This window comes from Oreochromis aureus, linkage group 13 (assembly GCF_013358895.1).
Source record: "Oreochromis aureus strain Israel breed Guangdong linkage group 13, ZZ_aureus, whole genome shotgun sequence".
Classification (NCBI taxonomy): Eukaryota; Metazoa; Chordata; class Actinopteri; order Cichliformes; family Cichlidae; genus Oreochromis; species Oreochromis aureus.
The window spans coordinates 2,624,593-2,768,771 of record NC_052954.1 but is presented as its reverse complement, the minus strand read 5'-3'; the positions used below and the strand labels follow the sequence as shown (position 1 = coordinate 2,768,771).

Below are 144,179 nucleotides of genomic sequence, written 5' to 3'. Positions count from 1 at the left end.
TACTATGATTTGGAAGAAATACTATGCTTTGGAAGAAATACTATGCTTTGGAACAAATACCATGATTTGGCAGAAATACTATGAGCAGTAATAATATAACATAGCAGAAATACTATTATTTGGGTGAATGCTATTGTTTGGCACAAACACTATGATTTAGCACTGTACAGAATGGTGTACGTCAGTTTAATGCTGGGTGGTGCTGCAATAGTAGCTATCCTCGGTCAGAAGGAGAGGCTGACATCCAGGAATTAGATTACCACAGGTGGAGTTTATTGGCAGTCAGATGGATGTTACAGGGAGATATGGCATACAGTAGGAGGATGTGGAGGGGTGATATGGTGTGGTTTCTATGATTAAGAACAGGGTATACATTACAACAAGAATACGGATTAAAGATTAAAGAAACTGGCAACAAATTCCTCCACTACAAACCAGTCTGATACCACTTCTTGCAGTGTTCACATTTACTAAGGCACTACCCAAAAGGCGTCACAAGAGGGCACTCCAACACAAGAGATAACCTATGTACACTGATGCACTTAGTAACAGTCAGCCTCCTACTTAGCCACTACGTAATACAGCGATATTACAGTGTACAAATTCACATAAATTTGCAGGGGAACAAACAAAGCAGGAACAAGCCCAAAACAGTCAAATAACTGGGCTGCCATAGCTATCGCTAACTAGCACATACACTAAAGGTAACTAAAACCAATACACACAAGTAGCAGGGTAAACATCTTAAGCATGGAACATTAACTCACATTTATGTGACACACACCATCCCCAACAAATACAGGATGGGCTATTTGCTCCCCTTCCCAGCAGCTCTCTCCTCAATCGTTAGCACAGGAACAAAGGAAGACCATCTAGCTCAGAAGTCCCATGAATCCCCTCACTGCTCAGAGGCTGCTGGGTAATGTAGCTCACACTAACACAGGCTTTTCTACAAGCACAAATACTATAACATAGCAGAAATACTGTGATTTTGTTGAAATACTATGCTTTGGGACAAATACTATGATTTGGCAGAAATACTATGTTTTAGGACATATACTATGATTTGGCTCAAATACTATGATATAGCAGCAATACTATGTTTTGGTGCAAATGGTGCGCTTAGGCACAAATATTATGATTTGGCAGACACTATGATTTAGCAGAGATAATATGATTTGGCAGAAATACTAAACTTTGGCACAAATACTATAATTGAGTACAAGTACTTTAAGATAACAGAAATACTATGATTTAGCAGAAATACAATGTTTTTGCAGAAACACTGTAATTTCAGTCAAATACTATGAAATAGCAGTAATACTATGATTTGGCAGAAATACTACGTTTTAGTACAAATACTATGACAAAGCAGAAATACTATGACTTAGAAGTAATACTATCACAAAAGGGATTCCTCAAAATACTATGAAATTGCAGTAATTCTATGATTTGGCAGAAATACGGTACTTCATACAAATACAATGCTTTGGTACAAATACTATATTTTGGTTTGAATACTATGATTTGCAACAAATACTATGATTTGGCACGAGTAGTATGATTTAGTACAAATACTACGAATTGGCAGAAATACTGTGACTTAGTAGTAATACTATAACATAACAGATATACTGTGATGTTGCCGACAGTCTGTTTTTGCACAAATACCACAATATGGCAGAAATACTATGTTTTAGCACAAATACTATGATTTGGTATAAATACTATGTTTTGGCACATATACCTTATTCAGCAGATATCCTATAACATAACAGAAATTCTACGACTTAGTAGTAATACTATAACATAACAGAAATATTAATTGGGCACAAATACTATAATTTGGCACAAGTACCATGTTTTGGCAAAATCCCATAATTTGGCACAAATACTATGATATGGCAGAAATACTATGATTGGGTACAAATACTATGATTGGGCAGAAATACTATGTTTCAGTACAAATACTATGTTTTAACATAAATACTATTTTTTGGCAGAAATTTCTGCTAAAAGGTACTATTTCTGCCTTTTGGCAGAAATGCTGTAATTTGGCATAAATACTATGATTTGGGATAAATACTATGATTTGGCAGATATACTATATTCAGCATATATATTATAACATATCAGAAATATTCTGATTTGGCCCCAAAACCATGATTTGGCACAAATACCATGATTTTTCAAAAATACTATGATTTAGCAGAAATACTATAGTTGAGCAGAAGTACTAAGATGTAGTAGAAGTACTGTGATTTAGCAGAAATACTATTATGGAGGAGTAATACTTTAACATGGGAGAAAGATTGATACACACACACATACACAGGCGCAAAGTGAACAGGAGCTGTTAAGAGTCTGGGCTTGGTATATCTAGGTCAGTTAAATTAGCTGCACCTGCTGTAATCAGCCCTTACACACACACAGACACAGAGAGAGGTATAAGTTTTCTGCAGTGTATTTCTCACATTCAGGATTCCCCTTGAACAAATGGCCATAATTTCCTAATCGTAGGGGCTAGAATGCTCATTCTGACACCGTTTTGTTCAGAAGAGATGGGGAATCTGCAGGTCTTCTTAATTCAGAGATAAAATATAAATTATTGAAGATATATGACTTGTAATACACTGTAACTGAGTAGAGGCGAAGCAAAACTGCCTTGACTTGCCCTCAAACAATGTTTTGTAACTCTAAATCTATATGGAGCATCAAAATCATTCTTTCACCGTAAGAAACAGCAGGCTTTGGTGAACAGTCATGGGAATTTTCAGGTCTCTGTGGAAATCCATCAAAAGATATGACAAGAGAAAAAGTACCTCATTTCCAGAGTTTGAAATCTGATGAAATCTGAGCGAAGGACAAATTTCCTACTCTCAAACAAGTGTAATTCATGGCCAAACGGTAATGGGTGAGGAAAAACTTTTTGAATTGTGAGCATCAGGAGTGTCTGAAGATATATTTGCACAAGCCTCATGTCTCAACTTTGTTTCGTTAAGGAGATATGACGATTTGAAAATGCCTGTCATTAGAGAAATCCAGCGATGATTTTGAACACACTCTCCATTGAAAGTCAATGGAGCGTTTTCAGATCTTGTGTTGCTCTGAGGCGATTTGATAAAAATCTGTAACTTCCACAACAGTGATAGTGACGTTTTCTGAAAGCCAGCAAAAATACCTACATTTTGATGTATAATTTGTGGGGGTTGAGTGGAAATTGAGCGAGTAGCAAGAAGTTGTTTAGACATGAAGAGAAAATTCAGAACGAACCAGCACTCACTCTGACTTAATTGCATAGCAACCATAGCAACGCATGTATTTTCTGAAAAATCACAATTTTGCAACTGAAAACTTAAAGAGGTATAAAATTAAAATGGTAGAAGATCTGAAAAAGCTGAATCAGACAGGAATAGCCCAATAATTTGAGAACATTTTAAAGTTTGAATGGAGTTTCTAGGTGAAAGTATGAGGAGGTAGTTAAGTTTCAAAAACAAGCAAGTTTTAGCAGAATTGTGGAAGTTTCCCATTCATTTCAATGGGACAAATTAAAGGAAAAAAGTGTAATATTTTAAAAAGTATAATAGTAATAAACACCAAAAGTCATAGCCGGCATTAGCAGAAAGAGCAGAACAGTTTAGAGTTTGAACGGAGAAAATCGGCTGAAAACTGAGGGAGTAGATAAGTGCCAAAAAGTGTACGGAAGCAACTGGAATATAGTGGAATAAAGAATAAAGAGAAACAGGAACTCAATAGTGTGGAAGCCCTATTAGGGCATCCACACAATAAGATTAAAACGGTAGAAGATCTGAAAAAGCTGAATCAGACAGGAATAGCCCAATAATCTGAGAACATTTTAAAGTTTGAATGGAGTTTCTAGGTGAAAGCACGAGGACGTAGTTAAGTTTCAAAGACAAGCAAGTTTTAGCAGAATTGTGGAAGTTTCCCATTCATTTCAATGGGACAAATTAAAGGAAAAAAGTGTAATATTTTAAAAAATATAATAGTAATAAACACCAAAAGATATAGCCGGAATTAGAATTAGAAATTAGAAAATCGGCTGAAAACTGAGGGAGTAGTTCAGTGCCGAAAAACGGGGCAGCAACTTGAAGAATAAAGTTTAAAACAGGAACTCAATAGTGTGGAAGCCCTTTTAGGGCATCCACACAATAAAGAGAAACAGGAACTCAATAGTGTGGAAGCCCTTTGAGGGCATCCACACAATAAAGAGAAACAGGAACTCAATAGTGTGGAAGCCCTTTTAGGGCATCCACACAATAAAGAATAAAGAGAAACAGGACCTCAATAGTGTGGATGCCTTTGAAGGCATCCACACAATAAAGAGAAACAGGAACTCAATAGTGTGGAAGCCCTTTGAGGGCATCCACACAATAATAAAGTATAAAGAGAAACAGGATCTCAATAGTGTGGAAGCCGTTTTAGGGCATCCACACAATAAAGAGAAACAGGAACTCAATAGTGTGGAAGCCCTTTAAGGGCATCCACACAATAAAGAGAAACAGGAACTCAATAGTGTGGAAGCCCTTTGAGGGCATCCACACAACTAGAAAAATTTGCATTTCCTGCGAAAATCCTGTGTGACACAATTGAAAGCATATGTGTATTGTTTGTGTATTTATATACAAACACTCATATATATTCAAATAATTTAAAAAAAAGAAGTTCATTTACCTGTTATTACCAGACACCAAATCCGGTCGTTGGTACTTCCTGGCTTGTGTAGCCACTAGGTAACAAAAGCTCAACACTGGCCCTAGCATCCTGGAACACTGCTGTTGTGTTTTGGAGTTTGCATGTGCTTTGGAATCTTCGGGCCACCGTACCTGTACTGCATCATTTTTGTGGTTTATGATTGTGTTTTGTTTAGTTACCCCTCTTGTGTCATAGTGGTCTGATCAGCCATTATATATACCCTTGTGTGTCACTTCCTGTTTAGGTCAGTTATGTTTGTTTGGTCAGTCATTTGGTTTGTTGTAGTGATGGCCAAATGAAGCTTTCTGAAGCATTGAAGCTTGTGTTGAAAAATGGTTCATTAGTCAAAGCTTTTCAACACATTCCTCTCTGGTGACATCTGGTGGCCAAAAATACAAAAGAGCAGTTTGAATCTACAAAATGAAATGCTTCATTATGACTGCCCACTCTACAGAGTGGAGTTCACAATTCTGTCTAATATTGGGCTGTGTTGTGTTGTGTTGCTTTGAACATGTATTTTGGGGGGGTAAAAAAATTGTTATGTTTATTTTTCTAATAAATAAATTGAATCAATAAACTGTACCATAATGTGGTCTTTCTTTGCTTGTCACTTCTTGAGGTTGGTAAATAAAATAGACGAAAAATACATATAATAATGTACAACACATTATGGAGTATGCCTCTGCTGTGAGGTCCTGCGTCCAGGTACTTAACAGTCAACCACTGGACACCTAGACAGGTATGTTTATAAATGATATCATATTTGCTAAATATCTTATGCATTTTGGAAAATGCTTGCAAACTTGTCAAGTAAAAACATGATACATTTGATGTTATCCTGTTTGGTTTTTATTTAAGAAAATAATTTGTTCCACTGTGTGAGGACTGAGTCGGTTTCTTTTCTTGGATATAATTTCTCCTGCCTTAGAAAAAATCCTGTCACATGGACAGTGTTGGGGAGTAATGGAATACATGTACCGGCATTACGGATTTAAAATAAAAAATATGAGTAACTGTATTCCATTAAAGTTACCGTTTAAAAAGGTGGTACTCACTTTGTTGAAATAAATGGATTACACAGCGGTCTTTCCTGTTTCATATATTAAGCTATGCCCTCTCTATTTTTGGTAATTCCATGCCAGTGGAAACCCAAACAAAACACGCATTAAGAAGCTCTAATGCCTGGGTCTCAATCTCGCGGCCCATGTCACCTCTACTCGCGGCCTGCATAATGACGTGAAGAAATATTTTTTTTAATTATTATTCAAAAAATTATTTAATATCAAGGCAGAGTGTTACAGGCATAGCCATAAGAATGTAGCCTCATGGGCAGTGTAGTCCATGCTGCAGGGAGAATGGACTGTCTGTAAGCGTTTTTCGACTAAGAGCCCCACACGGAACCCGATGTATTAGCCAGAGGTCCCTTTACTACCGTTCAGAGCCACGGACCTGTTTTATATACGCGTGGAATAGTTTCCTATATGAGATTGCTGCTAAAAGTGCAGCCTTACCTAAAGTCCGCCCTATTGTTACTCATTTTATAAGATTTAAAAATCTAGTTGGTATTGGTATGGTGAGTATCCTTCAGTAATAGTAATAAATCACACAGCAATAGTACATTCATGTAGTTGTAAAAAGCATCATAATATATTAAGTAATCTAAAGTATTCAGAAAATGTTACTCACATTGAGTAAGGTAACGGAACACATTACAAAATACATTTTGGGGCATGCATTCTGTAATCTGTAGTGGAATACATTTTAAAAGTAACATTCCCAACACTGCACATGGAACAGCCAGCTGTGCTGGACTGCACAGAAACTGCAAAGCAAGGTTGTACAGATGGGGGTATACAGTGTTCCTGGTTGCCCAGAAATGGAGTGGATCCTCTGTTTGGGGAATCAAAGGATCTGCCATGTACCTCTATACTTCCACTGTGGTATCTGTTGTGGCATTCCTCGCCTGCCTCTCCACCACATGGCTGTCCAGCAGATCCCACGGACCATCACCTGAAAAGAATAAACACATTAAATAGCTGCACATTTTGTAGAATACCATTTTCAGATTAGTTTTAAAATAAAATATTTTTGTTTATTTATTACATCAAATTTGAATAGTCAAATTGTGCTGTCCTCGCCCAGAGTTTCTTAGTTTGACCAGCTAGACAGCGAGATAACGATGCTCCAATAACCAAACTTATTTACCTTTTCCGCTGATTTATTGAAGAATGGGCTCTGACCATTGCCTTCTCTTTGACCATCGTAAAACTGAAAGTACAAAATATTGTATTAGCTAACTAATGCCGTAACATCGTAAACTAGCTTGCTACACTCTTACACTCAAAAAAATGAATGAGGTGGATTGTTCAGTGTATATTAATTATTTATTTTCATTTTACTTAAAATATATGTTTTTGTTAAGTTAACATATGTTTTTCTAATCAAGTCTACGTAATTGTGTCTATTATTCACTGTACATAATACTAATGTGTTACTTGATGGCATAACATTTAAGTTAAGTCAATTAGGATCGATATACTTTGTATATCCACAAGGTGGCAGTAATGCAAAAACAGTTGTAATGAAACCGCGAAGAACAACAAGGTTTCACGGCTTGGGCCTGCTCATGCGCAAGACTTCAAATTTAACTTAAAAACGTTGTTTTGGCCAAGCTGCTGTTTCTTTGAGAGGTAAGACCACTTTTTTCTTTGACTATGTTGTGTAGTATCTACATGTCGAGCATGGTTATATTTTTGCGTTTGTCTTATAAGACATGTTATATCGTTTGTGTGCGCTTGTTCTACATTAGTTTTACTGGGTCCTGGACATGCTTATTTTGTGGACTGTGTAAGAAACATTTTTATTGTTTTTGGTTTTATTAAGGGATTAGCTACAGGGGTTCGTGGGGTTATTTTTTCATTTGCTTTCTTGGGATTCCTTTACTGTAATCCGAGAGTCATAAATATCGAATAGGATAGCAAGGATAGCATAAAGTGACATTTAAAATCCAAAAGTCGAGGGTAAAGCCACTGTGACACTATTGTTATGCTCTATCAGTAATCTGTATTATGTAAAACTGGTCTGTAAATACAGCATGTTTCCTAGCGGAGTTATACAGATCAGCATAGTTATAAATTACAGTTTGTTAAATCACACACTTACTTTTTTAAATAAAATTATTCACGACATATGAGTGGGCAGACAATGGAGGTCGACAGACCTGGTGAGAATTGCTTCTATAGAAAGTTAGCACAGCAGTGTCAATCTCTTGCTTTTCTTCTGAGTAGTATTTTATTTAGTTGTAATACAATCAATAATTTGCTTCTTGAAATTAAGTAATGAATTTCTTGTTTTACTGTATAAATTTCAGATCCTGCCTTTACCTGCTCCCTCCTATACTGATGTGGTGTATGTGGTACTGCTGAGCTTGTATGTGGTATGTGAACTGTTATACTTTTAAAAACAAAACTGTTTTATAAGTTAATTTTTCTTTAGTGACCCATCCCATGCCCCTGTTATTTCTTCTCCAGATCTGAACCATTGTAAAGGTTGCAGTTCAAGGACCTGAGGTATGAAATTCTTTTCAGATCAGCTGTGATCAATATTTTTTGGAACTTGATATATAACACTAAAAGCTGTAATGGCTCCATTAGCATTTTGTGTAAATGTTTGTGTTAAAATTATAGCTTTAATGAGGTCTTTCTACATTAGTTTCAGTTATAAAGTATGTATATGTGTACATATAGTATGTATATTTACAGTACAGTATGTTGTGTTTGTTGACATGTTTTCAGGTGGAAGCAGAATTTGTGAGGATTACTACTGCTCCACTTGTTCCAAGGCTTTTTGCACAACTTGACCAATACACTGACCAGCTCATAAAAGTCTTCAAGAAAAAGGAGGCGTTGCAGGAAGAAAATTAGACAAACTTTGGCCCCAGCCACAAAGGTGCGTTATTCTGTTGGTAGCAAAATATTATGGCTAATAAGATCACTTTCAAATTTAAACAGCTAGTGTATGGTAGCTGCACAGTGTACTTACATTTCTATTAAGCAAGACAAAGTTTGGTACTCAAAACTTTGGAAAATTAAAATTACCTAAACATAAGTAAAATCTGATCCCTCAATTTCGGGTTAAACCATAAGTGAATGTTTTTATGTTAAAGATCAGTTTTTGAATGCAAAAAAGATGATGTATTAGTTTGTCTATACCTCCATTATGGACATATATAATGTGGTGGAAACCCTACCCAACAGGTTAACTATTCATGTCCATGTGATGATTAGTTGGTCTTGTGTACATGTCTATCTGTGCAGTGAATATGTCATCATTTTGCGTATAATGTGAGTTTGTGTCATCCTAAAGTATATCTGTTTTCTCTTCCTGTATCTCTGCCACTCTCTACAGAAGGAAACTATTGAAAAGGGGAGGGAGTGTGTCCTCAGGGCACTACCTTTTTACCTGAATGAAGACCCAACCATCCTCTTCAAAGAATAATTGGTTGGTAATTTTAGTTTAGTTTTTATCTGTATTAAACCAAATTTTGAATAACTAATGTTGTTGCATGTTGTAGTGTTGTTGTTGTTGTTGTAATTTGCATGGAACCTGTTTAAATGTTTTGGGAATCTTCTTGTATATCCAAACTATTTATATTTATTGTTGAGTCTGTAGTCTAAAATAGTAGCGCACTGGGGTGCATGTTCCTAATATTGTGTTTACTTCATTAAAGGGTAGCTTTGGCTCTTTTTTTTTTCTTTTTTTTTTTTTAATTTAACTGGACGCCATTTTTTTCTTTGTTTTTGTGTCTAAGCTACAGCTACAGCTGTTCAGAGGAGCTGGAACAAATTACCCTTGCTATCTTCACCATCGAAAAAGCTGATGTCAGCACTCCTCCAGCCGATGTGGGTATAACCATCTAGGGTGTTCTGCATGACCTGGAAAACATGGCCTCTGCATGTGCACTCTTAATGGGTGGGATATACTGTATGCACTGAATCGCAGTTAACCTCGAGACTGAAAGCTTTCTTTGAAGTACTTCAGAAGCTCTTCCTTCATCTGTATGTCAGCAGACTCTTGACCAAGGTACAGATACTCAAGAATAAACTGAATGAATAAGCCAATCCTTAATTTGGATGATGAATGTTCTGTCAGATGGACAGAAGTTTTTCAGAGGCTGAATGGGAATAAAACGGTAATTTGTTGAAAATGACAGATAAAGGAAAATTACATGTAAGAGAAATTTAGAAAATTTTGAAAAGTTTGTAAACTACTACAATTTGAGAGATTTTACTCTTGGGGAGGGGGGCTAGTAAGAGACAATCAAAAGTGTTGAGATTTAAAGGATTTAATTGAGAGATGATACTGCACCAGAAATGTTGAAGGGTGGTGTGTATATTAGCGTTCAAGGTATATTGTTATGAGGTGGAAATATGTTCATATTCTGTTTGTGTTACATTGTGTGCATTGTAAAGGTAATTGCAATACATACTAAGAATAAGGGTTAGTTAGGAATGCAGGATGAATGTATATTTTGCGGACTTTTAAAGCGAACAATTGTTTCCATGTTAAAATGTTTACAACCCAAGTTTTTGCCCAAACACTGGTAAAATAAACGTTGAGGGTGGCAAGTGTTAAATGGTTACTGTTGTGCTGTTGCAAAAAACTGAACGCTGACAAGCTGTTTTATTGTTAGACCATAATGCTGGCATGTTTTATTTAAGTTTTATTTGGGATGGTGATATAATTTTCTTTGATTGCTAATATCAGTGGACTATTTATTGTTATTATTATTATTATTACAACATTAATTTTTTTTTAATTGTGGCTGTTGAGGTGGACACTTCACTTTGCATTGTTAAAGGAAAGCACTTCATTGGTGTTGTGTTATTGTACTGACCCTAAGCAATCATTGCAAATAGCAACTTTGCTATCCATTTTAGACACTAGAAGAAAAAACACTCCACAGACTTTACTAGCATCACATGTGCATAACTCAAGTGTCATCTTATCAACATGTTATGTGGTCTTCAATGTTTTTTTTCTTCTATTTCTGGCAGATACAGACATTTAATTTAAAGTCCTGATGTTGCATCTGTCTACATACTGTTCGTTACTAACCCTAATGACCTGTTGTGTTTTATTTTGGACTGGGTTTACACAAATGCTCACTGAATGTGTTGGCAATAAACGAAATTTAAAAAAATAAGTTGGATGTACTTAATTCATTTGTGTGGAACCTGTTGACAAAATAGATTTATGTAAAACTAATTAGTAAAGCACAAGGTGGCTGAAAATATAATATTTGAATTAATCTAACTTAAATTTAACATTTTACTGCCACAAATAAGAAATGTGTTGAAGTAACTAATCTAAACTATCTAACCTGTAAATATATCATTTATGTTCATACAACATAATTTGATTTAGGTAGTCTTAAATATCTCTTGTTGATCTTAAGTAGTTTTTTTAAATTAGATGAAATAAAGATTTTTGCTTTAAACTAACACAATGCAATTTCGTGGAACCTGTTGACAAAATAATTTTAATTAAAGTCAACGTTTCATTTTTTTGAGTGTACTGCAAGCTAACAAGATAAAACTTTCAAATGTACAAATTATCGTACCATTTTTACACAAAACAAAAGATAATAATTATTTTATCGTCACTCATACTTACGGACATATCTTGTCCAAGGAAACAACATTTTAAGGTCCGTATCAGCTTAGAACAATAACATTTCGGCATCACTTTCCGCCATCTTTGATTTTTTCACGTTATATTTTTTTCCTTTCCCAAAGTAGTCAAACCCATATTACAAAGCAGCCACTAGAGGGAGCTCTAGGGCAGTTTACAACCATAATATCCAGTTTACCTTATAAAAGGCAGAACACAAATGTAAGTGTTTCTAAAGATTTTTAATGAAATTTATATTTTAAGAAGCAGATTTTAGTTTTGTTAAAACATTTTATATTTACATATTTTCGATAACAGAATTAAATCTTTCTGACATTAAAGCTTATTCTTACTATTAAGACATTTTAAGAATATGCTGGAACCCTGTCATTGTGTTATGCACTTTAGCTCAACAAAAGCTATACCTGACTGAGTTGCAGACTGCTGGCTCTGGCTGTGACAAGGTAGATGGGGCAGGAGGGACGGGCATCATTTGGTCTTTTTCGTTTTCGATGATGGTGGCACATTCTCCAGTCAAATGCTTCACTGCAGCTTGAGCATTGGTTTGAATGCAAAATCCCCGAGGATTGAATCTTGGATCAAGCAGCGTAGCAATGGCCATTACACTGATTATTTCCAGGGGAAAGAAACAGTCACCTAGCATTCTTGTGAGGTTGATGCAGAGCTGGTATACATATACATATATATACAAAAAACTTGAATTTTACAATGTTTATTTATCGGCCACAACAACGGGGTGTCCAAATTCAGAGGCTGCGTCCACCTGAGGACCCGGCCTTCGCGATCTAAGTGGTCCTCCTAAAGCCAGGTAGACCGGAAATGAGTGACTGTGAAATTGGACGGTCTAGCCTTCAGAATTACGTCACCATCTGCTCCTTGCTGTCTAAAATATAACCGGACGCTGGCGTAAATTTTCTACCATCTCACACTTCTGTTTAATCAGATGGAGCTGCAATTTGCTTGGAAACCTGGGAACGGCGTGGCTTCTGGGTTCAGCGCTGACATCCGTCAGCATTTCGGCTAAGTCGCCCGGCCTGTAGGCCCGTTTCAGAGTGACGTGAGAGGAGCTGTGAGTTCGGCTGGTGGTCGACCCCGCTGGTTTTCGCTGAAGTGGTGGATGGACGGAGTTACTTCATGACTGAATTTAGCGGAGATAAGACAACTGGATGGATCGACGTGGCAGATCGTATGTCGGGTGGCGAGAAAACTGCTAGAGGGTCGTCAGCATTCGGTCTCTCGAAAGCGTCGCCGTCGCGTTCGGTGTGTTTCTTGGATTGCCGGAGGAAAAGTGATGGACGCAGAGCTTGAGTAGTTGTTCATCTGACGCGCTGATGGACGAGAGGACGATTGTAGTGAATGGAAGGGTGAGTAAAATGATGTTACTCCTGTGAGAAAGCTGTGTTTAAAGGTATCCGCCGAGAATGGACCCTGTTTGCACGTAAACGAGAATGATCGGCTTGCAGAACTGGGGGAACCTATATGGGGCTTTGGAGCGTGATGTCACGGGAGGGGGTGTGACCGTCGAGGCGCCATTTTAGCAGGCCAAACAAAGGGCTAAAGGAGCAAAAGCACACGGATAGCATCACCAATGGTACACACTTGCTGTGTTGTCGATTGTAATGTTAGATTGCACGATCGGGAACGGAATAAGCTGGAAAATGGGCTCTCTTTTTATCGTTTCCTCACCTGGAAGCAACGTGAGGGAGCTTATGTATCGGATGTTACCAAAAAGACATCTAGCCTGGATAGCAGCTGTGAGACGAGCTGATATCCAGTTCTCTACCATCCACAGATATCTGTTGGTGTGCTCCAGACATTTTCATTCAGGTAGGTTCTAAACAAGTTCATATTACTCTTTATAGCCTATTAGTTTTATTTTCAATGCACTCTGCGGTCATAGCAAATTAGAACAAACATCCTAATGAGTGATTTTGTAGATATACGTTCTATTTATAGAGTTGCTAATTGTTTTTCATTATTGCAGGCAAATCAGCCTATGAAATGAATGAAACAAATTATGACTGGGTTCCAACGCTACACATGGGGCACTACGAAATCCCTGCTTCAAACCACATGCTACATACCACCATGCCAAACAGATTACTTGGTGAAGAGGTGACCCTTCTAGATGGTGAAGGTTTGCTGCGTTTTGGTGAACATTGGTGCCCTAGTGTGGTAGTAAATCCAGGGGAAAATGCTCTTGTTAAATACTCTTAAAAGTCTTGTGCTGTATATGTAGTGATAAGTTTTCAAAGGAGACAGTAAATTACAGAATGCTAGTAGTGGGTGATATTATTTGAATGCTGTCATGATTTTATGTGAACATTTTGTCATTTGTAAACTATACATGACATTGATTCTAAATTGTAACTGATGTGATGTTCTACAAAGTAGAAAATGTATTTGTTTCTTTATTCAACTTTTTAAACAGTGGTACTTAGTAAGTACATATTCAGTAAATGCAAAGTTTTTACATGGCAATGCACTTCAGGCATAAATGTAGACCCCCTAAATAAAACATTATGGGTTATTCAGAACAGAACTATGCTTGGAGAAATATTTTCCCATCAGTTCAGACAACTCCTCCACAGTAGCAGGTGGAATTTTTCTTTTCTGAGGATGACTTCTTTTACCTGTCACTACAGATGGTCTGTTTATGTTTTGATTGAGAGCCTTTTTTGGGGGTAGCTGAAGAGGAGAAGTCTATCTTATGGCCAACCTCTGGCTGTATCTTGGTCGTATTACCCAGCAAAACCCAGTATGCAGGTTCATCTGTAACAGTCCTTGTGCCACGGATCAACACTGTTGCTTCTACTTTAAACAGAAGAGCAGTGACATGGCTGCAGGTCTCCACGACTCCGGCCATACAGGTGCAGTGGGCGGCTTCAACCTTCCCTGTGATGCTCACAGTGACCCATGGCTGCAATGCTGGTTCATTCAGTCTTTGAGAGTGCAGTACCTGAAACACACACAGACGAAGTTAATTTAAAGACAAGAACTTTAATCAGCCAAGACCGACATAAATGTGTTTTATCTACTTTCAAATCCATTTATCATAAATGTAACAAATAAAGTGTTTAGAAAGTTGGCACATACATGCAATTTTTTATCTTTTTATGCATCCATCTAAAGAACGCTGCATGATATATTTTAAATCTGCCTGTTTTTTTGTTTGTTTTTTTAAATCTGCCAGCAAAAAGTGAACCTAAAGTATGTAATGCAAGGATGTAATCACTTTCAAGAGGGACATAAAATTCGACTTTAAGTGACAATTATGAATCACTTAATGTGATAAGGAGATTCTGCAGGTCATTAATCAATGTATAAAACCAAAATAGAATGTATTTTTAGTGACACAGGACACAAACACGGAAGCAAGATGTGTAATTAGGATTAATTATAATAAATATGAATTCATTAGTGCAATTTCTTTAACCATAGAGAATAACTAAATGCTTCAGGACAATGTCACATCAATGCACTGAACTCACTATTTTATCCATCTAACAGAGCCTCCACATGTTCTCACTGTAATTTCCCCTCATGAATTAATTTATGCTTGCACTAATCTGAATGTTCGGAGGGAAATCAAACGCATTTTACTCGCAGTACTCAAGCTGACTTAACCTTGTTTGAATGACGGCATATTCACAACGTAGAGTCTAAAAATAGCCAAAACTTGTACCCAACCACTGGTGAATTGGATGTGCGCTTCCAGAGATTTATCATTTAGAAAGTGGTTCGCCGTGTATGCGCTGACTCCACAGGTACGAGAATATATCAGGCTAAGTCAATAGCGGTTGGTCTTCAGGGTTTCTACTCCACTGCCGTATTTCATACGGGTCCACATTTCCAATGCACACTATGTTTTGCAAGTACCGTCTCTTTGCATCCGGACGCAATCTGTCTCTATACTGTCCTTTTTCTTTTGAGCTGCTTTTAAGTATGGTTTGTAGCAATCTTCCTTCCAACACAGTGTGTTTGTTTTGATTTGCGGCCTGCTAAAATGGTGCCGCACTCTTACAATGCATTGCAGCGTGACGTCAACTCCAAAGCCTTATATATGACAGCCGGAAGGAGAGTGTTTGGAGGCGTGATCCTGCTCCTGAAATTCCGATACATAATCTCCAATGGATGCCCCACTCCTCCTTCAAAGCCTTTTTCACCTCAGCAATATTTTCTGCTGTATGGGTCTTTGGAAAATGTCCCACTCTTAGCAACACTGTAGACAGTGTATCTTGATCATTAACAAAATGACACGTCACAGCCAAGTATGCATCCATATGAATGGATGTCCACATGTCACTGGTGAGACTGACAGCTGTAGCCTTCTCCACTTCTCTCTTCGCTTTCTCCTTTTCCTCCTTAAACTTTTCCACCTGCATTTCCTTTAGAGATTATATGATGGGGATTAAGTAGTCTGGCTTCAAGACCACCTGCTGTCTGGTCTGAGTGGGCTTCGTGTTCATGATCCCTTCAATACAAAAACATTTGAATATGAGTATAAAAATGTGCTTAACCTGTCTTGTATAACTTGATTAGGCTTTAATACCATTATTCACAGGTAGTTCAATTGTCATTATGTGTTGTGGGATCAAGTGAATGGGTCTCCCATCTTACCATTAGCCTGCTGACATTTCATAAGAAGAGCAAGAACCACCAACCAGTGAATCCTCTCACACAAAAAGTGAAGGTCAAAAACAATTAGTGAAATGTTGTGCAAGTGATGTGAGACATGAATGAATGAGTGACAGCTGACAGAACCTTGATGTTGAGTTGATACAGCTTGATGTCATATAAAGCATACAGTATGATGTCATGTATGCATCATACTATCATACTCCAGTTAGATGTCATTTATGTTATACAGCCTGATCAAGCTGTATGCATGTATGTCGCTACGTCGGCTGCTGCAGCTACTCCGGCTGCCCCAGTAGCCTCCGCTATGTCTCTGGATAAACTTTTGCCTACACCTGAGGCCTTTTCTGGGGAAACGGGGAAGTGTGCAGGATTTTTGTTGCAGTGCTCCATGCAGTCTTTCAAGCTCTAGTGAATGATGTGTTGAGAGATTTCATTCACCGATGTCCATTCGTGTACCTTGATGACATTCTCATTTTTTCTAAGTCCCAGGCTGAGCACAAAAATCACGTGAGGCAGATCCTTCAGCACCTCCTGGAGAACAGGCTGTTAGTGAAGGGTGAGAAATGCAAGTTTCATGTTGACACTGTGGCTTTTTGTGGCTTTAGGTTACATCATCACTTGAGGGGATCTGAAACCTGACCCGGAGAAGGTCTGAGCCGTGGTGGACTGGCCTCAACCTCCTAACCGTCTACAACTCCAGCATTTTCTAGGATTTGCCAACTTCTATCAGCGTTTCATCAAAGACTACAGTAAGATCGCTTCACCACTCACCAGACTCACCTCTCCAAAGGTTCCTTTTCAGTGGGATTCGCCCACACAGGAGGCCTTTTCCCGTCAGCCTAACCTCAAGCAGCAGTTTGTGATGGAAGTGGACACATCGGACATGGGGGCGGGAGCGGTACTATCCCAGCAATTTGAAGGTAAACTTCACCCATGTGCCTTTTTTCTCGTCACCTCTCTTCCGCAGAACAAAATTATGGCATTGGAGACAGGGAGTTGCTAGCGGTCAAACTGGCCCTGGAGGAATGGAGGCACTGGCTAGAGGACGCAGAACATCCTTTCATCGTGTGGACCGACCATAAGAACTTGGAATACATCCGGTCCGCCAAACACCTAAACTCCCGGCAAATTTGGGCTCTTTTCTTCGCTAGATTTAATTTCTCTATTACCTACAGACCAGGGTCCCGTAATGTGAAGCCCGATGCGCTCTCCCACCAGTTTACTAGCACTGAGGGATGCTCTGATCCTGAACCAGTTCTTCCGGCCACCTGTGTAGTTGGAGCTGTCACATGGGAAATCGAAACCCTCGTTCGGGAAGCCCAGGGCACTGACCCAGGATCGGCGTCAGAAAGAATCATTTCTGAAAACTAAAATGAAGAATCATTTCATTTTAGTTTTCATACAGCTATCCATACCCAATAGTCAAAGTTATAAAGATCAGACATAAAAAAAGAAGAATTTATCTAATGAAATACATGCAACTTAACTTATTACACTTATCTGAACACCTTTTATTCCTTTATGCCTTTTCAAAGTCACAATGTGGCCTGATCCAATCTTATAGTCAACCAGTGGATAAGTATCAAGGGGTTCACAGAGTGAAATGAGAGTGAATATTCTTGTGGATACTGGGTTGAGCTCAAAAGCTCTGTAGTGCTCTCTGTACCAGCCACCAAGCTCTCTGACAATGTAGAATATGCTGTGGTACAATACAGATATGGTTTTTCAGTATTCTGGCAATCCACCTGCTGCCCTGTGGGCCAGTATCAATCCCTTTCTATAAGTTATGCCCTTTAATGTCACACACTGTGCAAGGTCGACCTCTAGAATGTCAGGGAATATGTACCTAGTGACTTTAGCTATCTCCTCTTTAAGCAAATCCACTAGAAAAGCTGATACAGCTGAGACCTCTAATTCAGACTTGCCAAGAGATGGGGAGTTTAGATGGCAAGCTATCATCATCTGATGTTTTGACTTCTGTAATCATAAAGGTAAAAATGCCACCATCACAAAAAACATTAATTTTAATTGAAAAATGTATTCTGGACCAGAAGAGCATTAATGGTTTCTTTAAAGTACCAATCTTTCCCTCATTTATACATGATGTTTTGAGAAGCAGCTCACATATGTTCCACACAAAGTAGAAAATAAAAGGGGGGGGGATAACTTTTGTTAGGACAATATTGGAAAATTTGCAATACATCACTTAATAAGACATACTTTGTTGAACAAACTTATCTCTTTCTAGATATCTGCTGTATTATTTGGGCTTGACCAATAGAATAGTCAAGTAAGTGACACTTCACCTTAAACAATGACTAAAAGGAAAGATGATTTGGCATTTATGGGCACAGGTTCTTAAACCCACGTCTAAGGTGGCAGGATCCTTATTATAACTTGAGTGTGTGTCAGCAGCCAGAATTAAGGTATGGCACTGTGGCGCTCCCAGCTTCTTAAACTCTGACGGTTACAGCCAGACTTATTAGCCACTGTAGCCATAACTAGCACGAGTAACACAAACACTATTGCGCTCTCTCAGTGACGTTTTAGCTTGCTAAGCTATGTGCAATTTGTTACTATTTTTCAGTTTTAGCCACGTAGCTAATACCAACTTTAGCTAGCACTGTAAAAGAAAAAACAACAACATGTAGATGCATTACAGACTACTATTTATATAGCATGCACTACAATAATTCTGTGAAAACGTTACCATCTAAAACAAGTTTATTTAAATTACTTACCTTCTCAGTATGCCTGACTCAGTGCCAAAGGTTGCATGTGGCTGAACAGTCTTCCAGAATCTAGCGGTCAATTGCGCTCCTTAAATTATGTTGTTGTCTTATTGGATAAGACTCTAGGTCATATTATCCAATCATATTTAGTTGTTGTCTTTGAATATATTGCATTATTTCCAGTTGTGGTCAAACATGATTACAATGGTTTTAGTATTCTAATTTATTCACTTTAAATCAATGCAAGAAAAATTAGTAGTTTCAGTATTGTTTATAATCAAGTAAATGGTACTTTGTTCAATCATGTAAATAAGAGAAACATGAAAGGCTTGTGTAGCATAAACTAAATTCATTTGTGCAAATTCAAAAGCCTGCCAATTCCCATTTTTTCAGTGTAACCATTGTTGATCGTTTCTCCAAGGCAGCCCATTTTGTCGCCCTCCAGAAGCTTCCTACGGCCATAGAAACTGCCCAGTTACTTACTGGAGTCTTCAGACTCCACAGCATTCCAGCAGATATCGTCTCCGATAGACGACCCCAATTCACCTCCTGAGTTTGGAAGGAGTTCTGCATGCAGATTGGCGCCAAGGTTAGTCTTTCCTCTGGCTTTCACCCGCAGAGTAATGGACAGACAGAGTGGACCAACCAGGAGCTTAAAGCTGCTCTCCAGTGCATCGTCTCCCACAACCAGACCACCTGGAGTGAGCAACTCCCCTGGATTGAATACGCCCATAATTGCCTGACCTCATCCGCCACTGGACTGTCCCCATTCGAAGCCTCTGTGGGCTATCAACCAACTCTGTTCCCCGCCGTGGAAGGTGAGCACACTGTCCCTTCAGTACAACATCATTTCCGCAGGTGCCACCGGGTTTGGCATGCAACTTGAGCCGCCTTGCTGCGGACTATGGAACGTAATAAGTCTCTTACTGACCACCGCCGGGTTCCCGCCCCAGAGTTCGCTGCCGGGCAAAAGGTATGGCTCTCCACTCGCTTCGTGCCCATTCATGCTGAATCTAAGAAGCTTACCCCGACTGTTCCATTTGAAATTGAAGCCTTGGTCAATCCAGTGTCTGTCCATTTAAAGCTGCCCGCAACATGCGCATCCATAATGTTTTCCATGTCTCACAGGTCAAACCCGTGCTCTCCAGACTCTACATGCCCCGCCCGAGGACTTGCTGCTGAAATGTTGTGAGTGTGGTGTGTTGGTGCGCTGTGAGCACGAAGAGGAGTCCGGGGGAGGAGAAGTCCTGTGTGTGAATTACCCGTGTGTGTTTTCCCCTCACTGCCCTCGTGACCCCTGGAGACCCCAAATCCCTTTCCTTCACCTGTACATAGTGGCACTCGGTGTGAAGAGAATAAACTAACTGATTTCTGTGATTCTAGTCTGCGTCTGAGTCCCTCCTGTGCCCATGACAGTATGCATACGTGACATCAAGCTGTATGCATACATGACATCAAGTTGTATGTATGCATGACACCAAGCTGTATACTTTATAAGACATCAAGCTGTTTGCATACATGACATCAATCTTTATGCCTTATATGACATCAAGCTGTATGCCATATTGGTTATAAGCTAATTATTGGTTATAACCAATAATCAGGAAATAGAACAAAACCATGAATACATTCATGGTTTTGTTCTAGTCTAGTCTAGTTTTGTTTCCCCTTGTCTTGTTATGTATAATTATCCCAGCTGTGTCTTCCTCCTGTTTCTCATTCCCTGATTGCTCCTGTGTATATATAAGCCCTGAGTTTTCTCCTGCTTGCTACTGGTCCGTCTGTGTAATCTCCCTGTGTAACCTCTGTATGTCATTTTGTGAGTTGTGGTTTCAGATTCCTCCTATTACTTCCTCCAAACCATCAACGTGTCTTTTAGACCCTATTCCTACAAAACTGCTCAAAGAAGTCCTGCCATTAATTAATTCTTCGATCTTAAATATGATCAACTATCTCTAATAATCACCTATGTACCACAGGCCTTCAAGGTGGCTGTAGTTAAACCTTTACTCAAAAAGCCATCTCTAGACCCAGCAGTCTTAGCTAATTATATCTCCAACCTTCCTTTCATATCAAAAATCGTTGAAAGAGTAGTTGTCAAACAGCTAACAGATCATCTGCAGAGGAATGGCTTATTTGAAGTTTCAGTCAGGTTTCAGAGCTCATCACAGCACAGAAACAGCTTTAGTGAAGGTTACAAATGACCTTCTTATGGCCTCTGACAGTGGTCTAGTCTCTGTGCTTGTCCTGCTAGACCTCAGTGCAGCGTTCAATACTGTTGACCATAATATCCTATTAGAGCGATTAGAACATGGTGTAGGTATTACATGTACTGTACTGTACTGTACAGTGGTTTGTATCATATCTATCTACAGTGTTGGGGAGTAACGGAATACATGTACCGCCGTTACGTATTCAGAATACAAAATATGAGTAACTGTATTCCGTTACAGTTACCGTTTAAAAAGGTGGTATTCAGAATACAGTTACTTTGTTGAAATAAATGGAATACACGGCGGTACTTTCCTGTTTCATATTGTCGCGGGTCAGGACTGTTTGGGTTTGTTTGACAGCTACGTTCTGTTGTTCCAGGCGGCAGCGTTACGGTTGCCATGGTTACAGGGTGACGCTCTCTCTCTGCGTGTTTCCTGGGTGAGAGAGCGCTTTTTTGTTGTTGTTGTTGTGCTAAGCTAAAAGGCAGAATGCTACAGGCATGGCTCTAAAGCATGTAGCCTGATGGGCAGTGTAGTCCGTGCTGCAGGGAGAATGGACTACCATACCCGTTATGTGTCTGTGAGCGAGGGAGGGAGAGAAAGGAAAAGTCCGAGCTGTCACGGAGCAAAAACGGGAGCTGGAAGCATGTAAATATAATAATAACCACAGCAGCCAAGAAGAGTGCCTGACGAGCCCATTTGTAAGTAAGCTATTAAGACTCAACTGTACACTGTGTTCGTGTTTTCCTCCGGAAAAATAAGTTCCGTTGGAGAAGCCTTTCAACGCCTCTCTCTGTCTCCCGTAAGCAAAGTTGACCCAGACAACAAAGTAAAGCTATTTTTCGGCTACCAGCCCGACACGGAACCCACCGTATTAGCCAGAGGTCCCTTTACTACGTTTTGGAGCCGCGGACCTTCAGTAACAGTAATAAATCACAGCAATAGGACATTCATGTAGTTGTAAACAGCATGATAATATATTAAGTCTGTGAAGGTTCTCAGTCATCCAGGTCATCGTAGTGTCAGGAATAGAAATATTGTCCTGCTATTAGTTGCTGCTATTTTTATAATCATCATTAACATTTCAGTATTAATAGTGAGGTTGCATTCAGATGCATTCAGATGTTCAAATATATGGTTATAGCCTTTATTACAGGTCCAAAGAAGAACCATTTTAAAGGGTTGAGTTGAATCTATAATTTAAAAGTTATTAATGCTTTTATGATCTCTGTGTAGAGGGCAGAGACAGGAAAATACTCTCTGTGCCAAAATGAGACAGGAAACAAAACGCGTCTGCAGAGCATGTTTTGCAGAAGTGAAACTGAAGCCAGAAGTTTAAGTGCAAGGGTGTTTAGTATGCATTTATTGCGGATTAAGCCTTAAGCAGTTGTGGTAGATTGAAACAGTTGTTTATATATTTCACATATAAGTCAAGATCATTACACACAGGATGGCCTTAGCCTGGTTGGTTGCTTAAGTTGAGGTCAACTAAGGATCAGAAAAGCAGATGCAAACTCTGCACGCACAGACAGACAAATAGTGAGAGGTCATGACACGTACGCAGTACACAACATGCACGCGCCCTCGCACGTGTACGCACTCACACACACACCATAACAGGTCTATTTTGGTAGGGCAGAAATGCAGAAGTGTGCCGAAGTACTTAGAGGAAGTGCAACTGATGTTCCGGGGAGATAAGCGACAGCGAGAATGGAGACAGGAAGCATCAGCCGTCGACACGAAGATGATGTTCTATGTTAAAAGTCATTGTGGTTTTGGTGTGACGTAAATCTGCCTAGTAACAGAAAAGGGGCTGTACAATTCTTAACCCCATAAAACAGTTGTCTGAATATGAGAAAGACAGTTCAACACTGATTGGGTTGTTGAACTCACACATGTGTTCATTAAAATGCCGTCTAAATTGCACACGCCTGGATCTGTGGTTTTATGGATTCTTCTCTCAACTTTGAACCCTAACATTTGGGGGCTCGTTCCGGTGAGAGAGAGGAATGTTGGGGTTTTGGTGAGATCCGGGGTCCGTGGTAATTGGACGGGCAGACGGTAATCAGTGGTGAAAGTGAGCAGGCATTCCCGGGGCATTTAAAGGTAAGACACTGCCTGTTGAAATATATTTCAAAAGGTGTCACATTGGGCATGTCAAATTAAAAGTCTACTCACTGAAAATTACTGGTGAATGTCTGTTTTTTAATTTTGGTGAAGTTTTCATGAAGTTTACCGGGTGAAGTAATGATAATGAAGTATAAGTGACAGTACTGAGTAATGAGAATAAGTAAGTAATAAGTGAACTTAGAGTGATAGGGAATTTGGTCAATCTGTGGGTTAGAGTCCCATTGGTTATACAATCCTGAAGAAGTTTCTCGGAGGTGACGCTCCCTGCTGGGTAAAGACGTTTATCCTTCACCTACCCTGAAGAGTAGGGATAGTTTCGGGCAACATCCGAAGAGGACTGGGGAATCTCTAAAACTGTTGAGGATTGTCCTCAATCTTAATCCTGCTTGGTGTAGATTGTTGTTTCAAATTATTATATAAATTTTCTAGGACGACAGCGGCGTCTGTTAAGAAGCGCATTTTCTCGGAGGTAACGCTCCCTCCTGGATAAAGGCGTTTATCCTTGACCTACCCTGAAGAGTAGGGTTAGTACGGCACGACGAGCCGGGAAGGACTGGGGAATCTTCAAAATTGCTAGGAGTTAGAGTCTCCTATTTTTGCGCTTATTGGGTATGCTGGCAAATTAAGTTAGGTTTAGAGATCTGGACAGGACAGTCTGGGACCGCCCTGGTGAATTGAGCACAAAAGTCTGGGACTGATCGGTTGGAGCCGTTATGTTCTATTATCGAAATTACATAGGAGTTGAAAAGGCCTAAAAAAATCTGTGCAGTTGTAATTTAAGACGTCTGTAATATAAAATATGAGATCTATGAGTAGGATCAGTCTCTGTGTCAGTGATGCACAGCCGGATGTGCACTGATTGTGTGTGTAAATGCAAATGAGCAGCAGTGACGCGCAGAGAGGGTGGTTTCAGTTTTCGAGAGGACTGAGAGCTTTTGCTAAATGCCTGTATATAAGAGGTTGGTTTTGCTTATTATGAGAGTGTAAATACAGTGTGAATATATTAGTGTGGATGCATAGTAAATGACTGAATTTTGATAGATGTATATTTCGTGAGCCATAAATGTTGGTGTGTTTATTTTTTCAGTTATGTGTGTGGGGAGAAGCAGTGAGGATGATGAGAGGTTTCAGTTTTCTTTTCTTTTCTTTTGACTTGCTCTTTCTGATCATGGAAGGCATGTCCAAAATACTCGTATGAAAGCGTATTTCGAGTGATTTTAACTGTGTGAGTGCTGTCAGTATTTGATTTGAGTGACTCTGCGTGAGTTCTCTGAGTGAGAGAAAGGCAGTGCGTGTGAGACGATTTATGGCGTCTGAAAGAGGTGAGAACTTTTAAAGGTGTGTATGGAATAAAGGAGTGTGAAATATATTTCTTGGGTGATGAAAAAGTAGGATGTGCTAAAGTTTGAAAGTGTTTTTAATTCAAGAAAACAAAAACAAAGGAGTTAGATTAGTTTGAGGAACAGGAAATATTGCTCTGTGTATCGGGGCTGCAGCAACAGGAAATAGTGAACAGGAACTGTGCATGCCCATATATGGGAACTGAGTGTGTGCAGAAAGAACACAGAGAGACAGACGAGGAAATGGGAGCAAATGAAGCCTTTAAGAAAAAATGAATATAATACTAATTATATGGTCAATACAGGTGGGCGTCTTTCAACTTGGCAACCTTGAGTTCAGCAGCAGAAAAGTAGATTAAAAGAATTGGGAGAATAAGCCAGTTTTGGCTCGAAATTGTGCGGCTGGATCTCTCACTTTGTCCCTGAAGCGGAGAAGAAGTTCAAAGGACAGTCAATCGCCTGATGAAGACCGATAGAACATCGTGAACTTGAATACAGCAGGCAAACGGCAGTGCCACTGATCCATTAACCCTGATGACGACTGACGACCAGCAGCAGCATGTAAGAGTAATGTAACATGTACTGTGAAAATACAGGCTGGGCAGTTGAACAGTGGGATAAAGAATTGTGGAAGAGCACTGGACATTGAGTGATATTTTGCCATGCTGGGACTTAATCTGAAAGAAAGACTGTAAAGAAACAGAGAAGAAGACAACAGCTGAGTTGAGACTGTGTTTGCTGGAGCTTTGAAGCCCGAACAGGACATTGTGCAGAGAGGACCAGTGAGAGATGAAGCTGGACGAGTTTGACTGCGAGAATATAGGATATAATTGGATTGAAAATTGAAACCTGAACTCATGAATTGTTTAGGGATGTCCACCATAGCATAACAAAGAGGTAAACATTAGAAAAGGTAAGAATAATGAAAGAAATAATTGTCATTACCTTAATGAATAGAAAACACACATACAAATTGTTACATGTGAGATTATTTTTGAAATGAATCAGAAGTGAGATAGTTTGAATCTAAAGCTCAGTGGTGAAATGCATAAGTTAAATATGAATATATAGGATGCAATGAAGATGCAGCTTACGCTTAATTAAGAGGATCACCTGGCATGCAACGAAGAACACAAGCTTACACTCAATTAACATGAAAATGCAACAAGTAGAACGCTTACATTCATACACATGATATAAACATGACATAATTGGTATTTCTGACTAGAGACAGAGAAATGGGTCATTTAAGCACTTGTGGTAATAATGAAAATGTCTTAGTTTTGTTATTTTCAGGGGTAAAGCAGAACCGTACCAACTCTCCAGAGCAGCAGTCGGAAGAAAGGTAGAAGTTAACATCACTGGATAAGTTAAGGCAAGTTTCTGGTTGAATTGTTCACAGAATCATGTGTCCATGAACCTGGAAAACAGGCCCTAGCTCCTGGCTGAAGACTAGGAGTGCTTTATTTAAGGTGGGAAATCAAAACAGAGGGTTAGTAAGTCGGGGAAAAAGAAAACTGACTGCTTAACTGGAGAATTGGAAAGGTGTCTGACAGACTGTGAAGTCATAGATGCAAAATAACATATACCCATACACACACAAACAGAAAATGCATTAACCTTATAAAGACAAGCTCCTGAAGCTTAATGAACAGATATTGATTTAAAACCTGGCTAAGAACATAAGCATATGCAATGAAGATCTGCTTGCTGCTTGTATGAGTGAGAGAATGGTGTGAATGGTTAATACAATTGATGGAAAGATTTAAAATAGATGGAAAAAACAAAAGAAAAGTGTCTATAAGAGTGACTCAGGAGTGCTCTTGCACTGATTTATCAAAGTAAGTGATTAGTATAGAAAGAAAATGAAAATAATTCAATAACGTGATAAAGTTTAAACATGTATTCCTCTTGTTAAGTTGGCTGTTGAGCTGTGGGTTTATGCAAATTAGCTGGAGTGAGTGAGTGACAAAGACACTTCCTGTGTGTGTGTGTGTCGGAGGCTTTCGGTTCAGTTCAAGAGAGAGCAGTGGCTGTTGAAGAGTATTGGGAGAAATATATAATGGTAAAGTATCAGGATATTTGATTACGGTGGTCAGGTCTGTTCAGAGGGGCAGATTTGGACAGGAAATTTATAATTTAAGGATGATATGTGGTTGAAATTGGTTTTATCTTGTGCTGAATGAAAACGGTCTTTGATCTTTTGACGAGGTTTTCGGTGTGTTGAACGGGTGAAATTTAAGATTGTTGAAGATTTTTGAGGTTGTTGTTTTATTTTTAATAGAGGGAGTTTTGATAAACATGGACATGTCTAAAAGGGCCCATAGTTTTTATAACAGTGCACTTAGAAAAAACCTGTCAGGTGATTTTGTTTTGTACTTTGAGGAGCTAATAATCAGCTCTCTTTTTCATTTTGTTCTAAGCAGGCCTGGAAGAGAGTGAGCGGACGGGCGCTGACAAAATTACCAAGTACGAAAATCAGGTGGGCTTTACAGAATTATAATTGATTACAATCAGAGACTGATTGGCGGCAAGTCTCTGTCTAAAAATGGATTGTATCGATTCAATCCAGTCAAAAGTATAGAGAACTATTTTCCTAAACAGGAAAACGAAATAAAACGAATGATAGAGCTCATTTTGCTGATGTGGAGCATCTGATGGCGTGCGCAGGAGGCTGCAGATCAGCAAAATATATCATGTGAATGCATGTGAGTGAATGTGAGTGACTGGACTAAGGTGGGAATGAATAAATGTGGACAAATTTACCATGTGAGGAAAAGAAAGAGGATGCTTTGTTTTGCTTTTGCCATAGGCAGGACAAGTGGGAGACTTAAATCTGGGGAGGCTGATTTTGGGATGCTGATGTTTGCTTTGAGAAAATTTCTTTTACGGGGTTAGATTATGGGATTACATTATATTGTTGGGAGAATGCTAAATGCTAAAAGGAAACATTGTTTGATGAGATTCAAGTTACCATTAACTGAGGTAACTCAGGATTAATAACTGTTCTGTTCAAGTTTATTTTTTGTCATGACACAGACTGGATCATAAAGGGAGAGTATGAAATGTAAAGTACAGGTTTTGTTTTCAGGAAATTCCAAGGATCCAGACCTTGCATGGAGCAACGAGTTGGAGAAGATTTGACATGATGATTAAATTGATTTTGTTCCTTAAACACAGGTTTTCAGGGCTGAAGCAAAACACCGGAGAGGAGAATTGCTGGCGGTTCTGGGAAATGAAATGACTAACCTTTTTCCTTTTAATTTGTTAAGCTTGGGTGGAGCATGTTGAGTTTTTGCCACATGAGATGTGTCAAAAAAGAGAGGGATTTAAGATTTAATTTGTTTAATGTGAAAGGGGTTTTACTAGGATTTTATAATGATTGGGGTTGTTTGATAATCTAGATACAGTAAAACTGAGGCGGAGATTGTTAATTCTAAAGAAAGGAGTAAAATGAACTGAATTCTGTTTAGAAGATAAATTGCTGGGGTTAAAAAGAAGTTGTACACCAAATTTAAAAGGGAAACTGTGGGAATAAAGGATATGCTTTGGGGAAAATAGTGAAGATTTTATGAGTAGAAAATGTGGGATTTCTTTTTGATTTTTAGGATAAGTTGTAACAGTGACATAATGCTAGAATGTTGTTATAAGGTAGGCTTTAGGGTAGAGGAGAGCTTTTATGAGGATGTTAAAAGTCTCGCTGACTCAAATGAATAATATTGGAGATTATATATGTAGAAATGATTTTCATACACATTGCATTTTTGTGCCTTTGACGGAGTTGTGGCTCAGAGAGTCGTCTCTTGAGGGTCATAAACTTTTGGTTAACGTTATGATTAGCCAATCTACTGTGAGAATGACCTGAGTTTAGAAGGATTGCACACGCTTACAGACATACAGAGTTCATCAACACACATGACAGTATTGATTTGAGGCCTAGGGCCTGAAATTCCTTTAGCTTTTAACTGAATTTGAGTTGGCCCAATAACAAATGACAGAAAGAGGAACTGAATAGGAGTTTTGCTTGTAACTAAACTGAGTGACATATAAAATATTGAGATAACAGATGCAGCTCTAACTTAGTCCTCTTATATAAAAAGCAGTTACAGAATACAGAAATACAGAAAACAGAAGCAAAGGGAGAAAGCTTATCTATGTTGGTTAAGTCTGATAAAGTTTAAGTTAGAGGGAGGCATTACATTAAAAGCAGCAAAATGAAATAAAATGATATATTCAAACAGGTTATTACCCAGAAAATGGGAGTTCAAAATACTGTTAGAGTTCAGTTTTTAGCTATGATGAAGTTTATCTAGAAGCAATTAACTAGGTGCTTACACTTAGTGATTAAAGTGGTTGTTTTTCTTTGATCCTTTTAGTAGAATAAGCCGTTATAATGATTTTATGATGATTTTGCTGGTGAGAGGTGACTTTAGATGAGAGGCACTTGCAGCAGCAGGGACAGTTTTGTGCACAGGATGTTGATGATCAGATAAGGAAAAACAGGAAACGTATGACAGCAGTGCTGTAAGACTGTTAGAAAGCTGTAGATTGAGATGAGTGATGTTTAAGATTATATAGGAATAAAAGTCAAAACCAAATACGAAATTAGGTTCATGTTTTGAGAACAATCGAGGAACAGAGTAACTTAGAGCATAGTAGGGAGAAAGTGTTTTGTTTCCTTTGCAGGTGGCCAGATTTCCACTAGAGTGGGACCCAGAAGAGGAGCAGAGACCACTTAAGCATGAAGTGTTCTCAAGTGGGAGCGGGCATTTATAACTAAGACCACCTAGATGACATGAGGTTGTCTGATTTGTTAAGTCACAGGATGTCAAGAGAGGGTCAGAGCTAAGAACAGTGATCCTAAATGTCCATGATGTCTGGGATGGACAGGGGAGCAGCTGAATGGGCCAAGGAGTGACCCAACACACAGTATGGTGACCTCTTGTGGTCAAGAGGTCAAGAGTGGGAGTGTCAGGAATAGAAATATTGTCCTGCTATTAGTTGCTGCTATTTTTATAATCATCATTAACATTTCAGTATTAATAGTGAGGTTGCATTCAGATGCATTCAGATGTTCAAATATATGGTTATAGCCTTTATTACAGGTCCAAGAAGAACCATTTTAAAGGGTTGAGTTGAATCTATAATTTAAAAGTTATTAATGCTTTTATGATCTCTGTGTAGAGGGCAGAGACAGGAAAATACTCTCTGTGCCAAAATGAGACAGGAAACAAAACGCGTCTGCAGAGCATGTTTTGCAGAAGTGAAACTGAAGCCAGAAGTTTAAGTGCAAGGGTGTTTAGTATGCATTTATTGCGGATTAAGCCTTAAGCAGTTGTGGTAGATTGAAACAGTTGTTTATATATTTCACATATAAGTCAAGATCATTACACACAGGATGGCCTTAGCCTGGTTGGTTGCTTAAGTTGAGGTCAACTAAGGTTCAGAAAGCAGATGCAAACTCTGCACGTACACACAGACAAATAGTGAGAGGTCATGACACGCACGTAGCATACACTGCAGACACATACACACAGAAATGCAGAAGTGTGCCGACGTACTTAGAGGAAGTGCACCAGACGAGCGACAGCGAAGAGGGAAGCACCGACCGAAGACAATGTTTTTAGAGTAATGTTAAAGGTCAGGGAACATTTTGTGGTTTGGATTGACGTAAGCTGTACTATTGTCTATTTTTGTAAAAGAGGGGGGCTTTGTTATTGTACCCATATAAAACCTTGTCTCATGATTGTAAGTTCAGTTCAACACTGATTGGGTTGTTGAACTCACACATGTGTTCATTAAAATGCCGTCTAAATTGCACACGCCTGGATCTGTGGTTTTTATGGATTCTTCTCTCAACATTGAACCCTAACAGTAGTCAAAGGAGTTTGCAAAGAAAAGCGTCGTTTCAAGCAACTTAAAGAAGATAATATATTAAGTATTCCAAAGTATTCAGAATACGTTACTCTCATTGAGTAACGTAACGGAATACGTTACAGAATACATTTTGGGGCATGTATTCAGTATTCTGTAGTGGAATACATTTTAAAAGTAACCTTCCCAACACTGTCTATCTAATAGACTCCAATTTGTACATGTAAATGGAGAGTCCTCTTCACACACTAAGGTCAATTATGGTGTTCCACAGGGTTCAGTGCTAGGACCAATTCTGTTTACATTATACATGCTTCCCTTAGGCAGCATCATTAGAAGACATAGCATACATTTTCACTGCTATGCAGATGACACACAGCTCTATCTATCCATGAAGCCAGGTAACACACACCAATTAGTTAAACTGCAGGAATGTCTTATAGACATAAAGACCTGGATGGCCGCTAACTTTCTGCTTCTTAATTCAGATCAAACTGAGGTTATTGTACTTGGCCCTGAAAATCTTAGAAATATGGTATCTAACCAGATTCTTACTCTGGATGGCATTACCTTGGCCTCCAGTAACACTGTGAGGAACCATGGAGTCATTTTTGACCAAGACATGTCCTTCATGCACATATTAAACAAATATGTAAGACTGCTTTCTTCCATTTGCGCAACATCTCTAAAATTAGAAATATCCTGTCTCAGAGTGATGCTGAAAAATTAGTTCATGCATTTATTACTTCCAGGCTGGACTACTGTAATTCATTATTATCAGGATGTCCTAAAAACTCGCTGAAAAGCCTTCAGCTAATCCAAATTGCTGCAGCAAGAGTACTGACAGGGACTAGAAAGAGAGAGCATATTTCTCCTGTTTTGGCTTCCCTTCATTGGCTTCCTGTTAAATCCAGAATTCAAAATCCTGCTCCTCACATACAAGGTCTTAAATAATCAGGCACCATCTTATCTTAATGACCTTGTAGTACCATATCACCCTATTAGAGCACTTCGCTCTCGCACTGCAGGCCTACTTGTTGTTCCTAGAGTATTCAAAAGTAGAATGGGAGGGAGAGCCTTCAGTTTTCAGGCCCCTCTTCTGTGGAACCAGCTTCCAGTTTGGATTCGGGAGACAGACACTATCTCTACTTTCAAGATTAGGCTTAAAACTTTCCTTTTTGCTAAAGCATATAGTTAGGGTTGGACCAGGTGACCCTGATTCCTCCCTTAGTTATGCTGCAATAGACGTAGGCTGCCGGGGATGCATTGAGTTTTTCCTTTCCAGTCACCTTGCTCACTCAGTATGTGTTAATAGACCTCTCTGCATTGAATCATATCTGTTATTAACCTCTGTCTCTCTTTCACAGCATGTCTTTATCCTGTTTTCCTTCTCTCACCCCAACTGGTCGCAGCAGATGGCCGCCCCTCCCTGAGCCTGGTTCTGCCGGAGGTTTCTTCCTGTTAAAAGGGAGTTTTTCCTTCCCACTGTCGCCAAAGTGCTTGCTCATAGGGGGTCATATGATTGTTGGGTTTTTCTCTGTACCTATGAAGCGCCTTGAGGCGACTTTTGTTGTGTTTTGGCGCTATATAAATAAAATTGAATTGAATTGAATAGATTCGTTTGTAGGTTTTCCCAGTTTAGGTTCTTCGCAGTTCCTGTTTTCGCCATCGCTGCTTCAGTCTGTATCCTCACCTTGTGAAAATAAAGTTCGCTCACATCCAATCCAGTGCCTGCGTTTGGGTCCTTCTCTCACAAACTCCACATCTGCTGCCACAGCCGTGACAATGTTTCCCCCCACTTTTTCTGGAATAAGCTAATTTTTGAGCGATGTAACTCCCAAGTTCCGAAAGAGTGCATGGCACCTAGCTATAGTGGCCACTGTAGATCATACAAATATCAACGCAGCACACTCATGGACAGAGCATGGTCAGTGCTTTGGAAGTGGGTTATTTTCCTTTACAAACTCAAATATTTAGACAATAAACTGAAAAAAAGTTAAGATTTAGCATTCCTGTGAATCACTAAACTAATATTTAATTGTATAACCACTGTTTTTGAGAACTGCTTCAAATCTGTGATGCATGGAGTTGACCAACTTCTGGCACCTGTAAACCGGTACGCCAGCCCAGGATGATTTGGCAACCTTCCACAATTCCTCTGCATTTCTTGTTTTTTCCTCAGAAACAGCATTTTTGATGTTACCCCACAGGTTTTCTATTGGATTAAGGTCCGGGGATTGGGCCACTCCGTAACCTTAATTTTGTTGGTCTGGAACCCAGATGCTGCTCACTTACTGGTGTGTTTGGGGTCATTGTCTTGTTGAAACACCCATTTCAAGGGCATTTCCTCTTCAGCATAAGGCAGCATGACTTTTTCAAGTATTTTGATATAAACAAATTGATCCATGATCCCATATCATAATGCTTGCACCACCATGCTTCACGGTCTTCAGAGTGTACTGTGGCTTGAATTTAGGGTTTGGGGGTCGTCTGACAAACTGTCTGCAGCCCTTGGACCCAAAAAGAACAATCTTACTTTCATCAGTCCACAAAATGTTTCTCCATTTAATAATAATAATAATAATAATAATAATAATAATAATGGATTGCATTTAAATAGCGCTTTTCGAGACCCTCAAAGCACTTTACAATTCCACTATTCATTCACTCTCACATTCACACACTGGTGGAGGCAAGCTACAGATGTAGCCACCGCTGCCCTGGGGCAGACTGACAGAAGCGAGGCTGCCATATCGTGCCATCGGGGGTCTAATTTCACTGCAGGTGCAAACTTTGCACGTGACAAATAAAGGTTTGATTGATTGATTTGATTGATTTTCTTTCACGTCTCTTTGGTTTGGCTTTCCATGTTAAAGCAGTGGAGATCGTTTTAGCTGAGCAGCCTATCATTTTCTGCACTTCTTTATATGTTTTCCCCACTCCAATCAACGTTTTGATTAACGCACGCTGTTCTTCTGAACAATGTCTGGCATGACCCATGTTTCTCAGGTTTTCAGAGAGAATTGCGTGTACAACATGTGCTCGCATCATCGTTAATTATGGGCCACATGAATGATACCTGTTTCTTCACATAATAAATGACCTCACTGATTGGACTCCACACTGCTATTATTTTGAACATGCCCCTTTCACTTAATTATTCAATTACACAGACTCAGGTGCATTCATATCATGAATGTTGGGTTTGTTGGTTTCTCTGACTCCGCTACACCTACTGGTAAATTATTTCCCATGCAATAATATGATTTATACTAAAAAGACTGATTGATCTTGTTAGTCATGTTGGACTGCTCTTATTTTGAACACAACTGTATGTTGATGGCACCTGGGTCAATATCAAAACCCAAGAAGTAGAAGCCTTCACTCCCACATCACCTCAGTTGATAGAAACAAAGTTCGCCAGGGAAAATAGAAAGGATAATAGTTTGCGATTTCTGCACTGTGCTGTGCACATTAAGGAGATTGGAAACCTCAATGCTGACATTTACCAGAAGCCCACACACGCAGACCAGTACCTATTCTTTGACTCTCACCACCCTATGAAACACAAACTTGGAGTAATCAGGATCCTGCAACGTGAGTCAGAAAATGTGCCCTCTAAGCCAGAAGGGAAAGAAAAGCAACCGGGCATTCATGAAATCAACAAAGATGCACAGTAAAGAAGGTCAGACACCAACTAGGGAGAATCAGAAGGAGAAAAGGAACAAACATTTTCATCCCTTATACAGCAGGTTTCTCAGAGAAACTTAGGAGAATCTTCTGAGAGCACGACATCCCAGTGCACTTCAAACCCAGCCACATACTCAGACTCAAACTGGTTCACCCCAAGGACAAAACTCCCAAACACAAGCTTAACAACATAGTGTATGCTGTGTAGTTCAGACCTCTACACTGGAGAAACCAAACAGGAGTTCCACAAACGCATGGCACAACATAGAAGAGCCACCTCGACAGGACAAGACAGCTGTACATCTGCATCTAAAGTATAAAGGTCACTCTTTCAAGGATCATAATGTTCACATTTTGGACAGAGAAGACACATGTTTGAAAGAGTAGCCATCTATCCTCACTGTGAGCAACCATCCTTGATCAGAGGGGGTGGCTTATGACACCAGCGGTCCGCCATTTTCTTCTGCTTATTCGGGGCCGAGATCGAAGTTGCGGGGGCAGCAGCCCAAGCAGCGAAGCCAAGACCTCTCTCTCCCCAGCCACCTCCTCTAGCTTGTCCGTGGCAAACCAAGGCGTTCCCAGGCCAGCTGAGAGATATAATCTCTCCAGCGTGTCCTGGGTCTGCCCCAGGGCCTCCTCCTTTTTCCAGTTAAACAGTATTAAGCGTCTTGCAAGTAGCATGATGAATGCTATCGCATTTGCTTGGTGTGTTGATGCTGATGTATTCACCGGGACAACCCCAAATAAAGCCGTTGTAGAACTTGGTGTAATAGTCCTTTTACACATAAATGAAATTGTTCTAAAAACTGCCTCCCAAAAGGTTTGAAGTTTGGGGCAGAGCCAAAACATATGGCCAAGGTCAGCTGGGCCGCATCCACACCTGGTACATGATGAGTCTGCACCAGGGTACATCCTTGCTATTCTATTTAGAGATAAATGCAATCTGTGCAGTACCTTAAACTGTAGCAGGCCATGTCTGACGCAGATTGACGAGGAATGAATTCTTGTGATTGCAGCCTGCCAAGCCTCATCTGTGAAGGCTTCCCCCGGTTTTTCTTCCCATAGATTTTTCAAATGGCTAAGTGATGGAGACACCAAACCCTGAATCTTGCCATATATGGCTGACACTAGGCCCTTGTCCATTGGGTTCATGTCCAAACATTCATCAAGCCAATGTTCTGTACGTACTGATGCTTGTGGTGCTGCATACAAAATTGTAACCCAAGAACAGAAGACTGAGCCAAATCCAAACTTTTGTAATACAGTGAACAAAAAGTTATATTCTAGTCTATCAAACGCTTTTTGTGCGTCGAGAGAAATTAACACTTCAGGATTATTACGTTGATAGAGTATATTGAAGACACGTCGTATATTGCTGGATATCTGCCTGCCTGCTACAAAGCCCGTCTGATCCAGGTGAATAAGTTTTGGAAGAACACCTTCAAGTCTGCCAGGTAGAACTTTTGCCAGGGTCTTATAATCACAGCACAAGCAGGCTAACTGGACGGTACGACTCACATAGCAGTGGATCTTTAGATTTTTTTAAGTAGAAGTGTAATAGTTGCTTGTGTCATAGTTGTAGGTAAGGCCTTCTTATCTAAAACCTCCCTGAAGAGTTTTAATAGTAAGGGGACTAATTTAGATGCAAATGTCTTAAAAAACTCAATGGGAAATCCGTCTGGGCTGGGCAACTTACCAGATTTCAATTTCTTAATGGCCTCATTTATTTCTGATGTCGTAATGTCGTTCTCCAGTTTGGATTTATCTGGGCATAGCCAAATTACTGAAAAAGTCTTCCACTAAGGCTGCATCACAGGCTTCAGAAGTATACAAATGTTCATAAAATGACTTAAACTGACTATTAATATTGTTTGGGGTGGTAAGCATGTTCCCACCTTCATCCTTTATTGCTGTAATAAAATCCGCTGTGGCTGATCGCTTAAGTTGGTGGGACAAAAACAATAACAAAACAAAACGAAACGGTCTCAAAAGCAGACTGCTATCTTTCCAGTGATCCCAGTCCATCTTCTCAGTCTTCAAACTATTTAAATGCTTACCATGCTAGTCCACACCCGAACCAAAATGCAGAGTATTATTAGACCAAACTTTGGAATATCTAACCGGTAACAAGTGATATAACAACACATATCCCAAGCATAAACGGGACTCTGTAGAGTTTAATTGTCGTTATTATCTTGTACCTGTTTCAGCCATTCATAGTTACTCCAAACTATGTATTGTCAGCGCAAAAAAAAAAAAAAAAAAAAAAAACGGGGGGGAGAGCGAGTCCTGGCCCTGGACATATATCAAGCGCTCGTTAACTTCTTCAGAACAAACTCCTTTGCACATTTTGGGTCTTTAAAAGTCATTTCTTGTCCATCTGCAGTAGTAATCCTCAACGTTGCTGGAATCCTCAGCCCATAGCGGACTCCGTTGCAACTGTGAAGTAGATTCCTCACCTCGGTAAAGGCGGCACACTGTTTACTAACGGTTTGGGTGAAGTCCAGCAGTACGCGAATACGATCACCGTCTGCAGTTGTTATCACCCCAGCCTCGGCTGCCTTTCTGAGTAGTTCCTTTTCTGTGAAGTAATGACATTTCACTACAAATGCCCTCGGTGGCTGGTTATCTTGTGTTGACTTGGTGCGGAGGGTCCGGTGCGCCCTATCCAGAGTCGGCATTTTTCCAGACCAAGAGCATTTTTCAGCATTTCCGACACATATTCAGATCAGTGTTTTCGCTGCTCTTGTCCTCCTTTATCCCCATAACGCGGACGTTGCAGCGCCGTGACCTAGCCTCCAAATCCTCGCACCGGGCCTTTAGCAGGGCAAGCTCTTTTTTCACGCTGGACATGTCGGATTCCATAGCTGCTATAGAGTCGGAATTAGCAGTGACTCCCTTTTCCAACTCAGATGTGTGGCTTTCAGCCTTATCCAGTCTTTTATTGAGCCTCTTAATGACGTTACGCAGCTCCGTTTGGGTCTCTGCAGCCTTTTCATCTATTTTCTCCAGCAATTCTTGCTTCATTAATTGCAACTCCTTCAGGATTACCTGCTGCTCACCCGCAGTTGTCTCCGTGGCATTTGAGCATGCTAGGCTAGCTGGGCCAGCAGTTCCTTGAGAGGCCCTCGTGTCCTGCTTCATCTTGTTGGCTTGAATTTTTTGGGGCATATTGTCCATAGACCAGGATGGTTGTTTTCTAATATGTTGTTGCTCTCGTATGTGAAGTAATATCACATAATTTTTGCAGAGTAATATGGTAAATACAAAGGTTCGAGTGCAGAGCTCACAAACCAATGTCCTCATGTGACGCTGCATCAACCGGAAGTCCTTCTCACCCTATCTCTAAGGGAGAGGCCAGCCACCCTTAGGAGGAAGCCCATGTCTGCCGCTTGTATCCGTGATCTCATTCTTTCGGTCCCTACCCACAGCTCATGACCATAGGTGAGGGTAGGGACATAGCTTGACCAGTAAATTGAGAGCTTCCCTTTTACACACAGCTCTCATTTCACCATGACAGATGGTACAGACCGGTCTGTTGTTGTCAGGGCTCTGTGTGCGGGCAGGTGGAGATGAGGATCCAAATGCAGGACTCGGACACTGAATTGCAACTCAAAAAAAACCTCAGCTTTATCGCTGGTGATGAAACAAAACATGAACTGACAATGAACGACTAGAAACAGAAACACACAGGCACAATCTGAGGGTACGACGCGACAGAGAGCAAAGGAAAACACAGGACTTATATACACAGAGGAGTAATCAGGGAGTGAGAAACAGGAGGGAGACACAGCTGGGAGAAATTAGGTTAACGAGACAGGGGAGAAGTAAAACTGAACACACTGACATCAGACATGAACATGAACCTTCAAAGTAAAACAGGAAACAAGACACGGACTAGACAGATTGAGACAGACTTGACACTGAACTAAACCTGCAATAATAACAATAATCAAAACAGTATCACTAAATAATCAGAACATAAATCATAATCCAGAAAAACACCTGTGGTGATCTCAATAAGTTACATAGAATAGAATAGAATAGAATAGAATAGAATGCCTTTTTTTTGTCACTATGCACATGACATGCTGACAGGCTGGAAAAGAAAGGGGGGAGGGGGGGGGTGTATACAGTTCTGCAGCACTATACATATACATATACACATATGAGCAGTATTAAAAAAATATGAAAAGTATTCAAGAAATATCAAATGTACAAATGTACAATCGGAAAAAAATAAGTTGGGTTATATACTTACAGTGTGGGTACGTAAATTAAATATTGCACAGTGGTGATGGTAGTTGTGTATACTGTGTACAGAGAGCAGTTCAGGGTGGTTATGGCTTTTTGTTAAGAAACTATTTTTGAGTCTGTCAGTCTTTGTGCTGATGCACCCTGAGGGTTGAACCGGTCAACACCAGGGTGGGAGCTGTCTTTGATAATATTTGTTGCTCTGCTGAGGCAGCAGGAGGAATAAATGTCCATCAGGCAGGAGAGAGGGCAGCCAATGATCTTCTGTGCTGCCTTGACTACTCTCTGAAGCCTCACTCTATCTGACTTTGTGCAGCTGCCGTACCATACTGTGATGCAGTTCGCCAGCGGACGAGCGGTAGAAGGTCAGCACAGCAGGTGGTGCAGTTTGTACTTCCTGAGGACCTTCAGGAAGCGTAGCCATTGCTGGGCCTTCTTGACGACTGCTGTGATGTTGTCTGTCTGGGAGATGTCAGTAGAGATGAGGATGCCAAGAAACTAAAAGGTGTGGACCCTCTGCACACACTCACTGTTGATGTATAGGGGGACTAAGTTAGTGCTGTGCCTCCTGAAGTCGACGATAATCTCTTTGGTTTTTATATGATAGGCTGATTTATATGGTAGGGTGAGGCAAGGTCTCACAATGGTTTCACCCGAAATCTCTGTTGATAATGACTAAACACCCTCTTTTACACCTTCACTCATCTAATGAGGCATATGATCAATAGTGGAACGACTTTCTTAAAGGACAACTTCCACTATGTCTTAAATATCTGGGACTCTCCACCATTTGGTCTTGGAACTGAAGATGCTTCTCAAATTAGATGTGAAACATCTTCAAGAAACTGAAAGAAGTCCAGTTGCTTCTTAAAGCCACAAATACACAACAGTGCCAGTACAAATTAAAAGTTTTACTACTGTTTTCATTCACTGTCACCATTGCTGAGGCCGCTCCAACTTTTTGATTAAGAAATCTGAGTTGAGGATTGTTCTAGATTCAAACTTGGAAATTCCAATTTCTGACTTATCTGACTTATCCAGGAATGCACCAACACACTTTGGAGAGAGGAGACAGGGGTGGTGGTTTCCATCTTTAAGAAGGGGGACCGGAGAGTGTGTTCCAACTATAGGGGCTCACACTCCTCAGCTTCCCTGGTATGCTGGCCTTAGTCGTGGAACACTGGACCAGCTCTGTACCCTCTTGAGGATACTTGAGTGTGTATGGGACTTTAGCCCAACCAGTCTACATATGTTTTGTGGACTTGGAGAAAGCATTTGACTGTGTCTCTCTGAGTGTCCTGTGGGAGGTACTTCGGCAGTCTGGCCCATTACTAGGGGCCATTCAATCCTTATATAACCATTGCAAGAGCTTGGTCAGCATAGCTGGCAGTAAGTTGGACTCATTTCCGGAGCGTGATGGACTTCACCAGGACTGCCCATTGTCAATGATTATGTTATTTTTTATGGATAGAATTTCTAGGCATAGCCAAGTGGCCAAAGTCTTTCATTTGGGTGGTCTCAGAATCTCATTTCTGCTTTTCGCAGATGATGTAATTTTGTTGGCTTCATTAGGTGATGGCCTCCAGTTCCCACTGGAACAGTTTGCAGCCGAGTGTGAAGAAATGAGAATCAGCACCTCCAAATCTGAAGTCATGGTCCTCAGCCGGAAAAGGGTGGAGTGCTCACTCCAGGTCAGGGACGAGTTCCTGCCCCATCTTGGCGAGTGATGGGAGAAGGGAGCGACAGACGGATTGGTGCTGTGACTTCAGTTATGTGGATGCTGTACCATCCGTCATGGTGAAATGAGAGCTGTGTGTAAAAGCGAAGCTCTCAATTTACTGGTTGATCTATGTCCCTACCCTCACCTATGGTCACGAGCTGTGGGTAGGGACCAAAGGAATGAGGTCATGGATACATGCGGCAGCAATGGGCTTCTTCCGAAGGGTGGCTGGCCTCTCCCTTAGAGATAGGGTGAGGAGTTCGGCCATCCGGAAGGGGCTCAGAGCAGAACCGCTGCTCTTCCACATCGAAAGGAGCCAGTTGAGGTGGTTCTGGCATCTGACAAGGATGCCCCCTGGGTGCCTCCTGGATGAGGTGTTCTGGGCATGTCCAACCGGGAAGAGGGCCAAGGACAGACCCAGGACACGCTGGAGAGATTATATCTCTCGGCTGGCCCGGGAATGCCTTGGTGTTGTCACAGACAAGCTGGAGGAGGTGGCCAGGGAGAGAAAGGTCTGGGCTTCTCTCCTTAGGCCGCTGCCCCTGTGACCTGGCCCCGGAAAAGAAGAAGATGTATGGATGGAAATTGTCAACAGTAATTCTTTAACGTGTTGTCATAAAATGACATGACTACTATAGGCTGACTTGTGATGAGTGCTACATCTTGTATAGAAATTACAGAAACATTGCACTTATATTTATTCAAAGTTTGTGTTGAGTTGGATTGAACTGGGACCCATATCTACAGAAGGAATCAAACAAATAGGGCTATATCAGTTGCAATCACTGATTTTAATGACTTGCAAGTAGTAAAACAATATTTTTGTAAACATTTTTTGTTTAAACAAAAACCCTAACCCGGTAACTTTAGAATAACCACAGAAATTAAATGAAATGTACTAAGTAAAACTTAGTACATCTACCTCATAAATCCCTCCATAAATTGCAGTTGGTTCAAAATACAGCTGCTCATATTATTTCCAGAACTAGCTCCACTGAACACATAACACATAAACAGCTTCATTGGCTTCCAGTTCACCTCCATGTCAATTTCAAGATCCTGCTTCTCACTTTCAAAGCACTTCATAATCTCGCTCCTCCATATTTATCCGATCTTCTCCATACATCTCTCACCACTTTTAAATCACGTCTCAAAACCCATCTATTCAGAATTGCATACACCTGATCTGCCTTAATCCATTTTTACCTTGCTCAGCTTTTATACTTCCTTTTATACTTTTATGCTTGTGTTTTGTTTTTGTGTTTTTTTACCCTTTGTCTAAATTTTATTTTGCCATGTTTATATTTTATTTATTTTATTGCTGCTATTGTTGTTGTGTTATTGTAAGGTGACCCTGAGGGTCTTAAAGGCGCCTATAAATAAAATGTATTATTATTATTATTATTATTATTATTATTATTATTATTATTATTATTATAAATGTCTGGTGAAGATGAATAAAGCACACTATTTTTCAGTAGTTACACTACCAGTCAAATGTTTGGACACACCTTCTCATTTAATTGTTTTTCTTCATTTTCATGACTATTTAAATTTTAGATTCTCACTGAAGGGATCTAAACTGTGAATGAACACATATGGAATTATGTAGCAAACAAAAAAGTGTAACTGCTTTGCTCACTCTTGGCGTTCTCTTGATGAGCTTCATGAGGTAGTTATCTTTTCCAACAGTCTTGAAGGAGTCCCCAGAGATGCTGAGCACTTGTTGCCTTCACTCTGCAGTCCATCTCATCTCAAACCATCTTAACTGGATTTAGGTCAGGTGACTGTGGAGGCCAGGCCATCTGGCGCAGTACTCCATCACTCTCTATCTTGGTCAAATAGCTCTTACACAGCCTAGAGGTTTGTTTGGGGTCATTGTGCTGTTAAAAAATAAATGGTGGTCAAACTAAACACAAACTGGATGTGATGATAATAATAATAATACATTTTATTTAAAAGCACCTTTCAAGACACCCAAGGACACTTAACAATAGAGTAAAACACAAAGCAGAATAATGACAAAACGAAGAACAATTTTTAAAAAAAAGTTCAGGACAACTGAAAGCTCTGCTTCTCATCATGCTGAGGCAGAAAGAAGGCGCAGCAAGTTGGATTGGATAGAAGAAGAATTCTCTCTTGCATTGGGGAGACCATGCAAGAGAGAATTGCAATAGTCAATGCGGGAGGTAATGAGACTATGAAGAATGGATGCAGACTAGGTGGAAAGAGAAGGATGTAATTGGTTATTGTTGCATAGATTGAGAGAGGCAGAACAGGTGAGATAACTGATGTGAGATTTATAGGATAGTGAGCTGTCTAGGATGACACCAAGGCTCTTAACCTGAGGGAAAGTGAAAACCGTGGTGTTGTCAATAGTGAGAGTGGAATGGTTTGCACACCTCCAGCTACACACCTGACCTAAAGCCAATCGAGACGGTTTAAAATGAAATGGACTGCTCAGCATCTCTGGGAACTCCTTCAAGACTGTTGGATAACCATTTCATAAAGCTTGTCAAGAGAATGCCAAGACTGTGCAAATCAGTGATCAAAGCAAAGGGTGGCTATTCTGAAGAATCTAAAATATAAAACATGTTTTGAGTTATTTCACAATTTTGTGTTTACTACATAATTTCATATGTGTTCATTCATAGTTTTGATGCCTTTAGTGAGAATCTACAATTTAAATAGTCATGAAATGAAGAAAAACAATTAAATGAGAACGTGTGTCCAAACATTTGACTGGTACTGGTACTGTAAAACAAGGATCTGGCTGTTTTTGAATGTTTCTAAAGTCATAGAGTACTATGCCGCTGGTAGCTTCGCTGTCAAATACAAAACGGGTTTTTGAAGTTTGGAGGCGGTGGCTTAATTAATGACAAAACTGATTACCCCAGATTAAGTATGACAAGTGAATACACTCGATACAGTATGCTTAACTGTGTCGAGTTGGTTAATGCCTCGTCTCACAGCACGCTTCTCCAGCCGAGCTACAGCAACGGGCTCAGCGGTGTCGTTCTAGAGCTGGCAACCGGAAGCTGTGATCAGCTGATCGAGGAGGAGCCGTAGAAGAGGTGAGCCATCTTCCCCCGGCAGACAGGTTGATACACTTTGATAACGCTTTGACGAGTGGGATAAGGGAAAATCATCCGGATATCCCGGTGTCATTTGAAGGCATAGAGGATTTTAAGACGGACAACTGGTGACAGTTGCGAAGGGAGCTATCTAAAGGACTCGTTTGAATTTCTTCATCATATCTGACTGAGGAATATGCCAGCTTTTACGTCAGGCAGAGCCTCTAATATCAGCACAAAGAACGGAAAAAAATGCTAAGAGCGTGGATTTAGATCATAATATGAAACAAGCGTAACCTAGATATATGCCTAAGTCCGGAAGATATGCGATATAAGAAAGTATGTAGTCCTTAATGTGCGGAAGGTGTACAACATCAGCAGTAAATGTAAACAAACAGCTATTCAAGCTAGTTGAACTTAGCCGACTGGAGGTTAGCTTTCTAATGCTAGTAGATATAGCTAACATAAGGTAGCACAGCGAAGGTAAATCGAGCAAAATAAGCCTGTAGTCGGAAATATAAACGATATTTAATCGTAGTTTAACTGTCTACAGCGCATGACATGTTTATAGTATCTAAGTAGGCATTTGTTAGCCTATCTGCTAACGTTAGCTAATTCTTATTTCCATTGCAGATGAAAATAACATTAAAACTAGCTCATTAAACGAGGAACAGAGAAGACACTTTGCAATATTAACACCACAGGTGTTTGACATCTTCTTTCTTGTGAGAAAGACTCTTTCAGGATCGTTATAATGTAGCAGTAGTTAATGTAGATGCCCAGTGTGAGTTGAGCTAAATGCCTGAAAAGAGGAGGACGTCTGGATGAACGACACTTCATGAGGCTTTACATGTACACCAACAAGCGGTTTTTTTTTTTAAACCTCAGTTTTCTATTCTTATTCGTGGCTGCATGATGAGAGAGTTTTTCATTTTCTACTTTTGACAGGAACGTTGCTTTGTGAGTTTGAGTCGTTGGACATCTCAGCGGCAAAGTTACCGTCAAAGACTTTTCACTATTCAGAGTTTTTGGCTTTGAATCCAAGTGTGGAAGGAAGCTTCACCTCTGCGCAGTGGCTTATGCCGACTTAAATAACAAATAGCTACGTAGACAAATAATAATTGTAGTTGTGCTGTATATATTTTTTTGCAGACTATTCAAAGCATTGTTAAAAAATTGTATGTGTTTGAGGCGATAAGCCTCTCGGCAGTGATTTGGTTGTTAGTGGTCTCCCCTCCCCCAGTGCTCAGACTGACTCTTTTAGAGCTGTGGGCTCTGTTTGTCGGGCTTCCCCTTGTTTTTTAGACGGCAGAAAGGCCGTAGCCTGAAATCGCTGTCCCAGGACTCCTAACCTCTTTAAGAGTGGATGTAATGGAACTGATGTTTGCCGAGTGGGAGGATGGGGAGAGGTTCTCCTTTGAAGACTCGGACCGATTCGAAGAAGACTCTCTCTGCTCCTTCATCTCGGAGGCCGAGAGCCTCTGTCAGAACTGGAGGGGATGGAGGAAGCAGTCTGCTGGACCCAACTCCCCCACTGTCAAGATTAAAGGTTGGAGACACACACACACACACACACACACACACACACACACACACACAAAATGTGCTTCCATTCATTATACATACTTGAAAATGTACTATAGCAGTATTACCTGTTGCTGCTGGGAAACGCATTTGATGCTATGATATCTTATAATCTAAGGTATACTGTTAATTAATCATGCGAATTAATTTTTGAAGCAGAAACGAAACTGTGGCGTAATTTTTAAAACCTGTTAATTCAGCTGATATTTTATCGTATAGAAAAAAAGCAGTCCGTCAGTTCCACTTTGCACTGTCAGATTAAAGTGAACTAACACTTTGATTAGACTTTTAAAATAAGTTACAAGAAAAGGTTTGTGATTATTAAGCACCAAAATGTTATTGTTGTGATTGCTCATGAAATTTGAATTTCTGACATATAGTCTGATTAAACTAATAGCTGAAAAATAAATTCTGTTAAATCAATTCTGATTTTGCTTAATGTCCTGCTTTCAGGAAAGGATTCAATAACTTTTTCTCGCTTTACTATCTATATATTTTGTAATAAAATAGTTATACAAATGGCAGGGTTCTTTCTGCATGGAGAAGTTTTATTGACCTGCTTAGACTTTTTTTAATAAGCACCAAACAAATGCATGAGCACCAAAATACTAACGTTTGAGAACAAATTCAGACACACTGTGAATGTGTTTAATATCAAACAGCAGTTAACAAGCAGCATAGAAACTTAAATATAATGTCTTCAGCTTCCAGCTGTCAGCTCTCCTCTCACACCAACCCACTATATTTTACAGAGGCACTGCGTGATCCACGTAAGGAGCAGTGTTTTTGTTTTGATTGGTTCTGACGTCTATGCTGTTCATGGTCTGAATGTGGAATTGTTCTCAGTTGTAGGCTTAGCCCACCGTGTTTTAGCTGTAGTTTTTTAAAGGGTTGCCACCACTCACATATGACGCCTTTGCATTGTGTGCTGTAGTTAAGCACCAGCAGAAGTCTAAATTGTGGTTGTCTTGTATCTGAGGAAGTGACGACACCGTGGATAAACTTTTCTGTCCAAAAGTAATGGATATTGGATATTAAGACAAATAAGAAAAAAAGTCAAATTTATTTATAAAGCACATTTAAAACAACAACAGTTGACCAAGGTGCTGTACATTTAAGATAATCAAGAGATAAAAATAACAAAATATTATAAAGATTTAAGAAAAAGAAGTATAGAATGAGAAGATTTGAGTAAGACATAAAACAAATAAAAGTAGTACAAACTTGAAACTTGACAGTTTGTTCCACAATTTAGGAGCAGTCACAGCAAAGTCCCAGTCTCCTCTGTGCTTTAATCTGGACCTCGGGACAGCCAGGAGCTTTTGATCCGCAGACCTCAGTGATCTTGCAGGAGTGTACCAATTTAAACGATCAGAAAGGTATGAGGGTGCTAACCCGTGCAACGCCTTAAAAACGAATAATAAAATCTTAAAATCAATTCGAAACCTAACTGGCAGCCAGTGTAAGGATGCTTGTATGGTCTTGCTTGCGTGTGCCAGTTAGTAACCATGCTGCAGCTTTTTGGACCAACTGCAGTCAGCTAACTGATGACAGACTGACACCTGAGTCTGAGACTATTACAAAAGTCAGGCGAAATGAAATGAAGGCATGGATAGCTCTCAAAGTCTCTAAAACAGAGGAATGGCTTCATTTTTGCAAGTAGACAGAGATGAAAGAAACTGCATTAATCTGTCTATTAAACATACTGTAGATCATACTGTCAAAAATGACCTCTGTTTTCTGTGCATTTAAGTTAAGGAAGTTGAAAGCCGTCCGTGCCTTGACATCCTCCAAACAATCTAGCAAATCCTTCAGAGGACTCACAGATTTCCGTTTCAGTGGTAGGTAAATCTGTGGGTCGTCTGCATAACAGTGGAATGAGATGCTAAATAAGATATGAGGTTTGTGACAGTTATTAGACACGATCTTAGACAAATACTTTAAGCCATTTTCTAACCCACTTCTCTTAAATGCTGAAGTCTTGATTAAGTGTTTGAAGTGTATTTTAATGTAACCACATTTATATGGTGTTTATCAAATAACCATTCATTTAGACAGCACTTTGTTATATATATATACACTTCAAGGACTTTAAATACCTCACCTCTACAGTCAATTTAGATCACCAATTACACTAAAATAAATGTCTTTGGACTGTGAGAGGAAACCAGAGTACCAGGAAAAGCCCTGAGCAGTAAGAATATGCAGTTCAGACATTAAGACCCTGGACTTGGGTTCAAATTGGGACCCTTCTCGCTGTGAGGGGACAGTGCTAACCACTTCTACAGTGTGCTGCACGAAAATACGGTGAGGCTATAGTTTCTTGTTAGCAGATATGGTGACAGTTCAGTGGGTTATGAACATAATTAATGTTAACTTGTATTTCTGCTGCTGACTTTTTGGGAAAAGCTAACATGAGCTAAAATGGTGGACGTAGGAACATCCTGCAGTCTTTTTGGCATTTAAACCTACTCTGGTATCCAACAGCGCTCATTCTGTAAAGGGCTAGTTCACCAGATGCCAGAAATTAAAAAGGTCCTCCAAGTGTTTTTGTTGTCATGGAGATTTCTAACTATTAAATGTTCCTTAAATCCTTTCATAAAAAAAAAAAAAAATCAGTTTCCCATTTCAGATATACACAAAAAATTACATTACATCAATCCATGAAAAGTCCAGATTGTGTCATCTCAGTAGTTCCTGTTACATGAATATTTCAGTCATCACCCTGTCATTGATGCATGATTTTGATTCATTCTTTCATTTCTCTCAACACCATTCCTGCCGAAATCTTATCTTGTGAATTGCGTTGGTGGATCCAGTTTGTACCACCTCTTTGTAATGGCTTTCTTACAAGCTACTAACAGGATTTTAAACAAATAACTGTTTTCTCCTGATACAGTATTTCCTTCCATATTACGTAAATACGGCATGGTATATGGCCTTTTTATATCATAAACCTGAATTTTGGCAACTACCAAATAAACAGTCTACCAAAAAGATGCCAGAGCAAAGTCAAAAGACATGAGAATGGTTTACATTTCGTGCTCCATGTGGTCTCCAACATGCCTGTGTTGCAGACAAAGAGTTAGTCCTAATTTAGGGGGTACCAAAAAGTCTTATCAAATCCTTTTCTTTTTCAAGTTGTAGTGTATGGAGAACATAATACACTACAACACTACAAGTCCTCTCCAGTAAGACTTTGAATTTTGCTTCCTTGTGAATACTTCTGAGTTTTGCCACTAAGCCTCATAATCTTTGTCAGACCAGCAGATTACAGGTGGAATTTGTGCCGCATGGAAATATTTCATCATGTTTGGCAGTTCCATGCCTCCATGTTTGCTCACCTTCATAGTTTGAAATGTAATTCTTGGCCTGTTGCCATTTCATGTAAATATTTCAATGAATTTTATCCATGTTTTTAAGAGTCTTAGGTACCTTCATGGGTCCCCTTTTAAAAAATGCCTCTGTTTTTGAGCCAAAATGCAGTAAAAGGAAAATTCACCTTTCAATATTATTCTTAATGTCTTCAATCACTTTGATATAATTTGCTTTGTATAATTCATGGACGTCAAACTCATTTTACATTATGGGCCATATACAGCTCATTTTTATCATTTTATATTAAGTAGGCTGGACCATTGAAACTTGCTTTTCTGTTGTAAAAAGAAAAAAAGAATAGTAACAGAAAATAGTATTTCTTACATGCTTGCTTGTTATTTACATTGAATTGTGGCACCACTGTTTAGAAAACAGTGCAGCTTTGGTGAATCTCTTGTAAAACCAACCATACCTGCCATATTAGTCTTTGCTGGTCCAATTCTGGCCCCTGGGCCTTATGTTTGATACCCACAATATAGTTTATCATTCCTCTTGTTAAAGTAACTCGTAATTTCATTTTTTGCACTCAATTTCCAATTATATATATTTTTTATAACTGTGTAATTTTGAATAGGATATAATTCAATGTTAAAATAAGTGTTTTAGCCACACTCAGCAAATTCCTATATCTAGAAAAGAATACAGAGCTAAAGCTCATTAATTAATATTGGAAGACATCTGTCTAGATGATCTAAATAGCACCTTACATCATCAGCCACCCCCAACCTTTACCACTTTAAGATCTTTATTCTGCCTTATTGTGTCAAGGTTTCTATAAAAATTGCAAAAAATTTTGTTGTTAGGCAAAAGTCTGTGTTGTCTGGTGTACAGGTGCAGTTGTACACTCTGTCTCTCTCATTTATTTTTAACCCATTGATCCAGATCCACATTTCTTAAGTACTTGGTATAGTTAACATTAACAAATCCCTTTTCAGCCTCGAGAGTTATTAAAGCTTCACCGATACAGTTATGTTTAATCTATTCAGTGATACGCAGGATGGTTCTTATATTATCTTGGGTTTAATGTCCCTTAATAAAGCCTATGTGATCTTTATTGATAATGTCATTCATAAGGTGTTCATATCTTTGAGGTATACAGTTTATATACATCTATAACCCAGTGAGGTCTCTTTGGTGTTCCCTTTAGAAATTGCTGATTTTACAGCTTCTGTCCAGAATAACGGTAAAAGTTCTCGAAGTGTGTAGCTAAATGAGGATTTGAGTAATGGTATAAGCTCTTTATTGAATATTTTCTTACCACTCAGCTGGTATGCATTGCTGCCAGGAAATAAAATTATTTTTTTAATTAGTGAAGTCAAGATCATTATGGTTCATCCCAATTTCGGATAAACTAGAAATGCAGTCTTTGTTTTTTGGTATTGGCTAACACAAGCTAGCTTTTATGTTGAAGTGTAAAAATTGAATTATTTTTGATCTTGAAGGTGAAGCTGTGGCTGGCTTTGTAATCAGTGCTCAGTGAGAATGAATGTTACTGAATTTGAAGTTTCGCTTCATCAGGCGGGGCCAGGTGACAGCTTGTTTGCAAATTCCGTGACCATTTACCCTTTCTTCCTACTGGTACTCCATAGATTGCAATGTTCTTCTTGACTGGCTCCCCAAGTCAACTTTCTTACCTGAATCTTAATTAGGCTGAGTCCAGGTCTTCTGTCTTCAGTCCTCTAGTGTTTTGACACTGCAGCCATTACAAAACTTTGTCTGCTTTATGGTTCAATCATTGTGGATTGGTCCCGTGTAGTGTTTCAGACTGTCGACTACATGTAGTAGCTGTTTGTTGTAACCTCGGGGCAGAGTCACAAACAACTTATCTGTGGGCTAGTGTTTCTTCTTACATTCAGCTGTGGAGAAATCGGAAATTAGAGACAGCTGATGTCAAACTGAGTGTTTGAAACTGTTCGCACACATATATACAGTGGGTAAAATAAGTATTGAACAAGTCATCAATCTTCTAAGCAAATGTATTTATAAAGGTGCTATTGACATGAAATCTTTACCAGATCTCACAGCTACCATCATCAGTGCAGATGCTGCTGTGCCTTCCTGTCTGAGAAACCTGCAGGACACCGGCCCTCGAGGCCTGGAGTTCGACACCCCTGGTGCAAAAGGTCATTAGCTGCCCTCTCCCCTCTGTCGCAGACATTTATAAATCCTGCTGCCTCAGTAGAGCTGAGGCAATCACAAGATTCAATTCAATTCAATTCAATTCAATTTTATTTATATAGCGCCAAATCACAACAAAAGTCGCCTCAAGGCGCTTTATATTGTACAGTAGATAGCACAATAATAAATACAGAGAAAAACCCAACAATCATATGACCCCCTATGAGCAAGCACTTTGGCGACAGTGGGAAGGAAAAACTCCCTTTAACAGGAAGAAACCTCCGGCAGAACCAGGCTCAGGAGGCGGCCATCTGCTGCGACCGGTTGGGGTGAAAGAAGGAAAACAGGATGAAAGACATGCTGTGAAGAGAGACAGAGATTAATAACAGATATGATTCGAGGCAGAGAGGTCTATTAACACATAGTGAGTGAGAAAGGTGACTGGAAGGGAAAAACTCAATGCATCATGGGAATCCCCGGCAGCCTACGTCTATTGCAGCATAACTAAGGGAGGATTCAGGGTCACCTGGTCCAGCCCTAACTATATGCTTTAGCAAAAGGAAAGTTTTAAGCCTAATCTTGAAAGTAGAGATAGTGTCTGTCTCCGAATCCAAACTGGAAGCTGGTTCCACAGAAGAGGGGCCTGAAAACTGAAGGCTCTGCCTCCCATTCTACTTTTAAATACTCTAGGAACAACAAGTAAGCCTGCAGAGCGAGAGCGAAGTGCTCTAATGGGGTGATATGGTACTACAAGGTCATTAAGATAAGATGGGGCCTGATTATTTAAGACCTTGTATGTGAGGAGCAGGATTTTGAATTCAATTCTGGAGAGACTCCACCCATCCTCCATCTCGCCTGTTTGACCTGCTGCCCTCAGGGAGACGCTACAGGTCAATCCAAACCAGGATTAACAGACCCGGGAACAGTTTGTTTCTGCCAGCCATCAACACTGACCACACTCCTGCACCACCCAAACTCACACATCAGCACCCCTGTCACACAGCAACACACAATCACAAATAAACATCACCACCACACAAGAGAATACCGTAGCAGCATTGCACATCTGTATAAACCTTGTACATTTGGAAAGTTGGTATTTTTAGATTTGTTTTTACTGTTAGTTGTTGTGCTTCTAATTTCATTGAACACTGGATGCTTAATGACAGTAAAAAGCATCCTGGTAGATGGTTACTTGTGTGTGTGGATTTGATGGGTTGTTTTTGACATCTGGTAAAAATTCTGTGCCAACAGCACCTACATGAATATATTTACTTAGAAAACTGGTGAGGAGTTGAATACGCATTTTACCCCCTTTTTTATTGCTAAGCAAGTAAAATTGACTGATATTTTGCAGATAGAAACTTGTGTGAAACATGAGCTTACGCAGCTTATTTTTGGAAAAACATCAGTTGCTCCCTCATTGGGTGTGAATTTCAACTGATGAAACTAACTGTAAATTGTTTATTTTCTTACTACTTGAGGGGGGAAATGGCAGCATGTGGCTCTGGTTAATGTTGACAGCGTTCAACCTCTGGTTAAATTGAACAGCTTTGCAAAGCAGTGAAACATAGATATAAATTCTGAGACCTTTGACAGGCCTTATGTTTATTTTAAATTGTTTTAAATAGTCTATATCTGTATGACTCCCTGTAAACATACCCTTCTAATTGAAGCCAGTTATTTCCATAAATGTAAGGGGAAAATGAGTGGTGCTTGATGTTTGCATTTGTTTTTACCTTAGCAAGCCAAACAAACATCGAAACGTGTATTTTATCACACTATATCTTAGCTTACTGATATACTTTTTTTTTTTTTTTTTTTTTTGCCTGTCCCATTTGGTTCTTTAGCCGTCAGAATTGTTGTCTGAAGACCAACAAGGATACCAAATGGATTTATTTTGCCAAATGGATCATCATGGCATTGCCGTATTGGTCCATTTGATCAAACTTTGTTGTTATTATTTACTTTATTTTCAGTTGTTACAGTTGGGACAGACATGACTGGGGGATAGGAAAGGGAGAAAGAAAGAGAGGAAGGAAAAGAAAAACAGAAGGGAAAAGGGACAGTGAGAAAGGGCACTTACAAAGACAAAGAGAAAAAAAAAAAATCTCCTGGATCACCTGTTGAGAGAAAAAGAAGAGAAAACAAGCAAAAAAACCAAAAAACAAAGCAACATACTAAACACAACACCATCACGTTAATCTAGCTAAGTGTGAACAGCAGTAAATACTAAATATTGAATGTTGTTGTGCAGCAAGCAGGACAGACAGCGCACAATGTGCTTTGAAGTAGCAGCTAAGAAAGGTGTAGTTTATGTCTACGAACAGTGAACATCCGTGTGCACACCTGTGTGGATCAGCGCTTGTATATAAAAAAGGTTTCCCCATGTAACGGTCTGCTAGAGGGTGTGGAGGGCCATAGCCCGTCCCCCAGGGCATGAAGCAGGCATGGAGGAGATCCAGGCTCCAGACATCCAGAGGCCCCAGAGTGCGAGAGCCCAAGGAGTACCACCGGAGGGGCATCCGTGCCACCCTCCTGGGAAGGGCTGAGGAGATCCCCAGACGAGGGGTCACCCAGTAGCCACGGAGCAGAAGCCAGAGGGGCTGCACGCGGCGTGCCCGCCGGCTCTGCCGGCAGCCAGCTGTGCCAGAGTGAACCGAAGTCGCAGGCCCGAGGCCGGGCCGAGGCCCCCTTGCCCCGGAAGAGGCCTGACCGGCGACAGGCACCAGGCCCGCCAAGTAGCCACGGGAGTGAGCTGGTGCATACCTGGCGCCCAGCCCGGACACCAAGAACCACCAATGCACCAACCCCTGAGGGCATCAGTTACCGGCAGGGAGTGTGGTGAGGGAGATGAGGCCTCCACACTTTGGAGGGCCTGGGAGTTCCCAGGGAGGTGGAGTCTAAGACCCGACCTGACATATAGACACAAACATGCTTTCCCACCCTCATGCACACATATACAAACACTCAGCACTCACCCAACGTAGGGATAGACATAGATGGACATGTACACACAATCATACTCCCCAAACATACTCTATACCCGGGTCCAGGTACCCTCGCCCCAGAGGGGAAGCGGCACCCAGACCCAAGAGATGTGACCCTTTCCCCGGGGTGGAGGCAAGCAGACCGCCCCAGGCTCCGCAGCAGAAGGGAGGCCAATCGGACAGCCAACACCTCCTCCCAGTCCCCCGCCCCGATGGCTAGTAGAGAACGGGGGTGTGTGAAGACCCCATACCACCCTCCTCCCGCTCATGTGTAGTGTTGCTGCGTGTTGTTCTAAAGTGCATTTAAAACAAGGAAGGGCATGGTGCTGCTGCCAGAGAGCAGCAGGTGTTAGCACGGCCCCTCCCGAGAACCCTCAGTGTATACATGGATTTAAAATTGACAGGTGGGCACCGGCGCCAGAGGTAGGGTTGAAAACACAGACCGTCCACTGGACGCCGTTAACGTGGTCACCCTCAAGGCCCTATATGTATGTGTGTGTTATGAGAGTGTGAATAATGTGGATGTCTAAGTTGTGGAATAAAATTGAGGCACAGGTGGCCAGAAGGGGACAGAGAGGGGGAATGCCTCCCCTGCACCCTGGTGACACACCCGCACCCGAGGCCCTACCTGTGTGGGTGGGTGTGGTGGAGCGGGAAGAGGGAGGCAGCCGGGATGGGGAGGAAAGAAGGAGGGCAAGATGCCCCTCCTTAGGCCAACTCCCCGCTGACCCCAGTAGGCACCCCGTCCTCTGGTACCCACCAAGGCAAGGGAGCCCAGGCCCATCCAGACCAGGGCCTCACGGCAGCAGCACCGCCAAGCCCCACAGGACCTGGGAAGCCCACCCTACCACACCGCAGAGGAAACTGTACCCACCCCAACATTCAATCATCTCCAGACTACACAAGACAACAGACACCCAGGTTAGGTTTATTCTCCACCTCTCCTATGTCTCTCCCCACCTGCAGAGTAGACTTCTGCAAGGATGGAACAACCTCCTGCCAGTTGAAGAGCCCCCAGTTAGGCCGATGCACCAGAGGCCCCCTGCGCCAGGGCTGAGCCCCGTGCACCCACCGCCCACAACCTCGGCGACACACCGGCGAGGACCGAAGCCCCAAGGCCCAGCCAGAGCCCCATCACGGGCGAACGGCACGCCCGAACCCCAAGCCCCACGCCTGCCCCGGATCCACTCAGGGGCAGCCAGGCTACCAAGCCAGTAACCCACGTCCGCCAGTACAGACCATCCCCCAGCCCCGCTGCACGCAGCCACGAGGAGAACACCCTCTAATAGCGACCAGAGCCACTAACCAGGTTACGACCACAACCCCCCGGGTTGAGCCCTCCAGGGATAACGTCTCTAGGGGTTCTCCTGGCGCCCTAAGCCCGTCCCAACCTCCACATCAACCACAATAGCGAAGGCAGGACCAAACTATGACCCCCCCACCCCCACTAGGTGATGAAGCCGATCAAAGGAGCCCAAAGGGATTGATCAAATGTGGTGGCAGAGGCTGTATCAAGACTAATGTGATCTATTAGATGGTTTTTATATTGATTAGAATTAAGATTCTTTTTATTTTTCCAGTTAAGGAGGACCATTTTCTTGGCAATGCATAGGGCTGTAAAAACAATGTGGGCTGTGTTTATTTCTGCAGTGACCTCATCCAAGTTGCTCAGCAAGCATACTAAAGGGGAGGCTGGAATGTTACATTTCAGACACTTTGATAAGTCTTCACATATCTCACGCCAAAACTTCTGCACTGGTGGACAGAACCAAAGGGCGTGGATGTAATTGTCTGGTGTATTGCCTTGACAGTGTGAGCAGTTGTTGGAAGATGTAAAGCCCATCTTGAACATCCGATGACCAGTATAGTGCACTCTGTGTAGTAATTTGTATTGTATTAATTGCAGACTGGGATTTTAATCAATTTAAAGGTTTTAAGCATACCCGAGACCAGAAGTTTTGGTCTAAGCTTACTGATAAATCTGCTTCCCACTTTGCAATAGGAAGGGATATTGATTCATCTATTTTAGAAAGTGTTCTGTATATTTTAGATAATAATTTGGGGGATTTAAGAGTAAGAAAGTGTACCGCACTTGGTGGTGTTTGTAATTCAGCTTGACTGAGGTAAAATTTCTTTTTTACTATGGATTTAATTTGTTGATATCCTAAAAATCTTTTCTTGTTGATCCCATATTGTGTAACTAGTCTGTCAAATGGAATAAATTCTGTTCCCTCTAATATATGTTCTAAGTATTTAATTCCTTTACAACTCCATTCTGGAAAATTAATCATATTATTGTTTTGTAATATGTCAGGGTTATTCCAGATAGGTGTACGTTTGCATGGAATTAATGAAGACTGTCATTTTTAGAAACTCCCATCATGCTGTCAGAGAAGAGCTGATGTTGATGCTTTTTAAAGCATTCATGTCTTTTGATGTTTGAGCTGATAAATAGTAGGTCTGAAATTTCTAGATTATTACATAGTGCCTGTTCTACATCTAGCCAGGGCTCATCTAAGAAGGTGTGTTTAAACCATCTAGAGATGAACTGAAGCCTGTTGGCTAAAAAATAGTGATTAAAGTTAGGCAGATCTAATCCTCCTTTATCCTTGGTCCTTTGTAATGTTTTTAAGCTGATACGTGGGGGTTTGTCTTTCCAAAGGAATTTAGAAATACATGAGTCTAGAGATCTGAACCAATCTTGTGATGGCTTATTTGGGATCATTGAAAACAAATAGTTTATTTTTGGCAAGACCATCATTTTTATAGCGGCGACCCTTCCCATGAGTGATATGGGTAAAGATTTCCATCTAGCCAGATCGCTTTCTACTGTCTTTAAAAGCGGGATGTGGTTTAATTTAGTTAATTCTGAAAGCTTAGGAGAGATATTAATACCTAAATATTTTATATTTCCAGATTGCAGTGGTGTAGGAGAAGAATTATGGAAGGAGCAATTAATCGGAAGAACTGTAGATTTTGACCAGTTAATTGAATAATCTGAGACTCTTGAGAAAGAGTTTATCAATTCACTCACCCCAGAGATATTGGTTTGTGAGTTTTGGAGAAAAAGTAACACATCATCCGCATAAAGGCTGATTTTATGTTCTACATTCTTACATTTTATGCCCTTAATTGTTGTAGTCTGTCTAATTGCTGCTGCTAGTGGCTCAATAAAAACTGCAGACAGTGAAGAGGAGAGTGGGCATCCCTGCCTGGTGCCCCTCAGGAGACAGAAGCTGGAGGATGTTTGGTCATTTGTTCTGACACAAGCTGTTGGGGAATTATATAATATTTTTAACCAGTTTATGAAAGAGGTTCCAAAACCAAATTTGTGTAGAGTTGCAAATAGAAATTTCCAGTTAACTCTGTCAAACGCTTTTTCTGCATCAAGAGACAATATTATGGTTTCAATGTTTTTACTGCATGAGTAGTCTGTTAAATTAAGTAATCTACGTGTATTTGTTGATGAGTGCCTACCTTTTATGAAACCAGTTTGGTCAGGATGAATTAAAAGGGGGTCATTTCTCTAATCTCTTTGAGAGAGCTTTGCAGATTATTTTGAGGTCTACATTAATAAGGGATATTGGACGATAGCTTGAGGCAAATACAGGGTCTTTGCCTGGTTTTAGTAAGAGACTGATATTTGCAGAGTTCATATTTGGTGGTAGTCTGCCATTTTCTTTGATTTCCTGCAACATTCTGTAAAAAACTGGTGCTAGAATCGTCCAGAATTCTTTGTAGAATTCTGCAGGGAAGCCGTCTGGACCTGGAGCCTTATTATTGGGCAGACTTATCAGGGCTTCCTGGAGTTCACCTGGCGTCAGTGGCGAATCCAGTGCCATTGCTTGGGTGTCTAATAATTTTGGAAGAGTTATGTTGTCCAGAAACTGATCAATTTCGTTTTTAGATGGGTTTATTTGTGGTGTATATAAAGTTTCATAGAAATCCCTAAAAATTTTGTTTATTTTTTTAAGATCATATATTGTATTCCCAGATAAATCTTTAACAGCACATATAGTTGATATAGTTGTTTTTTCTTTATTGATTTTTAACTGGTTAGCAAGAAATTGTCCGGATTTGTTACCGTGTTCATAATTTTGCAGGCGAAGTCTTTGCACTAAGAATTTAGTCTTTTTATTAATAATTTCATTTAATTCTAGTTTTGTTTTGCGTATTTTGTTTAATATTTCTTGATCTTGGTGTGATACATAGGCTTTTTCTAAGGATTTGATGTTTTTTTTCTAGTTCTTGAATATTTTTGTTTTCTTCTTTCTTCTTATGTGATGAGAAAGAGATTATTTTACCTCTCATCACGGCTTTCCCTGCTTCCCAGAGGACAGATGCTGATGTTCCAGGAATGTCATTAAAGTCTAAATATGAAGTCCATTCTTTTTTAAAGTATTTGATAAACTCTTCATCTTTGAGCAGCGATGTATTAAATCTCCAGTTTTTACTCGGTGTGGTATTATTCTTCTGCATTAGTGTTAAAGATACAGGAGCATGATCGCTGACAGCTATAGGATGAATCTCAGTGTCTGAAATGTCCCTCAGCAGTGAGCTGCTGACCAAAAAATAATCCAGACGAGAGTAGGAGTGATGAACATGTGAGAAGAAAGAATATTCCTTACTGTTGGGGTGGAGAGAGCGCCATGCATCGCAAAGACCAAAGTCGCTCATATACTGTTTGATTATATTTGTGGACTGATATACTTAAAACGGCTCAGGACTGCTGGTCTGGTTTTCTTGGTGGCTTTCCTGTGGCCTGTTACCACAAACGCTGGGGCCTTTACACCAGCATGGCATTATATGAACAGTGCTTTCCTCCATATATGGTAAACACCAGCAAAAGTAGTGGCTTGTGCTGATCATCTTCTCTTTGATGGTTTTCCTTAGATGGTCAGGTGATTCCACTGGTGGAGTTGTCAGCAAAACAGGTCGCCTTTCACATCCCATTTGAAGTGGTAGAGAAGGTCTATCCTCCCGTCCCAGAGCAGCTGCAGCTTCGCATTGCCTACTGGAGCTTCCCTGAGAATGAAGAGGACATCAGGTGAGGATTTTTTTTTAAACCCTTTATTCACCCTAACTAAAAACTTACAAAAAAAACCAAAACATAAATGCATTAATTCCTCTTAATTGGGAAATTTCTAATATTACATTGTTATGGAGAATGTTGGACCAAGGCTGTGGGGGAAAAAGCATGCTGTATCAAAAAGAAAAGAAATGAATTCTTCTATGTATTTATAGCTTATCAGTGTATTTACATGTAATATAAGTAATACAGTATATTAATAGTTTCTATTTATATATTGTATTGCTAACCATTAAGTTAGCAGCATATTCTGCTAAACCCAGACGAAATGAAAGATTGTGTAACATGTAACAGTTGGGGTTTCTGTCTGTTTATTCATAAAAACACAAACATGAAATATTTAAAAAAGGTGCAACTTGCCCAAACCTTTGCACATAAGTGTAGATATATTCAGCCTTCTCTCTCTCTCTCTCTCCGTTACTGGTTGTTTGTTACTGGTTGATTGTAACAGATTTTATTAGTGTGTCCACCACTACAACGGATTTGAAATCCAAAAAGTGGTCAACCTTGGGTTTAAAAATATTACATTTAACATTTAGGTAAAGTAAAATAGATAATGGCAAAATTAATCCAGAAAATTCAATCTCCTGTTTTTTTTGTTTCCTGTTTGTTTCCAAATAGGAAACAATAATATTTTTGCACAGAAAAAACTATAATGAAATGAACAAAATCGAGATTGGATGAAAGGAAAGGCGTCTCTGGCTGTCTGGTTGACTGATGTTTATTGGCGATGTGACTGCTAATAAAAGTAACAGGATGATTTATTTTTTAAACTGCCTAGAGCTATGCTGACTTTGACTCTTTGACTTTGGCTTCATACTGCTGCAGATTATATTCCTGCCTTGCTAATGGGAGTCCAGATGAATTCCAGCGTGGAGAACAACTCTATAGGATCAGAGCTGTCAAAGACCCTTTGCAAATTGGTAAGTAGAGTAATCCTTAACATAGAGCTGGGCGATAGAACGATAACGATATGTATTGGGAAATAACCTTTTCTCGATAGAAAAATTAAACTATTGCGATAGGCCTCATCTCTCTTGTCCTCTTAAAAAAAAGAAAAAAAAGAACAGCCAATCCAAACTAGAAAGTGCATTTTCTGAAGAAACTGCAGTGTGAATGCTTGAATCTGAATGTATGCACTGAAATGAATTAATTGCTGAATTTTAAGTTAAAAATAAAAATGTTGAATGAGCTGGAAAATACAGAGTTTTTAACCTGAAAACAAAAGTGCAGAACTTTTGAAAGCTGATGTTCACACAAAAGAAGTTGGAAAATAGCTGAAAAGTTTTTAAATTAAAATTTGGAAAACCTAAGAAATGAGAACAGAAAATTTAGAGTCAGAAAACATCTGAATGAATATTAAAAGTTCATATTCTTTGAATCACTGAATGACTAAAGTGTAATCCCTCCACTTGGATCCACACACTTTTAAAGGTTTACATCTCTGAGCTTTGAAAGACATGCTGTTGGAAAGAGAACAACGATGGCTTCGTTTTGAGGGTAAAATGATGGCTGTAGAGCAAACACTGTGGACACAGCAGCAGTTGAAAGAGAAGTGTTTAAGATGAATATTGGCAGAGTGAGAGAGAGAGCTCGTTAGGCAGGCAGGCAGGTGTGAGCCTGGTTGCTATAGTGACTGCACCCACTGGCTCCATACACGCGCGCAGACATGCACCTCACTTTTGCTGCTTAAAATGAACAGAAAAGTCAGGTCGAAACAAATCGCTCCCAAATGAAAAGTACAGGTCCTATTGACAAAATTCTTTCACCGTGAGCGACAGCAATGTCCAGTCTACCTAATTCTCAGTTTTCATGCTTGTGGAGTTTATTATATGGACGTGGTGACAGTGTAAAGACAGCCTGTACTTCTGGTTTTCAAACGAACCTTCTGAGCCATTTTAACATTAGAGTCTATGGAGGAGTTGGAGGGAGGAGGCTGTGCATGGGTGACATTTATGAAAGAACCATAACACCTAGTACAATAGTAAACACATTGGATGAAAGAGGACAGCGATGGCTACGTTTTGAGGGTAAAATCATACCTGTAGACCAAACACCGTGGACACAGCAGCAGTTTTAAAAAATATTTTAAGATGAATTTTTTTGCTGCTTTCACTCTAGCAGTTGAGCTGTCTCACTCTAGCCCCAACATTCCGTCCCATACACACCCATTATAAACTCTGAAACGGCTGAAAAAACATCATGAAACTTAAACTGGAACTGAAGAAAAGTATAATAGATATTGAAAAGATAAATACAAGTTGAATAGTTAAATGTCTTGTCTTCGTTTTAAAGTTTGAATGGTGGCTCTACGTCAATGTATATGAAAGTAGATACAGTTTTAAGAGGACTAAGTTGAAGGAGAATTTGAAGGGTCTCCCCATTGAAATACATGGGAAATTTTTGTTGAAAAAAGTTGAATAATTTTAAAAATATAAATGTTATAAATGAGAAAAGTAGAAGCAGTCATGTCCAAAAGAAGAGGAATCTAACGGTGTTTGAATGGTTTTTCTAAGTTGAACGGTTTTGAAGGAGTTAGATGCCAAAAAACGTACGGAATATATAATAATAACTAGAAAGTGCATTTTCTGAAGAAACTGCAGTGTGAATGCTTGAATCTGAATGTATGCACTGAAATGAAATCATTACTGAATATTAAGCTAAAAATGTTGAATTAGCTGGAAAATACAGATTTTTTAACCTGAAAACAAAAGTGCAGAACTTTTGAAAGCTCATTTTCACACAGAAGAAGTTGGAAAATAGCTGAACATGTTTAAAATATAAATTAGAAAAAGATGAGTAATGACAAAAGAAAATTTAGTCAGAAAACCTCTGAATGAATAACAAAATTTCATATTCTTCTAATCACTTAAAGAGTGGAATTATGTATTATAAATCTCTAATTCATAAAAAAAATAATACAAATAAATGTAAAAACAAATTTGTTGAATTGAACTGAAAAGATGAACAAACATGCTGGAGAAAATACAAGCTTTAATATACAGCATAATGTTTTTCAGACATATACACATGTGTATATCATGTTTAATGGTATTACATACATCCATTTGTTTTGTATATCATAGAAAATAACATAAAAATCTTAAGTCATATTGTACAGCTTCTTTCTGAAAAGGACTTAAATTAATTCAACATTTTTTTTTTTCGAAATAGAATAAAAATCATTTTAAAAAGAGACGTTTGCAATGTTTTAAGGTGTTAATAATCTGATCCTGTCATGTGTCTGTTCAACTTTAGTTTTTGGCACAGACTCGATTCTTAAAGAACAAATTACCAAATAATAAACAAATAAAATTGAAATTAAAGTAGCTTTTTTTGTTAAACACTTCACAGGAGAATAAATAAAAATAACTAAATTAAATAACCAAATAAAAATAATAAGCAACATATGAAATACATGAAAATTCAACTTTTAAAACCACAATCCTGAACCTTTAAATTGTGTTGGTTTCGTAGAACATGGCTGAACAGCTGTTAATATTGGTCTACTGAATCTACTGATCTGTCTACACATCTTTTTATTACTCATTCTTTTTTATGTTTTATTGTAAACAGTGTCCACACAGTGGTAAAATAGAACTGTATAGAGATTTTTGAGTGAACTCAAACGAAAGCCTAAGGTGGTGACACAGTTTAACACATACAAATAATCAAATGAACACATTAGTCCTTTTTGTGAACATGGATAAATACGTATCATTAGTTTACAGCATTGTTCAGCCATGCCACTAAATGCTTTTTAACACTGTGTTTTAACCTGGGCTCAGGCACAAAGTCCCAAATTTAGTTCATCCCTGACTTTGAGTTGTGGTTATGACTAATTATTATACACAAGGCTTAATCTATCTGAACTCTAAGGACACAAATATGAAAAAACCTATACTTACCAGCTGATACCCCACACTACACACTAGGTGTGCCATGTGACCTGAAACTTTGGTACAAACTCATCATAATTATTCTGTTAACACTGTTTCTTTAACACTGTTTGTGTTGCTGTTCAGCAGTTTAAAATGTTTTAGATTGGATTACATGGAACAATTTGAGTTCTCTTGGGGTTTTTTTTGTGTGTTTTGTTCTTAGCAGATTCTTTCTTTACATACTGTTGAATTACAGTTACCACATTTCTGGTCATATGACATCCCGAGTGCCCACTTAAAAAAATCCCCACAGTTAATTCAACATTAAAACAAAATAAAAATATGTTAAATAAATAAAGGTTTGCTCTGTGATGAAATATTAAATAAGCATACACTGTACAGAGCACTAACAATGAAAACAATCCTTTAGCCTGTCAGATCAGAGAGAGGCAGTCATTATGTCCATTTAAAACCTGTAATCAAAGAGCACAACATTTCTGTGAAACTATAAAGTCCCATATGATCCTCATCATGTCCAGTGACTTCAGAGTGGATCCTCCCTGTCATCCGGCCAGTGTTTGATGTGTGGCAAGCAGCACAGAAGCAGGATAGCTGAGGACTTTAAAAGAAGAGCAGAAAACAGGAACATATGTAGTTGTAAATGTAAATATCAGTGATACTTGTCTTGTCAAAGGGAATAAAATAATGAACTTACACACTCATTTAGGGAGGATCTTGACACTGCACAGAGGAGGCACAGTCAGTCTGACAATGATGGTGATCTGCAGGGATGTTTTCCTGCAGCAACATTCCTGCCGACTGGCCATATGATCCAGAGTAGTTGGTTTGTAATGAACAGAAAGGTGGATATGTTAGGTAGTATGCACTTAGAGCTGGTCCTAAGAAACAAACACATCCTGTAATAAACTGAATACCTTTAGTAGTGCTGCTGCAAATATAAAGCCCTTCTATCATGTGTGGTTTCAAAGAAGATGTTTTGGAGGCTCAGTCACAGAAACTGTGCAGTCTGTTCAGTCCTGAGTGTCTTAGCTCTGAAGGGATGGATCACAGAGAGGAAACACCTGAGTACAGATATTAAAATACACTCAAAATAACACTCCTAAGGTCAAGTGAAAACACAATTTAAACACTTTACAAAGAATTAATACATGTTTTCATGAAAATAATGTCATTAACCCTTTTTGTTGTGAGTAAATCTCACCGACTGCTAGTGGGACAAGCTAGAAGGAGGACTTATCACAGAATCTCTCCTGTGCTCCAGATGTGAAGTCTCATGCTCTGATCGTACGGCGATGAAGATGGTGATGATGAAGCCTCTCTGATCTGTGGCATTACAGTTTCTGGCTGCTATGTGCTTCACACTGTTGGATTTTACATGTGAAGCTTGGAGAAGACACAGGAGGACTGTGTCTCTCTTAACAAAAAAAAAAAAACAAAAAAAAAGAAACCTAACAACCTCCCACCGTACCCCCCCACATTCAACTCCCACCTACCCACTCCACTCAACTCCCCAGCCTCACACCACCCAATGTCTATACAAATGTAGGGTATCAACTGGTAACAAAAGCAAGTTTAACATATGTAGTGCATATGTAACACTGCTGAAACATTTCTGGCCAGAAATGTGCATTTATCATCCCAGACCCAGACCCACCCTGATAAATGCACTGGCTGAAACATGATAAAAGCTCATAAAATGTATGTTTCATTGAAAGATTTGTCCAAAAATATAATGATATACTTTTGAAAAAGTTTAAAGATTATATTAAACTGAAATCAATAACATTTTTGTAAATATTATTTCAAAATAGAGGCACAGATAAACTGGCTTAACTGTCATTATTGCTGTAATTAGATTTTTATTTTTATTTTTTTTATTTTTTTTAAAAGCAACCTTTAGTCTGTGTTGTTCTCTCAGAAACAATGAAGAAGCTGTTGAACATTTATTTGCTGTGTGGGCAATCCTCTGGTCCACCCTCCTCCCTCCCAGCCACAGTGAGACTGGGGCAGCCTGGCAGGATTTTGAAGCCTGGCTGCAGAGAGGATATGCCTACACTGTTTGTTTTAAACTGCTATATTTGATTTTTCTGACATTCATAGATTTCTGATTTTTAGATTTTCTGTAATACATAAAATTGTCATCTTTTACTGATATCATTACTTAATTCATTTAATTGTATTTTATGTAGACAATTCAAACATTATATTGCAATGCAGGCGCTTTTTCTTAAGTCAACTTTTAAATATCGCTCTACTTTCTTAAGTCATTCAAAAATATAGAAATTACTTACTGTAGTCAAAGATCTAGATCATGAATCATCACAGGACAATACACAGTATACAGGGTCATGGTAACTATGGTAGGTCTTCATGACTCCAGAATGGAGACATCGCTCTGGCTGAGAAATGAAAATTAGGTCAAGCAGTGTGTTCTTCTCTGTGGTAGGGGCAGTGATGACCTGTGCGTATCCCCTAGATTCAAACAGCTCCAGGATTGGTTTGTTTGCACTGGATAAAACATTCTCATTAAAATCACCACACACTATGATGGGACGACAGTCCATGATCTCTAATGAGTCTAATAGGCTTACCAGGTTTTTCAGGAATGGCCTCAGAGTGTAGTCTGGAGGTCTGTACACAACTGCAATCAGAGCACTGACTGGTGCTTCAACCTTTAAAGCCAGAAATTCAAGGTCAGTTACATTATGGATGTACTGTTTTTCATGCACTTGAATGTCACTCTTCACATAAACAGCAACTCCACCACCACTTCTGTTTGCCATCTGGGGAAAGTTTGTGTAGGACAGGTGTCTGTTGCGTTTGAACAAATTGTAATTTTCCAAGTGGAGACTCTCTGCGACAAAAAGAGCCCCATGAGGTGTGTTTCTGTTAGGCACAAAACATCTGCTAGACACAATTCATGGTGACTCTTGATGTCATTAATGTGAGCTGGCAGTCCCTCTGTATTATGATGAACAATGGTGAAAACCTCTGACCTGCTCAGTGTTTGTCTCACATGTAGAAGAGGCATCATGTCATCAAGGTTGGCTTGTCTCATGTTCTCAAGCGCTGCAGTGATTTCTGGATTGGTGAATATTTTTTCTCCTCCATATCAAGAAGATACAGTCCACTGAGAGGCGTCACTCTACTGACAGCTACGTAGGCCATGCCGGGCTCAAAAATGCTCTTAAGAGAGACAACAGCTGATGTGGTTGTCATACCCTGTACCTTATGTATTGTACATGCAAAGGCCAGCTTCACTGGGAACTGTCTTCGTACCACTCCTTTCTGCTTTAGATTCTCCTCTGCTCTCTCAATGTACACCATGTCGTCTGCTGGTGTGCGGTTATTCTTTCAGATGTCTCATTATCCATTTTAAGTCCAAGCTTGATGATGTGTTGGTCGTTTTCAGAGTAAACTACTCTAAGTAGTTTTCCAAAAGCTCCATTAACCAAACCATTTTGTATGTCAATGTTTCTGGTGAGCATGACACGAGCTCCTTCTGCAACTTTCAGTGTGTCTGGTAACTCGTTTTACCTCCTTTGAATGGTCTGTCTTGAAGTGCCATTCTGCCAGTTCTAGGATCCTTTCTATAATCATCTGCATGGATGTCAATGATATGAGTATGGAGCAGACCCAGTGTTGCAGAGTTGTGTGCATCCACTTCTTTGTTAGTTGCAAAAAATGTGCAACGCATCAGTCGGACAACGGGCTGGTTCAGTTATGGCCTGTGACAACAAATTTCTATCTGCTTCGCAAAGCACATCCAACTTTCCTTTCACACGGATTCTGTTCAGCATCTCAGCAAAGACAACATCATCTTTCTGACGCATAATCTCAGTCAGAGTGATCATCTGAAAATCCTCCCGCCACAGGTCGATCTCGGACGGGTCGTGCACACAGAGAGGTTTCGACTGTCGCACTGGGGGTAGCTGATAGAAGTCTCCAACAGCAATGACTGACATGCCTCCAAAGGGTCTCCGAGTCCCTTTGATCTGTTTAAGTCTTGCATCTACATATGCAAAGAGATGTCTTGACACCATAGACACTTCGTCAATGACGATTATTTCAGCATTCAAAAGTTCTGATCTGACTTCATCCAGCTGATTGCCAAGTCCCTGAATGGGAGGTTTTAAGCTTCTAGGGAGTTTGAGAAGAGAATGCAGTGTTGTTCCAGAAATGTTAAATGCTGCAGTCCCAGTGAAAGCAGTTAACAGGACAGTGGGTTTTGATATGTCAACGTCGTCTGCATATCTGGGCACTTTGCTCAGTATCTTAGATGCTTCTGAGTAGATGCATTTGATAAGATGTGATTTTCCTGTTCCAGCACCACCATTAATATAAAAGAAAAACTGCTCGGATTTAGAGCACAGACTTTTTAATGCACCAGTCTCTAACTGCATAAAATATGCAGGCTTGCTTCTTATTTAGATTCTGAAACATCTGACGTAACAAAGTGGGATCAATAGCAGGGGGTTCCCTGATGGCTCTGACTTCTGTTGAAGCATCAGCCTGACGGCTGTAGTCGGGCACATCTTCCTGTTCATTTTCATTGTCTCGCTCTCTTTCTTGTTCAACAAGTGGCAACCTTACAAGATCTGATTCAGGTGCCAGATTACACCATTCATCAGTCACACCTCTGTTCTGCTCATATTCCTCAACAGCGCTCTCGATCTCCTCACTGTTTTTCTCATATTTTTCTCTGTTTCTTTTGACAGTGTGTTGCACGTACTCAAGACGGTCAGTACCTGGTAGCTGTACACAGCCAGCACCATAGAAAGCCTGATAGGTTGGCAAAGATGGTGTTTTCAGTTCATGGTCTGAACGATGAGGAAGGTACAGTTTAAGCAGTCTTCGAAATATTGCTCTGGATGTTTTTCTTGTGAGCAGCGGTGAAATCTGATGATAGCAGGCTTATTGTTTTGCGCCTTTGCACAAATCCCATCTCATTGAGAAGGGCAAAACATCTTTACCTTTTGTCTGTTGGCCATAGACAATCCTGCAAGTAGCAGCAAAGTCTGCCATGCACATCTCCTCATACTCTGGTGTTTCAGGTCTGGCTTTGTATTTGTCATTCAAAGATGTCATCCAAACATTGGAAGACTCAGGTGTTGTGTTGTCCAGAACTGACAGGGGACGACTCATTTTCACTGGATTATCATCAGTTGGTATGAATATTACAGCCCGTGAACATTGCTTCATGTGAAGACCACATGCACGAGCAACACACTCCTGTGCACTGATCTCTCGCTTCTTTGAATATGCCTGCATGACAGCTCTCATTTCATCGCACTCATTTACACTGTCCTTATGGGAGTTCTCAATGACAGTTTTCAGGTACTCAGATAGCCTGCCCTCTTTTTTTGATATATATTTCATTAAATAATTTGCTGCACCGAAAGCATCTAAAACAAAGCTTATGTCGATATTACTGTTCCAGGCTTCAAGCAGATGTGGATTATAGCCGTTTATCCAAGAGTCTTTTGGATCACGCTTTAGTATGATCGTACTCCTTGTGTTCATTTTATTCAGGTATCGCTCATATTCTGCATGTGTCAACTTGCATCTTGCCAAGAGCTGCTCTAAACTCATGGAAGCAGTTTCAGGCTCATTCAGCAGCTGGTTCAGTGGCCTGAGCTTGTTTTTGCTGTTTCTACCTCCAGTTCATCATCCTCACTGGGTCTTGTGATCATTGTCTCATTGCAGGGTGGTTTAGGAAAACCAAAACGGCACCCGGAGCTTAAACTCCTAAAGCACGTCTTCGTGTGGTTCTTACTGTGTTTTGCACTTCTGTTACTTTCTTGTACAGTTCAGGTTGTTTATGTGGATCAGGCAGCTGAGCTGTGATGTATTTGTTTATAAAATCAACAACAGTTTGATCATCATCCTCCTCAAACACAGGAGCACCTTCTACCCACAGGAGGCAGTGTATGTGTGGGCTTCCTCTGTGCTGAAACTCGACTCTGTAAAAGTAGTCAATGACTTTGCCAAGTGGCTCTGCAGGAGATAAGAGTAAATCTCTGAATAATGCTTCAACTCTCTTGTCAAACATGCGCATTGTTGTGACAGGATTGCTCCTCAGGATGTCACACTTTGCTGACCAGTCGAGTCCTTCAAAATTGACTTGTTCACCTTGCTGCCTTGTTATTGCCTCAATCACTTGGGCCAGCGCATTTCAGCAGCTGAGAATGTGCAAAAGAACGTGGGAGTTCCCAACTGTCTGATCATGGCAAAAGATCTCTAGTGGTTTTCTCCCAATAGGCTGGGGTTCCTCTCAGAGGCTGCATGAATCTCACTGCATCTTTATTTCTCACCAGTTTCTCCACCTCATGTTTATCTTGTAACATGCCTGAGGTTATTTTTCTCCCATCTCTGGTCAAAGGCTTTGCCTTCCTTAACTGTATTGTCATGCTGGAAGTAGCCAAATGTATTTCAGTCACAAACTGTGCAAAGAACAAATAGTTTGTGTCTCTGGCAAAACGATCATCAATGCAGAAAAGTCTTGATTTGAAATACCCACTGGGGGATACTTTGATCAGCCTTCTTTCATCCAGTGTGTTTTGGCCTGTAGGAAACTGCACAGGGAAGGCCATGGCCTCCAGTTTAGGTGTTTTGAAAAAACTTATTGGATTGTTTCTCTCTGCAGGAGCAACAGAGTAGATTCCTTCACTGAAACATAATATCTCCTCAGCCACATCAGGGGGCTGCAAACAGGACTCGAGTGCAAAACCACCATTAGTCAGTCCATCTGCTTGCTCTGAATCATCTCTCATCTGCTCATGTGGTTGTTCACCATCACAGGGTAACATGTCAATATCCTGTTCATTTTTATTTTGTGCTTCACTCAGTGCATTTTTCTCACAGCTGTCAATTTCCATTAAATCAGCCTCATCGTAATCGTCCTCATTCATGTTTTCATCATCCTCCTCCTCATCATCTTCATCAGGAAGTGTTGGATCACACAGCTCAGCATCATCTCTGATGCTCACATCCTTATACTGTGGATGAATCTGCTTGAGTTTATGCAGTGCTTGCACAAGTTTAGACCAGCTTACAGTCTGAAACAGCTGATGACCTTTATAAGACAAGCGTCTCTTCAGTTTTACTCTCATGACTTGAGAATTAATTCTTAATCTAGGCAATGCTTCAACAGTTTCCTGTACCTCTGATGGGACACAGACCACATTTCCTCTAATTGCTCTCTGTCTGCCTTTGGGAAGAGGAATAATCTTGGCAAATGGTATGCACTTGGCTATGAGATGTCTCTCCAGTATGTTGAGATCAGACAGTTCAGGTGGAACATCAGCAAGCTCCAGTTTATTGGCCGCAGCAAGTGCTGGCATGGATCCATTTTAAGATGATTGTGGCAGGTGTGACAAATCCCTCTCTCTTTCTCTCATCAGGCACATTGCACTGCTCATTTCTGCAGTTTTCATCACAAACATGAACAAACTTTCCTGTCAAACATGTTGCAACCACATGTGGGTTTTTGACATAATTTGACCTTCTGCAGAGTCGCACTTGGTTCGGAAATGAAGCCTTGAAACATACGGTACATGGGTATGATGGTCCAACTTTGATTTGTGATTTGAACACAGATATGGCCTCGTTGATCACACTGTTGTCACTCTCTTGGGTTTGTCTGTTAACCCATCTGTATTTCCTTTTTATTTTCATGGCACATCTCATATTGTGCATAATCCTGAATGCAAGATTACTTTGATACCTGTCTCGCATTAGTTGTTTCATTAGTTGTCTGTGTCTTACTCTGAATGCATTGTCACGTGCATAACGCTGAGTCACTCGAGATCTCTGTCTCTCTCTGAATTCTGGGCTCTCTTGATACCTTTTAGTGATATAGTTTTTTTGTTTCTGTCTGAAATCAGTATTCTCACAGTACCGTCTTTTCATATATTGTTGCCGCTTCTGTCTGAATTCATCGTTCTCACTGTAACGTCTTTTGATATATTGTTTTTGTTTCTGTCTAACTTTAGCATTCTCAGAAAATCGTCTTTTAACATATTGTTGTTGTTTCTTCTGAATGAATTCAGCATTGTCAGAGTAACGTCTTTTAATATATTGTTGATGTTTCCGTCTGACTTCAGGATTGTTTTTATATGCCATGCTTGTGCAAGATTTTTTCTTTTGTTTGTATACTTTGTTTGAAGCATACCTTTGTCGTTCTTTCCTTTTTTGGTTTTCTTTTCTCTGTTTTCTCGGTTTGTCTGATGCCATTAATCTTCTTTTCATTTTGCGCCTTTGGTGTTTATTAACTTTTGTCAGGTTACAGATTTTTTGTAAAACTGTATCAGAAAGATCACAGGCAGCACTTGACTGACAGGAAAAAACATCATTTGATGGAAGGACATTAAAGTCACTGGATAGTTCTTTGGTAGGTATAAAAGTAAATTCACTCTGAGGAGCTTCGTATGATGTGAACTGAGTCATGTTGACTTCTTGTTGTTTCACCAGTGGTGTACAAATGGCTATTTGAGAAAAGATGTTCTCAGTAAGATCAGCGGTTGTGTTTCTCCTTGGAGTAGAGGAGTTTACTTCATCAACATTTGTATCAGAGTGAGTAGGTGCCACAGCAGTGGAAGCTGTTGGTCTGCAGACTGTGTCTGAGATAGTTTCACTCAGGTTGACTGTGCTCATACTGTAGAACTGCACAGGCTTCAGCTCATAGTTACAAGAGGGTGATATCTCCATCATTTCATAAGATTCTTGGATCCTCTTAATCATGTCACTGAGGAGTGTGAATTTCAGCATCACTGCTGTACCACGATTACGTGACCATAGTGGTAGAGGAAGACCACTGGGTGTTCTGGAGTGTGGATCAAAGAAACCATATTTGCCTGATGTGGATCTGAACACTGCAATACACAATCCACTCATAATCAGTAAGGCATACTGCACATCTGACAACAGGCAGCTCAGTCCTGCTTCTAAGCTGAGAAAGGTATCTACTGCTTCCTCTGGAGGTTCTTCAAATGTCCCATACCGGGAAGGCTGTGTCATGTCGACATGATACATAGACCTGCAAGCATCAACTTTGTCTGGCATCTCATCGGTTGCCAAATGAATATTTTAGGAAATCGTTTCTTGGCCTCTTTGTACATCACATCACCTTTATCCAAGACAAGATTAAGGTCAGCTGTAGTCATGTTTTCATTCTCATGAAGGAATGCAAGAAATGTGAGTGAATTACATGTGCACTGCTTGTTTCTGGAGTCTCCATATTTAGGATGTGCCTGGCTGTGAGATGCGCAGACACATGTGTTACAGAGGGCTGGTTTTCAAGGTTCACTGTTTCTGCATGAGATGGCCCTGCCACATCACTGTGATGGCCTCTTTTCACAACATTGGCATAACCGACCTGTGGGGCACTTGACACCTTATGTTGGTCTCTGTGGTTTACCTGATGTTCATTAAATTCATGCTGCAGTCCACTCTTTACAGCATCAGCATAGGATACCTGTTGTACATGTGCAGGAACATGTTGACCTGCCGGTCTGACACCATCAGCATTGGTCTTTGCAGACACACTGTCTTCTGCAGAGCTCTGAAGAAAATCACACTCAGCTTGTTCACATGTTGGTACACTGTGAAACTCATGGAACTTCTTCCAGCGTTGTTTTGCAGCTTGTGACTTTTTCTGCTTCCTTGGCATTTTACACACCTGTTTCTCTTAGTCTTTAGAAAATATATTCAAAAATAAGAGTGGCACACACCAGGAGATGTTGTCTTTGTCTTTATATTTCAGTTTTATTTCTCAGAAACAGATGTCTTTGTTTGTTTGACAGTTTTTTTGTCAGTCGAGAGAATAATATGCACTCTCTTTATGGGCTTGGCACAACTTAGCAGCAAGCCCAGAATGAAAAACAGGTAGAGAGAAAATTTAGAAGAGAGAATAGACAGAGCAGGAGAGACACGGCTGGGAAATCACAATCAAACCGTGAATTAGAGTTTTATTTGTTCAGTTTGTTCTCAGGTAGAGGCAATATGCACTCTTTATTGCTTTAATGGCTTGGCATTTTTCAGCAGCAAGCCAAGAGTGAAAAACAGGTAGAGAGAAAATTTAGCAGAGAGAACAGACAGAGCAGGAAAGACACGGCTGGGAAATCCCAATTAAACCGTGAATTAGAGTTCCTTGAACTCTAAAATTAGAGACGCGGCTTTGAAATCAAACCGCAGAGTTTTCTTTGTTTGTTCAGTTTGTTCATAGGTTGAGGCAAAATATGCACTCTTTATTGCTTTATTGGCTTGCCATTATTCAGCAGCAAGCCAGGAGTGAAAAACAGGTAGAGAGAAAATTTAGCAGAGAGAACAGACAGAGCAGGAAAGACACGGCTGGGAAATCCCAATTAAACCGTGAATTAGAGTTCCTTGAACTCTAAAATTAGAGACGCTGACTTTGAAATCAAACCGCAATAAGATTCTTGGTTTGGCAAAATTTCTCACAAACCACAGGGTGAAATAATGATAGAAGGAAGGCAGAGACAACAGGTGGAGCTGTACAGAGGATAGAGGGGATGGGGGGGTTGGGATGTGAGAGAGAAGACTGGAGATCTGGTCCTTATTCTTCTTCTGCACACTGCGAACAAAAAAGAAGAAAAATAATAATTTTATTAAAATTATATCACATGGTAATTGTATGAACTAATTGTGACTAATGAAAAGGACAAAACAAAATATTCAAGCTAAACTGTTGTTGGCTGCCAGGTGGAAAAAGTTGCATAATTGGGCACTTTTAAAATAATAAATATTTATTTAAATTCAGCAATAATATTTTTAATACAAATATGATTGAGTGAATCATTAACTAATCACATGTAGTGTGACTACAAAAATGTACGGAAAAAATATTTTAGCCCAAGCTAAATACACAAGCTGCACTTATGTGTATTTATTATAAACTTGTGTTTAAAAGGTCTAGTTTGAATGAAAGATTGAACCCATCACTTTACAGCTTATATAAGTCAGATTATTTTTTTTATTTTGGTCTACTTCTCTTACAGTATGTGCACACCTACCAGGCAAAGCACAGATGTCAGTCAAGTTCCTGAAAGTGTAAGACGAGAAATAATATGTTAGTTGTGTGTACAGTGTTATTAGACTTACAGAAATACAAAGCCCACACGATATGATACACAGAACTTACATTCAACAAGGTAACTAACAAGGTTAACTGAAGTATTTCAACTTATGTAAGGCTATTTTTAGACTGTTACTAGTCTTAGCATTGCTGCTAGCATTGCTGCTAGCGCTAGCATTCCTGCAAACGTCAGCACTTCAGTTAGTGTTAGCATTGCTACTAGCGCTAACACTCTTACTGTTAAAACTGAGCCACAATGGCAATAATAAAGCTCATTTGTTACGTTTGTCTCACTGACCGCCAATAAATATCACAGGAATATCACAGTAATATTCTTTTTGTCAGTTAACAACTGCTAAGGCTAGGGTTAGCACTACACCCAGCGTTAGCATTGTTGCTAGCATTAGCATTGAAGCTAGCGTTAGCACGCTGCTAACAACAGCAAAAGTCATAAAGCACTCTTACTGTTAAAACTAAGCCACAATGGTAATAATAAAGCTCATTTGTTACTTTTGTCTCACTGAACGCCAAGAAATATCACAGGAATATCACAGTAATATTCTTTTTGTCAGTTAACAACCGCTAACGCTAGCAATAATGCTAGCATTAGCATTGAAGCTAGCGTTAGCACTGCTGCTAACGCTAGCAATAATGCTAGCATTAGCATTGTTGCTAGCATTAGCATTGAAGCTAGCGTTAGCACTGCTGCTAACAGCAAAACGTGATAAACAAATATAAATGATAGCGAAGGTTCTTTTTTTCTTTCTTTATTCTTTGAACTCTTTTAAACTCTGATGGACTTGATATGTGAGTTTAAATGTCAAACATGTATTTTTACCATCATAAAAATAAAACAGTGCAGTACTGAGTGTACTGTACTTACCACAGCAGAGAGCAAAGCGGAATGACGACAGTTGGTCCAGTGATAGGTTGAAAACAGATGAGGCGTTCAGGTGGTGCTTGGAAATTTGAGCATCAGTTTGAACAGCAATAATGAGTATATACATGTCTGTGTGTTAGTCTCTGTGTGAGAGACATAGAGAGATAGAGGGAAAAAATACACTAGTGTACAAATTGGTACTTTTTGTATAAGCGAATGAGTGACATACAGAAAAATATGGCAACTGGCATTACATGAGGAAATAAAAAGTATTTAATCTTGAACTGTTTTGTGGGTTTTATTTTAAAACTACTTTAAGTTTGTTAGTGGGGAGATAAACTATACAGACTATAAACAGAGACATTAAATGAGATTAGATTAGTTAAACATTAGTTAAAATGTGGGAAAATCAACTGCAGACAGGTAGATGCTGTAAGCTTTAATTATCCAGTCAGAAAGGATGATTTTAAAGTCATCAACTGACTCCAACTGCCATCTGAAAAACCTGTTTGCCAATCACAATGCTCTACTTAGTTGGCATATACTAACTACTGACCCCTGTAAAATCTGTCTTATTGTACCTATTGAAAAAGTTAATCTTCCTACAACTGCTTAGATGCAGCATTTTAGGTCTAACCTTGGCACAGTGAGAGAGAGAGAGAGCTCGTTAAGCAGGCAGGTGTGAGCCTGGTTGCTATAGTGACTGCACCCAATGGCTCAGTACACATGGACACAGACATGCACCTCACTTTTGCTGCTTAAAATGAACAGAAAAGTCAGGCCGAAACAAATCGCTCCCAAATGAAAAGTACATGTCGTATTGACAAAATTCTTTCACCGTGAGCGACAGCAATGTCCAGTCTACCTAATTCTCAGTTTTCATGCCTGTGGAGTTTATTATATGGACGTGGTCACATTGTAAAGACACCATGCTCTTCTGATTTTGAAACGAACCTTCTGAGCCATTTTAACATTAGAGTCTATGGAAGAGTTGGAGGAAGGAGGCTGTGCATTGGTGACATTTATGAAAGAACCATAACACCTAGTATAATAGTAAACATATTGGATGAAAGAGGACAGCGATGGCTACGTTTTGAGGGTAAAATCATACCTGTAGACGAAACGCTGCGGACACAGCAGCAGTTTTAAGAAAATATTTTAAGATTAATTCCCCCTGCTCTCACTCTACCAGTTGAGCTGTCTCACTCTAGCGGCAACATTCGTCCCATACACACCCATTATAAACTCTGAAACGGGTGAAAAACATCAAGAAACTTAAACTGGAACTGAAGAAAAAGTATAACAGATATTGCAAAGATAAATACAAGTTGAATAGTTGAATGTCTTGTCTTCGTTTTAAAGTTTGAATGGTAGCTCTATGTCAACGTATGTTGAAGTAGATACAGTTTAAAGAGGAGTGAGTTGAATGAGAATTTGAAGGGTCTCTCCATTGAAATACATGGGAAATTTTTGTTGAAAAAGTTGAATAAAATTAAAAATATAAATGTTATAAATGAGAAAAATAGAAGCAGTCATGTCCTAAAGAAGAGGAATCTAACGGTGTTTGAATGATTTTTCTAAGTTGAACGGTTTTGAAGGAGTTAGATGCCAAAAACGCACGACGGAATATATAAAATAGAATAATAATAAAGATTTGAATAACAATACTGTGAATGCTTTTACAAGCATTCACACTAACTAGAAAGTGCATTTTCTGAAGAAACTGCAGTGTGAATGCTTGAATCTGAATGTATTCACTGAAATGAATTAACTGCTGAATTTTAAGTTAAAAATGTTGAGTGAGATGAAAAATACAGAAATTTGCACCTGAAAACAAAAAAGCTGAACTGCTAAAAGCTGACATCCACACAGAAGTTGGAAAAGAGCTGAAAATGTTTTAAATGTAAATTAGAAAAACATAAGAAATGACAAAAGACTATTTAGAGTCAGAAAACATCTGAATGAATATTAAAAGTTCATATTCTTTGAATCACTGAATGACTAAAATGTGATCCCTCCACTTGGATCCACACAGTTTAAAAAGTTTACATCTCTGAGCTTTGAAAGACACAGTTTTGGAAAGAGAACAACGATGGCGACGTTTTGAGGGTAAAATGATGGCTGTAGAGCAAACACTGTGGACACAGCAGCAGTTGAAAGAGAAGTGTTTAAGATGAATCTTGGCACAGTGAGAGACAGAGCTCGTTAGGCAGGCAGGTGTGAGCCTGGTTGCTATAGTGACTGCACCCAATGGCTCCATACACACGCTCACAGACATGCACCTCACTTTTGCTGCTTAAAATGAACTGAAAAGTCAGCCACTAACAAATCCTTCCCAAATGAAAAGTACAGGCCGTATTGACAAAATTCTTTCACCGTGAGCGGCAGCAATGTCTAGTCTACCTAATTCTCAGTTTTCATGCCTGTGGAGTTTATTATATGGACGTGGTGACAGTGGAAAGACAGCCTACTCTTCTGATTTTCAAAGGAACTTTCTGAGCCATTTTAACATTGGAGTCTATGGAGGAGTTGGAGGGAGGAGGCTGTGCATTGGTGACATTTATGAAAGAACCATAACACCTAGTACAATAATAAACACATTGGATGAAAGAGGACAGCGATGGCTACGTTTTGAGGGTAAAATCATACCTGTAGAGCAAACGCTGCGGACACAGCAGCAGTTTTAAAAAAGATTTTAAGATTAATTTTTTTGCTCCTCTCACTCTAGCAGTTCAGCTGTCTCACTCTAGCCCCAACATTCCGTCCCATACACACCCATTATAAACGCTGAAACGGCTGATAAAACATCATGAAACTTAAACTGGAACTGAAGAAAAAGTATAACAGATATTGAAAAGATAAATACAAGTTGAATAGTTGAATGTCTTGTCTTCGTTTTAAAGTTTGAATGGTGGCTCTATGTCAACGTATGTTGAAGTAGATACAGTTTAAAAATGAGTAAGTTGAATGAGGATTTGAAGGGTCTCCCCATTGAAATACATGGGAAATTTTTGTTGAAAAAAGTTGAATAAAATTAAAAATATAAATGTTAAAAATGAGAAAAGTAGAAGCAGTCATGTCCAAAAGAAGAGGAATCTAACGGTGTTTGAATGGTTTTTCTAAGTTGAATGGTTTTGAAGGAGATAGATGCCAAAAAACGTACGGAATATGAAATAATAATAATAAAGATTAGAAGAACAATACTGTGAATGCTTTTACAAGCATTCACACTAACTAGAAAGTGCATTTTCTGAAGAAACTGCAGTGTGAATGCTTGAATCTGAATGTATGCACTGAAATGAATTAATTGCTGAATTTTAAGTGAAAAATGTTGAATGAGATGAAAAATACAGAGTTTTTAACCTAAAAACAAAAGTGCAGAACTTTTGAAAGCTGATGTTCACACAGAAGAAGTTGGAAAATAGCTGAAAAGTTTTTAAATTAAAATTTGGAAAACCTAAGAAATGAGAACAGAAAATTTAGAGTCAGAAAACCTCTGAATGAATATTAAAAGTTCATATTCTTTGAATCACTGAATGACTAAAGTGTAATCCCTCCACTTGGATCCACACAGTTTTAAAGGTTTACATCTCTGAGCTTTTAAAGACACGCTGTTGGAAAGAGAACAACGATGGCTTCGTTTTGAGGGTAAAATGATGGCTGTAGAGCAAACACTGTGGACACAGCAGCAGTTGAAAGAGAAGTGTTTAAGATGAATCTTGGCACAGTGAGAGACAGAGCTCGTTAGGCAGGCAGCTGTGAGCCTGGTTGCTATAGTAACTGCACCCAATGGCTCAGTACACACGCACACAGACATGCACCTCACTTTTGCTGCTTAAAATGAACAGAAAAGTCAGGCCGAAACAAATCGCTCCCAAATGAAAAGTACAGGTCCTATTGACGAAATTCTTTCACCGTGAGTGGCAGCAATGTCCAGTCTACCTAATTCTCAGTTTTCATGCCTGTGGAGTTTATTATATGGACGTGGTGACAGTGGAAAGACACCATGCTCTTCTGATTTTCAAAGGAACTTTCTGAGCCATTTTAACATTGGAGTCTATGGAGGAGTTGGAGGGAGGAGGCTGTGCTTTGGTGACATTTATGAAAGAACCATAACACCTAGTACAATAGTAAACACATTGGATGAAAGAGGACAGCGATGGCTACGTTTTGAGGGTAAAATCATACCTGTAGAGCAAACGCTATGGACACAGCAGCAGTTTTAAAAATATTTTAAGATTAATTTTTTCGCTCCTCTCACTCTAGCAGTTGAGCTGTCTCACTCTAGCCCCAACATTCCGTCCCATACACACCCATTATAAACGCTGAAACGGCTGAAAAACATCATGAAACTTAAACTGGAACTGAAGAAAAAGTATAACAGATATTGAAAAGATAAATACAAGTTGAATAGTTGAATGTCTTGTCTTCGCTTTTAAAGTTTGAATGGTGGCTCTATGTCAATGTATGTGGAAGTAGATACAGTTTGAAAATGAGTAAGTTGAATGAGGATTTGAAGGGTCTCCCATTGAAATACATGGGAAATTTTTGTTGAAAAAGTTGAATAAAATTAAAAATATAAATGTTATGAATGAGAAAAATAGAAGCAGTCATGTCCTAAAGAAGAGGAATCTAACGGTGTTTGAATGGTTTTTCTAAGTTGAACGGTTTTGAAGGAGATAGATGCACAAAAACGTACGGAATATGATATAATAATAATAATAATAATAAAGATTACAACAACAATACTGTGAATGCTTTTACAAGCATTCACACTAATAACTAGAAAGTGCATTTTCTGAAGAAACTGCAGTGTGAATGCTTGAATCTCAATGTATGCACTGAAATGTATTAATTGCTGAATTTTTAGTTAAAAATTTTGAATGAGATGAAAAATACAGAAATTTGCACCTGAAAACAAAGTGCTGAACTGCTAAAAGCTGACAAGCACAGAGAAGAAGTTGGAAAATAGCTGAAAATGTTTTAAATGTAAATTAGAAAAACCTGAGTAATGAGAAAAGACTATTTACAGCAGTGGTTCCCAAAGTGTGGGGCCCGCCCCCTAGGGGGGGCGCAGAGCTATTGCAGGGGGGGCGCGGCATGAAAAGGAAAAAAAAAAAACAAAAACAAAACAACGCTTGGACACTGCTAGCACGGGCGCCCACACAAACGCATAAAGCAGGAGATGAAGCATAGCTGAATATGTTTCAAACCAACTTCATTCTAAGCCAAAGACTAGAAAATATGGTGAAGCATATCTTCCTTTGGTTTCACCTGCACAAGTGCTGAGGTAGGTCTCCTGCAGAATTAGTTTTCCCTGCATCGGGAGCAGCGCTGGGCTGTTCAAATCACGGACAAACAGTATCCCACAGTTGTTTATGTTTTTGAACCCATTTTGTAGAGGTTTTTTGAAAATGTATTGATAGCAATGTTGAACATTATTACACAGGAAAAAAACAACTACATGTAAAATAATTACACCGTGATGCCTCTGCCTTTCTAAATGCAGGGACAGTAATGGCCTGTATATGTAAGCGTGTAAAACCTGCAGAGTCAGATTAACAGTATTTTGTCTCTATCTGCCATTCTGCAATTCATCTCATGTAAACAATAACGTGGCGCACAGTGTGACGTGAAAAGGCACATACCTTTGACATTGCGTGACAAACTCTGTATTCCTTGTCCACACGTAACGCAAAAAAAAAGGAGTTTTAAAAATCTCCGTTCTCGGTGATTCGACACGCCGTTTACATGTGCCCGAAACAGCTGCGCGTTCAAAAATACCGTGTAGGTGCGGACGGAGCGTAAAAGAGTTGGTAGTTTATTTTCTTACTACCTGTAATTTATTGCAGATTATTTGTATTTGCTTAATTGTTTAATAAATGTTTGAGGTGTGAAATAAACCGCAATGGAGCAAAATATGGGTGTGTGTGGTTGAAGGATGTGTTTGTGTGCAGAAAGTGCTTGCAGCTGCACGGGGGGGGGGGCGCGAACATTTTTCTTGTTAAACAAGGGGGGCCCAGCAAAAAAAGTTTGGGAACCACTGATTTAGAGGCAGAAAACATCTGAATGAATATTAAAAGTTCATATTCTTTGAATCACTGAATGACTAAAATATGATCCCTCCACTTGGATCCACACAGTTTTAAAGGTTTACATCTCTGAGCTTTGAAAGACACACTGTTGGAAAGAGAAGAACGATGGCTTCGTTTTGAGGGTAAAATGATGGCTGTAGAGCAAACACTGTTGACACAGCAGCAGTTGAAAGAGAAGTGTTCAAGATGAATCTTGGCAGAGTGAGAGAGAGCTCGTTAGGCAGGCAGGTGTGAGCCTGGTTGCTATAGTGACTGAGCCAGGGGCTCCATACACACGCACACAGACATGCACCTCACTTTTGCTGCTTAAAATGAACAGAAAAGTCAGCCCCAAACAAATCCTTCCCAAATGAAAAGTACATGTCGTATTGACAAAATTCTTTCACCGTGAGTGGCAGCAATGTCTAGTCTACCTAATTCTCAGTTTTCATGCCTGTGGAGTTTATTATATGGACGTGGTGACAGTGTAAAGACAGCATGCTCTTCTGATTTTCAAAGGAACTTTCTGAGCCATTTTAACATTGGAGTCTATGGAGGAGTTGGAGGGAGGAGTCTGTGCTTTGGTGACATTTATGAAAGAAGCATAACACCTAGGACAATAGTAAACACATTGGATGAAAGAGGACAGCGATGGCTACGTTTTGAGGGTAAAATCATACCTGTAGAGCAAACGCTGCGGACACAGCAGCAGTTTTAAAAAAGATTTTAAGATTAATTTTTTCGCTCCTCTCACTCTAGCAGTTGAGCTGTCTCACTCTAGCCCCAACATTCCGTCCCATACACACCCATTATAAACTCTGAAACGGCTGAAAAATCATCATGAAACTTAAACTGGAACTGAAGAAAAGTATAATAGATATTGAAAAGATAAATACAAGTTGAATAGTTGAATGTCTTGTCTTCGTTTTAAAGTTTGAATGGTGGCTCTATGTCAACGTATGTTGAAGTAGATACAGTTTGAAAATGAGTAAGTTGAATGAGGATTTGAAGGGTCTCCCCATTGAAATACATGGGAAATTTTTGTTGAAAAAAGTTGAATAATTTTAAAAATATAAATGTTATAAATGAGAAAAGTAGAAGCAGTCATGTCCAAAAGAAGAGGAATCTAACGGTGTTTGAATGGTTTTTCTAAGTTGAGCGGTTTTGAAGGAGTTAGATGCCAAAAAACGTACGGAATGTTGTTAAGATAATAATAATAAAGATTTGAAGAACAATACTGTGAATGCTTTTACAAGCATTCACACTAATAAGAAAGATTACAACAACAATACTGTGAATGCTTTTACAAGCATTCACACTAACTAGAAAGTGCATTTTCTGAAGAAACTGCAGTGTGAATGCTTGAATCTGAATGTATGCACTGAAATGAATTAATTGCTGAATTTTATGTTAAAAATGTTGAATGAGATGAAAAATACAGAAATCTTCACCTGAAAACAAAAGTGCTGAACTACTAAAAGCTGACATCCACACAGAAGAAGTTGGAAAAGAGCTGAAAATGTTTTAAATATAAATCAGAAAAACCTAAGAAATGAGAAAAGAAAATTTAGAGCAAAAAAACATCTGAATGAATATCAAAAGTTCATATTCTTTGAACAACTGAATGACTAAAATGTGATCCCTCCACTTGGATGCACACAGTTTAAAATGTTTGTATCTATGAGCTTTGAAAGACACAGTGCTGGAAAGAGAACAACGATGGCGACGTTTTGAGGGTAAAATGATGGCTGTAGTGCAAACACTGTGGACATAGCAGCAGTTGAAAGAGAAGTGTTTAAGATGAATCTTGGCACAGTGAGAGACAGAGCTCGTTAGGCAGGCAGGTGTGAGCCTGGTTGCTATAGTGACTGCACCCAATGGCTCCATACACACGCACAGACATGCACCTCACTTTTGCTGCTTAAAATGAACAGAAAAGTCAGGCCGAAACAAATCGTTCCCAAATGAAAAGTACAAGTCGTATTGACGAAATTCTTTCACCGTGAGCGACAGCAATGTCTAGTCTACCTAATTCTCAGTTTTCATGCCTGTGGAGTTTATTATATGGACGTAGTGACAGTGGAAAGACACCATGCTCTTCTGAATTTCAAATGAACCTTCTGAGCCATTTTAACATTAGAGTCTATGGAAGAGTTGGAGGGAGGAGCCTGTGCTTTGGTGACATTTATGAAAGAACCATAACACCTAGTACAATAGTAAACACATTGGATGAAAGAGGACAGCGATGGCTACGTTTTGAGGGTAAAATCATACCTGTAGATCAAACGCTGCGGACACAGCAGTAGTTTTAAAAAAGATTTTAAGATAAATTTTTTCGCTCCTCTCACTCTAGCAGTTGAGCTGTCTCACTCTAGCCCCAACATTCCGTCCCATACACACCCATTATAAACTCTGAAACGGCTGAAAAAACATCATGAAACTTAAACTGGAACTGAAGAAAAAGTATAATAGATATTGAAAAGATAAATACAAGTTGAATAGTTGAATGTCTTGTCTTCGTTTTAAAGTTTGAATGATGGCTCTACGTCAATGTATGTGGAAGTAGATACAGTTTAAAGAGGAGTGAGTTGAATTAGAATTTGAAGGGTCTCTCCATTGAAATACATGGGAAATTTTTGTTGAAAAAAGTTGAATAATTTTAAAAATATAAATGTTATAAATGAGAAAAGTAGAAGCAGTCATGTCCAAAAGAAGAGGAATCTAATGGTGTTTGAATGGTTTTTCTAAGTTGAACGGTTTTGAAGGAGTTAGATGCCAAAAAACGTACGGAATATGGAATAATAGATAACTAGAAAGTGCATTTTCTGAAGAAACTGCAGTGTGAATGCTTGAATCTGAATGTATGCACTGAAATGGCTTAATTGCTGACTTTTAAGTTAAAAATGTTGAATGAGATGAAAAATACAGAGTTTTTAACCTGAAAACAAAAGTGCTGAACTGCTAAAAGCTGACAACCACACAGAAGAAGTTGGAAAAGAGCTGAATGTTTTAAATATAAATCAGAACAACCTAAGAAATGAGAAAAGAAAATTTAGAGCAAAAAAACATCTGAATGAATATTAAAAGTTCATATTCTTTGAATCACTCAATGACTAAAATGTGATCCCTCCACTTGGATGCACACAGTTTAAAACGTTTGTATCTATGAGCTTTGAAAGACACGGTGCTGGAAAGAGAACAACGATGGCAACATTTTGAGGGTAAAATGATGGCTGTAGAGCAAACACTGTGGACACAGCAGCAGTTGAAAGAGAAGTGTTTAAGATTAATCTTGGCACAGTGAGAGACAGAGCTCGTTAGGCAGGCAGGTGTGAGCCTGGTTGCTATAGTGACTGCACCCAATGGCTCCATACACACGCACACAGACATGCACCTCACTTTTGCTGCTTAAAATGAACAGAAAAGTCAGGTCGAAACAAATCGCTCCCAAATGAAAAGTACAGGTCCTATTGACGAAATTCTTTCACCGTGAGTGGCAGCAATGTCCAGTCTACCTAATTCTCAGTTTTCATGCCTGTGGAGTTTATTATATGGACGTGGTGACAGTGTAAAAACACCATGCTCTTCTGATTTTCAAACGAACCTTCTGAGCCATTTTAACATTAGAGTCTATGGAGGAGTTGGAGTGAGGAGGCTGTGCTTTGGTGACATTTATGACAGAACCATAACACCTAGTACAATAGTAAACACATTGGATGAAAGAGGACAGCGATGGCTATGTTTTGAGGGTAAAATCAGACCTGTAGAGCAAACGCTGCGGACACAGCAGCAGTTTTAAAAAATATTTTAAGATTAATTTTTTCGCTCCTCTCTGGCAGTTGAGCTGTCTCACTCTAGCCCTAACATTCCGTCCCATACACACCCATTATAAACTCTGAAACGGCTGAAAAATCATCATGAAACTTAAACTGGAACTGAAGAAAAAGTATAATAGATATTGAAAAGATAAATACAAGTTGAATAGTTGAATGTCTTGTCTTCGTTTTAAAGTTTGAATGGTGGCTCTACGTCAACGTATGTGGAAGTAGATACAGTTTAAAGAGGAGTAAGTTGAAGGAGAATTTGAAGGGTCTTCCCATTGAAATACATGGGAAATTTTTGTTGAAAAAAGTTGAATAAAATTAAAAATATAAATGTTATAAATGAGAAAAATAGAAGCAGTCATGTCCAAAAGAAGAGGAATCTAATGGTGTTTGAATGGTTTTTCTAAGTTGAACGGTTTTGAAGGAGATAGACTACAAAAAACGTACGGAATAGATAATAAAATAGAAGAATAAAGATTAGAAGAACAATACTGTGAATGCTTTTACAAGCATTCACACTAATTAAGTAGCGCAGAGCCGAACCAATCACAGCCGCAGCGTCATGTCACGTGACTTGTTACGTACAGCACAAGCGCCACGGCACACATGTGTATTTGTTTTTGCACCCGTGCAGCCCGGGCAATGAAGGAAATGAGTTTGCCGACTAGAGAAAAATCAACCGAGAGCGTGAGCGAAGGTTACCGAAGAAAAAAACAGATGATGGTTCCAATGCCGGAGAGCTTGTTGAACGGAAGGGCCACAGAAGTTCCGTAGTGTGAAGGTATTTCGGCTATTTCAAGTCTGACAAAAAACAGAGTAGCGCGCACTGTAAATTGTGCCGAAAGCAAGTCTGGAAATAGAATAAAGCGGTGCATGCTCAATCTCTGACTGAAAGCGCTAATTCGTCATTCGGCTTTTGTCAGACTAAAGTAACTGTTAAAACTGTTTGAAAAGCTAAGCTATACAACAAGGAGAGATTGAGAATTTCCTTTTAGTTCTCAGTGTATTTGATATTGACAAAAGTTAGTCAATTTTGTCTGTTCTTCTGTAAAACGACCTAAGATTTATTTTTAGAATTAATATTTTGTTTCTAAGTGGAATTGACAATTTAGTAGTCTGTTTTGTTTGTTCTATTTTGAAACTTAAACGCTTTAGCGGCTGCCTTTTGTGTAGTTTGCAATATTTGCCTTTATTTATCTGAAACTGAAGTCTCATGTTCCTTAAGTACATCTACCCTGTTGAACTTATTATGGGAAATAAATATTTTAATTAAAAGAAGCTGCTAATTATTTCACATTTTACTTGTGAGCAACGGCACATTTAAATCTTACAAATATAGTTATTTGGCTTATATCGTGATATATATCGTTATCGCCTGAAATGAAAAACACATATCGTGATATGAAAAAATCTTATATCGCCCAGCTCTACCTTAACATAAGAATGAGTACTCTCATGGAAAACATTTCTCTGGTGTTCTAACTTTGGTATATCACACTATATTCTACAATCACTAAGCTTAGAATAATACCATGTGCAGGTTACAGTAAATCATGTGATTCAAAGGTACTCCATTTACCTCCATTATTTCTACAAGTCTGCTATTAGCATAATCCTGTTTTCAGAAGGCTGGGAATGTGTAATATCTAAAAACAATTCCCAAATTATTTATACTGTGTTTAACTGCAAATCTTCCAAATACCACATTAAATGTTGAAATTTTGTTTTGTTTGTTTTGTTGTTTTTCACCTATATAGGGCCTGTTAAGTTGTTTCTCTACAAAGCAGTTTGCTGTGCACACGCATCCACCTTTTAATGACAAATACTTTTGATATGTACCATGCAGAGTAGGTTAAGGTGCTGGTTGGCAGCACGGTGGTTAGCACTGTTGCCTCACAACAAGAAGGTCCTGAGTCCAGTTCCACCATCAAGCTGGGGTCTTTCTGTGTGGAGTTTGCATGTTCTCCCCGTGTTTGCGTGGGTTCTCTCCGGGTACTTCGGCTTCCTCCCACAGTCCAAAGACATGCAGTTAGTGGGGATAGGTTAATTGGAAACACTCAATTGCCCATAGGTGTGAATGCGAGTGTGAATGGTTGTCTGTCTCTGTGTTTTAGCCCTGTGACAGACTGGCGACCTGTCCAGGGTGTACCCCGCCTCTCACTCTAAGACAGCTGGGATACACTCTAGCCCCCCCCGCGACCCTGAAAAGGATGAGCAGAAGCGAATGGATGGATGGAAAGTTAAAATGGTCATATTCTGCTCATGATTAAAAGTTTACATACTTTAATCCTAAATTTGTGCCCCTATATCATGATCGTTTTACTGACTCTTGGTGGAAGCCACAAAATATATAATTCGCTAGTTAGCTAGGCTAGGCTAACCCTAAACCCACCTATAGGGACTTTTCTTTTGTTGCGGGAGTCAAAAAGTTACATGGACCATACACCCACAAGATTTGTTTTTTCAAAATAATGAGGAAATAAATGTGGCAACTGTGGCTTGGTCTGAATTTGTTTGAGGCATCTTCTTATTTATTACTATTAGGACTTTGTACAAATGTGTTGTGTGATGACATGGATTAGAAATTATCGGAAAAACTTCAAACAATGCCTTTTGTTTTTTTGTGGGAGAGAATATTTTGGTCTGGAAGTTAATCGTTGTAAGATTACAAACCTTTTGCACAAAAGAGCTATATTAAATAAAAGACTACTAAATATTAAAAAAAAAAACATTTTGTCAGACACTTTTAAATAAAATATAATTTCCAATTAAAGAAATGCACTTGTTTCTATTTCCAACTCATTGTTGTCTTTGCTGATTTAGTTTTTTCTGTTTTTGTTTACAAGGCTTTCATCTCAGTGCTACAGTAGTCTCCACTCAGTCCAGTCAGTCTAAAGGAGCCTACAACGTGGCGGTCATGTTTGATCGCTGTCGCATCACCTCCTGCAGCTGTACCTGTGGTGCAGGAGCCAAGTGGTGTGCCCATGTGGTGGCACTCTGTCTCTTCAGGATCCACAATGTAAGTTTTTGTTAATATTCAGGTATTTGAGGGGTAAACCAATAACTTTGTGGTTGGAACACATACCGAATTCATGTGCATGCGTAAAGCAGCAGATCTCTAGTTTGAACCCTGGCACTACACTGTCTCTGTCTCTCCATATTTCCTGTCTTTCTCTTTGTTTTTCCTTAAAAAAGGAGAAAATATAAAGGAATTCTTGTGAAATGATGGTAGGAAAAAAATCAAACAAGATGAATACACTTACCTTTTTAAAAGGTAATTGGTATTGTAGTACCCAGCTGATGGAGATATCCTGGAAAACCTCTTCATCAGTTGTCTTAAAAAATATTCCTCCGCATGTCATCTGTTTACTTAAACAGTGATCCATTCTGCCGTTCCAGGAAATTTAAAAGAGATGAAGGAGGGAGCTGGAATTGACCTTTTCTTAAAGATCAGACTTTTTTTCTGACTGCCCACATGACTGATCAGTGACAGTTTTCCATTTCAGAGGATACTTGTCTTGGCTGTGAACAGCTTATGGATATTTCACAAGCATGCATCACCTACTAAGATCAAGATCTAGCTTGAGCAAAGGATGTGGTGCCTGTCATTGCATTCAGTCATTTTGAAAAATGGTGAATGGATGATAAAAATATAGTCATGTAGTGCTACGAAAAAGTGTTTTTCATCTGTCTTGATTTATTTTCTTTAAATCTTATTTGTAACCCTTGCATTCTCAGATCATCAAACTAACTTTAATATTAGACTATTTTAGCTAATTTAGTATTGTTGTTATTACATTGAATAGTCAACTACATTTGTATTAGTATAAGTTGTTTTTTTGATTATGATCATTTTTTGTGGGTTTGTGTTTGTAATTGTCATTTTACCTGCCCAGGAACTCCTGATGGAAATATGTGTTTGTGAGAACGGACCATCAGTCTTTCACATTACTGATTTAAAAAATTTGCCCACTTTTCTTTGCAGAAGTGTTTTAATTCAGCCGGAATAGAAGATTTTCGTCTTACTGTATAAACCAAATGAGCTTGAGTTTCAGGGCGTGAACTGATGGCTGAATATTCTCCTTCAGGAAGGATGCAAATACACCAGCATGTAGCTTCTTGGGACAGCTACTGACTAAAGGACCTATTAATGCAATGCTTTTCCTACATTTGATCTGTTTACTTCTTTCTGTTTACAATCCCCATTAAAAATACCTGAATAAAAATGGTGTGTGTGTCTGTGTGTGTGTAGGCATCAGCAGTGTGTCTTAGGGCTCCAGTTTCTGAGTCTTTGTCCAGGCTGCAGAGAGACCAGCTTCAAAAGTTTGCCCAGTACCTCATCAGTGAGCTGCCTCAGCAGGTATCATTCATATCTTAAGCTATTTATGACCTCTATAAACCAAATGATTAAAGAAAATGCATTCAATTATTTCTCTTCAGATCCTGCCCACAGCCCAGCGACTCCTGGATGAGTTGCTATCCTCACAGTCCACTGCCATCAACACTGTGTGTGGAGCTCCAGGTTCAGTATCAGATTGCTAAACAAACAGCATTTGAAAAATCTGAGGCTGCACTCACGTAAACTTTGTGATGTCTTTAAGTTTCTTGAAGACATTTCGCCTCTCATCCGAGAAGCTTTTTCAGTTCTAAGAGCAATTGGTTGGGAGAAGCCAGAAGGGAAAAAGAAGGAACGTAAACGTGTAAAGAAAGCTCTTAAAAAGCTGTCTCAGAAAGCTCTGTGGTTATCCTAACTGAGCTTTCATCAAGTCAGTAAAGATGCACAGAAAAGAAGATCAGACACCAACTAGGGAGGATCAGAAGCACAAACGGAACAACATTGTCATCCCTTATGGAGGAGGTTTATCAGAGAATCTCAGGAGAGACTTCTCCAAACACGACATCCCAGTGTACTTCAGACCCAGCCACACAAGAGCCACCTCGACAGGACAAGAGTCGGCGGTCCATCTGCATCTAAAGGACAAAGATCGCTCTTTAGAAGATGCTAATGTCCACTTTTTGAACAGGGAAGACGGATAGTTTGAAAGAGTAGCCATCACATCTTGGGTCATTTGGTCTCAGTAAGTCACATGATCGGGTAGGACAAGGTCCATCCATCCATCCATCTTCATCCGCTTTATCCGAGGCCGGGTCGCGGGGGCAGCAGCCTAAGCAGAGAAGCCCAGACCTCCCTCTCCCCAGCCACCTCCTCCAGCTTATCCGGGGAACACCATATGCGTTCCCAGGCCAGCCGAGAGATATAATCTCTCCAGCGTGTCCTGGGTCTACCCCGGGGCCTCCTCCCGGTGGGACATGCCCGGAACACCTCACCCAGAAGGCATCCTTGTCAGATGCCAGAACCACCTCAACTGGCTCCTTTTGATGTGGAGGAGCAGCGGCTCTACTCTGAGCCCCTCCCGGATGGCCGAACTTCTCACCCTATCTCTAAGGGAGAGGCCAGCCACCCTTCGGAGGAAGCTCATTTCTGCCGCTTGTATCCGTGATCTTGTTCTTTCGGTCACTACCCACAGCTCATGGCCATAGGTGAGGGTAGGGACGTAGATCGATCGGTAAATTGAGAGCTTCGCTTTTACACTCAGCTCCCTCTTCACCACGACGGACCGGTGCAGCGTCCGCATCGCTGCAGCCGCAGCACCAATCCGTCTGTCGATCTCCGGCTCCCTTCTCCCATCACTCGCGAACAAGACCCCGAGATACTTGAACTCCTCCACTTGAGGCAGGAACTCATCCCCGACCCGGAGTGGGCACTCCACCCTTTTCCGGCTGAGAACCATGGCCTCAGATTTGGAGGTGCTGATCCTCATTCCCGCTGCTTCACACTCGGCTGCGAACCGTTCCAGTGCGAGCTGGAGGCCTTCACCCGATGAAGCCAACAGAACCACATCATCCGCAAAAACCAGAGATGAGATTCTGAGGCCACCGAAGTGAAAGCCCTCCGCCACTTGGCTGCGCCTAGAAATCCTGTTCATAAAAATCATGAACAGAACCAGTGACAAAGGGCAGCCCTGGCGGAGCCCATCACCCACTGGGAACGAGTCCGACTTATTGCTGGCAATGCAAACCAAACTCTTGCAACGGTTGTATAGGGATCGAATGGCCCGTAGCAATGGGCCAGACACCCCATATACCCGCAACACCTCCCACAGGACACCCGAGGGACACGGTCGAATGCCTTCTCCAAGTCCACAAAACACATGTAGACTGGTTGGGCAAACTCCCATGCACCCTCAAGTATCCTTGAGAGGATAAAGAGCTGGTCCAGTGTTCCGCGACCAGGATGAAAACCGCATTGTTCCTCCTGTATCCGAGGTTCGACTAGCGGACGAACTCTCCTTTCCAGCACCCTGGCATAGACTTTCCCAGGGAGGCTGAGGAGTGTGATCCCCCTGTAGTTGGAACACACCCTCCGGTCTCCCTTCTTAAAGATGGGGACCACCACCCCGGTCTGCCAGTCCAGGGGTACTGCCCCTGATCTCCACGCAACATTGTAGAGGCGTGTCAACCAGGACAGCCCTACAACGTCCAGAGCCTTCAGGAACTCGGGGCGGACCTCATCAACACCGGGGGTTCTCCCACCAAGGAGTTGTTTAACTGCCTCAGTGACCTCGTCCCCGGAAATTGGCGGGTCATTCCCCTCATCCCCAGACTCTGCTTCCTCCTCAGAAGACGTGTCAGTGGGATTAAGGAGGTCCTCGAAGTATTCCTTCCACCGCCTGACAATTTTCCCAGTCGACGTCAGCAGCGCTCCGCCAGCACTATACACAGTGCAGTTAGAGCACCGCTTTCCCCTCCTGAGACGCCTAACGGTTTGCCAGAATCTCTTCGAGGCAGTCCGAAAGTCTTTTTCCATGGCCTCTCCGAACTCCTCCCACACCCGAGTTTTTGCTTCAGCCACTGCCCGAGCCGCATTCCGCTTGGCCTGTCGATACCTGTCGGCTGCCTCCGGAGTCCCACAGGCTAACCAAGCCCGATAGGACTCCTTCTTCAGCCTGGTGGCTCCCTTCACCTAGGACAAGGTCTCACACCCAAAACCCTGGCTGATTGTGACCCACACCGGTTTTCACACCTTGGCTCGTGTGATTAGGCAGAGGAAAAATAGGGGGTCCACGACATTCTTAGGGACACTCCCAGTAGGGCTTAAAAATCTGTGACTCTCCACCAATTGGTCTTAGAAGTGAAAACAGCTTCTCAGATGAGAGGTGAAACATTTTCAAGAAACTTAAAGAAGTCCAGACGCTTTTCTTTCCAAGCTCTTTAGACTATTCTTGGAGAAATGAAAGCATTTCTTTAAAACCATGACTGCGCCACATTTTCTTTTCATGGGGAACTCTGATGCCGTTTAATGTTAATGGAAAAGCAAAGACTTCTGTAGTTTATTGTGTAGAGTAGATGTTTTTTCTTAAGGTTAAATTATTTCTGCACAATTTATTTTTGTAGATCCAACAGCAGGCCCTTCAGCATCGGACCAGAGCACCTGGTATTTGGATGAGTCGACCCTCAGTGACAACATCAAAAAGACTCTACACAAGTTCTGTGGGCCTTCACCTGTTGTTTTCAGGTAGGCGTGACTCGTCACACATGATTACCCTTCATGACTCATATGCATATGACGTAGTGTTGGCGAGAAAGTGCTACAGTAAATCTTTTACTGGATATAGTTTGTTTTTTAGTAAATGTACCTCAGCGTTACTTTGCCTAAACCAGCACTACTTGTGTTATCCTCAGTGACGTAAACTCCATGTACCTGTCATCCACTGAGCCACCAGCAGCTGCTGAATGGGCATGTCTGTTGCGACCTTTGAGGGGTAGAGAGCCAGAAGGCATCTGGAACCTTCTGTCCATTGTCAGGGAGATGTTTAAGAGGCGAGACAGCAATGCTGCCCCACTGCTGGAGATTCTCACTGAACAGTGCCTCACCTACGAACAGGTATATTGGTCATTACTCTGAGATGACCTCCAAAAGATGAAAGTAACCCAGTACAAAGAATAGAAGATTGAGACATGGGACCCTTACTTTTAATGTACTGTTAAAGGAAAAAAGTCTGTGAAGCCTTTGCAATTTTCCTTTTTTTAAAAAAGTAGTCCTCAAAGTAGAACAAGACTACAAAAAACTCAACTGAATTGTAAATATCACATTTTCATCAGGCTATATCTTGATGGCAACATACTGCTCCAGAGAAGGCAGTCCAAAGATGCCTTTTCTTGCTTTAGAAATTAGGAAAAACCGCATTCTCTTCATGTATAACAGTATGACTCTGTAGTAAGAGTTGGGGCACTAGGCTGTCCTGTGTCCAGCCAAACTTTTGGCACATTATAAAACAAAAAATAAGACAAAAGACGCCCAATGCCTCTAAAATCTGTACTTGGAAAGGATGGAAAAAATCACTCAAAACCATAGCAGCTGGTCTCCTCTGTGCCTAAATGCGTACACAGGAGGAGCTGATGCAACACGGTAGCCTGTATCCTGGTTTTTCTAAAATTTAATGACTTAAATTCATAATTGGCACTTTTTTTCTTTTTTTTTTAAGTTTACCGTTCCTGAGTTGCATCATTTAAAATGCTGCATACAGTGGCTTGCAAAAGTATTCGGCCCCCTTGAACTTTTCCACATTTTGTCACATTACAGCCACAAAAATGAATCAATGTTATTGGAATTCCAGGTGAAAGACCAATACAAAGTGGTGTACATGTGAAAAGTGGAACGAAAATCATACATGATTCCAAACATTTTTTACAAATACATAACTGAAAAGTGGGGTGTGCGTAATTATTCAGCCCCCTGAGTCAATACTTTCTAGAACCACCTTTTGCTGCAATTACAGCTGCCAGTCTTTTAGGGTATGTCTCTACCAGCTTTGCACATCTAGAGACTGAAATTCTTGCCCATTCTTCTTTGCAAAACAGCTCCACAACTGCCCTGTGACGGCCTCAGAGGTTGTCTCAGAGAATATTGGGAGCAACAACACCATGAAGTCCAAAGAACACACCAGACAGGTCAGAGATAAAGTTATTGAGAAATTTAAAGCAGGCTTAGGCTACAAAAAGATTTCCCAAGCCTTGAACATCCCACGGAGCACTGTTCAAGCAATCATTCAGAAATGGAAGGAGTATGGCACAACTGTATAACCTACCAAGACAAGGCCGTCCACCTAAACTCACAGGCCGAACAAGGAGAGCGCTGATCAGAAATGCAGCCAAGAGGCCCATGGTGACTCTGCAGAGATCTACAGCTCAGGTGGGGGAATCTGTCCATAGGACAACTATTAGTCGTGCACTGCACAAAGTTGGCCTTTATGGAAGAGTGGCAAGAAGAAAGCCACTGTTAACAGAAAACCATAAGAAGTCCTATTTGCAGTTTGCCACAAGCCATGTGGGGGACACAGCAAACATGTGGAAGAAGGTGCTCTGGTCAGATGAGACCAAAATGGAACTTTTTGACCAAAATGCAAAATACTATGTGTGGCGGAAAACTAACACTGCACATCACTCTGAACACACCATCCCCGCTGTCAAATATGGTGGTGGCAGCATCATGCTCTGGGGGTGCTTCTCTTCAGCAGGGACAGGGAAGCTGGTCAGAGTTGATGGGAAGATGGATGGAGCCAAATACAGGGCAATCTTGGAAGAAAACCTCTTGGAGTCTGCAAAAGACTTGAGACTGGGGCGGAGGTTCACCTTCCAGCAGGACAACGACCCTAAACATAAAGCCAGGGCAACAATGGAATGGTTTAAAACAAAACATATCCATGTGTTAGAATGGCCCAGTCAAAGTCCAGATCTAAATCCAATCAAGAATCTGTGGCAAGATCTGAAAACTGCTGTTCACAAACGCTGTCCATCTAATCTGACTAAGCTGGAGCTGTTTTGCAAAGAAGAATGGGCAAGGATTTCAGTCTCTAGATGTGCAAAGCTGGTAGAGACATACCCTAAAAGACTGGCAGCTGTAATTGCAGCAAAAGGTGGTTCTACAAAGTATTGACTCAGGGGGCTGAATAATTACGCACACCCCACTTTGCAGTTATTTATTTGTAAAAAATGTTTGGAATCATGTATGATTTTCGTTCCACTTCTCACGTGTACACCACTTTGTATTGGTCTTTCACCTGGAATTCCAGTAAAATTGATTCATGTTTGTGGCTGTAATGTGACAAAATGTGGAAAAGTTCAAGGGGGCCGAATACTTTTGCAAGCCACTGTATATCCTATGCATAAAGGATAGGATATGAATTTTCACAGCACCCAACATTCTTTGGAAACAGGGATGTACATTTCATATATTTGGTATGAAATCATTATGTACACATTACACTGATTCTCACACACACTTGTCTGTGTCTATTCAGATCATCAGCTGGTGGTATAGCGTTCGCACATCAGCGTCACACAGCAGTGCTAGTGGCCATACTGGCCGGAGCAACGGACAGTCGGAAGTAGCCGCTCATGCCTGTGCAAGCATGTGTGATGAGATGGTGGTTCTTTGGAGGCTGGCAGTGCTCGACCCCACTATGAGCCCCTGCAGGTCAGACCACAGACACCGTGCTACATACTGGTCATGGATTGGTTCAACTGTCACAGAATTTACTCATGCAGTATAAATTCCATTATAAAAATAGCCTCTGCTAGCACATTTATCACTAATTGTGTTAAACTACATATTCAGGGTGGCAGTGAATATGAAGTAGCAATTCATGTGAAATATAAAGACTATGGACATTCTCTTCTAGGCGTTTGGAACTGGCCGGTCAGCTGAGGCAGTGGCACCTGAAAGTTATAGAGATAGTGAAGCGGGGACAGCATCGCAAGTCCCTGGATAAACTGTTTCAAGGCTTTAAACCTGCTGTGGAGTCCTGCTATTTCAACTGGGAGGTGGCCTACCCATTGGATGGCATTACCTACTGCAGTGCAGATAAGAAGAGTGCCACGTTCTGCTGGTCCAGGGCAATGCTGCACCAGAGAGGAATCAAGTCGCCTGCAGGAGGTGGTGTTGACTCTTCTGAATCAGGGGCTAGAGCTGAAGGCGGACCTGCAGGAGAGTATAAAGGCAGGGCAAATAGTAACTCCACACAACAGGAGGTAGCAGTGCGACCAAAGGAGACCATTCTGACCAAGAGGAAGGGTCTGTCAGTGAGTGGAGGTGGAGGGATGCTTGTTCGACTGGGAGGGGGTGTCTCACTATCCCTAGAAGATGGAGGAGGAAAGTGCATGTACAAAGGGCCGGGTTCCTCCTCTGGAGGGAAGTTGAAACTGACTCAGGGAGGTGGGAAGGGGGCAACTGGAGGAGGACCTGGTGGTGGTGGTGGAGGTGGAGGATTAGGAAGTAGTAAGCATACAAGTGCCAAACGCAGAACTAGTAGTGAAGATAGCTCCTTGGAGCCAGACTTGGCAGAGCTCAGTCTTGATGACGGCTGCAATCTGGCTTTGGGGGCTGAGGCTAGTAACACTTTTGAGTTTCTCCCACCACCACCAGAGATGTTGCCCTCTCCAAGTCCGCTGCTTCGAGATTCACGGAAGTGCAACAGTGGAGGGAGCAAGATTTTTGAAACCAAGCACAGCAGCCATGACTCTGCAGCAATTGCTGCTGCAGAGTCTGCTCCACCTTGTTTCCCTTTGAAAGAGAATGGAGTGATAGTTGTGGGCATGCCCAGCACAGCAGAAAAGGAAGCCGAGGTGGAGCCTGCACTAAACAGAGATGAAGATGTAGATTCAGCTGGTAGTAACCAGCCTTTAATTTCAGCAGTTGCAGTGAGATCAGGCACCCCTCAAACATCTTCTAAGCCAGTGCTGGGCTGCAAAGAGTTGGTGTCTGCTGCAGCAGTAGCAGGAAGTGGAGCAGGAGTGGTAGGTGGAGCAGCTCCTCAAGGAGCAGAAGCTGTACGTGGAGCTGCTGAAGGAGAAGCTGTGGGTGAAGATGACTACCAGGCATACTATCTGAGTGCTGCCTCAGAAGAGGGTGTAGACAGACAGCTAGCTGACAACCATCAGGAGGAGGAGCCAGACATCTTTGCAGGGATCAAACCACTGGAGCAGGAGGGACGCATGGAGGTAAGTAAGTCCAAAGACACAGTTTTAACCATGGAAACTCAACAACAAAGGAAAGCAGTTCACTGCGAAAATAAGAGCATGAAATAAACATTCGATACAAGGATGTGCAAAAATACATAGTTATCTACCAGTACAGTAAAATTACACTTTGTAGACTTTCTTAAATTAACAAAATATCTAAACTTGAGAGGTTAGAAATTCATGACTATAAGTAAGCTAGCCTGTCCAATAAACTCAAGATTAGCTTTTAAGATAACTTTTTACAGTATGTCAGTTTCTCTTTTTGAATGAAAGCATCTTACAATTAGAGCCAGCAAATCTATGATTTTTTTTTTTCTGCACTCATGTAGATTTGTTGAACATCAGAGGTTAATAATAATCCTTTGCCATTTTAAAAAATAAGGCCCAGTGTGTTGTGGTTACATCGTTCAGTCACAAAAGATTTAAAGATTAAACACTGGGACTTCATTGATAAGTTGGCATTTGGAAGAACTTTTAAAATGATAATGTCTGCTAAGATATTATATATATATTGGCATACGCAAGCAGTTGTAAAAAGGTTTGTGTATCCCCTGAAGTTACCAACATAAACATACACCACTTAACTAACACAAAAACAGTTGCACTTTTCATGCCTTTGCAAAAGTGCCTAATGTTTAACACCCCCATACCATCAGAGTTCTGGCTGAACTGAAGCAACCACTAATAACAAGATGGGTGCTCACCCTCCTTTTAAGCCTGGAGCCAGAAATGAATTTTAATCTAAATTCCAGAATGAATTTAAAACGATTTTCAAATCACCCTTGTCCCTTACACTATGATTTTGCTAGACTGATCAAGTGTTTTGATGATATTATATATAATATGATACTATATATTGTGGATACTGAGATAATTGTACATTACGCAACATCAATATCAAGTAAGAATTTTATGTTGATATCATAGGTGTGTCTACTAAAAATCTCATGTTTCCTGAAAATCTTGTGAATGCAATAAGTTAGACAGGATGTTATCTAGGATTTTGATATTGATACCATAGGTATGTCTGCTAGGAGGCTGAAGGGTACCGCTGGCTGCACTAGTAGCTTTGCAGATTAGTGACCCTCTGCCTGTCTTTACTTCTGAGACATTCTGGTTCTCGAAGATGCTTTTTCTTATATCTGATCACATTATTCTCCCGTTGTCAATTAACCTAGTTAGTTGCAAAATGTTCCTCTAGCCTTCTAGCCTCTTGTTGGCTGCCCCAACTTTTTCGTGATGTGTTGCTGCCATCAAAAAACTTAAAACATAAATACATAAAAATTAACTACTATTTTTCATTAAATGGTAAAATGTCTCACGTTAAACATGATCTTTTGTGAATCAAATATGTTTGAAATTTCCAAATAACTGTGGAATTAACAAATGTTTCATAGTGTGAAATTATGTGGGTGTTTCTTCCATCTGGGAGCTTCCTTAACATACACTAAAAACAGCTGGTAGTAGCTATGGTTACGGTTAATATAATCTCCAGGATTTCAGTTAAAGGTCATCAATCTACTATTGTGTACAGGTGCTGTTTGCATGTGCTGAAGCCCTCCATGCACATGGGTACAGTAACGAGGCATGCAGGCTGGCTGTGGAGCTGGCTCGAGACCTCTTGGCCAACCCTCCAGATTTGAAAGTGGAGCAGCCACAGACTAAGGTAGACACAGTCCCAGTGCCCATTACCCTGAAACACATTCTCCTATGTCAGATAGCTCATCTGACCTCTGATAAATTGTCTGTCTTCCAATCTCATCAATCATCATCTTGAACTGTACACCTGAATATTAAGCATTCTTCAAGAATGAGAGCAACCAGGTTCTTCTCGTGTCTGCTTTATAACAACTGTTAATGTGTCAGTTGCCCAAATGACTGGCAATTAACTAGCTAAAAGTTGTATTATTTCATCTCCTAAAATCATTGTCATTACCTGTTTGTTAGGGGAAGAAGAGCAAGGTGTCAACCACCCGCCAGACACAGGTAGCCACTAAGACACTGTCAAAAGCTGCCTTCCTCCTGACAGTTCTCAGTGAGCGACTGGAACTCCACAATCTGGCCTTCAACACTGGCATGTTCTCACTGGAACTCCAGAGACCACCAGCATCTACCAAAGCTCTAGAGGTGTTACTCTCTCTCTCTTCTCTCTCTCTCACTCACTCTTACTTACTCATAACACACACACACACACACACAAAGTTCCTCCCAGTGTGTTGATCAAAGTGTGAATGTGTGTCAGTGTTGGATGGAAAGCACTTTTTCGTCGAACAAAAAGTTTTTCTCTGAATGAAAGTGCTCCAGTAGAGTACAAAAGTACTGTATAAACAGCAGTTCATTTACCTTAACCCTATTCTTTTATTTATCTTCACTTAACCTACAAAACATCTTAAAAGTTGATTGAATTGGCAGGTTGTAGAATTTGGTTTACAAGTGTTCAATCCAAAATACTGCATTTTTCCCAAATTTGGGAATTTGTTTTTTTTTACTACTCATATAATATTCATTGTCATAATAAAATGATATCTGGTTGATAACTGCCAGAGAGATGTATTGTAATATATAGGGTGATATCATATGGTCTGACAGACTTCCTGTGTCTGGCCACTTTGTGCCGTGGAGTTGAATCAGTCTGTTAGAGAGGGTGCTCCTCTGGCAGCAGAGGGTAGTCAGGATTATCAGTAAATAACAGTGTTCAGTGACATCCTTTCTACTACAGCTTCAAACGTGCAGTCTGCAGCTAGTTGACATTGCCAGCCTTCTTGACATTATTCAGTCAGTTGGTGTCACCAGCTCCAGTGGCCCGCCTCCAGCAGACCAGACATTGTACTGTTAATGTGATTTTAGTCATATACAGTATGCTTAATTGTGGGTAAAGTGAGAGAAATCATGGTTATGTAAAGTACTGTATCAAAGTTCCCAAAAGTTGATTCTGTTCATCTGGACGTAGAGTTTTCAGTGGGAGAAACGTTTCGTAAGTCATCCAGGTGACTTCTTCAGTCTCTGCTGACTGCAGGTTTCCCCAAACTTATAAACAGTACATCTGCACAACGAGTGAAACCAGCACCACTGAATGATCAATGGGCTGTGAAGTCAGTTCCTTTATTAATATGCAAATTGTCATGACCATTCATCAGTAAAAAAAATATTTGGGGGTAAAATGCTCATCAACATTGGGACCAAATTAAAAGTTTAGCTTTTAAAACAAAAGTAAATGTATCATATGCACTGACTTCATGTGTCTGGACTAATCAGGTGAAGCTGGCCTACCAGGAGTCAGAGGTGGTTGCTCTGTTGAAGAAGATCCCTCTGGGTCTGGTAGAGATGTCTGCCATCAGAGAGCGAGCAGAGCAGCTCCGGGATGGAAACTTTTGTGATTACAGACCTGTGCTACCTCTCATGTTGGCCAGCTTCATCTTCGATGTACTGTGTACCCCAGGTATGCACCGGTAATCTTAACTTTAATGGTAGTTTTCATGTGTTTCACTTGAAATGGTCAAAGCAATTCTAGTTTTCTTGTCATATATGTTTGGGATGTAAAGATAACCATGCCATTGTCTCATGGCTGCTTACCCAAAGAAGATCAAATATTTTCTTAAAAGTCTAAATCAAATCCTTATACTAAGGTTTTAGTTTTATTATATGTATTCAGCTTTTTTGCCTTTATTTGACAGTTGCGATGGAGACAGAAATGATGGGGAATTGTTAATCACTTAAGCAGGATTTTTAGCTTGATTCAAATACAATAAAATAAAAATAAATAATACAAGACTAAAGAATTCTAAGTATTCTGTTAAATTCCCTTTTTCTATGTAATGTGAAAGTGAACATCTCTTGGCCACCAGCTTTATTTGTAGTGTACTGAGCGATGAAGCTTTGTGTTGAATGAACGAAGATGCTCATATCGTTTTTTTTTAGTAACAGTCTGTGGAATTTTAAAGCAGATTGACTGAATTCATGTCCCTTTCACTTTTCTCCATACTGTTTTGTGCAGTTGTGTCTCCAACAGGTTCCCGTCCACCAAGCCGCAACCGCAACAATGAGATGCCTGGAGATGAGGAGCTGGGTTTTGAGGCTGCTGTTGCTGCACTTGGTACATTTATTCACCAATTGATTGGTTTTGTTCCTCTCAGTGTTCATCAGCATCTTCTTCTCCAACCTCACTACTTATTTTTCCTGCTCACTGTTTCCCACAAATGTTCAATTGTAACCCTTGTTGTGTGTCCACCCTCTGTGACTGCAGGTATGAAAACCACAGTCAGCGAGGCAGAGCATCCTCTGCTATGTGAAGGAACTAGACGAGTGAAGGGTGACCTGGCTCTGGCTCTCATGATCACCTATAAGGACGACCAGAGCAAGCTCAAGAAGGTAACAGCTACATTATAGCATTTTAGAACATGTTCAGAAGACGTCCCGTCCAACCACATATCAATTCTACACCTGTTAGAGTCACAGTGGAACTCAGCAGGAGTGCAGCACCACACATGGTTCAGTATTTATTGTGACCCTGAATTTTAGAGTCATGGCCAGTTTATTCATTTTATACATTTAAAAAAAACAAGAAAGAAAGAAAATTGTCCAAAGTAATTAATTGGCCTGTTACTGGATGTAACTGGAAGAGACTATACTAATTAAAAGGTGAGTGGTTCGATCCCCAGCTCCGTCCACGTTTTGTTGGGCAAGATACTAAGTCCTCAAATTGCAGAAAAAAGAACTACATAACAGTCCAATTACTATTGTTCCCCCTCTCATTCCAAATACATCGACATTCCAACTATCAGAAATCCCAAAACCAAAATAACTCATGGGTGTTTTTTCAGTATTAAATTTACTAAAGTTCCTATAGTTGCTAAACCGTGTGCAGCAAACCTTAGTAAATCACAGATGTCTGTGCCGTAAAAGAGAAACTCCTAAAAACACATGCGTGATAAGCCTAGCCACCAAAATACCTGCTGTGTGTTCACACTTTACTGTCACAACCTGACAATAGATGTACCTCAATTCCAACATTATCTTTTTCTACATTTTTGAAAAATTACTGGCATACAGTTTAACACCCCTACCTCTTTAAACTGTATTTATTATAACATTATTTAGTATAGTTCCAACAGCACCCCCCACCCCCCACCCCCACTCAATGTGCAATATCACTGATCACACTGCACCTCTCAATGCACCTGCTAGTTAGATGGCATGTATGTGTATGTATATAGATGTAAGCGTGTGTGTGGAAATATGTGTGTGTATGCATGTACGGATGCAAATATGTATATATACATATATGTATGTATGTGCGTGTATGTTTGCAGGTGTATGTATAACTTGTACATATCTTTCTTGTGTAAATGTAAATTTGTCATTGTGTAAATACTTACGCTATTGTGTACTTCACACACATGGAGAGATGCCAAACTGCCTTTCACTGTTCTTGTAACAGTGACAATAAAAAGCTATTCTATTCTATTCTATTCTAAATAAAAAAAGGGAGTGAGTGCTTTTAATACAGGTAAGGACCCTCCACATAGGACGCAGCATGCGCAGAGCTGCTCTCTGAAACCCATTCATGTCTATTGCTTGCACAGTGAAGGAAAGTGTTCTTTGTGTATCCGAGTCCAGTAAACATTAACACAGGTTTACATGCATACAGTGACCTCCATCTTCATAGTTGAGATAGTTACAAAGCTTTCTTCTTCAATAAATGAGCGATACATTTTAAAAAAAAATTAAACATTTGATCATAATACAACACAAACTCTCGTGGAGGATACAGAGTCAGAGATACAGGTTTTAAAATGACCAGGAAATGACAAGAAGCAGGTGCATCTAGTACATGTAGAGCGGCCACAAAAAAAATGTCATACAAGCAGAGCGCAGCAGCCAGTGCAACGCAAAGTTTGGGTTCTTCACTCTAGTTGGCAGTCAGCCGCATTCTATGTGAAAGGGCCTTTATTGTTTGACTTAAATACACTGACGGGCCAGAATGTAAAAGTAAATGTTTTGTGTTACGACACTGTACAGGTCAGCTGTTTCACACAGATTTCAGGCCCACCCACCTCTGGTTGGATCCTGCCTCCACCTGAACTGTTAGATATATGTGTACCTATAACTTTAACTCTGTGAAAAGTGGTAGAATTAAAAGTTCAGCAGAGAATACCTGAGGAAGAGAGATGGCAGCTATCCCAAAAAAAAAGCATGAAAAAGAAGAGTCATCCAGGGAGGAGAGCTATAGATGGTCAGTCAGACAACTCTTACATTGAGTCTGACATTTGATTACTTTGCTAACAAGTTTAACAGGAGTCAAAGGAGTTTGCAAAGAAAAGCGTCTGGACTTCTTTAAGTTGCTTGAAGACGTTTCACCTCTCATCCGAGAAGCTTCTTCAGTTCTAAGGTCAAATGGCTGAGAGTCCCAGATTTAAACCCAGTGGGAGTATCCCCCCCAAGAGGGACAAAGGACCCCCTGGTGATCCTCTAATCACATGAGCCAAGGTGTGAAAGTGGGTGTGGGACCTAATCAGCCAGGGTTTCGGGTGAGCTCATTGTGAAACCTGGCCCCACCTTGTCATGTGAATTCCTGAGGTCAGATGGCCCAGGATGTGAGTGGGCGTTAAGGCGTCTGGGGAGGGAACTCAAAACTGGATTATAGATGGCAGACAGTTGGTGTCGTAAACCACCGCCTCTGTTCAAAGATGGTCGCTCACAGTGGACATAGATGGCCTCTTTCACTCCTCTTTCAAACCATCTGTCCTCTCTGTCCAAAATGTGAACATTGGCATCCTCGAAAGAGTGACCTTTATCCTTAAGATGCAGATGGACTGCTGAGTCTTGTCCTGTGGAGGTGGCTCTTCTATGTTGTGCCATGCGCTTGTGAAGTGGCTGTTTGGTCTCTCCAATGTAGAGACCAAACAGCCACTTCACAAATGACTCTCGGCCATTTGACCTTAGAACTGAAGAAGCTTCTCGGATGAGAGGTGAAACGTCTTCAAGCAACTTAAAGAAGTCCAGACGCTTTTCTTTGCAAACTCCTTTGACTACAATGACCTGGATGACTGAGAACCTTCACAGACAAGTTTAACAGGATATTTCCATTCTCAGGTGTCTGATACCCCTTGACATTCATCAAAAGAATTATCATCTCTTCTTTCTTTCTCTGATAATGATATTAGGTAATTAATTAGTACAAAGAATGTTAAATGCACATCTTTTTTGGTACAATAACATTGGCTCAGGAGGTAGAGCCGGTCATCTACTAGCAGGTCATCTACTGATCTAAAGGTTGGTGGTTCAATCCCTGGCTCCCCTTAGTCTGCATGCCAAATATCGTGGGCTAGATATCAACCCCAAGTTGCTAATGGTAGTTAGTAAGCACTTAAAAGCATAGCACACAGTGCTTGGGTGTGATTGGGTGAATGTGGCATGTTGTATAGAGCACTTTGAGAACTCCGGAAGAGTAGAAATGCGCTAAATAAGAATCAATCCAGTCCATTAGAAGGTTCTGCTTGTATTAGGTAGGTTAGGTTTTTCCTTGGAGTAAATTGTGACTATCACCAGTTAATATGTTCACACAGATATAAGTATGTAAAGATGGGCTTTAACCAAGCACATTGATTGAACACACCTGTCTAAGATTTTTGTGATTTCCAAACTTTGGCATTTCATGTTGCTCCTGTGGATCTCTGTTGTAGGGTGTATGCAAAGTGTAAGTGTTTTCTTACTCACTGTGTCACTGTGTTCTCTTTTTCCTGTCCACCCCCCATGCTCAGATATTGGATAAGCTGTTGGACAGAGAGAGTCAGACCCACAAGCCCCAAACTCTAAGCTCCTTCTACTCAAGCAAGCCAGCAGCTGGCAGTCAGCGTAGTCCATCCAAACATACAGCCTCCAGCCACAGTGGGGTGGGTGGGGCCACAGGAGTTGTCTCCAAACATGCTACGTCATCTTCCTCAGCATCTACTTTGGTGGCTTCATCCTCAAGCTCTTCCTCTGCTCTGACAATTTGTGGAGAGGGGGTGGCTCCTCAGGCTGATCTCAACCCAGTGCCCAACAACACTGCAGGGGAGAGTGCCGCTGAGACCAGGGAGCATGGTAAGAACCCCATTACCACGTCTCTTGGCTTCCACCTGTCTGTTCTTGTCATTCTCCAGGCACAAACATCCACTTGGACGTTTTATTACTGAATTTCAAATATATTTCTAATAAATGTCATTGTATAGTTTTGTATATGTTCAGTATAGCTATATTAAAAATAAAGTATAAGTAAGTAAGTATAAAAGCTGTAAACAATTGCGTGTGTGCATGCGTGCATTTCACACACACATACATACATGGCTACAGACCAGGACATACTTACTTGTCTGTGGCTATGCAGCCTTATACACAACAAACTGTGATATACGGAGTATTCTGACACCTGTCAATCAGAACCAGCAAACTCTTTCAGCAGTTAGGTCGCTGGTTGCTAGTTCACCACTGTTCCTCCCTTGGACCACTTCTGATAGGTTCTGACCACTGCAGACCAGGAACACCCCACAAAAACTGCAGTTTTGGAGATGTTCTAATTCAGTCATCTTAGCATCATAATTTGGTCCTTGGCAAACTTAAAATAGAATGGAATAGAATAGCCCTTTGTTGTTGTACATATACAACAAATTTGTGGGTGCTCCACCCGACTACTATCCAAGAAATATGGCTAAAAAAGCAGTAATATAACTAACATAAATGATAATCATATTTAGACTTTGTTAAGTATACTAACGGGACAGAAAGACTGAAATCTAAATAACAAAATTAATAAAAAGCACACTGTATAATAAAGTGCACACGGTAAAAATTAGGCTGTGTAGTTACAAGGTGGCTTGAGTGTAGTAGAAAAGACTTCAGTGGAGTTCAGTAGTGGCATTTGGACTTAGTACACAGTTAAGGTGTGAGTGGCCTGAAGGATGAGTGTTACTCAGGACCATGTGTCAGAGTGAGTGAGGGTGGGTGGGGAATGGAGATCTGTGGATGTTTGCTGTCCGAAACTAGCTAAAAACCTTAGGCTTACTCGTGTTTTCTGTTTCTACCACATCAAAATGTTCATCTGTTCCCTAATGTATACGACCCAACAGGTCCCATGATGAAGAGGTAATGTGTTCCTCACTACACCTGTCACCAGCCACAGTAGTGTGTGTGTGTGTGTATGTGTGTGTAAAGAAATCTCATGATCTGTCCGCGCTTTTTCAGATGGGCCTTCATCTTCAAGTGACCAGCAGAATGACATTGCTTCATTTAAGGAGGCCACAGTGCCCAGTCGGTTGGCACTGGGGGCACGCTGTGGATATAGCCAACGCTGCTGGGGCTCACCTGTACGGCAGAAGAAAAAACACACTGGTACAGTGTTACTATTATTAAGATTGATATTATTATCTATACTTTTTTCATACCATATACTGCTTCCATTCGTTCAGAAAAAATGTCGACATGAGATGTGTACTTTTCATTTTTGGCCTGTTTAATATGTATAAGTGGTACTTTTTTCAGGCCTTAAACCTTAATGAAATGCTCCACACTCTTATATTATATATACATACACACACACACACACATATATATGTGTATGTATACAGGGAGTGCAGAATTATTAGGCAAGTTGTATTTTTGAGGAATAATTTTATTATTGAACAACAACCATGTTCTCAATGAACCCAAAAAACTCATTAATATCAAAGCTGAATGTTTTTGGAAGTAGTTTTAGTTTGTTTTTAGTTGTAGCTATTTTAGGGGATATCTGTGTGTGCAGGTGACTATTACTGTGCATAATTATTAGGCAACTTAACAAAAACAAATATATACCCATTTCAATTATTTATTTTTACCAGTGAAACCAATATAACATCTCCACATTCACAAATATACATTTCTGACATTCAAAAACAAAACAAAAACAAATCAGCGACCAATATAGCCACCTTTCTTTGCAAGGACACTCAAAAGCCTGCCATCCATGGATCCTGTCAGTGTTTTGATCTGTTCACCATCAACATTGCGTGCAGCAGCAACCACAGCCTCCCAGACACTGTTCAGAGAGGTGTACTGTTTTCCTTCCTTGTAAATCTCACATTTGATGATGGACCACAGGTTCTCAATGGGGTTCAGAGTTTTTCTTCTTTTATACCCTTTCTTGCCAGCCACGCTGTGGAGTACTTGGACGCGTGTGATGGAGCATTGTCCTGCATGAAAATCATGTTTTTCTTGAAGGATGCAGACTTCTTCCTGTACCACTGCTTGAAGAAGGTGTCTTCCAGAAACTGGCAGTAGGACTGGGAGTTGAGCTTGACTCCATCCTCAACCCGAAAAGGCCCCACAAGCTCATCTTTGATGATACCAGCCCAAACCAGTACTCCACCTCCACCTTGCTGGCGTCTGAGTCGGACTGGAGCTCTCTGCCCTTTACCAATCCAGCCACGGGCCCATCCATCTGGCCCATCAAGACTCACTCTCATTTCATCAGTCCATAAAACCTTAGAAAAATCAGTCTTGAGATATTTCTTGGCCCAGTCTTGACATTTCAGCTTGTGTGTCTTGTTCAGTGGTGGTCGTCTTTCAGCCTTTCTTACCTTGGCCATGTCACACTGTATATATACACATATATACACACACACACATATGTATATATATATATATATACATATACATATATACGTATATGTATATATATATACATATACATATACATATATACGTACATATATACGTGTGTGTGTGTGTGTATATGTGTATATATATATGTATATATATATGTATATATATGTATATGTATATATGTGTGTGTATATATGTATGTGTATATGTGTGTGTGTGTATATATATGTATGTGTATATGTATATGTGTGTGTATATATATGTATGTGTATATGTGTGTGTGTGTGTGTGTACATATATATATATACACCAAACAGGACTGGATGTGGATGTTTTTTGATAGGTATGGCGAGTATTGATAGCAGTGCTCCAGAGACCACCTCAGACAGTTCTCCTACTCTCAGCCGGCGGCCAATGCGGAGCGGCTGGGCAGCAGCATCTTGGGGGCGGGGTCAGGACAGTGACAGCATCAGTAGTTCGTCATCTGATTCTTTAGGCTCCTCCTCCTCCAGTGGCTCTCGCAGAGCAGGAGGTGGGGCCAGAGCCAAGAGCACGGACACAAGCAGGTAAACTTGCACATCTTTAAATTGGGTGCATACTTAATATGAGATGTATGGAAAAGATAACTGGAACTTTGCATTTCTTTAGTTGGATCTGTGAAAAATGCCAAAGATAAAACAGTTAGACAGACATAAAATGGTATTATTGCACCAACAAAATGATTCCCAACGAGCTATCAGGCGAAAACTCTGCATATGTAGTCATGCTGCACAGTGGGGGTGCTTTTTTTTGTTTGTTTGTGTTTTTTAAATGGAGGAAAGTTGGAGCACAAAAGAAGATGTGGGAGGCCTAAAACTTATCTACAGCAGGATAATCCCTAAGAAATAAGAAAAAAAATCCAGCAAGGACCTGACATAAGACCCAAGAGATGCATTTAGCCCTCCAGTTGGTCTATGTACTGTTCACTGAAACCTCATTAGAGCTGGTCTTAGTGAGTTATGGTGGCTGTCAAGAAACAGTTTCTAAGGAAGGGAAACTGGTAGAAATCTATGACAACAGGTTTGATGGAGTGATGAATCCAAATTTTACATTTTTGGATCAAATTATTATTAAATTCAATCCAGTTTTATTTATATAGTGCCAAATCACAGCAAAAGTTGACTCAAGGTGCTTTATATTCTAAGGTAAACAGATAATACAGAGAAATGGATGTTCAGCTATCTGCCCTGATAGTTAGAAGCAAGGGGAGGAAGACAGAACAACATGTGGAAGAGAGTCAGAGACTTATAATAACTAATGATTAAACACATAATGAGTGAATAAGAAATGCCCAGTGCATCATGGGAAGCCCCCAGCAGCCTAGGCCTATTGCAGCATAACTAAGGGACTAAGGGTCACCTGGACATCCTGATAATAAGAAAGGACAGTAGTCCAGCCTAGAAGTAAGAAATGCTTGAACTAATTCTTGAGTGCTACACATATTGCACAAATGCAGAAAAGCAGTCTTACATATTTGTTTAATATACACATTGATGGACCTAAAGGATCAAAAAACTCATACTACCCTATAGATTTAATACTACTTCAAAATGAAATATATTAAACACTATGGTTACACAGTGGAAATCCACAGTTTGTGTATATATTTTAACTAATGTTAATTCATCTGTCATAAATTCTTTGTTTAGGTATAAAGGACGACGTCCTGAGTGTCATGCCCCCCATGTGCCCAACCAGCCCTCAGAAGCAGCAGCTCACTTTTACTTTGAACTGGCTAAGACTGTGCTGATCAAAGCTGGAGGAAACTCCTCCACCTCCATTTTCACTCAGCCCTCAGCCAGCGGGGGGCACCAAGGTCCACATAGAAACCTCCACCTATGTGCCTTTGAGATTGGCCTGTATGCTCTTGGCCTCCATAATTTTGTATCACCTAACTGGTTGTCCAGGACCTATTCCTCCCACGTGTCCTGGATCACGGGTGAGCAGAAGTGTGGCTGAAGGAAAAGGATAATGGCCCATGTTCAATGGCCCTCGTTAGTCACTTACTTTGCCTCCTGTGTCTTTTTTTTTGTTATCAGGCCAAGCCATGGAAATCGGCAGTGCTGCCCTCAACATTTTGGTAGAGTGTTGGGATGGTCACCTGACCCCTCCAGAGGTGGCATCCCTTGCGGACCGAGCATCGCGAGCAAGGGACCCCAACATGGTTCGGGCAGCAGCAGAGCTGGCCTTGAGCTGCTTGCCTCATGCTCATGCCCTGAATCCTAATGAAATCCAAAGAGCCCTGGTGCAGTGTAAAGAGCAGGTACTGTGGGAGGGGGTTTGCACAGGAACTTTCCACTAAAGGTTAAAGGCATGTCTAGTGAACAAACTGACAAGATTATAAGTTAGACTGTAACTAATTCTAACTGTAACTCTTTTTTTCTGTTTTTTTTTTTTTTTTAAAGGGACAGAGTATACTAATTAACATGACCATAGATCCATAACTATTTTAGACAATTATAAAATTGTTTTTTTAGCTGTACTTTTGCACACCACCACAGTACATTATAAAACAAAGAATCAAGATGTAATGGAAGTGCAGACTTTTAGCTTTAATTTGATTTTCATTAATTGCATTGCATTAAGTGATTAGAAATAATGACTGTTTCTAGACAGCCATCTTTAGACCATTTAATGGTTTTTCTTTATTTATATTAATATTTTTTACATAAAATTTTTTATTTTTTACGTAAAAACTTAATGAAGACATCAAATGTATGAAGCAAGAAACACCTATAGGAGCTCGCTAGACCCAAGAATCTTTATGGAATTATGTACCAAAGAAAATATTGACAGATCACTTTACAAATTCACTTTTAGAATCCTTAAAGTAGCCACGCTTTGCTTTGTTGACAGCGCTGCAAACCCTTTTCCTTCTCTCAATGAACTTCATGATGTAGTCGCCTGAAATGGTTTCACCTCACAGGTGTGCCTGTCAGGGTTCGTTTGTTGAATTTCTTGCCTGCTTAATGGGGTTGGGATTATCAGTTGTGTTGTGCAGAAGTCAGGTTGGTAAACAATCTCCTGAAGTGCAGTCATTTGTGTAGCAGAAGAAGAGCAGTGGGGAAAGAACACACCGCTGGGAGAGGCCGGTACTGATGGTTTGTGTGTGCACAGGATGGTCTATCATCATTTTATCATGGTGGAGTGACATGGTAGATGGTAAATGGACTGATTCTTATATAGCACTTTTCTACTCTCCCAGAGCACTCAAAGCACTTTATCAGCTATATGGTATGAACTGGATCATGTCTATGGAACAAAAGGATGTCATATTGTTTGATAGAAATGAAAATGATCAACCTACAGGGAGCTGAATTCAAAGACACCCTGAATATCATAGTTAACAAATGATGTGGCAGGATTGTTTATTTTGCTCAAGTTTCATTGCAGCACCTCAAAATAACCCTCTATAGTTTGTATGGACCCCAGATGTTTGTATTCATGCCGGACAACATAGGGGCATGCTCTTAACGAGACAGCAGATCCTGGAGGATCTCCTCCCAGATTTGGACCAGCGCATCACTTCAATAGAATTTAAAAACTGGCATATAGTTTGAAGTCTGAACTTTCAACATAATTTGAGCTGGAGACTCATTGCAGCTGCAGCTTGTCGCTATGTCATCTTAAATTGGTCATGTGATTTGGAGGCACTGACGTGTCCATCGACCCCAGAGAGTTAAGAACACGCACCTTTGTTCCTTTTTACAGAGTGTAACAATCAACCGCCTGTGTTGAAATCTAAAAATGCCCATGGTGTTGATTCAAAATGTGCTCTGGCACAATCATAGGCATTGGTTGCTACTGACAACAAGAAATAAAGCCGGTCTGCGCTATGGGCTGAACCATTTTATAGTGGTGGAGGGGGGGGGTAACACTACGCAATATATTCAGTTTTGGAATTTCTATTCAATATTAATTGTAGCTAGGCTCAAAATGTTAATGCTAGCTTGTTTTCTTAAACAACACTGTCATATAGAAAACTAGGGTGGCACTAGGGGTGGCAAGAGATTATTTTAGGGTGGCACATGCAACCCCTGGATCCGCCGCTTGAAGAATGGGACAGCGTTCCTCTCAGAAAATCCAGCATCTGCTCACATCAGTTGCCAGATATTTACAGACTTGTTAAAAAAAGAGGGGATCCAATTGAGTTTTATTTATATAGCAGTAAAGCATGACAACAGTCATCGATATGGTACTATGATTTAACCATGTAATGTAGGTTAATGATACTGTGAGGGGAAAAAATGGCCCTGTTGCAACTTTTCTGTTGCATCCAGCCACCAAATTTAAAAGAAGTTCATATTTTTCGTAACATGGTACATTTTCTCATTTTAAGCAATGTTTTCTGCTTTTTAATGTGAGTACAATATTGTTTTTTATAATTTCAAATATCATTGCATTCTGTTTTTGTTTACATTTTACAATGTCCCAAATTTTTTACTGGGTTTGTAGAGATGCAATTCAAGTCAGTTTTAATGTTGTTTCCTTAGCAGTCAGTGATATTACATCTTTTGGATTTATGTCGGGCTTCTCTAATTATCAAAGTAACTATCAAATATAACCTGAAATTTAACAAAAAATGTTATTTTGTGCATTTTATGTCTTGTGATGTACTGTCAAATCCTGCACTTAAAATATCTGGTGTGGCTTATTTTGTGGGAATATCTGAGTTATGAGGAACTTTACTGTGAAAGTGGCTTATGGCAGACTGCCATAACCTTAAACTAATGACCAAGCAGCAATATTACATAGCCCATGTTTCCAAGAGTAATTTAAATTTCATTCATTAAACTTTTTGCTTCCTCATCTCACTTCCTCTCTGTCCTGTTTTCCTCTAGGATAATGTCATGCTGGAGAAGGCCTGCATGGCAGTAGAGGAAGCAGCTAAGGGTGGAGGTGTCTACCCTGAGGTTCTGTTTGAGGTGGCTCACCAGTGGTACTGGTTGTATGAGCAGTCAGTAGGTGGAGGATCAAGCCAACAGCGGGAAACATCCGGCCGATGTGGGGCAAATGGCGGTTCGGGCAGGAGGCCCCCAGAGTCTAGCTGTGTTGTTCTTGACAGTGGAGCCAACATGGAGTCTCCAGGGGTAGCAACAGTCACAGCTTCCGTCACTGCCGCCGCCGTCGTACCAGTTATCTCTGTAGGGTCCACCATTTACCAATCCCACGCTATGCCTGGCCAGGCTATGGCTCACCCGCACACCCAGGGCCTCCACCCATACACCACTATCCAGGCCCATCTCCCCACCGTCTGCACACCCCAATACCTAGGGCACCCTCTGCAGCATGTGCCCCGGCCCACTGTCTTCCCTGTGTCTGGGGCTGCATATCCACAGGTCAGAGCACAAATGAAATTTATAAGTATGATTTTTGATAGTTTTGACTCAACTATGTTTTTCATTGTCTTTAAAGTCTTTTATATTCTTCTTTAAAAATATTTTATTGCAAGAGGTTAAATTCACAGGGAACACCCCAGAAAATTAGAAAACACAAAATAATGCCAAGCTGAAAGACATTGCTACACTTGAACTGAAAAACAAAAACCAGGATGAGAACATATTGACACAGTGAAGAAATATAGCGCATATAGCAGATAGACAGACATACACGTACATACATTTTTCAGGAGTGTTTCCGGGGACTGTTCCAGAAACATCAAATATGGTTTGTTGTAAAGGTACGACTGTGTTAAATCTAGCAACAAAATGATATGTTATTGTATCAGGTATAGTGTTCAACACTGAAAAGTGTATGTAGTGGTCCAAACAAATGAAGGTGTATTGGTGTAGCGTTATCAAGTTTTCGACCCCTAAAGATTTAATGTAAGGCAAATTAAATTACATGACAATGACAAAAGCCCAACATACACAAAGAAAAAAGAAGCACAGCACTAATGATCTCATAGGCAGCAACTTTTTGGATTACGTGTTATTAGTTCTTTCTTTTATTGTTTACTTTGTTAAGTTGTCTGGCTCCTTGGTAGCAAAATTTAAAGAAATGAAGGCTACTTTAAGACTTTTGCACATTACTTTATATGAGAGATCTTTAAACTTATCTAACAGTTTCATAATTATAGATACTGACGGCTTTTATAGGAACTGGAAAAGCTTCTACAACTCCTCAGGATCCTAATGTCAGACAAAGAGACGATTCTTATATCCAGTGCTGTGTATGAATCACAAATGTTCTCACAACTATTAGTAGTAGTATTGTTTTTTTTTTTTTATATGTGCATCTCGTTAATTCCTAGTTTTTATTGTTTTGTACAGCACAGTGACTATATTTTGTGACAGTTCTCTCTCTAGACTGTTCATATTAATATGCAAATAAACTATGCATTTTTGCTTAACTGCTTCAGGGAATGCACCCAGCGTTCATTGGTGCCCAGTATCCATTCTCAGTGGCCACTGGCCCTCAGCCATCAATGGCAGCCACGGCTGTCACCTTCCCTGGTGTTCCTGTACCGTCCATGACTCAAATTGCTGTCCACCCCTACCACACTGAGGCTGGTCTGCCACTCAGCACCACTGTAGCAGGTTGGGACTACTTTATGTTTAAGATCAGCAGTTTTTAATTCTTCTGAATTAAAACTTTTTTTTTGCTGGTAATTTTACATGGACTCGTTTGCATACAGTTGTGGTCAGAAGTTTACATACACTCATCGGAAGCATGAATGTCATGGTTAATTTGGGGCTTTTAATAATTTCTTTGAACTGCTCTTTTTTTCAGGGTAAAATGATTGTATAGCATAAATCTATAATGACTTTAAAAACAAGAATTGGGTGCACAGGTTTAAATTTAATTTGAATTTTCTGTAATAACACAGGGTCAAACGACTAATACTTAATCCCTTAGCAAGTTAAACCTCAACCAGATGCTTTTGTTTGTCATCAACAAACTTTTGGAATAATTCTGGCTAAATATTTGTCCACTCTTTTCGGCAGAATTGGGAGAGTTCATTTAAATTGGTCAATTTCCTGGCCTGAACCTGGCTTTTAAGCATAGTCCATGAATTTGGCTTTGGAAATCTTATTCCATAAGTTTCATGTTAGCCTGCTTTCCGAAACCAACTTTGATGTATATTTGAGGCCATTGTCTTTTTGAGACACCCACTTGTGTCCATGCTTGGACCATCTAGCTGTTGATTTGCATTGAAGTTAAAGAATTCCGTCATTATTCCATCTGCTTTGTGCAGTGTACCAGTACAACTGGCAGCAAAACAGCCCCACTGCCAAACTTGACAGTTGGTGCAGTTCTTAGAGTTGAAAGCCTGACTTTTTACTCCAGTAAACATCCTCTTGTCATTGTGGCTATACCTCAGTCTTTGTCTTATCTTCACCATAAAACCTTTCTGTTAGAAGCCATTTAGCTTGTCTGTGTGAACAGTTATAAATTCAGTCAGAGGGCCTCTTTCTTGGTTGGCACCGTCTTGGTCCATGGCAATGTCTTCTTCAAGACCTTGGTGAAGCATCTGAATAACGTGTTTGAACTGATTATCTTAGAATCTGCAGTTGCTTAGGAATAGCTCCAAAAGACCTTCCCTGTTTAAATCCTCATTCTCCTTCTTAGTTTAACTGAGTTCTTCGGACTGTTCGGACTGATCCTTTTTATGCTCCAAAAAGAAAGTACCCGTTGTAGTGAATTGCAATTACTAACAAAAATATAATAGAGCTCAGCCCTGTCAAGACATTGCAGAACCTTCAGCACCATGTATTTAACAACTTGACTATATGTATGTATTTGAGCATAAATGTATATTTTTGACCATGTGTGAATTGGAGAAAACCTAAAATAAACGTAAACTTTTGTTTTTTTTAAAGCCACTGAAGATGTACATTCATGCCCTTGATTAGTGAATGTAAACTTTTCACAACAATTGAATCTTGTCATTGCTAACCAGTGTACTGTGTCTGTTAAAATGTTGTAGTTGGTGGTGTTCACCCTGGCCCCACCATCCAGGCCATCCAGGGAGCATCTCTGCCCTCTCTATCCTCTCAGCCTGGCTCCTTGGTCAGCAGTCCTTTCCCAGCAGAAGATGAGCAGCACAGCCAGCCCATTAGCCAACAAGGCCTGCACTACTTGCATTCTGCTTATAGAGTTGGTGAGTAGTTTATGTTCTCGGATTATATTTTAGCCTAAGTAGTCTGCATTGTTAACAGAATAAATGTGTATTCCTCGTCTTTTGTAAAGGCATGTTGGCATTAGAGATGTTGGGCAGAAGGGCTCACAATGACCATCCCAACAACTTCTCCAGGAGCCCTCCTTATACTGAGGACGTCAAATGGCTGCTGGGACTTGCTGCCAGGCTAGGTGAGACCTTACCAAATAAAGGGACATCTCTGGCTGCACTGACCTGGACACATTTTTGTATTCTGTTTGAAATCAGGGAAGTAAGATAATAAAAGAAATACTTGCTACAGAAGCCAATTTAAAAAAAAAAAAAATACAAAAAAGTGAAGTCTTCAATAATATAGTAATGTGCAAGGTCTTTAGACATCCATTATTTCTTTGCATTTTGCTCGGAAATGGCAAATAGATGCAACAATGTTTTGAAACATTTGGAAAAATAAATGGAAATAAAGTATATAAGAAAATCTGTCAAAAATGTTTTAGTACGACTTTGGCAAGCTACGAAGCCGCACTGGCTGATGGATTGTTTGAGCATTACGGCTACCATAGTCAGGAGCCTCACAGAGTAATCTGGGTCCTAAATTCCATCCGCTTCAGGTCCCGAAGTCAAACGAACACTGCAGCATCACTGAGAGTTAAAAACTGTCTAAATGCTTTCATCTTTAATAAAATGATCAGCGTTGCTGCTTTACCAGGTGTAACAATTAAGTTTAACTTCCAGGCATCCATGAAAACAGAATTTATTACATTTAATGGAGTTAGAAGTTAGCAGGAAGTTAGCTTGTTAGCTTCCACCTAAACATGATATAGCATGTTCTGACTGAGAGATTTCTGAAACATTCAAACGTACAGCTCTGCTATCACTTCCAACATAAATGAAGACAGAAAACTAAACAGCAGTGACGTTTGTAGGGTTACTGAAGTTGGGCTAGCTGCTATATAATGATGTGCTACGTGATCGCTAGCAACACAGCTATGTTAGCATAACATAAACACAGTGAAGCTGGAGGATGAATGCTAACGTTTTTCCACTCAATAAAAGTTAACGTGAGGGTTCCCGATGGTTAGGGACAAATGCAATCGCATGGCAGGATGCTGTAAACGGACCGAAATTCAGTCAGGAGAACAACTGAGATAATCCATCCACAATATGAGGTTAGTCATTAATATCAGAATCAGAAAGGGTTTTATTGCCAAATGTTGAGCAGGTTTACAACATTAGGAAATTGCTGCGGTACTTAGTGCAAACATGATGTTATACAACGCTTAAATAGACATAAAAATAAGAATTAAAAGTGCTAAGAGGATAGATATGTACATGAGTGCAGGTGGTGATCAGTGCCAGACATGGAATGATGCAGTGAACACAGTGTAGGGTCATGTGTTATTGGTGGGAACAGTCATATGATTATTGTTCATGAGTCCAACAGCAGAGGGGAAGAAATTGTTCTTATGGCGAGACGTTCTGGTGCGAATGGACCGGAGCCTCCTGCCTGAGGGGAGCAGGTCAAACAGACTGTGTCCAGGGTGAGAAGGGTCAGCTGTGATCCGAGCTGCACGCCCCAGTGTCCTGGAGGTGTACAGGTCCTGCAGAGATGGGAGTTTGCAGCCAATCACCTTCTCAGCAGAGCGCACAACACGCTGCAGTCTCTGTTTGTCCCTGATAGTGGCTCCAGCGTACCACACGGTGATGGAGGAGGTGAGGATGGACTCGATGATTGCGGTGTAGAATTGCATCATCGTCCGTGCTGGCAGGTTGAATTTCTTCAGCTGCCTCAGGAAGTACATCCTCTGCTGGGCTTTCTTTATGACGGAGGTGGTGGTGGGCTCCCACTTCAGGTCCTCGGTGATGGTGGTACCCAGGAAGCGGAATGAGTCCACGGAGGTGATGAGGGTGTCAGTCAGGATGATGGGGGGGAGTGGGGCTGTGTGCTTCCTGAAGTCCACAATAATCTCCACTGTCTTCTGGGCGTTCAGCACCAGGTTGTTGTGGCTGCACCAGGACACTGCAATATACTGCAACAACATGGTAAATGGTAAATGGCCTGTATTTGTGTAGCGCTTTACTAATCCCTAAGGACCCCAAAGCGCTTTACACAACCAGTCATCCACCCATTCACACACACATTCACACACTGGTGATGGCAAGCTACATTGTAGCCACAGCCACCCTGGGGCGCCTCTGTCAGTGCGCCCCAGGGTGGGAATGGGAATAGAGCAGCTGCGAGAGAATTCAACATTAATGAATCAATGGTACAGAAGTGGAGGAAGCAAGAAGAAAGAGTTGAGTAAAGTTTGACTTATCTGACTGTTTTGTTTCACTTAATACGCCTTATAATCCGGTGCGCCTTATGGTCCGAAAAATACGGTAGTGCAAACTGTATTACTAAACTATATGAATACTAGGAAGCGAAGAAAAAGAAGAAAGGGTACCATAGATAACTATGTGTGGACTCTCCTACCTCTTCATCTGTCACAGAAAAACAGTTAGTATACAGTTTTATAGAGAATGGCTGGAATTTCCTGAAGAGTTCTTTATGGCAATAAGTGTGAATCGGTCTGAGGGAGAAGGACCTCTGCTGCCTCAGACGTGTGGAGTGGAGTGGGTGTGATGGGTTGTCCATGATGGAGAGCAGTTAGCTCAGTGACCTCCTGTCCCTCACTGACTGGAACGCCTGCAAATTCTGACCAATGATGCTTTCAGCCTTGTGGATTAGTTTGTTCATCCTGCTGGTATCTCTGGCACTGATGCTGTAACCATTCATATGCCTGACAACCCAACCGTGAAGCCAAATAAACAGGCTTCACTCCACTCCACAGCTTCCACTTCCTGGCGTAGGACCCTAATTTTAGGATAAAATTAAATATAGGAAGTAATGAAGGGTCCTATGTCATTCAGTTTCAGACAGTTAGTCCTCTTCTTTTGTGTAGGTTTCCTTTTTAGCTATTTTAATTGATGCTGGCTTAGCTATAAGCTATTATCCTCTTAAGATTGTTTTAAGAGCATTTCAAGAGATAACAGGATTAACTGCTCCATGGTCATTTTCAGTTAAATTGAAAAAAAAAATGACAGATTACAATCTCTTCCACAGTTGATTTATTATTTGAAATGTTATGGATGATCTGTGTGTTGGCTGAAGTTTAATGCAAATCTGATTAAGATGGAGGTAGGAGTCAACTCAGGCAGCAATCCCTGGATCAATTACTCCTACCTCCATCTTAATCACTGTTACTCCTTCCTGTCTACATGGCTCAAGGCTGACTTTTTCTTTCTCTGTCTATCTTGCCAGGAGTCAACTATGTGTACCAGTTCTGTGTTGGAGCAGCAAAAGGCGTCCTCAGTCCATTTGTCCTGCAGGAGTTAATCATGGAGGCCTTGCAGAGGCTGAACCCTGCCCACATCCATGCCCATCTTCGAACACCTGCTTTCCAACAGCTTGTCCAGCGCTGCCAGCAAGCCTATCTGCAGGTACATCATATTCACTGCAATATTCATAATGGGGTTGATGACAAAGAATAATGGAGGTTGGGCTGCAGGACTGATTCCCACAAGTGTCTCATATTTATCAGTAATTAAAATCTTTTACAGCCAAAAATGTAATTCAGTCAAATCAAATAAAACAAAGCTTTTCAGTAAGAAGAGTAAAAAGTATCAGACAAGGGAAGGCACGATGGAGCTGTTGTGAAAATCCAGGTTCAGCCATTATTTGTCTACATGTGTTGGCAGGACCAAGTGACTGTCACAGAAATTTTAATTAACAAATCTGCAGACACGGTTACTGTAACCAACACTCTTTATTATCGTACACACGAGAGAGAATACATCCAGCAAGATGGCGTCATGCACTCTCTGAGATGGAAGTGGAGCTCCCACTCCTTTATACATTCACAAAAAGGGAGGAAGTAACAAAGGCTACGTTCACACTGCAGGTGTTAATGTTCAATTCCGATTTTTTGATCAAATCCGATTTTTTTGTCTGCTTGTTCACACTACAAATAAAATGCGACAGCAAACGCGCTCTAGTGTGAACGATCAAAGCGGCCCACATGCGCAAAAGAAGACGTCACACACAACGCGCTCTGTTTAGACCCAGAGCAAACAATATTGTTTGACTGATGGCCCTTAATATAAAGACTTTGGACTTTACGTTTCCCAATTTTTGCTTTAAGTTATTTTGTTATTTACATAATAATGTAAATAACCTAATAATTATCCTTATTGCTGTTTTAGAGGAGCGGTGCTTCAAAGGATAGAATTTGCAGATTATACAGTACAAATAAAATGTTCACGTTGTCTTCCCAACAGTTTCACTGACATCTACACTGGATGGCCAGGAAGCGTTCGCGATGTCTTCTCGGGCGCTGATAACTGGCGTCTGTCTTGTGTCAGTGACGTAAAAGACGGATTTAATGCGACATGACCGTTCAAACAGCAGTCGCTTTCTAAAACATCGGATATGTATCGGATTCAGTACCACATACGAAAGTGACCCAGATCGGATTTGAAAATATCGGATTTGTGCCGTTCACACTGTCATACCAAGATCGGATATGGGCCGCATGGGGTCAAAAAAATCGGATTTGATGCGCTTTCGCCTGCAGTGTGAACGTAGCCAAACTGATCATACCACATGTCATGCGGCTCGCTATGAAACCTAACGAACACTCCGCTACAACGAGGATGCCGTTTTGTGCCCTTGGCATTATCAGCGCCTGCAAAAGGGAGTTGCTTTCTTCAACTGTTGAGGTTGAAATGAGTTCAGCTAGTTCTAGACTGTTGAGTGGAAGTTTCCGTTACAATGCCACAACTGAGCATACGCATAAGCGCTGCAGCACTTAAAATGAGAATCACAGCAACTTTCTATTACATGACCAACTGGGAATCTGTTGGGCACATGTGGCATGCTCATAGTCTGATAATACTCTGACTCCATTGCCAATTTTTCTTTTACATATTTTCTGTATTTTATTGCGGCCAGTTCATAGTGACTGACATATCCTCCCAGCAGCTAAATGTCAATTGATACACAAGATGTTGTGGAGGCTGCACGCAGCAATTATGTAGATTTACAGCTCCAGTTCCAAAAGTTTGTGATTCTGTGTAAAATATCAGAACGCAATGACTGGTTAATCTCATAAAGCCATAATTTATTCCCAGTAGAGCATCAAAAACATATCAAATGTTTAAACTGAGAAAATCTTCATGTCATCAAATTTTTAAAAAAATGAACTAGTATTTTTTTGTTTTAATGGTACATGACTCAAAGTAAAAACTGGGACACTAAAAGCTGAAAAGAAACAGCTATAGGAACATTTTGAAACTAATTGAGGTTGAATGGCAACTGGTCAGTAACATGTCTCAGTTTAAACATTTGACGTTTTGGAGGTTCTTTTTGTTCGATTATCAGTAATATTTGGGTTTCTAAGATTAGAAAATCATTCTTTTTTTAATTTACATTTTAGGTGTTTTTGGACTTGGGTTGTAAATCATTTAAGTACATCTGTAAGTTTAGAAAAGCTTGTAAATTATGGTCCAGCATATGTTATGTGTGAGTAGCTCCACTTAAATAGGAAGGTTCAGGCTACATTGTCCAGTGTCGCCTCCTTTTCTCTCTGCAGCATATTCACCACCGGCTCATCCACCTGACACCTGCTGACTACGATGACTTTGTCAACATGATCCGCAGCGCTCGAGGTGCTTTCTGTCTGACTCCTGTGGGCATGATGCAGTTTAATGATGTGCTCCAGAACCTGAAGAGGGGCAAACAGACCAAGGAACTATGGCAGCGTATATCCCTGGAGATGGCAACCTTCTCTCCGTGAGCAGCACACTCGGGGAGACAAAATCTGCTCTGCGTCAGCCTAGGCCGAGAAGTCCCATCCAGCCTCCAGCATAGCTACTGCCACTGCACTGAGCTGACCACACTTATGTGTGATTTTGTTAGGGCCATTGCTCCCTGCTCCCAGGACTCAGTAAAATGCACACAGGCAGTGCAATCGACTCCCATTCCCCAATTCACAGACTTACTTTTGTTTTTTGTGTTTGTCCACCAGAGCGTTGTGAAGAGGCCTGGTCACTTACCTGCTCTTCCTGGCTGATGTTTTATCATTGTTTATCGTTATGTAAATATGGAATTCCAGTGTACTCCTTCCTTTCTTCATTTCTCCTCAACTTAAGACTGACAGGGATCTCTCCCCTCATCCTCACTTCATTTTCACTGTTTTGTATTCTGTTTTTAGTTTTGTTTTAAAGGAAACCACTGCGTGAGTTATTTTTATGCTGCAACATTCCTGTTTAGTGGTAGATGCTTCACTCACCAGAGTCTTGTCACTATGGATTTGAGTCATTGCAGTGTGGGACAAAACAATGACTTGTGAGAAGAAGAAAAAAAAAGTTTAATATGAAGCATTTTATTGTCCCTATTGGTGAGGATTTTTCAGTATTTTGTTTAATCTTTTTTTGATACTTTGTAATAGGCTATGACACGTAAGCAAATAGGAATGGGACGAGAGTGAGGGAATGCTGAAGGTGCTTTTTCTGTTATGTGGGATACATTTGTACATTTTAGCCTGCCTGAGAAGTGACATGAACAGCTCCAGACCAAAACCAGAGGCCACCTCACCACTGCTTAGGCAAACGACGTCTGCAAGGCCTTCTCGAGCTACACTGTCCAAAACACCTTATCAGTTCCTTTTGGGCTAAGTTGTTTGTTCGTTTTAAAATAATGTTCCAATATACAATCCCCAGATTTCCAGCAGCTGTCAGAACATTTTAATAGATTTTTTATATAAATATAAAAATGCTTTAAGGCAACCTAGATTTGTTTAATCTAGTTTACAATGCTGTCTAAACACAGCTGCTAAACAGAGTCCTGACTAAAATGTAATAAAAAGAAATTAGAATAGCATGACCACAAATATTAAAATCACACATCCAGCCCTTCTTCACAGCGTCTAAAGTGCTGACTAGTTTAAATGCACGGAATACAGCAGTGTGGATGTGGATGGCAGACCTATTGGAAGCAGCATTGTCCATTTGACTGATCCACATCCTTTTTCTAAATAAGCCACACAAAACTGAAATGTGTGCTTTATTATTCACGTGGCTGTATTTGAAGGCTAGTTCAGCAAACGTACATTTTTAGTGCAAACCATACACAGTGGACAAGTCCCAGACATCGCTGTCTCACCTTTCAACCACATTTGTTTTCTCTGCAGTGTAATCAGTATCTGTGATCACTGTATCAGCTTAGCGTTTTAGGTTCTCCGAGGTCCTGAATTATGTGCTGCTCATGCTTTGTGTACACTGTCACACATGTGCAGTGTAGCTAATCCTCTAAAACCCAAATGTTCAGAGACTATTACTTTGGCACCACGGTCTCTTAATCAGACATGGCTTTGGTTTTGCTCTGGAAAGTGCTGTCTTTTTTGTTTTCAGTTTTCTGATCCACTTAAGCCCCAACACTCTTCAAGACAGTTACCAGACACATATGACACAGTGTGTTTGAGTGGCCCTCTTCTTCGATGTGGTTTGCTCATAGCCCATGGTGCTGTTACTTCAAGACATGTTGACACAGTCCAGGCAGCTGCTGTGGTTCTGAAACTGGCTCATTGGTTTTGGACCTCACAGGTGAAGGTGACGTAGTAGAAAATGTACTGTGATATTTTTGTATTTCTCAAAAGTGTAGTTCGATTGAAAAGTTGTATATGTGCTGATTGCAAAAGGTTCTAATTGAGAGTGCAAAGACAAAAAAATAAAAGCAATAGTAAAAGTGTAGAGTTTACTTTAATAAAGATCATTGAAAACACTAAATTGCTTTGACTGATTTGTGGGTTTGAGTAGAGATTTATTTGTTTTATCCTACTTAGGCTAAATGTTTCTGTGCAGTATCTCACCCATGGCCACAAGAGTTAGCAGTTATCAACTGATAAATCAGTCAGACTCAGATTGTCCAATCCTTTTCCTGACAACACCAGCTGTCGTATATACTATACAGTGGTCCCTCATTTATCGCAGGAGTTGCAATCTAAAAATAATCCGCGATAGGTGAAATCAGCAAAGTTGCCAACTTTATTTATCTAAAATTATTATTATAGATGTTTTAAGGCTTTAAAACCCCTCACTACACATGTTATACACTTTTCTCAGACAGGCATGAAGATATTCACTTTTCTCTCTTGTTTAAACACTCTCAAAGTTCAAACCTTCATAGAAAAATAAGTCCAGTATTATACAGGGTGGGCCATTTATATGGATACACCATAATAACATGGGAATGGTTGGTGATATTAAAGTCCTGTTTGTGGCACATTAGTATATGTGAGGGGGCAAACTCCTCAAGATGGGTGGTGACCATGGTGGCCATTTAGAAGTCGGCCATCTTGGATACAACTTTTTCAATAGGAAGAGGGCCATGTGACACATCAAACTTATTGGTAATGTCACAAGAAAAACAATGGTGTGCTTGGTTTCAACGTAACTTTATTCTTTCATGAGTTATTTACAAGTTTCTCTTTGTTCACAGCCATTGACATGTTGAAGAGGTTAACACGTGAGGAGCGGATCGAAATTGTGTTGATATCTGGTGAACGCAGTAACCGGGTCATTGCAGCAGATTTCAATGCAAGAGACCACCCATCTCCCATGCTACAGTTAGCAAACTGCTTGCTACGTTTCGTGAAACTGGTTCAGTGTTGGATTTGCCAAAATGTGGACGCAAGAAAACTGTCACTAATAAGAAACATCAGTGGCTGTCCTAGCTTCATTCAGCAAGAGCCCACAGCGTAGCACTCGCCGCATGTCACTGGAGAGTGGCATTAGTTGAACATCCCTTCGGCGGATATTAGCTACTCACAAATGGCACCCTTACAAACTCCAGCTACTGCAGCATCTCAACGAGGATGACCCAGATCGGCGCACAGAATTTGCAGAATGGGCAAAATAAAAATTGGAACAGGACCCTCAGTTCACGCAGAAGATTTTGTTCAGTGGTGAGGCAAACTTTTATGTGAATGGTGAAGTTAACAAACAAAACCACCGCTATTGGTGTGACACTAACCCACATTGGATGGATCCCTCCAAGACTGTTGGAACAACAAAGTGATGGTTTGGTGTGGTATATGGGGTACAACGATAGTGGGTCCATTCTTCATCAATGGAAACCTCAAGGCCACTGGATATTTGAAATTGCTACATGATGATGTGTTTCCCTCTTTATGCACTGAAGCTGGCACGTTCCCTGAGTTTTTCCAGCAAGATGGTGCACCACCACATTATGGGTGCCAGGTCCGAGCATTTCTAGATGAACAGTTTCCTGGAAAGTGGATTGGTTGTCGTGGGCCAGTTGAATGGCCCCAAGGTCTCCGATCTGACCCCTTAGACTTTTATCTTTGGGGTCATCTGAAGGCAATTGTCTATGGTGTGAAGATACGAGATGTGCAGCACCTGAAACTACGGATACTGGATGCCTGTGCTGGCATTTCTCCTGCGGTGTTGCTATCAGTGTGTGAAGAGTGGGAGAAGAGGGTTGCATTGACAATCCAACACAATGGGCAGCACATTGAACACATTTTATAAGTGGTCAGAAACTTGTAAAGAACTCATGAAAGAATAAAGTTATGTTGAAACCAAGCACACCATTGTTTTCTTGTGACATTACCAAAAAGTTTGATGTGTCACAAGTTGTATCCAAGATGACCGACTTCTAAATGGACACCATGGTCACCACCCATCTTGAGGAGTTTGCCCCCTCACATATACTAATGTGCCACAAACAGGACTTTAATATCACCAACCATTCCCATGTTATTACGGTGTATCCATAAAAATGGCCCACCCTGTAGAGTGAAACCAAAGGAACCCACAGCTGCCTTTAACAGTGCGAAACGTTTTGTCGACATTGTTGTGTTTGTTGGGGAGAAAACTTACAAACATACAGTACAGCACTTCAGAGTCACACTGCTAGTGAAGACTTATGTAAATTTGACAAGCTGAACCCATTCTGTGCTGTACAGGAGACACGGCACAAGATTCATTGACAATGGTCTACAGCCAATCTGGACGCAGAACACAATACGCTGTTACAAAAAAAAAAAAAAACATGGAAAATTGCAAACAAAAAATCAGTGAAACAGTGAGGCCGCGAAAGGTGACCCGCGTTATAGCGTGGGACCACTGTATTGCCGAAAGTATTCCCACAGAAATCCAAATCATCAAATTCAAGTGTTCCAATTGCTTCCATGATCACAGGTGTGTAAAATCAAACACCAGGTATGCAGACTGCTTTATTTGTGAGACAATGGCTCGCTCTTAGGAGCTCAGTGAACGCCACCTGTGGAATAAGTTCAGTCGTGAAATTTCCTTGCTACTAAATAGTCTAAGGAGCTTGGAAAGAAAAGCGTCTGGACTCATTTAAGTTGCTTGAAGACGTTTCACCTCTCATCCAAGAAGCTTCTTTAGTTCATCATTTGTCTTCTCGGATGAGAGGTGAAACGTCTTCAAGCAACTTAAATAAGTCCAGACGCTTTTCTTTCCAAGCTCCTTAGACTACGATGACTTAGAACCTTCACAGACATCTTGCTAATAAATATTCCACAGTCAGCTGTTAGTGGTAGGGATGGGTATTGATAAAATTTTCATGATTCCGATTCCATTTTCGATTCTGTTTAACGATTCGATTCTTTATTGATTCTCTTATCGATTCTTTTTAAAAAAGGAGAACACTGAGGTCGATTAGCTTACAACCAATGTTCCCTCTAAGTTGCGCGCGTGCGCAATTGCGCGCTGCTGGCACGGTCTCTGCGCACAGAAAATCTGCGTTGCGCACAGAAAAAAAATCTAACCTGAATTGAAATTAGAATTAATACTTTAACAATTCTGTTTTGCAGTGTTAGTCAATAAGTGACTGGCTGCTCCTGTATGGGATTAGAACGATGCCACCTTATCCCATAGTCCAGCCAATGATGCGATTCACATTCGTATATACGCAGCCAATCAATGTCGTTGACAGACTATGACAGCGTCCTTATGTGCCGACACCGGTCTTTTAGCTAGCAAAGCGGCGTGGCTGATGTGGAGTGAAGCCACGTTAATGACAACGTGTACAACCATTGGAGATGTGAGCAGGACAGACGAAACAATTGACGGGAAAAGTGTGGACTTCATACCAGTTTTTAAATTGTGTTGATAGGCCACGTAAAACCAGAGTTATGATAAAAAAAAATATATGCAATGTTTGGTTTTCTTCCTGAATACTATCGTTGTTTATATTTACTGCGGGAAGAAATGGTAAAAACGGCATTTTATAAGGAAAACGCTCGAAAGCACTCTCCGCCTGTGAGCAAAAACAAAACCAAAAAAAAAAAAACACTCTTTCCTATTGGTAGAAAAATGTACCATGTCAACCAATCAAAAAATGATATGGCAACAGTTGTTTAGGAAGAGGGGAAGTTTTAGGAGTGACGGCGGTGTTTTGAGATGTGAGAGATTTGCAACGTTTAGCGCAAATCTTGTGTAGTTAGTGTGTAGTGTAGTCAATAGTTTTGTTGTGTGTGCCAGAACAATGAGGCGACTGCTGAATGTTACAGGTGTTACAGGAGTAATACATCTCCTGTTGTCAGGCCTGCAGGTATCAGGCTGTTGTTCTCCTTTATCTCATAGTGGACAGAAATTATTTTTTGGAGTGGCACAAATAATTTGTGTGGCATCAGATTTGATGCAGAACAGCTGATTGTTCTGTAAATAGTTTGAAATGTTTATTTAAAAACGCCTTGGCTGAATTTTTAGGTAAACAGCTGCAAAAAACTTTGTTGTTTGCAAAACTCACTAACTTTTTTGAAGAAGTAACTATATAATTAATTGCCCAACATTGGTCATTATATACTGTATTTGGCAGACAGAGTTACAGGATTCTCTCCCAGACCACAGACTCATAATACAAGTCAGAGCTTTATAAAAAAAAAAAAAAAAAAAAAAAAGGAAGAAAAAAAGAAAGTTGTGTTTTCAAAATTGGAGTTCAAGTTATTTTTACTTCCAATAGTGTTAACATATTACACAGGTCATGAACAATGTCCGGAGGGGTAGAATATTTTACTGCTATTATTTGCTGCTATTTTTATAATCATCATTACCATTTCATGTTAATAGTGATGTTGCATTTAGATGCATTTAGATGTTCAAATATATTGGTATTATATTAGTCTTTATTACAAGTCCAGTGAGAACCACTTTAAATGGTTGAGTTGAATCTATAATTTTAAAGGCTTTTGAATGTTTTTATATTCTTACACATAGTCTTCAGTGGGTGAGAGACGGAGTTGCAGGCTGACAGGAAACACGTCTGCAAGGCATGCTCTTGCAGAAGTGAAACTGAAAGCAGACTCTGAATGCAAGTACTGTGAGTAGGATATGAAACTGTATTAAGCTTTTAGTAGAGGCTTTTGATTAAAACATTTATTCAGTAGATTACATATATAGTTCCAGTTAGGTTATTATATGTAAGGATGAGCCTCTGTTCTGGTGAAAGGTCAGAAGTGCAACGGGTGAGAGGTGAGAGCATTTAAGGGCGAGACACACATACAGACACATATAGTAAGAGAGGTCATGACACGTACGCAGAACACAGCACGCACGCGCCCCCGCACGTGCACGCACACATATTAGATCGACTCATTTAGGTAAGAGTTTATAACTGCAAAGTTTGGGTGCGTACGTGGTAGTCTGTTCCAGGAAGTACACCAGATGTCCCAGAAGATAAGCGACAGCGAAGGCGGGCTGAGAGGAAGCACCTGGCTTCGACCCGAAGAAGATGTTCTGTTTTAAACTATGTTAAGAGTCATTGTGGTTTTGGAGTGACGTATGCTTTGTTTGAGTCTGCCTGGTAACAGGAAGATTGCCAACCCTATAAAGTCTTTGTTCTGAATATTGTGGTTAGTTCGACGCTGAAATCTGCACAGCGTTCGGACTCACACATGTGTTCATTAAAATGCCATCTAATTTGAACTCGGCTGGATCTGTGGTTATTTTTGGAGTCCCCCTCAATAATCTGAACCTTAACAACAAGTTTTTTAAATTTTCATTGTAAGTGGGCTAAAGCAGTTAATTAAAAGTAGTCTGACATAAATGTAAATGCTGTAATTTGATCATTTTAATAAACCATGTAACTTGGATGGATTCGATGCTGGCGTGACCACAGTGCACATGTCTGCTGTTGCTCACAGTGGTCCAAGGGATCGCTCAGGGAGTTTGTGCGTTCACTCAGACACATGAAAAATTAGAGGGAACATTGCTTACAACTTTGTTTTATATCTTCTCTTTGAACAAGATAGAAATTTAGGAGTAACATGGCCTTACAAACTGCAGATAACAGCAATGTTATGTTTGTCCATACTGCCTGCTGTTGTTGCTGTTACGGAGAGTTCCAGTAGGTGTCGCTGTGGTTCTCTCTGGGTTATGTGTACTTCCTGTTATGAATGCACAAACGTTCATGTTGGCTGCTAATAAACGCCTGGCATACAGTTACAGCGGACTGATTATTGTAAGCAAACCTACATGGTGTCAGAAGTGGGATTTACTACAAAGCCTGCACAGTCCAAGAAGAAAAGGGGAGCCGGTAAGGACAACGAAAAAAGCAATCTCGGCACAACATGGCGGACGGATTCCGGCGCCCAGATCCTCTCATCTTTGACGGCAACGTCGCTGAAAACTGGCGTAAGTTCGAGCGCGAATATGACATCTTTATCGCCGCTGCCCACAGTGACAAAAATGCTAAGACTAAGGCCTATATACTCCTCAATCTGGCGGGACCAGAGGCCATCGAAAGAGAGCGATCATTCACGTATGCCCCCGCAGTCATATCAGCTGAAGGCGTAGTAGAAGTCGCCGCGGAATCGAGGGAAGACCCCGCATGTCTAAAGAGAAAGTTCAGGGAGATCTGCAACCCAGAGACCAATGTAATAATGGAGAGGCATAACTTTAACAAAAGACAACAGAAACCCGGTGAAACCATTGAAGCATATGTGAGCACGTTAAAGAACATGGCCAGAACTTGCAGCTTTGGTGCACTACAAGACGAGTTAATCAGAGACAGATTAGTATGTGGTATAACCAGTGACAGCGTCAGACGTTCCCTGCTTAAAGAGACGGAACTAACTCTTGCCAAGGCGGTGCGTATATGCCAAATAAGCGAGCTCACAGATCAACATAGCAAAGCCCTCTCTACACCAAAGCATATTACATCTGCTAGTGTGGACACTATACAGATTAAACATGGCAAGTTCAAAAGGAAAACAAATAAACCTCTAACGAACATTCAAAATTGCAGAAACTGTGGTGGTTCGCATCCAGCCACACGGGAGCAATGTCCTGCTTTCGGACAACAGTGTCACGTCTGCAAAAAATACAATCATTACAAAAAACAATGCAGATCAGCAAAACCACGTCACAGAGGCAAACAAGTGAACCAAATTTCAGAGGATGCTGATCCAGACAGTGATGAGACATTTTGCATTGAACACCTAACAACGGAGGGCGAGAACAATCACAACAAAGAAGGATACTGCACAGTCAAAGTTTTTGAAAAGGCCCTCAAACTAAAAGTAGACACTGGGGCAAAGTGCAACATAATCTCACTAGGCACTTACAGAAACATCTGCAACAACGAAACCCTACCCAAGTCACAAAAACAGGTAAATCTCGTTGCTTTCGGAGGCAGGAAGATCAAGTCCACAGGCACAGTTACTCTCAAGTGCAAGTTAGCTGGACAGTTATATGACCTGCAATTCCAAGTTGTAAAACACAATGTGCAACCCATCATCGGATTAAAGGACAGTCTGCGAATGAAACTGGTTAGTTTCAGCAAGGAAGTCTACCATGTTGACACAGATCAGGATGAGACACTGGCGCAGAAAGTGTTTCACGAATATGCAGACCTGTTTAAAGATGAAGTCGGTGACTTACCTGTAACCTACCTACTCAATGAAACTCACTCTAAACGTGTCACCTGTCGTCAACCCTCCACGGCGCGTTCCTGTTCCTATGCAGAAAAGAGTTGAAGAGGAACTCCAAAGAATGCAGGCCTTGGGAGTAATTGAACCAGTGGAGGAGCCCACAGAATGGGTATCCAACATGGTTGCAACACACAAAAAGAATACTGATGATGTTTGTATCTGCATTGATCCAAGGGATCTGAACAAGGCACTAATGCGACCTCACCATCCCATGCGAACTGTGGAGGAAGTAGCTGCTCAGATGTCTGGAGCAACCATCTTCTCAGTTCTGGATGCAAAGAGCTCTTTCTGGCAAATCAAACTGGATCCTGCCTCATCTCTCCTCACTACATTTGCAACACCCTTCGGCAGATTCAAATTCCTGAGGATGCCCTTTGGCATCAACACCGCTTCTGAAGTCTTCCAGAGAGCCATGGAACAGATATTCATGGGATATCCATGCGCAGTGATTGTGGACGACATCCTAGTGGGAGGCAAAGGAATAGAGGAGCATGACAAAAATTTGAAAAAAGTTCTGGAGTGGGTCAGACAAGTAAACCTCAAACTGAATCCAAAAAAGTGCAAGTTCAGACTTAAAGAAGTGAGCTACGTGGGACACATATTCACTGACGAAGGACTAAAAGCAGATCCAACTAAAATCTCCACTATCAATGAAATGCCACCACCAGAGGACAAGACATCTCTCCAACGTTTCCTGGGAATGATCAATTACCTGGGCAAGTTCATCCCAAATTTAAGTGAACTGTCAGCACCACTTCGTCAGTTGCTTCACAAGGATGTGGTGTGGAGCTGGACTCAACATCAGCAGGATGCTTTCAACAAACTTAAAGCGTGCCTCACCAGCCCACCAGTACTACAGTACTATGACATGCACAAGCCAGTGACTCTCACATGTGACGCTTCCCAGCATGGTCTAGGGGCTGCATGCCTTCAGGACGACAAACCTGTGGCGTATGCATCAAGAACTTTAACTCCAACGGAAAGAAGGTACGCTCAGATAGAGAAGGAGTTACTAGCTGTAGTGTTCGCATGTTACAGATTTTACGACTACATCTACGGAAAGCCAGTGGTGATTGAAACTGACCACCAGCCTTTGGTCACAATCCAAAACAAACCTTTCCACACAGTTCCGGCACGGCTACAGCGCATGATGCTACGATTACAAAAGTTCAACCTGACTCTGGTGTACAAGAAAGGCAAACACCTTTACATTGCAGACACACTCTCTCGCACACCAACGCTGGATGAGCAACCTCTAAAGGAAGAGGGGCGCGACTTCGAGGTAATGTCACTTCAGCTCATCTCACCAAGACGCCTACAAGAGCTTGCCGAACACACCTCGAAGGACGCTACTCTACAGACACTTGCTCGTTACGTCCAGCAGGGGTGGCCAAAACAAATGAGTAGTGTACCTATAGAAATCAAACCATTCTTCAGCTACCACGATGAACTAATCATCGACAACAACGTCATTATGAAAGGCAACAGAGCCATCGTTCCAGCATCACTACATGAAATCTATCTACAGGAACTACACAAGGGACATCCAGGCATGGAGTCTACAAAAAGGAGAGCAAGGGACAGCGTGTTCTGGTTGACAATAAACTCTGACATTGAGAACAAAGTCAAATCATGCAGCATTTGCAACAGTCTAAAACCTCACCAACAAAAACAACCCCGGAAACTACACCAAATTCCTGATCTTCCCTGGTCCATCACAGCCACAGACATATTCGAATGGGACAACCGCCACTACCTTGTGCTTGTGGATTCTTATTCTGGATGGTTTGAAATAGATAAACTTGAAAACCTAACATCTGCCTCAGTCATTAACAAACTCAAACGCCACTTCTCAGTACATGGGATACCACAAAAACTGTACTCAGACAATGGCACCCAGTTTACTAGCCAGACCTTTCATGAGTTTGCCACACACTGGGAGTTTGTACATGTCACAAGCAGCCCTGAGTTTCCTCAGTCAAATGGACTCAGTGAAAGAGCTGTCTGGAGTGCTAAAAGACTCCTTGAAACATCAAAAAGAGATGGAACTGATTAAGTGTGCCTATGCCAAGAGGCACACTTATTATTATTCGTCGGATTTATTATTAATTAAGTGTGCCTATGCCAAGAGGCACACTTAATTACTATTCGTCGGATTTATTATTAAGTGTGCCTATGCCAAGAGGCACACTTATTACTATTCGTCGGATTTATTATTAAGTGTGCCTATGCCAAGAGGCACACTTATTACTATTCGTCGGATTTATTATTGTGTGGATGCCTCAAGGCATCCACACTATTGAGTTCCTGTTTCTCTTTATTCTTTATTCCACTATATTCTAGTTGCTTCCGTACGTTTTTTGGCACTTAACTACTCCCACAGTTTTCAGCCGATTTTCTCCGTTCAAACTCTATACTGTTCTGCTCTTTCTGCTAATTATTGCTATGACTTTTGGTGTTTATTACTATTATACTTTTTAAAATATTACACTTTTTTCCTTTAATTTGTCCCATTGAAATGAATGGGAAACTTCAACAATTCTGCTAAAACTTGCTTGTTTTTGAAACTTAACTACTTCCTCATACTTTCACCTAGAAACTCCATTCAAACTTTTAAATGTTCTCAGATTATTGGGCTATTCCTGTATGATTCAGCTTTTTCAGATCTTCTACCGTTTTAATTTTATACCTCTTTAAGTTTTCAGTTGCAAAATTGTGATTTTTCAGAAAATACATGTGTTGCTATGGTTGCTATGCAATTAACTCAGAGTGAGCGCTGGTCTGTTCTGAATTTTCTCTTCATGTCTGAACAACTTCTTGCAACTCACTCAATTTCCACTCAACCCCCACAAATTATACATCAAAACGTAGGTATTTTTGCTGGCTTTCAGAAAATGTCACTATCATTGTTGTGGGAGTTACAGACTTTTGGCAAATCTCCTCAGAGCAACACAAAGTCTGAAAACTCTCCATAGAGAGTCAATGGAGAGTTTGTTCAAAATCAGCGCTGGAATTCTCTAATGAGAGGCATTTTCAAATCGTCATATTCCTTAACGAAACAAAGTTGAGACATGACGCTTGTGCCAATATATCTTCAGACACTCCTGATGCTCACAATTCAAGAATTTTTTTCTCACCTATTACCGTTTGGCCATGAATTACATTTGTTTGAGGGTAGGAAATTCGGGCCTTGCTCAGATCTCTTCAGATTTCAAACTCTGGAAATGAGGCACTTTTTCTCTCGTCAGATCTTTTTGATGGATTTCCACAGAGACCTGAAAATTTCCATGACTGTTCACCAAAGCCTGCTGTTTCTTACGGTGAAAGAATGATTTTGATGCTCCATATAAATTTAGAGTTACAAAACGTTGTTTGAGGGCAAGTCAAGGCAGTTTTGCTTTGCCTCTACTCAGTTACAGTGTATTACAAGTCATATATCTTCAATAATTTATATTTTATCTCTGAATTAAGAAGACCTGCAGATTCCCCCATCTCTTCTGAACAAAACGGTGTCAGAATGAGCATTCTAGCCCCTACGGTTAGGAAATTATGGCCATTTGTTCGAGGGGAATCCTGAATGTGAGAAATACACTGCAGAAAACTTATACCTCTCTCTGTGTCTGTGTGTGTAAGGGCTGATTACAGCAGGTGCAGCTAATTTAGCTGACCTAGATATACCAAGCCCAGACTCTTAACAGCCACTGTTCCCTTTAGGCTCTGTGTATGTGTGTGTGTATCAATATTTCTCCCATGTTAAAGTATTACTCCTCCATAATAGTATTTGTGCTAAATCAAAGTACTTCTACTACATCTTAGTACTTCTGCTCAATCATAGTATTTCTGCTAAATCATAGTATTTTTGCCAAATCATGGTATTTGTGCCAAAGCATAGTATTTCCACAAAATAACAGTATTTCTACTATATTATATTATTACTGCTCATAGTATTTCTGCCAAATCTTGGTAATTCTTCCAAAGCATAGTATTTCTGCCAAATCATAATATAACTGCAAAATAAAGATTTTTGAGCCAAATCATAGTGTTTGTGCTAAATCCTAGTAATTCTGCTCAATGATAGAATTTCTGCTATGCTGTAGTGCTTTTTGCTAGATTATAGAATTTCTTCTAAATCAAAGTATTTCATGTAAATCATAGAGCAGTTTTTACAGTCATCTTACTGTTGAGCCATAAATTACGTTTGTTTGAGGGGTGGAAATCTGTCCTCCTCTCACTTTTCAAACTCCGAAAATGAAGACGTTTCTTCTCTCGTCATATCTCCGCGAGTTCACCAATGTCTGCTGATTCACCCAGTACAAGAATTGTGCTTCTATCCCACCTAGTTTTTGAGTTACACGACGTTTTGTAACTCCAAAAAACGGCGATTTAAGCCTCTCACCGCCATCTATTTCAGACTGCTCATGTCCCTGTTTTCCAGCTGCCGGCTCTCTTTGCCGGTAGCGCAGTTGGTAATGACGCGGGTCTGCAGCCCAAAGGTCGTGGGTTCAATTCCACTTTGGTCCACATGTTTTTTTCCCTACAAATTAATACACTATCACAGACCAGTCATTCATATTGACAATTTATTACAATTCGGCAAAGTTTTATGATTTTAGCAGCTTTTCTAATATGGACCTCAGATTCTTGTTAACGCTCCATGGCAGAAATACATACAAGTACACAGCCTGATGAAGCAGACAGAAGCAGTAACTCTGATTGGTGGACTGAAATTGAGCAGAACCAGGTTGTTCTGTGCTGATAACATTTCTTTCAGCTAATAGTTAACTTTTTTAACTCTTTCCAACACAAATTTCAGTTTTTTCACCCTTTTTAGCAAAATTTTCAGTTTTTTCTGCTGTTTTCAGAAAAAAACTCTTTTCAGCAGAAACTCTGCTCATTCACCTCTTTTCAGCAGAATTTTCAGAATTTTCACCTCTATTCAGCCCAAATTCTGCTCTGTACACAGCCTGATGAAGGAGACAGAAGCAGTACCTCTGATTGGTGAATTTGAGCAGAACCAGTTTGTTCTGCCTCTTGTCAGCAGAAATTCTGCTGATTCACCTCAGACTTTTTAGCCTTTTCACCTCTTATCAGCGCAATTCTTAGCAGCTTTTGCTCATTTCAGCAAAATTGTCAGTCTCTCCACCTTTTAATTGGGAGAATGAGTTTGGCTCAGTGAGATGAGTAGCTTCCTTGAGGCCAGGAGGGCCATGTTCGAATCCTGCTCAGGGCAACGTTGTTTTTTTTCACCACTTTTTTAGCAAAATTTCTCCGTCTTTACCACTTTTCAGTAGAATTCTTTGCTTTTCACCACTTTTAAGCAAAAATCTCTCCTTATTCAGCTGTTTTCAGAAGAATTTTCAGTTTCTTCACCACCATACAACTTTTTGCAACTTTTCATCTTTTTCAGCTTTTCAGCAGACAGCTTCAGCGTTAAGGCATTCACACAGCATTTTCGCAGGAAATACAAATTTTTCTAGTTCTTTATACTTTATTCTAGTTGCTTCCGTACGTTTTTTGGACCTTAACTACTCCCTCAGTTTTCAGCCAATTTTCACCGTTCAAACTTTAAAAAATTCTGCTGTTTCTGCTAATGGGTGCTACATCTTTTGGTAATCATAACTTCTATACTTGAGATATTGAATTTTTTATGCAATATTTTTTGCCCATATCTGCCACATTGTCAGTGGGGTCACTAGTTTTCCTTGCCGGTTTGAGCTGTGTTTTAGCTCAGTGAGATGAGCAGCCGTTCTCAGACTGGGAGACCCGGGTTCAAATCCCGCTTATGGCAACATTTCTTTCAGCTAACAGTTAAACTTTTTAAACTCTTTTCAACACAAATTTAAGCATCTTCACCCCCTTTCAGCAAAATTGTCAGTTTTTTCTGCTGTTTTCAGAAAAAAACTCTTTGAGAGAAAAAATGCCGGCGCATTAGCTAGACGCACACTTCCCTCCTCCGTAAATCTTTGCCAAGACACCTAACGTAATATCAACTTTTGAAGTTAAACTCTAACGGTATCCGCGCTTAGGACTCTTTTATGTCGTCTGCACCAGGTAAATCGGGCAGGGGTCGTGGTAAACCCTCACAACCTAAAATTGATTTCGGACCAACTAAACAAAGTGGAAAAGCTAAAGCTAGCGCTATGTCGGAAGAGTCAATTAGCGCTGAAGAGGAAGGACCAAGCCACGCTCCGATTCTTGAAGCTATCAAAGACTTGAAAACCGACTTCTCCAACAGGTTTGACGGAATAATGGCTGCAATTGAGGGAGTGAGAAACGAGGTCGGAGAGTGCAAGGAGCGTATTGTAAATGTCGAGACACGCATTTCCGACACTGAGGACACGGTCGATAGCCTTCAGAGAAAAGTCCAGAGTCTCGAAAAGAAAACCAGAGATATGGAGGACAAAGTAATGGACTTGGAAACAAGGGCCAGGAGGGCTAACCTGAGACTGGTGAATTTACCGGAGAAGGTGGAGGGAACGGATGCTTGCGCATTTCTGGAAACCTGGATCCCGGAGACGCTGGACATCCCTCTGCTGAAGTCAAAGCCATTCCTGGAAAAGGCGCACCGAATCGCCCGAGAAACGACCCAAACGCCCCCAAGAACACTGATCATGAAATTCCTGAGCGATAGGGATAAGGCAATGGTGCTGAAAGCGACCAAAATCAAAAAGCAAATACTCTACGAGGACAAACCGGTGCGTTTCTACCCGGACATGGCAGCCGGCATACATAAGATGCAGAAAGAGTTCGACTCCGTGAGACGACAGCTCCGCAGCATGGGGATAAGACACGGGATGCTTCTCCCCGCCAGGCTTCTGGTGACCTACAAGGATAAAACACAGACTTTTGGCAAACCGGAGGACGCAGAGACTTTCGTTACGCGGATCCAAGCAGCGCGGGATGAATAGCGGTACGGATAGAGTTGGTAAAATAATTGAACGTTTTGCCTGTCAGCTAATTCCTGGGGCTACTGTGAACTGAACATTGAAATATATTCACACTGAACATCTGTACATGCCTCCGTTATATCTGTACGGGGGTTAAAGACTCTGGTGATTACCTGCTTTGTGAGTATACCCACCCCTCTTTTTTTTTTCTTTTTTTTAATTATTATTATTTTATTTTTTTTATTTTGGGGGATCGATTACTTTTTGTTTTTTAGGAGGACTCTCTGAGTTATAGTTACATTTAAATAGAGTTAAAGCACAGTAGACCCCTAACATTTAATTTATTTACATGAGTATATTTGGGATAGCAATATATTCCTGGCAAAGCAATTATTATTTGTATGTAAAAGCTAACATTGGAGGGAGTGTTTAAGTTTAGGATAAGTCAATATCAATAATGTTGGATCATTCCTCAATAACTGTGGACTGGTCATTAGCATTACCGGAGTGTGTAGTAAGGAGAAAGGGAAACTGGCCTTTAGGTCAGAGGGGTTGTGTTCAATGGTTCATGCAGTTAGAAGCATCTGTGTTGTCTGCAATGTTTTGGTTGTTTAAAGGTACACTTCTATATACTAGCATGAGAAGATCATCTGAAAATAGCAGCTATGTCCAATGTTTTAGAAATTAAGATGACATCGTGGAACTGTAGAAGGCTGCAAAAACTTAAAAAAGTTAAACAAGTGATGAGAAGGTTAAAAGATATGCATTCCAAAATAATTTTTCTCCAAGAGACTCATCTTACTGGAAAAGAGGACTTAAAGATTAAGCGGAGGTGGCAGGGAGAGGTATTTTCAGCACCATTTAACTCCCAAGCGAGAGGGGTTTTGACTCTAATACACAAGTCCGTCCCCTTTAATGTTTGTAAGGTAATTGCAGATAAGATGGGAAGGTATTTGATTGTTCAAGGTACTCTTTATACAGAACCTCTGATTTTAGTTAATATTTATGCCCCAAATAAGGATGAACCATCTTTTTTTAATAACTTGTTCTGCACGCTGTCAGCACTTAGTGGTCAATATATTTTAGCGGGAGACTTCAATTGCACTCTGAACCCAAGTATAGATAAATCATCACATTTAGACAAATCTCATAGCCAGAGTAGGGAAACCATTCTTCAGTTTGCTAAGGAATTAAATCTTATGGATATATGGAGAGACAGGAATCCTGGTGTATCGACATATTCATGTTATTCAAGCACACATAAATCATACTCACGAATAGACTACTTTTTAATCTCAGCAAGTCTGTCCTATAAAGTGAACGGTTGTGATTATGGCAGTGTCCTTATCTCAGACCATGCCCCAGCCAGTCTGGTCTATTTGGATCCAGGGCTAGTACGAGATCCCCCAAAATGGAAATTTCAGCAAAAATGGATAAAGGACAAAGACCTAATGGCGTACCTTGACAAACAAATTACTGATTACTTTGAGCTCAATAATTCTGAAACATCTCCGTGTATTAGATGGGAAGCATTCAAAGCCTTCATTAGAGGCCAAATAATTAGCTTCACAAGCTCAAAATCTAAGAAGGCCAGACAAAAGCTGAAATTACTGGAATCAAAAATTAAAGCTACTGAGGGTATGTACTTTAAGAACCCCTGTCCCAAGCTGCACCAAAGTTTGCTGTTATTAAGAGCCCAATATAATGAAATCTCAGCTTCAAAAGCTACAGCTAACTTATTAAAATTTAAGCAGTCTGTTTTTGATCAAGGGGAGAAATCAGGTAAAATTCTGGCTTGGCGTATAAAACAATTCCAATTAGAAAGATCAATCACTGCACTTAAAAATGATAAAGGGGAAACGATCTCTGACCCTGCTGCAATAAGTGACTCTTTCAAGGTCTATTATGAAAGGTTATACAGTTCTGAATTAAACCCAGGTGAACCAGACCCAAATTTTTTCTCTTTTCTTGACAATATGAATATCCCCAGAATAGAAGAAGAGGAATCCTTGAGACTGGGGGCTAAATTGACTCTGGACAAAATCTCAGAGGCAATAATGAGTATGAATTCTGGAAAGGCTGCGGGGCCAGACGGTCTGCCAATTGATATCTATAAAAAGTTTGCATCCAAATTAAAGGCACCCCTTTTGGAAATGTTTTCTGAATCTGCTCAAAAGGGGATACTCCCACCCACTCTGAGAGGGGCCTTAATTACACTTCTTCCCAAACCTGGAAAATCGAATGATAAATGTGAAAACCTGCGGCCAATTAGCCTCTTAAACTCAGATTTAAAGATACTCTGTAAAATTCTAGCAAAGAGATTGGAGTGCCTTTTGCCAGATATCATCAAGGAAGATCAAAATGGGTTCATGGTTGGGCGTCAAGGATTCCACAATGTTCGACGAGTGTTAAATATTTTACACGAGCAAGGGGGGTCTTCAGATACAGCTTTCTTGGCACTAGATGCCGAGAAGGCTTTCGATAGGGTGGAATGGCCCTATTTGCTTGAGATTCTTGGTCGCTTTGGTTTGGGAGAGGGATTCTGTAACTGGGTCAGGCTTCTATATAATAACCCATATGCAGAAATAATTACCAATAATGTTATCTCAAAACCAGTTGAGATTGGAAGAGGTTGTAGACAAGGTTGCCCCCTATCCCCCCTTTTATTTGTAATTGCAATTGAACCACTTGCTATTGCCATAAGAGAACACGGTATGATCACGGGTATAGAGATCGGAGGGCTCGACCATCGAATAGCTCTTTATGCTGACGATGTGATCCTCTTTCTTAAAAATCTGGGAAAATCCATTCCAGCCATTTTAGACCTAATTGGAAAATTTGGACATATTTCTGGTTATAAAATCAATAAATCAAAATCTTCTATAATGCTTTTGAACTCAGAAGAAAAGATGAATCCACCTAAATACACCTGCCATTTTAGAAATGTGAATCAGTTTACTTATCTAGGTATTCAGATTGTCCCGAAATTGGAAGAGGTGGTGAACCATAATTATAGTCCAATTATGACTGACATATCCAAATCAGTGGAGAGATGGTCGAGTCTCCAAATTTCACTGATTGGTAGAATAAATATACTAAAGATGAACGTGCTCCCTAAGCTTCTGTATCTGTTTCAGAATATCCCCTTGCCACCTCCCTCAGACTTTTTCCTTAAAATAAGAAAACTGTTTAATCAGTTTTTATGGAATAACAAGCGTCCCAGACTTCGCTTATCACTTTTATACTTGCCCTTTGATGCAGGAGGGCTGCAATGTCCTAAAATGGTTTGGTATTACTGGGCAGCCCAGTTAAGAACTATAATGTTCTATTATGCTGCAGAAAAGCCCCCCGCATGGAGAACTATTGAGTCTCTCTCTCTTAGGCTTCCACTTATCAGAAAATGCGTGGAAGATGTCGTCCCATCCAGAACAGTTAAATCCTTCCCAAATCAAAAACCCTGGATTAACGGAGATGTTCGCACGGCGCTGGCGGCACGGAGCACCGCTTTTGCCTCCGCGAACACATCGGACTACAAACACGCACATTATCAACTCCGGAAGACGATCAAAGCAGCCAAACGTGAGTACAGGGACAGGGTGGAGCAACAGTTTGACAACCCTCGGAGTATGTGGCAGGGACTAAACAGACCACGCAGACCACGGCCTCTCTGTGTGAGGATCTAAACGTATTCTATGCTAGATTCGACACAGCGAACACCATGAGACCGGACAGTGTGCGCACCGCGGATGACGTCAGTGCGCACACTGTGTCTGAGGAGGATGTGCGGAAGTGCTTCAGGAGAGTGAAGCGCGCATAAAGCTACTGGTCCGGACGGGATTCCCGGCTGCGTCCCTCAAGTCATGCTGCGGCTCAGCTGGCTGGAGTGTTTACACATCTTCAACCTTTCCTCTCTCTGTCTGTAGTCCCAGCCTGCTTCAAAATGGCCACCATCGTCCCTGTACCCAAATCCTCCACCATCTCCTCATTGAACGACTGGCGACCTGTAGCCCTGACCCCCATCGTGAGCAAATGCTTGAGAAGCTGGTCAGGGACTTCATCTGCTCCGCACGACCCGACTCACTGGACCCTCTACAGTTCGCATACCGCCACAACAGGTCCACTGATGATGCCATAGCCCTGACACTCCATGCTGCCCTGTCACACCTGGAGAAGAGAGACACGTTTGTGAGAATGCTGTTTGTAGATTACAGCTCAGCATTCAATACCATCGTTCCTCGAAGCTGGACAGGAAACTGCAGGATCTAGGACTGAGCAGCTCCCTCTGCAGCTGGATCCTTAACTTCCTGTCTGACAGACGCCAAGTGGTCAGACTGGGCAGCACCACCTCATCCCCTATCACACTGAACACTGGTGCTCCACAGGGGTGTGTACTGAGCCCTCTCCTGTACTCACTCTACACCCACGACTGCACGGCCACTAACAACTCCAACATCATTGTGAAGTTTGCGGACGACACTACAGTGGTGGGTCTTATCACCAACGGTGATGAGGCGGCCTACAGGGAGGAGGTCAGCGCCTGACCCACTGGTGTCAAGACAACCATCTCACCCTCAACGTCGCAAAGACAAAGGAGTTGATAGTGGACTTCCGGAGGTGCAGAGGAGTACACACCCCATCACCATCAACGGCGCCGCTGTGGAGAGAGTGAGCAGCTTCCGCTTCCTTGGTGTACATCTGGCTGAGGATCTTACGTGGTCAGTACACATAAACAAAACAGTGAAGGCGCAGCAGCGCCTCTTCTTTCTCAGGAGACTGAAAAGATTCGGCATGAGCCCCGCATCCTCAGGACCTTCTATCGCTGTGCCATTGAGAGCATCCTCACTGGATGCATCACCACCTGGTATGGCAACTGCACCGCTTACAACCGCAAAGCTCTCCAGAGAGTAGTGCGGTGTGCTGAACGGATAATTGAGGTGAGCTTCCCTCCTCCAAGACATCTACAGGAAGCGGTGCCTGAGGAAAGCGGGAGGATCATCAAGGACTCCAGTCACCCCAGCCACAAACTGTTCAGACTACTTCCATCAGGAAGGAGGTTCTGCAGCATCGGTCCCGTACCAGCAGACTGAGAGACAGCTTTTTCCACCAGGCCATCAGACTGCTGAACACGTCATAGACACCTCACCCTCACTACTGGAACTTCAACATTATGCACTCCATACTGTATATAAATACCACTGTTTTGCACATACCAACCTCTGTATATTTTATATATCTTATTTTATTGTTTACTTTATTTCATTTGTAAAACATGTATATACACACTATATACACACACTCACACACACACACGTAGAAAAACATATTTAGTATACACATTCAGCAATGTATATACCTTTATATATTGTTCATATATTTATTACTTTTTAGATTAGCCATTTTTATATTTTGCTTGTTTTACGTTATTGTATTTTTGCACAACTCTGTTGCTTGTGAAGCTCGCACACAAGAATTTCACTCGCATGTACTGTACCAGTGTACCTGCACATGTGACGTGACAATAAAAGTGATTTGATTTGATTTGATTTGACTTCCTACGTATGTATACTCTGATAAATATAATAAACTCAAAGACATTACGCTTAATCCTATAGTTAAAAACATGATTTATATCTTACATGTCACTCAAAGATATTTAAACGTAAAATCTTCCCTCTCCGTTTTTAGCCCGATTTGGGGCAACAATTATTTTGCCCCAGGTAGGGCGGATGGTGGTTTTAAAATGTGGGCAGACTCGGGGCTGGGACTGGTGAAAGATGCTTTCGGGGGTGATGGAAGACTTTTAAGTTTTGAACAACTAATCTCTAAATTTAATATTCCCCGAAAGCACTTTTTCAAATACCTACAGTTTAGGAGTTTTATCAGGTCCTATCATAATGATTTTACACAAATTCCCCTGCTGTCCACATTAGAGAAAATCCTAACCAAAAACCCCACTGGTAGAGGAATGATATCTGAATTATATAACTTGATGATGACATCCTCTCCTGATTCATCTGCTGCTAAGCTTGAAGCTTGGAGGTATGACTTACAGGAGGAATTGACAGTGGAACAATGGAGTAAAGCATGTAAGCTAGCCCAAACACAGACAGGGAACACACGTCTAAAATTGCTACAATTTAATTGGTTGATGAGAGTGTACATAACACCAGAAAAACTTAACAAATTTAATATGCAGATCCCTGACATCTGTTATAGATGTGAAGAAGATAAGGGCACATTGCTCCACTGTTTATGGTCATGTCCAAAAATAAAGGAGTTTTGGGAAGAGGTTAGAGTAATGATAAAGGAGATTTTGTCAATTAAACTTGTGATGGATCCCAAACTTTTCCTATTGGGATTATATCCTGTAGGGTGTAACATAAATCATTTTGAAAAAATCTTCATAAACATGGGAATACTACAAGCAAAGAGAGTGATAGCTCTAACGTGGAGAAGTCTTGGCAAACCAAGTATTTCACATTGGTTCAAAGAATTGTCTTTATGTTTACCATTAGAGAAAATTACATATATTCTAAAAGATAAACAAGAAATTTTCCAGAAAATTTGGGGGCGCTACATCCAGTATATTGAGAATAAAGATCTATCTGGTTTACTGCGTGAGACAGGGACAGCCTAACTATTCCCTGTACAGGACCACAACCAAATGCTGCAACCTGAAAATTATTCTTTAAAATCTGTCAGAGGTCTCATGGACTCAAGTGCTTTCATTAAATGTACCTTGTGTTTTCTTTATTGTGTAAATTTGTTTGTGTATGTACTTTATATATGTAAAACTTTAATAAACATAATGTTGAAAAAAAAGAAGAAAAAAACTCTTTTCAGCAGAAATTCTGCTCATTCACCTCTTTTCAGCGCAAAATTCTGCTTCTTTCCTTCTTTTCTGCACAAATTCTCCTCATTCACTTCTTCTCAGCAGAATTTTCAGAATTTTCACCTCTTTTCAGCCCAAATTCTGCTTATTCACCTCTTCTGCAAAATTTTCAGCCTTTTCACCTCTTATCAGCACAATTCTCAGCAGCTTCTGCTCAGAATTGTCAGTCTCTCCACCTATTCTTTGTGAGAATGGGTTTAGCTCAGTGAGATGAATAGCTGCCTTAAGACCAGGAGGGCCAAGTTCGAATATTGCTCAGGGCAACGTTTTTTTTCACCACTTTTAAACAAAAATTTCTCCGTCTTTACCCCTTTCAGTAGAATTTTTTGCTTTTCACCAGTTTTCAGCAAAAAATTTCTCCTTCTTCACCTGTTTTCAGCAGAATCTTCAGTTTTTTCACCGCCATACAACTTTTTGCCACTTTTTTAACTTTTTCAGCTTTTTTCAGCAGACATCTTCAGCGTTAAGGCATCCACACAGCATTTTCGCAGGAAATGCAAATTTTTCTAGTTAGTG

At 40.4% G+C, this 144,179-nt stretch overlaps 1 protein-coding gene and 3 long non-coding RNA genes across 4 annotated transcripts; 3 read left to right on the top strand and 1 right to left on the bottom strand.

Moving 5' to 3' along the window:
- The first annotated feature begins 7,789 nt into the window (after window positions 1–7,789).
- LOC120443407 lies at window positions 7,790–8,601 on the top strand. Its single transcript, XR_005615421.1, has 3 exons — window positions 7,790–8,149; window positions 8,244–8,282; window positions 8,508–8,601. It is a non-coding gene; the product is annotated as an uncharacterized LOC120443407 (long non-coding RNA).
- A 25-nt stretch (window positions 8,602–8,626) lies between these two features.
- LOC120443406 lies at window positions 8,627–9,546 on the top strand. The gene is made up of 3 exons (XR_005615420.1): window positions 8,627–8,661; window positions 9,121–9,213; window positions 9,524–9,546. It is a non-coding gene; the product is annotated as an uncharacterized LOC120443406 (long non-coding RNA).
- Window positions 9,547–43,050: 33,504 nt separating this feature from the next.
- zswim8 (zinc finger, SWIM-type containing 8) lies at window positions 43,051–122,691 on the top strand. Its single transcript, XM_039621473.1, has 26 exons — window positions 43,051–44,623; window positions 58,038–58,191; window positions 59,062–59,156; window positions 86,855–87,027; window positions 88,261–88,368; window positions 88,449–88,530; window positions 91,464–91,584; window positions 91,752–91,953; window positions 94,370–94,545; window positions 94,751–96,068; window positions 97,624–97,755; window positions 98,037–98,216; window positions 99,345–99,528; window positions 100,084–100,182; window positions 100,333–100,457; window positions 103,850–104,171; window positions 105,309–105,455; window positions 107,050–107,272; window positions 108,395–108,684; window positions 108,785–109,008; window positions 111,587–112,084; window positions 113,107–113,284; window positions 114,676–114,849; window positions 114,939–115,058; window positions 118,169–118,347; window positions 120,498–122,691. Exons 1-26 carry the CDS (start codon window positions 44,446–44,448, stop codon window positions 120,699–120,701), a joined length of 5,886 nt encoding a protein of 1,961 aa, XP_039477407.1. The 5' UTR covers window positions 43,051–44,445; the 3' UTR covers window positions 120,702–122,691.
- Window positions 62,684–63,153, bottom strand: LOC120443259. Its single transcript, XR_005615287.1, has 3 exons — window positions 63,050–63,153; window positions 62,830–62,933; window positions 62,684–62,733 (listed from the first exon to the last, which is right to left on the bottom strand). It is a non-coding gene; the product is annotated as an uncharacterized LOC120443259 (long non-coding RNA).
- Window positions 122,692–144,179: the final 21,488 nt, after the last annotated feature.

Coding starts and splice junctions, on each gene's coding strand:
- zswim8 (XM_039621473.1), top strand. CDS start 44,446: ATGGAACTGATGTTTGCCGAGTGGGAGGATGGGGAGAGGTTCTCCTTT. Junction 109,009..111,586: donor TGGTGCAGTGTAAAGAGCAG/GTACTGTGGGAG, acceptor GTTTTCCTCTAG/GATAATGTCATGCTGGAGAA. Junction 114,850..114,938: donor GCATTCTGCTTATAGAGTTG/GTGAGTAGTTTA, acceptor TCTTTTGTAAAG/GCATGTTGGCATTAGAGATG.